Below are 144,179 nucleotides of genomic sequence, written 5' to 3' on the forward strand. Positions count from 1 at the left end.
AAGTTCTCCGCTCGGTTTTGCAGACTGGCGGCACCCAGCGTCAAAGCAATGGTACTGTTCCTGTGTGATTAGGCCTACTCATTATTTTCCTGACACGGCTTTATAAATACACCGAAACTAACCGCATATTGTTTATTAGTGTAATGCATCTGATTGTAATTAACTTGTAACAATATAATGGTCCAGGGAACAGCCATAGTATTACAAATACCGTAACTGCTTTAGCGTTGTTAATCTCACTGCACCTTCCTCTTCTTATTATTTTTCTTCTTCTTCTTTCAGCTCCTCCCGTTACGAGTTGCCACAGCGGATCATCTTTTTCCATATTACTCTCACTGCAACACGCGGAGTATTTATATCACTGTATCTGAGTGTGAATCACAGCAGCAGCTGATCGGAAAGAGAATTATCGGTATACAGCTTTAAGGACACGCTGTCTCAGCCACTGCAAAACGTTTTAAAGCCTTTCCTGTACGGACCTCGCAGTTCAGAAACAGTTTAATCACAAGAACTTTAAATGCAGTCAATCAAGTGCTTCTTGTAGAACTGTTTGTACTTATAAGTACAATCACCCCACTGTAAACTTGCACTACAGTTATAATATCGCACAACCTGAGCCACTTTATAAAGCGCGTATTTACATATGATGACGATATCATTTTTAAGGTGAAATGCAGCAAAATAAATTATACAGATAAGACTTTAACTTCATTTAAATAATCTATATTCTTCTCTGGGAATGTCGTTAAGGATAGAATAATTAAACATGTACTACGAAGATATTTCAGTCTTCTTTAAACGTTTTGAAGAATCGGCGCTAAGCTTACAGATGGCTTAACGTCTATTACAGAGCTGATTGTATGGCGATCTGTTACTTGGGGAAAGAAAAGCACTGACTGCAGTGACGGCTACGCCAATATATATTGAATATAAAACAGAAAGAGAAAATAACAACACAGCAAAAAATGCAGCGATAAATTTCGGCAAAAGTTAAATGCTTGTGTCATGAGCACGAGGTGGCTATGCAGTGTCTGCAATGGACGTGGCCATCCACCGTGCATGACATTGGCGGGCAAAGGAGCCACCGATTCTTCCTCTGCCCAGTGCCACCACAAGCTTAGAGCCGCCCCTGAGTACTGCTGCAATAAATTATTTCATCGAAGTGAAACTCATGTTCAATAACGTGCTTTAACTCCTATCATCATGAAAATGACATCACGTATACATCTCAGTATTTTAGTTATTCAGAGAGCTGTAATATCACGAATGTAATGGACTCTGTGTCCAGTTGGAGGAAGAGAGCCGGTTTAAAAAGCAAGTAGTGATTCACACACATAGGCACATAGAAAATCAAATACAAAACAAAGCATTTAACGTGCTACTTTAATTACGATGTGATTTGAGAAACTGGTTAATTAAGCGATTTTAAAATGGTTTATGATGTTCTACTTTAATGACAAAATAAACTACGTGATTAAAGTGGAAATGTCGAGATTGAAGTTGACATTTCGTGCTTTTTCCCCACTGTGTGCCTTTTTTCTCTGTACCCTAATAAGCTTTCATATGACACTCAGACAGTGGGCTACAACTCGGCTTTCCACGGCGACTTTGATATGTGACTTCTTTTTTATTTCCGGCACTGTGCGATTTTGTGGATGTGAGCTTTCAAGTTTCTCCAACACGCTATGTCACTCGATCAACTTCCTTTTGTTGATTATACCACGGTTTATTTGAACAAATTGTATGTTTTTCCTTTGCCTCCACTTGGTATTTGCTGAAATTCTTATATTTTCCCCCGTGCTTTTCCCATTGTCTTTTCACAGAAGGCTGAGCTTAAGGGCGATTTATATTATTTTGTATATTCAAAGAGGCGTAATTCTGGGAGGAGTTGGGGCGTTACATAAAGCGTGTGCACGAGCGTTAGTTTTCACGCTGATCGGGATTTATGTAGTGGAAGAACGTGGAAGTTGGAGTACGCACAGATTTCTGCATCTGGATTTTTCTGTGCGTAAGCACATTTCGGCTTTTGTGCTTATGCCATGTTATAGTGCGAGTTCTACGCACGGCGTTATACATGAGGCCCCTGGAGCCTACCCCAGGAGGTTTGGATGGAAGGCAGGGAAAATCCTCGTTATGCAATATGTATAATATGGCTGATGTTAAGAACAATGACATTAATGAGAATATGATATTTCAACTATCTATTTTGAGAGAGAGAGAATAATTGAAAAAAGTGGGACCAACGTTTTAAAACATAATTCTGCTACTGGATTATTTTCACATTGGGTACTTTGAGCTGTGAATGTAAACTAAGAAAAGATACACTAATAAATATAGAATAAATACAAAAACACATTAGTAAGCTTAGTTTTTTTTGATAGGGCTCCTTGCACCATAATCCTGTGCTTCCTGTGCCTGGGCCAATTTTGCACCCATCTAAAAGAACACCCTGAACTCCCACTTCTTTTAGTTTGATGCCCAGCCTCTCATGTGACACCTTATTAAATGCCTTCTGAAAGTCCAGAAAAATAAAATCGTCAGCTCCATCACATCCTTTTGTTGTTTCCTTGTAGAATTCCAGCATGTTGGTAAAACATGGCCTCTCTCTTCTGAACCCATGCTGACTATTCAGTAAAACACCTCTTCTTCCTATATGTTGCTCAGTCTTTTTCTTAATAATTCCTTCCATTAATTTATCTGTGATTCAGAGTACTTCCTGAGTAGTCCTTTCTACTCCTGAGATGTAATCTACTTCCTCACATGTGAAAACTTCAGAAAAATGTGAGTTCATTGCATCTGCTATGTCACTGTTTATTGCTTAATTCCCCTTTACAATTCCTGATGCACTTCATCATTTTCTTGATTGTTCTTTTACTACTAAAATACTGAAAGGTTCTCTTTGGGTCATATTTCACCTTATCTGCTATATTCTTCTTTAACTGCCTTTTAGCCTCCCTAATAACCTTCTTAACCCTACTATTATCCTAGCATTTCCACCCATCTGTTATCTTGGTGGCCGGTCGGGTCGGTGCCGACCCGTGTCCTAAATCAGCCTCCCTCAACCCTCAAACATTTTTTTATCATCCAGTTTGTTTCCTTACCTCTTGGTTACCTTGTTAGGCTTCCTTATCCATGAAAAGATTTTAAAATTTGGTTTTAAAATTTTTGGTGTGGCCCTCTGAAGATGAGACGTATGATGTCAATAAAACGGCCCAGTCCAAAAAAATTGGTAAAATAAACCTCAGGAGAATTATACAAATAAATCAAAGGTTTATATGTTACCTGACTATTACTGAGGGGTATTAGAACACAACTGTAAAAAAAAAAATACAATTTTTTATTTTAATAATATTACTATCAATATCAATATTATTAATATTAGTAACATCTGTGGTGTTAGGGTCGGTTTTGACCCATATATATTTACTTCAAGAAGAAGGCAAAAAAAGTATTTTTTTTCCAAAAGTTGAACTTTAATTCAATCACAAAGACAAAGCCAAACAAGTAAGACAAAATAAAATAGAAAATAAATTACAAAATGTAGATCAAACAAACAATCAAACCAATAGAATTAGTAGTACGGTGGTAGGGTGGTAGCTCTCCAGGAGCAGGATTGCTACTGTATGTTTACACTATGTGCAAGTAGGACAGTAAGTGACATTTTTAGTGTGCTCTTTGCAAATATATTTCTTGCATTTGGCACACATGGAATTGGTTTTTCTGTCCTTGCTGCTTGGGCAGACCTGACAGCGCTTTCTTTTGGAATCCGCAGCCTCTCTGGGTCTGGGTCTGTGGCTGTGGCAGGGCTGGCTGTGGCAGGGCTGGCTAAAGGGAAGGATGCTGGTGCTGAAGCTCTTCGTCTTCCTGCTGACGTGGACGGAGTGCTTGCCGTGGTCTGCAGCTCTCTGACCACAGCTGCAGCGGCTGGGTCTCGGGGGACCCGTTCCCTTTTTTCAATGTGTCCCTTTATAAGAGAATCCCTAGTTCTTGGAGAAACATTCTTTGCCTTTGATTCTTCCCTGCATTCCACCCTTGGTGGATTTGGGTCCACAACACAAATCCGTTGTAGGCTGACACATCCAGCATATTGTAGAACAATACCACTGGCCATCTCCTGGTCATGCGCTGGCATGTATAGGTGGCAGTCAGCTTGTCCAGGTTGTCCACCCCTCCTTTGTTTTTATTGTAATCCAAAATAATGATGGGCTTTTTCTCTTTTGCTGATGACACAGCAGTGTCCTTGTGGAGTGTGGACATGAGTATCACACTCCGGTTTTTTTTTGGACAATATGACACAATAGTGGTTGTGTCTGTAAAGGCAAATTTTGAAGACAGTGGTGCCCTGTTCTTCAAATTCACAATTTCAGCGGGCAGCTCAGGTTTATTTTTTTTGATAGTGCCCACCATGGTGAGCTTTCGCCTCAGAAGTTCCTGTCCAAGATCAAAACTTGTAAAAAAATTGTCACATGTAATATTGTGTCCACAAGAGTCCAGTTGTCAAGTCGAGGACTACACGCCTTCCCTGGTTCCTCTCAGGATGCCACTTTCAGGTTTTCCTGTGTAAATTTGCATGTTCCAAGCATAGCTTGTTCTTGCATCACAGGCTGCCCAGATTTTTATCCCGTATTTGGCTGGCTTATTGGGCATGTATTGCCGGAAAGGGCATCTTCCCCGGAAAGGCACAGGACGCTCGTCTACGGTAACCTCTGGCCCTGGATTGAACATCAAAGGCAGGCGCTGCACCCATCTCTCCCAGACATCCCTTATGGGAGCAAGCTTGTCATGTCTTGCTCTCATGTCTCGGTTGTCAAACCTGAGGACTCTCGAGATCATGTGGAAGCTCTTCAGTGACATCGTGGCCGAAAAATATTTCTGCCTGTTGCTGTGTCCCAGAGACTGGTTGTGGCCTCATTGCTGGATCGGTATACTCCAGCAAGAAGAAGAATTCCAATATAAGCATCCAGGAATTCTTCATCAAAGTCAATCCATGTGTCTCCGTAGACTTTTTGTCCTTTTAGGTTTGTCATGTCAAGTATTATTTTTTTCAGCGATGATGGCATGAACTGTTCAAAACTTGTTTTGATGTCACTTATTCTTGTTATGGCAAACCTTGTGACCCCAGGAGTCATTCTGATGATATTTTCAGCAGCTGCCCTGCCAGTTGTCCTGCGAGTCTTGTCAGGTGGTACTAATCTCCAGGAGATGCTGCCATTCTTGGACTGTAGTACTTCAGCTGGTGGGGAAACTGCTTCAGAGGTGATCTCCTCCTCAGACTCTGTGTCTGTGTCTTCTGACTGACACTCCACAATGTCTTCCTCCTCTGAGTCCACCTCATCAGTGTCGCTGTGCCACTCTGTAACTTGTCCTTCAGCTAGGATATGATCCAGAGCTTGGAGTGCTGTGAATCTGGCCATTTTTACCTCTGCAAATTAGATGCTTTCTCTCCAGTCACAATCACCAAACTGAACTGGTCTGGGTCTGTTTTGTCTGGGCTGTCTCTGTTTTTTTACTCGGGGGAGGTGTGAAGAGATAAGCCCCTGACTACAGCTCGGGGGATGGGAGAGGCCTGCTACCTGACAGAGTTGTGTGGGGGCAGAGTGAGCTGAGAGTGTGTTTATACTGTAACTTAAGTTTGGCCAGTATTTATTGTTTTATGATCTCATATTGTACCCTGGGTCGTGGCCGACCCGGTAAGACCACAGGCAGTGAATTTCTGATTAGAGAAATAATTTAGCTTTTTTTTTTTTTTGTTTTTTTGTTTAAATGGAAGTTTCAGAAAAATGGAAAAAGCCTTGATGCAGTAAACAAAATGTATGTGGTACTTTTATGCATTTAAAACTTGAAAACGGGTCGGTACCGACCCTAGGGTGATAGTAGGGATGGTTGCCCTCATGTTCTGATATGCCCTAAAATTCATATTGGAATTTGTAATCTTAAACACCTTATATAGCTGTTTTTTGTTTCTTACCTTTGCAGCTTCTTTTTCAACTCTTTCTTAACCCATATTGTGGTGTTTTTTAAAATGTCCTTCTAATTCCACATTTAGGTATGTACCTGTCCTGCATTATATATGTAAAACATCTTCTCAAAATTTGCCCTTCCAAAGTTAAACTTAACAGTTTTAGTCTTGGCATCTGCCATCTTTCAAAACACTGAGAATTGTATTATATTATGGTCACTTGACTTTAGTGGTTCAATCACCTCTACACTGTCAATTCTATCCTGATTAATGCCAAATACTAAATCTATAGAGGCCTACCCCTGCATTGGTGCTTTAACATACTGTATTAGGAACAGTCACTGATTACTTCCAAACAATCCTGCTCTTGTGTGCCATTATTTGAAAGTGTGAGACTTGCCCGGACACCACCAGTCGGAGACCACATCTTTATAAAGTTCACACGTTTATTAATCATAATAAACACTGTGGCATGGACGAGCCACCTGCGAGAGCGGTTCCACTAACACCAAGAGGACGGGCATGGAACCTGCGGCGGAGGAACCAAACAGGCAAGTCGTGGGCTGTCGGTGGGGGGGAAGAGAGCTGCCGGTACGGAAACCGGTGGGAAGCTCGGTGTGAGTGTCCCGGCAGTGCTTCTGGCCCTCCCTTTTCTCTTTCACAGGACCGAAGCCCCGACGAGCGCTGGGACCGACGCCGTGTGGAACCTGCCTTCCTGGAACTGGAAGCTTCGCGGGAGGGCTTCCCGCCGGGAGGCCGATGGTGCCCCGGCTGGCGGGGACGACAGGGGTGAGAGCGGCGCAGACCAGAGGGGCGCGTTGGAGGGGGTGCCGAAATGAGATGTCCCAGGGTGCCGGGTCGGGTGGAAGAGAGACGGAGCTGGAGAGAGGATTGGAGGCGGCCAGAGAGGCAATTTGACTGTGTGCCCTGGACATTGGGGGAACGGTGCTGGAGGCACTGGGAAGTGCACTAGTTGTAAATATATTGTTAATAAACGTGTTTTGGGTGAACTTACGATGTCCGCCTGTGTGTGTCCGGGCCAGCGTTCACAGTGGCGTAGTCGACAGGATGCTCCACCTGGGACAAGGTGGGGACCTGCGAGAAAAACAAATAATTCTGTGGACGGCCCGGTGCAGCAGCAGACCCCACACACTTGCCGCGGGAGTGGTGCATGCACAACCCCGCGGGAGCGGTTCACCCCACGGACCGCCGCTGGTCCGCATTATGGCCAAGCTTCCCAGGTGCGGGGGAAGGATAACGGCCGTTGTTGGAGTGCAGCGGGCTCCCGCAAGCACGTCACGGCAGAAGGCGCCCGGGACGGCAGGCCGCCTAGCGAGGCCATGCCGGGACGTTTCCCCGGACAGACAGGACCCGGGAGGTAAGTTCCCTGCTTGCTGGCAAAGGGCCCTGTGGGCCCGCGTGTGTTTTTTCTTCGACAGGCAGGGGCTGCCCGGATCCTTGTCAGTGGCAGGCGCCTGTCGAGCCGCGGCGCCTCGTTAATGCAGCAGCTGCTGAGAGGGAGACGCTGCAACCCGAAGAGCCAGCATGCTGCCGCACTGGGAAGGAAAGAGCCAAAATGGCCGCGGACCAGATGTTCCGCCCGCTGACAGGCACGGAATTGGCCGGTATGTCTTGTGTGCCCGCCAATGACGGTACAGAGGCGGGACCAAGGAACGCCAGTCTAGTGCCGAGGAGAGACCCGATTGGGCCAGAGGGAGTGGTCCACAGGAGGCAGACGACGCGTGCGGCTGATGGACAGGTAAGCCCACCGACATCTGTCTTCCTGGTTTCGCCGGTGGCTCAGCGCGAGCCGGAGGAGTCCCTTCGACCCGCCGAGTCACCTTTCATGCAAATGCCGAGTGCTCTCGCCATCCAGCTCAAGAAGCTGAAGGGGAAGACGGTCGCGTCGGGAGAGACGCCGTGTGACACGGAGGATCGGTGCGACGCTGGAGCCTTTGCCCGGCAGAGTACCGCGGGGAAGGTAGGTGACGCCGTCCCCGTAAAGCATAAGGGGGGATTCACCGAAAACGGCCGTGACTTTAATAAGGATCTTGTGTGCCATTATTTGAAAGTGTGAGACTTGCCCGGACACCACCAGTCGGAGACCACATCTTTATAAAGTTCACACGTTTATTAATCATAATAAACACTGTGGCATGGACGAGCCGCCTGCGAGAGCGGTTCCACTAACACCAAGAGGACGGGCATGGAACCTGCGGCGGAGGAACCAAACAGGCAAGTCGTGGGCTGTCGGTGGGGGGGAAGAGCGCTGCCGGTATGAAAACCAGTGAGACGCTCAGTGCGAGTGTCCCGGCAGTGATTCTGGCCCTCCCTTTTCTCTTTTCACAGGACCGAAGCCCCGACGAGCGCTGGAACCTGCCTTCCTGGAACGGGCCGCTCCGCGGGAGGGCTCCCCGCCAGCAGGCCAATGGTGCTCCGGCTGGTGGGGACGACGGGGGCGAGAGCGGCGCAGACCAGAGGGGCGCGTCGGCATTGGAGGGGGTGCCGAAATGAGATGTCCCAGGGTGCCGTGTTGGACCCTGGGAACATAGTAGGACCCTCTCTGGGGACGTGCTGCCCTTTCGGGGAGTGCCGCTCGGACCCACGTGTCTTCGCTAGTGGGGGCCTCGGGTAAAGGGCTTGTTAGCCCAGCCCTGTAGGGACCCATGGCCACCGCCAGGTGGCGCCCCAGTGCCTGGATATCCCTGGAGTCCAGCACTTCCGCCACACCAGGAAGTGCTGGGGGGAAGACGACAGGGGACACCCGGACGGCTTCCGGGTGCGCAGCCGGCACTTCCGCCACACTGGTTCCTATTTAAGGGGCCGCCTCCCTCCAGTCATTGGCGGAAGTCGGGTGAAAGAGAGACGGAGAGCTGGAGAGAGGATTGGAGGCGGCCAGAGAGGCAATTTGACTGTGTGCCCTGGACATTGGGGGAACGGTGCTGGAGGCACTGGGAAGTGCACTAGTTGTAAATATATTGTTAATAAACATGTGTTGGGTGAACTTACAACATCCGCCTGTGTGTGTCCGGGCCAGCGTTCACAACACAGTCCCAGAACACCACACAATGCACACAGCAATAATCACCCCAATTCAGTCCTTACTTTCTCAATCCTTGGCCGCCAATCTCCTCCTGGGAGCTTCGTCCTGCTCCCTCTCCCGACTCTAGCTCCTTGAGTGTAAGAGGGCTGCCCCTTTTATTCCCGCCCGGATGTGCTCCAGGTGGCTGATGACATCCTTCCGGTAGCACTTCCTGGTGTGACGGAAGTGCTGCCCTTTGCCCTGGAAGCACTCTGGGTGTCCCTGGTAGGTTCATCCGCCATCTTGCCTGGTGTGGCGGAAGTGACAATTCTCCTGGTCTGTTGAGGCTTAAGTCGCCCCCTGGCGGTGGCCATGGGCTCCAACGGGTTAAAATCTTTTTGTCCCTTTCCCGTGGTCCTCTTTTTATCTAAGGCAGTTGTCCCCTTGTGACCCGGAAGATTTTTATGCCACCTTCCGGTCCTTTTAGGCGTCCCAGCCAGTAAGAACCCCAGCAATAGGTTATCCCAATTAGTATTTGGGAGGTTAAAGACCCCCATGACCCTAATAGCCACATATAAACTTACCTTTTCAATACTGCTAAAATGATGTGCTCTGAACTGTTTACATTGTGCGGTCTGTAACACAGTCCCAAAATGAGGCCTCTTTTCCTAATGTTTCCCAGACAAAGACAGATGTCCTTACTAAGATGGGGCTCATTGTCCAACTGAACAGGACTTGCATATACATTCTGTTTGACATAAACAGCAACCCCACCTACTTTTCTTTTCTGTCTGTCCTTCCTAAAAAATGTACATCCCTCTTTTATCCTCCTCCCTTTTTTATTTAGCCAGGTTTCTCTTTTTATTTAGCCTGGCCTGTCCAAACCTCCCTGCCCCCCACACCCTAATTTAAACAATCCTTGACTAACCTACTCATATGCCTCCCCAACACATTAGTTTCCCTATGGTTCAGAATGTAACCTGTTGTGGCAGAACAGGTCCCAGGTATGAAGGAATTTAATGTGGCCCGGGATTACGATTTTTTCGTAGGCTTCAGGGATTCTAGTGTTAAATTAAGGTTGAACATTCTCCTGATAGGATTCAAGTCACTCCAGTTGCAAAATCAGTGTCTTTTAATAGGCAAATTTTGTCCATCTTAGTTGTCATTCCTTGAATTACAGAGCTTTGTTCTTGCTTAAGTCCACTTCGTGCCTTCTGGCTCAAGAGGTCTACAGAAGGGCCTCTGGAGAGATGTAAGTGTAAATTTGATTTACCACTTTTTTTATTAGAAAAAGCCCAGGTGGATCCTGCTACAAGCCGAAGTTGACTCACTTAATTTGGAATGCAAGTGTGGATTTGTGCACATGGATGCCTGCATTCCTTTTAAATCTGCTTTCTTAACAGGTTTAGTGCACCACAAAAGGCTAGCAGAATGGCGAATGTCCTCTTTAGGACATTGTGTGTTGTGATCATTCTGTGCCACCTTAGGGGTGCACACAATCCATTCTAAAAGACACTAGGCCCATTCCACCAATTCTCTACTACAACACAGGCTAGAAAAGTCCTCATAGAAGAGCCCTCATAGAAGACTGGCTCCTCCAAGCCATCCTCGAAAAAGTCTAACATCCAAATCCAACAGGATTTGCATTGCACTGGCCTCATTATTAAAATTTGACTTTGGATTACTAAAATTGCTCAACTTGGTTTTTTTTGTATTAGAATTAAATTATTTAACTTGAATGATAAAACTAAAACATTTAAGCCAAAATTTTGATTAAAGAACTGCTACAGTTATTTTACCCTTTCTGACCTCTCAAGCACCTATAATATTCACTCCCTTGACTGTCTGCAGTTTGTCCTTCTATATGGTTAACTTTACTTTTCTCTGTCTATTCTCTTAACTTTTTGCCCCTCTTATTCCATACTCAAAAGCTGTCCACTCATACCATTTGCATTCCTTCGTGTTAATGAACAATTAATGCTGTGGCTCTCTTAACTGCTCTACTTTCCTGACTGCTAAGAATTGTTTAGTCTACTAATATTTTTTATACAATTTTTCCTTCTTACAAAGAAAAGCTCAACTTACTGTATATCTACTGCTAGTTAATTTCTTACTGTCTTATCTGCTCCTAGAGCCACCTGTGTCGAATCGGCAAGTACCCAAGTACCACTGAGCCCTTCTATTTACCTCTTTGAAGTCAGCCTCTGCCTTTTTTCCCGCAAAGAAATTTTTTTTTTTGTTTCTTTTAACTAATCACTACTGCAATGCCATTTTTTACTTAAAGAGATGCTGGTGTCAGCTACTGCTGCTTACTCTCCTGCCTCCCTGATGCTAGTTTAAATACAAATAAGAAAAACAAGTATAACTACATGTACAAATACAAGTAATTTTTCCAAATGCAAAACTCTCAGCTGCTTTTACTCTTGTGAGGGCAAAAAAAATGCAAAAAACCCTTATAAAGGGAAAAAAACTTAAAAAATTCCTGTACAGTTCCTTAGCAGCAACATAAACACAATGTTTTTTAGGAGTAAAATGCATGCTTTAGTTATCTTTCACACTTTAGAACACAAAACTCTCAACCACTTCTCTTCCATTCACAAGAGTGATGTTAGTACTGTCAGGGATGCCAGGGGCAACGACCCGGCCGGGACGCCGTGAGGGACCGGAAGAGGGTCAAGGCCCACCCTGGATCACGTGGGGGCCGCCTTCCTGGTTGCTCTGGGGGCCATGGGTTGAGAGCATGGAAGCCCCACCCTGTAGGGGCCCGTGGTCACTGCCAGGAGGCGCCCCAATGCCTTCGGGAGATGTTACCTCAGCACTTCCGCCACACCAGGAAGTGCTGGGGGGAAGAATAAGGACGATACCCGGAGAGCTGCCGGGAGAACAGCCGGCACTTCCGCCACACTGGGGCATGGCCAACGGGGGAGTGTCGGAAGCATCTGGAGCTCATCCGGGTCATATATAAAAGGGGCCAGGACTGTGTTTGGGGTGTTTTGTGCACTAGTGGACTGGGTCTGAGTGACCATATTTGTAAATAGTTGAAAATAAAACATGTGGTGGTTTGATGAACAACATGTCCGCCTGTCTGTGTCTGGGTCGGCTCCATAGTACGTTTTAGTCTCCAATCCTCAGTTTTTATCGATTTTTTATCAATTTATTTTAGTGCTGTGGTACTGTTTTAGGGTTGAAATGGGGTTGAGGACCATATAGACTGGGGTGGTTATTGGGTTTTTATATTCCTGTGATCCTTTATATGTTGTTTTAAATATACACTGTTGGCAGTTGTGAGATAATGCAAGCAATTGGTAGCTCAATTAAGGCGCTGGACATCAAGGTAAAAGGATTATTATACACTGTCTATTTTAATGTCTTAGAGTTTTACAGTGGAAAGAAGGAAGATGGGATAGAGCTATTTAAGCAGGGGACTGAGGTTAATAATTGGAATGATGACCAAAAGCATAAAATAATGGTATTGTTGTTAGTAGGTAAAGCATGTAAGTGCTATTGGAATTTATCACTCAGGGTTCAAAACAATTATTCCAGCTTAATGGAAGCAATTGATAAGTTCGGCCTTCAAATCAAGTGGACTCTATTCCCATGGAACTCCCACAATACAGGTGGAACTTGAGTTATATCATGGCAGCACAGAAGAGTTGTGAGCAGATGCCAAAATGTAGGGTTTACTCATGTGCTCAGAAGCCATAAGTCAACATTGATAAACCTCAGAAAAAGGGCTTCTTGAAAGTGTTGATAATAGATAAGTATTCTAATCAATACTGTTTCACTGTAAATGCACATTAAGTTGTAAAACAGAAAAATTATAGCTTGTGCGTGTCTGTGAAACAGTGACATCTTATTTTTTAAATGTATTATTACAGATCTTCCAGTTCATCTGCATAGAAGGATGTAGCATGTTATGTACGATAGTGATTACTAGTAGAAATATTGTCTTCTTTTTTCCCAACTTCAACTTAGATCCTGAAAACAAAGTTCTAGCTCTTTCTTTGATGCCTTAGGACAATGTGTGGATTGTCCTTTAATGCCTTGATATACCTTCCTTCCCTTATTTCAATCTGTTTCCCTATGAAACTTTCTCCTTGCTGCTTCTATTCCTTCTAACCCAATGCAACTATCCATATAACTGGACATATGCCTTCCTCATTAAATGTGCATGTCATCCTTGCCTTCCTGCAAGTATCAATGCTTTTCACCTTGTGTGCAATGTAATGTACCTATATTCCTTACTTGCTTATGTACTGGAAAACAAACTCACTTATTTACTAGTAAAAGAAATGAAGCCAGTTATTTATTTACTTACTGTTCTACTTCAGAGCTGTGCTATGCCTGCCACTGCTGAACTACTGCTGTGCTATATTTAAAAGTGAAAAAGTTAATATTTAATTGTTTTAATGGTCCAGAAGGTCAACTGATGACTTGATTTGTCACCCTTCACGTACAGTACTCTGTATAGGGCAGAGAAATGCCATAATACACTGTACAGTTGTCCCACTGTGTTGCTGGAAGAGTAATGGTGAAATATGAAGGAGAGAAAGCAATTTGATATAGATCTGCAACAGAAAAATTGGTAGGAAAGAACAAAAGTAGTGATATATTTCAGCAGCTGTGAATTCCCAGTCTGGATGAAGAAAGTCTTGTAGTGTTTTGGACCAACTGATAGTGAGAGAGGTTTTTGTACTTTAGAAAGTAGCAAGAAAGGAAGATGTGAGAAAACTCATGTACTTAGGGCATTGATCCCAGTATTATTAGACAATTTACATAATGTAAAGACTGCTGGGCACTCTTGAATGGAACATTTTTAAAAAAGACAGGGACTTAGTTCTGTTGGCCAGACTGTGAGGAGTGTGCAGTGTGGGGAACATTCTGGACACAGACAGGTAGACATGATCTTATAGCACCACACACGTTTATTTACACTAATATTCACAACAGTGACACACACAACCCAGTGCCGCAGCACCAATCACCCCAAAGTCCTGGCCATTACACAATGCCTCTTCCTTCTTCTGGTCTGCCTCCACTCCTCTCTTCTGAGCTCTGTCCTCTTCCACCCAACTCCAGCCATCGAATGGTGGGAGGCGGCCCCTTTTATGACCACCTGGATGTGCTCCAGGTGCCTCCCGGCAATCTTCCACCAACACTCCCCAGTGTTGCAGAAGTACCAGCTGTGCATCCAGAAGCACTCCGGGTGTCCCTGTTTATCTTTCCCTCAGCACTTCTGTAGGCATTGGGGCACCCCCTGGCAGTGACCATGGGCCCCTACAGGGGTGAGCTTCAAAGCTCTGCACCCGTGGTCCCCTAAGCCACCAGGGCGGTAGCCCCCTCGTAGTCTGGAGAAGGCGCAAGAATTCCTCCGGTCCTCCTGGGCGTCCTGGATGGCTACCACCCCCAGCCGCATGCCACAGCAGGTACAAACAATTAAAACAATGGGTTGTCAGGGTCCTCTTACAGACTTCCACAGTTACTTGGAGAGATTGGCTATAGATTTGGTTGGCTCATTACCCTTCTCAGGTTTGTATAATCTGTACTTGTAATTGAGGATTGCTTTACAAAATTGGCAGAAGCAGTTAATCTTCTTAATCAAAAAACAGGCAGTATGGCCAATGTTTTTGGTCAGAAATTTGAGTGCAAGGTTGGAATTTCTACTTATAATTCACACTGACTAAGGAAGACATTTTGAATGTGTACTTTTTCAGATGGTCTGTAGTATTTTTGATATTTATACAGCCCAGAAAACTCTGAGGGTCTTTGCTTTGAAAAAATGTGTACAGTATGCTTAAGTCACCCTTACATGCTTGGTGGACTATACTGGGTGCTGTGTTTATGTGTCAAACATACAGCATTTGCACTTAAAACGTCATGGGGTTGAGCAGCAGCTTTACAGCTTTTATTTATTTTACAAGAGTTTTTTCAGCTGAACAGGTGCAACACAGGCTCAGACTGGCCATTAGGAAGGGGGAATTTTTAGCAATGCCTCACCAGCTGCCCTAGACCACTGCATGATATAAAAATGTAATTCAAAAATTAAATAAAATGTGTGGCGGACGGCCGGGACCCATGCCCGGCCAGGACGCCCATTTGTCACTAGATCTGGGGGAGCAGCCATGGGAGCCACGCTATGTCTCTTGGAACCTTTGTTGGCAGCCCCTCTGGGTTGTGTCGGGGCCATTTTCCGAGTGGGCTATAAGAGGAGCCTGCATCCACCAGTCAGGGTGCCAGAGTTGGGAGGTGGTGGATGAAGCTGCCCTGGGAGGAGTGGAAAAAAGAGTGTGATTTGGGGTGATTTTTCTTTGTATTTTGGGCCTGTGTTATGCCTGTGGGGTTCATGGGGAAGACGTGCCCCTCTGGTGTCAGTCTGTGTCGGGCTGGCGCCAACCAAGCGGTAATCTCACAAATAGTATATCTTTATTTATTAATAATATAAATTTATTTATTAACATCTCTATATATTTACTTTTAAATGTAAAAAGCATGCAGCTTTGTAGTACTATGTCATCACATTCCTAATAACTTAAAGCTTCTGATGACTTACAAAGAAGCACAAATCATAAAATGAAAGTGTGGTGTAAAAAAACCATTGCAGAAGATACTCAATAAATAATGAAGAATCTCACCATTGTTATATATGAACTCCAATCATGGATGTCCCACATGCTCTTGTTAATGAAGAACAACAGACTTAAGAAATCGATCAGAGCACTTCCATTAATCAGTTAGGTTTATTTACATTGTGGCCAGGCACAGGAATGACAAATTGCCAGAATAAAATTTGGTGCACCAATCATGTTGTCCTATTTAATGTGCAAACAAAAATAAACAAAAAGAATGCTTTTTAGGCATCTTTGCCCTTGTATCTGAGCTACAAAAATACACAATAAGGTTTGGCTTCTTAGCTGTAGTTCAGGGGATAATCTGCTTGGGAGCGCCATCCGGCAAGTTACTCATGCTAAAATGACAGCTCCTTCCAGGAAGCCAGGGCTTTTATGGACGAGGAACTTAAAAGGGCAGAGCCAGTTGCCCTCATTGGGCAGTTTCTCTGTGCTTCTGGGATAGAAGGAGACGACAATGTTAGTAATGGGTTATGTCACACATGTGCACTTAGGAGGCAGTCAACAAACCCTGAAGTGAGTGATAACACAAGATAAGGGGTTGATTTGGGGTACTGATGCCTCTTTCTCTGTCCCTACAGAACAAAAGAAGACAAACCATAAATACACACACTCACTGACAACACTTCCGGTCTCTGAAAATGACTTTCTCCAGACAACTCCACAGGATGACATCAGTTCCAGCCCATTTGTGATGACATCACTTCAGGCTCCTCAGGACGACATCACTTCTGGTCCATCTATGATGATGTCACTTCCGGTACATCAGTGATGACACAACTCATTTCCTGCATCCATTTTGTATATAAACTATTGTAACAACTGGTAGTTGAGTATTGAAGTTCTCGGAGCTGAACTTTGCTGCGCACTTCACCCAAGCTATCGGCTAGCGGAATGCCAGCGCCATACACGCAGGTGTACCTAGCTCATTAAGCAGGCGAACACTCGTGTCCCATACACCGCACGACCCCGAGTGTCTCTGTAAATAATGCATAGATGGAATATCTAGCAAGACACAGCTCTGTCCTTTATAACCTCTTTAATAGAGCAGAGAGTCAAAAACAAAGCTTAACACATTGCAAGGCCATTGCCAAGGTCATTCATAAAGACATCTTTCTCCATGATGGTAACTGTTACACTTTTATATAACTGGGCTGCAAATGAACCAAACCCACCCAAACTAACTTGACATAGACACATAACATCTCTAATACTAAAGAAATCGACTGCCTTGCTTAATTAACATAAAAAGTAAACTTTAAAGAAATACCCATAATGCACCAGGCTGTTAGCGCTGACTGCCGGGTCATTACACTATCATTCCACCTCTGTATTCTGTCAAACGTTTTGGTTTTTTCATCAAATGTTAACCAATATTTTTATTTCTTTTTTCCAACGGATATTATATGGGGCAATTCGGCAACTCTTTTTGCAGTTTCTGCATGATTTAATTCTATTACAGATATTACATACCTTGACAGAGCCTGTATAGAAATCCACTGACACACATGGCAACATATCTTCTTCTTTTTCTTTCGGCTGCTTCCGTTAGGGGTTGCCACAGCGGATCATCTTCTTCCATACCTTTTTGTCCTCTGCATCTTGTTCTGTTACACCCATCACCTGCATGTCCTCTCTCACCACATCCATAAACCTCCTCTTAGGCCTTCCTCTTTTCCTCTTGTCTGACAGCTCTATCCTTAGCATCCTTCTCCCAATATACTCAGCGTCTCTCCTCTGCATAATGTCCAAACCAACGCAATCTCGCCTCACTGACTTTGTCTCCCAACTGTCCAACTTGAGCTGACCCTCTAATGTATTCATTTCTAATCCTATCCATCCTTGTCACACCCAGTGCAAATTTTAACATCTTTAACTCTGCTACCTCCAGCTCCGTCTCCTGCTTTCTGGTCAGTGACCACCGTCTCCAACCCATATAACATAACTGGTCTCACTACTGTCTTGTAGACCTGCATGCATGACAACATATAATAAGTACAAAACATTTCAAACACACCAGTCAGTATGCTGGTAAATAGTATGATCAAGAAACACACTTCTGAATGAAGTATTATATAAGGTCCAAAAATAGTGAATCATTAAGAGTCATGGTCAAGAGAAATAAGGCTTCTTATATGTTAGGGGTTAGATATGTAAGGGTTATACCCAAGATTCTTACCATTCTTATTTTGTTAAAAATCTTGTTTGTTCCTATTCCCAAAACATTATTATTTACTATCCCATATGTTTACTGTTATTCCTCTTAGTTAACAAATTCCTGTTAATGTTAAACTGTAATATTAAAAATCAAAAACCAATAATGCATACATTGGACTGACCTTAACTGGTAATGGTGTAAGTGCTAATGTGCTAATAGTAACTAATGTAATTAGAGTAGTTGTAAAGTATTAAGCTCTGATTAACTACAGGAGGTTGGGTAGTGGGCACAGTGCAGATTACATAAAACTATTAATCCTTAAAGGTAACATCCTCTCAAACTAAGGGTCAGTGGATTCACCTGAAAAGCATTAATGAAAGAGGCCTTATTTTAGTAGTGGACTATAGATCCCCCAATGAAGACAGTAATTTCAATGCATATCTTTTTAGTAATATTAAAAAGGTAAGTTTCAAAACATTATTTTAAGACATGAACATGTGTCAAGACTGATTTAGTATTATGTAATGACCAGGATAGAACTGAGAGTGCAGAAGTGATTGAACAATTAGGGCCAATTCTCAGTGTTTTGGGACAGCATGAAAGCAAAGACTAAAATTGTTAAGTTTAACGTTAGTAGGGCAAATTTTGAACAGATGCTGCAAAGTTGAAAAGGGATAAACTGGGATAAGCTTTTAAGTGCAGAAACAGTCGAGGAGTAGTGTAACAGGTTAAAAAAATTTTAACATATAGTCCTTTACAGGTACATCTCACAATTTGGAATCAGTAGGAAATAAAAAAGAAGAGAAGTGGGTTAATAAGGAGTAAAAAAAAAATAGCAGCAAAGTTAAAAACAGCTGAATGAGCCGAAAAAGACTAATAACTCTAATGGAACTCGTGCGGCATATGAGAACATAAGGGTGATAATTAAGAAAGATATTTGAGTAGCTAAAAGGTAATTAGAGAGGAATATAGCAGATAGGGCAAAAGATGTTCCAAAGAGACTCTTTCAGTATTTTCGTCATAAAAGAATAGTCAAGGTGGAGGTGAACTGTAAATAGGCTAAAATCAAACAAATCACCTGGACCAGATTTATAAGGATTATTTAATTTAGTTATAAACAAAATGATTGGTTGCATTTTGCTTTGAAATTAACAATAGTTTGATACCGCTTTAAGAATTAGAATGCAAGACAAACCTATACACTTAATAACAAATATTGCGGATGCAATAGGAGTATCTCGGATCTGTTTTATTTTAACCTTTTGACAGGGAAGTATACCACCTATATTGAAAATGAACAGCGCCGACATGCTAACTAAATAGATATAATCGAAGATGTTTTAGAATATGGACCTGGGCACTAACCCATGATTCTGACCAACTAAAGGGTCTTTACTTAATTGTCGAACTTCCTGTGGGTGCTATGGATCTCGTAATGGAGAGTGCAAAAGATTCTAGAATCTTTACTCTGTAATGGTCCATATGACGGAGATCTAGCGCCTGTGTCCACAGTGTTAACCAGTCATAGGACATGATGTTCAAAATTCACCTAGGGTTTTTCAGAAGAGATAGGACAAGTGCGGTGTGTGTTCTGTATTCTCTTTTCTGTATTAACTATTCACAATGACCATACTCCCGAGACCTTAGGTTTTTATGCAGAAGTACATTTCACAGACCCGAATAAGAGACATCCATCAAAATGTTCTTGACACAAAGGAGGCCCAATCAGGCCGGTGGGGTGGGAGTCTCTTTTCAAAGAGTCTTTGCCCCCAAGCGGCCTGGATTTGTTGGGCTATAAAAAAATTTTTCAACGACCCTCCATCCTTGACGGCGAAAGAAATTAGGGTTAGAATTTAAAAATCAAATGGTACTTTATTGGTCATTTTCAAAAACAATATTAAAATTGAAAGAGGTTTTACCAACCACTTCAAAACATATTACAACTTAACAGCGTGATTAAAAGCAGACAAAAACTGGTGATCTCACCGGTACATTCAGTTCAGACACTTCATCTGATTTTCCAGGACGTATACCCATAAAACCTTAAAGGTCCATCAGACCTATTAGGTCCATAAAATGGCGTTTAGAGAAAGTCTCAGCTATTTCAGGTATTTTTGAGTAAGAGTCAGCATCCATGTTATGAAAGGCTTGTACAATCAACTCATGAATAGACTGTTCATTTTTCCAATCATCGACAGCACTTTGTACAAAGGCGTGAATCTGGTGAAAAAGTAGAAAGATGTTGAAGCAGCACAGAGTCTTTATGACTAGACTCCTGAGCCACGGTTTGTGGAAAACAGACAGCCGCTGTTGCTGAGCCGGTCAGTGTCAAACAGACACGTAGGCGGTCTGGCTGGGTTGGTCTATTAAACATCCCTGCCCGGTACTTTTTAGGTGCCTATGCGTTATTATATCCGGCAGAACTGTAATCAAACTCTTGAACAGCTATTGAGCCTTCAAATGTCTCAATCAGGGTCCGTCAGTTTGTTCAGGGGCCAGGTCTGCATAATCCCATCCTTGGGTGATATGTTCCAAACGGCTGGTGCCTGTACCAGGTCATCCACGGCCTGAATGGCTATCTCCTCACTCCTGCTAGGAGCCCTGGAACATCATTAGCAGATACAAAAATGTCAGGTACTGCGCGGTTCTCCAGGAAACGATCCGACCAATACATATCACCATGGGTAGGTACCTGAGGCTCAGGATCCTAGATCTGGTCAGTTCAAGGCATAAGAAGGTCTGGCCAAGAAGATTGGTCTGGAGGTTAGCTGTTAGTCGTAGAGTACTCGGAGTCGGGCACGATAGCCTCAGGTCAAAACAGGCCATCGAGGTGGCCGCCTGGTCCTTAGACCATCATGCCTGATCAGGAGCATAGCCGAGAGATGTTGATTGTTAACCGCTCAAAACACGTTGTTGAAAAATTTTTTATAGCCCAACAAATCCAGGCCGCTTGGGGCAAAGACTCTTTGAAAAGAGACTCCCACCCCACCGCCTGATTGGGCCTCCTTTGTGTCAAGAACATTTTGATGGATGTCTCTTATTCGGTCTGTGAAATGTACTTCTGCATAAAAACCTAAGGTCTCGGGAGTATGGTCATTGTGAATAGTTAATACAGAAAAGAGAATACAGAACACACACCGCACTTGTCCTATCTCTTCTGAAAACCCTAGGTGAATTTTGAACATCATGTCCTATGACTGGTTAACACTGTGGACACAGGCGCTAGATCTCCGTCATATGGACCATTACAGAGTAAAGATTCTAGAATCTTTGCACTCTCCATTACGAGATCCATAGCACCCACAGGAAGTTCGACAATTAAGTAAAGACCCTTTAGTTGGTCAGAATCATGGGTTAGTGCCCAGGTCCATATTCTAAAACATCTTCGATTATATCTATTTAGTTAGCATGTCGGCGCTGTTCATTTTCAATATAGGTGGTATACTTCCCTGTCAAAAGGTTAAAATAAAACAGAGATCCGAGATACTCCTATTGCATCCGCAATATTTGTTATTAAGTGTATAGGTTTGTCTTGCATTCTAATTCTTAAAGCGGTATCAAACTATTGTTAATTTCAAAGCAAAATGCAACCAATCATTTTGTTTATAACTAAATTAAATAATCCTTATAAATAGATCCCGGTGCTTGATAATACTTAACACTAATTGATATCATTAAATGATACTTCTGTGTTTTATTCGGGTTTACTATTTATTATTTTTAATTTGCCTTTTTGTTTTATTAAAAAATGAACTCTTTAAGACATATTCAGACTATTCCAGACTACGCATGTCAAAAAAGCTTATTTATTTCAAAAGGTTTCTTTTCGTGCTGGTTTTGTCACCTATCAATGTTTTTTATACATCACAGCAGTTTTTCAAATTGTAATAACTCCTTTATAAATCCACTTTTTCATGTAATTATTTATTTCATAATTAACTTTATTTATTTATTTAGGCATAAATGTCCTTACCAGTCTAGTTCATATTCTAAACTCCAATATTTAATATTCTTCCTGAATCAGGAGGAACACAAACCTGACTTTTAGTTCCAGATAAGATTCTAACAATAACCGGCTCATGTTAATCAGCCTCATACTAGCAGATGTTAAATAACGTTTTTCCCTAACTCTTTGCAACCCCGTGGAACTGGTAAACAGATGACAGTTTAGCTGATAATATACCTCAGAAAACGTAGGTTCTGTTGTAGTGTGCTGTGATTTTGGGGTGATCCCTTGTTGATCCGGTCTTAATTATGTTTTTAATCTCCTCTGTGACTTAGTATTTGTAAATTTTAGTTTTTACTATCTTATATTTGTGATATGGGCGAGTCAATGTTACATTTTGGAATAATAATGTCTAGCGTAACTCTGCCCCTGACTATGATCCCTGCACAAACCCTGGTCCTTTGACTCGTATTCAAGACGTTTGCAGACACTTGTTGACTCTTGGAATCACAGTTTAAACTTACATTCCCTTCACCCTGAATGCTACCAAAACCAAGGGTGCTTTTTCACAAACAGAGGGAAAAGCAGTTTTCAATGATAGCTGTCCTATGTAACCTGGACTAACTAAAAGAAAGAATAAACCACAAAGTTTTAGTAAAATTTTAATCCTTGTAAAAACACATATAATATTATGTAACTATTTACTAAAAAAATGTCCATCCTGATTTGCCTAACGTGTCCAGTATAAGCCTAATCATCGGCCCTGTAGTGTACAGGCTCCTATAACCTACTATAACCATTCTTATTTTCAGGGGTTCATAACTGATGTAAAATGGAAGGCTATTACCAAGCATTAACAGAATTTCTAAAACTTTGTATTATACAAAGCATCCTAAGTACCAAAGTGATTATAGCCTGTTGATGAAAATGCGGTTTTAAATTAAAGCCTGAACAAAATAACTGTTTTCTATTCAAAATATAAAATGTTTAGTAAATAAAGAGAGACTAAATACAATTTATAACAAAAATGGAACACCGATGAACGGCTGAATAACCAAGGAAATCTAATTTAGCTTGAAGTGCCACAGAGCGTTTTACAAATAATCCCCTACAACCGTAGTTCTCAAACTGTGGGATGGCCCCTAGGGGCAAGTAACAAAAAGGGGCAAAGATGTGAAAAAACAAAGAATCAAATATGAAAAATACATCTATTGAACCGAAAACAAAATAACTTGAACTACATTCTGATACTAGAAAAATAAATATTGAGTTAGATAAAAGTTGATAAAAGTTAAGTAATTATAATAAAATATGCATCTATGGTATATCATTAATTTTAAAAAAGGACATATTGGTAATAGTGGTCTACTTTCAAAAAAAAACGTTAAGGGGCTCGATTAAAACTGTTATGAAAACTCTGTTCGCAAAAAAAGATATGCTAGAAGATATCAGATGTCTCCAGTTCCTACCCAGTTCCTTTACGGACTTTATACTGGCTATTATCATTTAAAATGAGATCAGTCAAGAAAACTGCTGGAAAAAATGGGCAGAACTCTTTTGGAAACAAGGATTTTTCTTATGTTTTAAAATCGGTCCTTTACAAAGATGCTTTTAGATGCTTTATTTTCTAAAGATGTTTTATTTTCATGTTAAAGCAACTGGTCATTTTACGTGACTACTAAAAATGTTTTTTTTTTTTTTTTTTCTTCTTTCTCCAGGTAACAAAATACATCTAGCAATACCAGGTTGTGTGGCGTTCAGTGCTTTTGTTTTATGGCTCTGTGTATCTGACCTATAATACTTTTCTCTTGCCTGTTATGGAGCTCACTCTGTCTAATTACCTGAAGTTACAGGAATTGGGAAGTGATGAACTATTTTGGTAAGAATATGTGTTAAGGTCTACATAAGAGAGTATAAAGGGCACAAGTGTCACCCTAGGACCCTAGCATGACAAAACAAAAATCATAATTGAGCTTTTCTGTTTAACTTTTAATTAAAAATAGTGAAAATGCTTTCCAGTTATCACCTGTGTTAATAGAAATAATTTTAGTTTTTTTGAGTAGACAGAAAATATCAATTTTGTGCTAGTGTAACAACAGTGAGTGCTTTTACATGCACGTACAAAACTGGGTTAAGGTGAGTAATCTGTCTTAAGGTAGAAACCTGCTTTCTTAAATCTCCGTTTTAATGCACAAGTGTATTTACAGAGTTTTCCTTTGTCAAAAGGCTCCTATGTTATAGAAATGAGCTAAGGAAAAATTAAAATCATCACTGACCGCAGCAAATCCTAAAACACACGTGGAATCTGTCTCTTGTGCAGTGTGGGATTACTTTTAAAAATAACTTAATTATATTACTCGCACGTCTAAAATCACCCGGCCTTTGTGGGGCTACTATTCCGTATTAAAATAATTACTTTTCATTTAGCGAAATGAATGAAAACACAGTTGCCTTATGTCTATTAAGCATTCGCTTCGATATATGCTCCTGGATCCCGTTCATCATTGGAGGCTGTCTCCAACCGGTTGTAACAAATGAGAGTTTATAAAGTTAAAATGTTTCGATATCCCAGACTTTTAAAACATGCGGACCCTGGTGCAGACATTCCCCTGCTACAGTAAGCCCGATTCGAAAGAGTACGCATTTCACAAACGGGACCCTTCTGTACGTAGTTCAGAATACTGACCTCTTACTACGCCAGCGCTGATACACAACCGGCCTGCGCTTTTAAACCATGCCTGAGTATTCTCAGAGAAGAGGCTCTGTTTGAATTTTCAGACGCCGAGACAAAACTACTTGATTGTAAAGCCCTTTTCGGTATGAAAAAGCTAATATTGTTTGCTTCAGTCCTATGAATTTGTACATTAATCGTCGTACACGCAGATAGATGGATATAAATGCTACATCTTATATTATACGCGCTCATGCGTCTACACACGAGTGCGCGCACGCACGCACGCACTTGAGAATAAACTTGGAAATTATTCATAGTAAGAATAAAATATAAGGGTTCATCCATCCGTTTTCTAAAAACATACTTGTTTGGCGCATATAATAATCAAAAATATGCCATACCGTGATCCTTGATGTTTCCGACGAGATTCGGTGTCCTCTTTCAGTATTAACGGCCTGCTGAGTAATGGACCAGTCTGAACACTTTTATAGACCCAAAAAGCTGGGTGTTTTGGAATGTGCCCCAATCATTTTAATCGGACATCCGTATAATGGCCTTTGTCCGGTGTCTAGGCACCACTTTCGGCGGACGCTAAAAAAGTCAGGAATTTGGTTAATAGATTTGTTTAAACATCTGTACGTATCTCCGCAAGACCTTTTCACCTTTGCAAAAATTTTGTTCCGGTCACAAAGTTAAGGGTTATCCGGAATTTGATTAATAGATTCCGTTGTAACTGGTAGATTTGATTAAACAGACGCATTCTGTTTTGCTCCGAGGTTAAAGGTCATCAGCGGCTCAGGCCGTTTATGATGCGGAAGTGCCACCGATTCCCCAAAGACCACAGCCCGAGATATCCGCTCTGATTAAGGCATTCAAACTTTTAGAAAAAACTAAACGCCTTTCTTCATGAGGGAGGATTAACAGGGGTAGAAAAAGGGTTGGTTTTAGATCGATTTTAATACAAATTATAAATATATTAATTCATTTAGCATTTAGACGTCTCCAATGTGCTTTAAAAGGGAACTGCTGCATCTTATTTAACTGTGTGATGTTTAAAGGACTTATAGCGAACTAGTTATCACGTTTTTTACACGTTATCATGAAAGCCTTTAACTTTTTAAGAAACATGCGTCGGGGGATTGAATTGTGTATCTGAGTGCTAAGCGCATGGGGATGGGGGCTTACGTTCAGCTGATGAAAAGCATGTACGCTCCTGGACTGAATCAGCGCTGAGCGGGCGTGGGAGGTGGGGTTTTGGCATCTGTGTTAAGACAATCGCGCACGCTTCAGTAGGGTCTGAATCAATCCTCGTCAGCGCTGCAGGGACATACAGGCTGCAGTTTACAGCTACGTATCTTTTCGGAGGCTGCGTAGAGCTTCGGCCCTGACCATTTCGCGAGCGCGCGGGGCTGTCTGATCTGAGAGCCGGACAGCTTGTATTTCAGTGTGCCTGCGGGGCTGCGCAGAGACTGCTTGTCTTTCTGTGTGCGATGTTGAAAGGCTTTTTAAACTCAGAGCCTGTCTGTGAGATGGCTGTTGTTCTGTGAAAAGGCTTGATCTGTAAGTGGGCTTAGGTAAAAAATAAAAAGTGGCATACAAATGATATAGCATCGATTAGATAGATAGATATTTTAAAAATAATTGTTACATAGATATAAGGATTCTTACCCAAAGCAATATTGGCAGGAACGGAGCATGTGTGTGTGTGTGTGTGTGTGTGTGTGTGTGTGTTATGTCCTCGAAAAATGGCCCAGGAAGTGGAGGGGCCAGACATCATGTGCTGCGGTGAGGCTTAGGCAGGCCATTCAGTCTGGGTATGGATAGGAACATGCCTGAACTTGTCCAGGGACCGGCTGCAGCATGCCTGAACCTGTCTTTGGAAGAGGGGTGGGGGCTGGGAAGTGGTGGGGGTGGTGATGGGTTCAAGGGGGGCCTAGGCAGCCCTTGGGCATGTCTGAACTTGCCTTAGTGAGATGGGGCAATGCAGGTGGCCAAGCAGGGGCGGGGTGGTGGGGGTTCAAGGAGGGTGGGGGCATCCATCAAATTGCCCTTGACAGTTTCCTGGGGAAAACAGATGGCTGGGCTAAAGGTCAACAAACAACCGGTGGTTGGGGTGGGACTTCCTGTCATTAATCAACAGGGGCCCGGATCAAGGTCATCCAAGGTCAACAAAACAACCGGTGGTGGGGAGGGACTTCCTGAAAGGTCAACAAAGGTCAACTAACAACAGATGGTGGGTGGGGCGGGACTTCCGGTCTTCGATTAAAAGGGGCGTGGTTTAATCTCATCAATCAAACTCGGATTAAATTTTGACAGAAGCCGCCTGACATTATACTACTGAACCTCTTTGGAAGAGGGGTGGGGGCTGGGAAGTCGTGGGGGTGGTGATGGGTTCAAGGGGGCCTAGGCAGCCCTTGGCATGTCTGAACTTGCCCTAGTGAGATGGGGCAATGCAGGTGGCCAAGCAGGGGGCGGGGTGGTGGGGGTTCAAGGAGGGTGGGGGGCATCCATCAAATTGCCCTTGACAGTTTCCTGGGGAAAACAGATGGCTGGGCTAAAGGTCAACAAACAACCGGTGGTTGGGGGTGGGGACTTCCTGTCATTAATCAACAGGGGCCCGGATCAATGTCATCCAAGGTCAACAAAACAACCGGTGGTGGGGGAGGGTACTTCCTGAAAGGTCAACAAAGGTCAACTAACAACAGATGGTGGGTGGGGGCGGGACTTCCGGTCTTCGATTAAAAGGGGGCGTGGTTTAATCTCATCAATCAAACTCGGATTAAATTTTGACAGAAGCCGCCTGACATTATACTACTCGGCTGTTTTAATTGAATCTGCACCTCCGATTTACAGCTTTACTCATGTGGATCGCCAAAGTAAGAAAAGCAACAGTTTAGCAAATATCTACTTGAGCCGGTTAAAGTGTAAAGATGTCGGCTTTGGTACATTCAAGTCCTTTGAGTAGATACTGTTGTTATTCAAGGAGTTTCTCAGTCTCTAGTATTGTCCGTGTATAGACCTCCTAAATACAATGTGTCTTTCTTTAACGAATTCTCAGATTTGCTGTCAATTATAATTAAGAACTATGACACATTCCTAATAGTTGGTAATTTTAATTTTCATATCGATAATCAGTGCGACCCGAAAGCAAAAGAATTCTTGAACCTCCTGGACTCTTTTGATTTGAGTCAGCATATTAGTCAACCAACACACAAAGCAGAATACATGTTGGATTTAGTAATTACCATAGTAAAGGACTAAAAGTTGATGTGAGGCAGATTGTTGATATTGGTTTATCAGACCATTTTCTTTTACTATTTAATATAGAAATAATGATACAAAAAAATTTACGAGAAGCATATTTTTAAAAAAACAATCCTTTGATTCATCTTCAGCTTCAAAGTTTACAAACATTTTAAGTAACCAGACTCTTTGCAGTGCTTACTACAAAAGAAAGGATAACGTAAATAGTAAGGTGGAAAATTTTAATACAAAAGTAAGAGTTGCCGCTGACATAGTTGCTCCTGAAAAGACAGTTATAAAATCCTCCAGCACTGTTACACTATGGAAGACCCAAAGAGTGTCTAATCTAAAGAGAACATGCTGGAGAACTGAGCATAAATGGAGAAAAACTAAATTGATTATCTACTATGAGATATTAAAGGCTAAAATAACAGAATACAACAACATAGTCCGTCTTGAGAGGCGGTGCTATTTCTCTAAAATTAGAAATAACAATGCTAGTAGTCCCAGAGTTTTATTCAAAATAATTGATCATCTGCTAAACCCAGGTCTTTCATTGGAATTCCTCCAAAAAGCTTCCAGTGAAACTTATGAGGCTTTTGCTATATTTTTAATCACAAAATTAATGATATTAGAAATAATATAGCACATCTCCCCAATACTGATCCTCTTAAACCCTGGTACTCCATTTTAAACAAATTAAATTCTTTCACCAGGATAGATTTACCTGATTTATATAAAATAATTTCTCAACTGAGACCTTCCACCTGCCTCATTGACCCAATACAAGCAAGTTTTTTTAAAGAAGTGCTAATTGATAGTATTCTTGACATTAATCATTATAATTCATCATTAGATATTGAAATCTTCCCATACTGTCTTAAGACTGCAGTAGTTAAACCCCTTCAAGGAAAATAATCTTGATCCTCTGCTTTTGAAAATTTTAGACCAATTTCTAACCTGCCTTTCTTAAGTAAAATCCTAGAAAAGGCAGTAGTGTCATATTTGATACCATTGATCACAATATTCTTAGAAATCACCTTAGTCAATGGGTGGGCCTATCTGGCAGTGTATTCAATTGGTATGAGTCTTACCTGGCAGGTAGAAAATTCTTTGTTAGTTGTGGTAATTATACTTCAAAGACACATGAAATTCAATATGGTGTGTCTGCTGCTCTTTTCGATCTGCACGCTTCCATTAGGTCAGATTATCTCAAGGCATAATGTGAGCTACCACAGCTATGCTGATGACACACAACTGTATTTATCAATAGCGCCTGATGACCCTGACTCTCTTGGTTCACTGACACAATGTCTTACTTGTGTTTCTGAGTGGATGACTAGTAATTTTTTCAAACTAAATAAGGAGAAAACAGAAATTTTAGTGATTGGGTATTAGAAATAAACTTGTTTGCTGGGAAACCTAGATGATGTCCCGATTGAAACACCATTTGTTCACGTGGTTATGACTGCCATATGCATCGCTAAGAAAACTATCCTCATAAATTGGAAAAATAGAGATAGTCTTTGCATTAACCAATATAGAAATCTTTTGTTGGATCATATTACACTTGAGACAGCCTCTGCTTTCACTTCAAATCAATCTCTCTGGGCTCCTTTGACCGGTTCCATCATGTAGCGATGGTAGGGAGTCGTTGATATTGTCCTGCGGGATGCTGTGGTTGATGGGGAAGAGGGTCTGAGTTTGGAGTATCCGGACGTTCACTGCGGGTGGGTTCACTGGGAGGGTCTGGGGATGGGGGGCTGCTGCCCCGCTCTGGGGGTGCTTGGGTTGCCTCGGTGGGTGGACTGCTGGTGGTTGTGAGTGGAGCCTTGGGGGGTCGGGGCGGGGCCACGGGTTGCTGCCTGGAGGCTGCATCGCCCCTGGATGGGTCTGGGTGGGGGCGTGAGGGATCGGGATGTGGGGGCGGCCGGCCCCGTGCGGGATCTGGGCGGGGTCCTGGGGATTGGGTCCTAACTTGAAGGCTGCCGGGAAGAAGGCGGGAACACGTGGCAGGGCCGGGCCCAGGCTAATGGGGCTTCAGGTGGACCTTGGCTCCTCTGAAATAATGGTAACAATTCTGTTCAATCACGGGGAAGGGGGATGTCCAGAAGGGGGAGGACCCAGCCTTACCTGGATGTCTTATGTCTTAAATATTCTGGAAGTTGGGCAAATGCAGGGATGGGAGTAGATGTTCTGCTGGGGTGGGGCTGGGTTGGTGACCTTGGACTTCGTGGGGCTCTGTAGTGCTGCTGTTTTGGGCCCTGGTGAGATGGGCTGGGGTCTCCATGCCCCGGGTGGTATTTTGGGAGCAGAGGTGCCTATTGGGGCCAGTGGAGGGGCTGGCTCCATGGAGGGCTTAGGCCCCCCCAGCCATTTCTCCCCATCCCCAGACATTCTCCTCCTCCTGCTCCCTCACATCATCACACAACCATGCACATAGGGCCTTGAGGGGTGGGGAAGTCAGGGGGTGCGGGTATGGATCCCATTTCCGCAGTCCTGTGGCAGCCTGCCCCCAATTTTATTTGCACATTAAACACTTCCACCAACATTCCACGCAAAGACACACTTAGGGCCTTGGGAGTGGGCACACTCAAAGGCATTCGGTAGGGGGATCATTTAGCCTCACCCTGAGTGCCGGTGCCCACTTCCAATTTTAAACTGCACTTAGACACAGAGGGTTGTGTGGGGGAGTGGGGCTGTGTGTGGCATCAGCTGGTGTAGGCCAGACGACGTCTGCACTGCCCGTCCCAAACCCAAGGGCCACGGAATACACCTCATCAACATGCATCAACACTGTATTTGAGCGGGCGGAGGGAGACTAGGGTTTTTAACACATCTCTGCTCTCGCTTGGCTTCCCGGGGCTGGAGGCTAGGAGTGGGAGCTGGCCATCTGGTTGGGGTCTGGGGCAGTGGGTTGCTTTGCTCGGTGTTGGGTGGGGGTGCCTGCTCATCATCACCCCAGCGGAACGGGCCTAAATATAGGGTGTGTATGGGGAGCGTGAGTGGGTGTCTAGTGTTCATTTTTGTAAGTCTCCGGTTGTATGTGTATGTGTGAGCATGAGGGAGGGAGTGTGTGACTGTGTTTGTGTATGACTGTGTATGTCAGGTGGGGTTTTGGACCCCTCCCCTCTCTTGGGTCTTCTTGTGCTGATACACATCTTCGCCTCCCCTCCCCTGCCACATTTGCTGGTAAGTGTGGAGCCTTGGTCTGCCTGCGTGTTAGCGGCTCCCCATGTCGGGGGGCTTATGATTTTTGGCATCTGTCTGGTTGCTCCCGGTGGCTGCCTGGTGGGATCTGCGTCTCTGGGCTCTGTTGGGTCCCCAGCAGGGTTGGTCGCCCCTGGGTCCCGGGGCGCTGGGTCCTGGGCTCAGCCGGCTTAGGGGTGGGGGGCTGCGGGCGGGCCCCCCGGGGCGATCCTCTGTGCCTCTCGGGCGGGGTTGGGGCTTCTTCGGTGACAGTCTCCCAGGGGTCCCTGCACTCTGGGGCAGCTCCTGGATCTCTGGGGCTTGGAGCTCCCTCCATCTACGGCGCGTCTTTGGGGGCAGATCTGCGGCCCCTCAAAGTCACTATTGGACGGTCCTTATAGAGGAACCTTATTTATACAAGCGCGTGTACGCACACAGGTGCTCACATGGTGCTCTCATAAGTATGGACTTGGGCATTCTCAACACGTGTCTTAAGGCTGTGGTTGGTACTAAATTCACTGAGATTGCTTAGCAAAACAATATTGATTTTATTTTTTTGACACATTGATATGTTGCTCTAGTTGTATTGTTGTGTGTCCCTTTTTTCTTTGTTTTGTTTTTCTCTTTTTACAGGTCTAGAAGCAGATTCTTGTCCATCATTAACAGTTTTTGTAAACCTAAAACCCCTTTCCTTTTCTCTCTTTCTTTCTTTTTCACCTCTGTCTCCGTGTCCGGTCGGAATTAAAAAAGCATACAAAAAACATTCACAATAAAGTTTTAATATCAGGTGTGACATTATGTTCCACCTGAGAGTAAATTTGTAAGGCTTGTCTACAGTATTCAGACATCAATTCTGTTTGCTTCACAGCTGGACAGGACAAAAAAAAAAAAAGAAATAAACTTGATCCATTAGAATTAAAAGTCAAGACAGAGGTAAAGAATTTAGGGTAATTATTAACTGACCTAAATTTTAAATCACATATTAATCAGATTACTAAGACAGCATTTATTCACTAGCTAGATCACTTATAACTTTGCAAGATGCTGAGAAATTAGTTCACACTTTTGTTTTCAGTCAGCTAGATTACTGTAATGCACTCCTCTCGGGACTAGCCAAAAAGACATCAGTTGATTGCAGCTAGTGAAGAATGCAGCTGCTAGAATCTTAACTAGGAAAAGAAAATCCAAGCACATCTCTGCAGTTCTGATGTCACTACATTGGTTACCTGTGCCATTTAGAATTTACTTTAAAATAAAGATTATGGTTTAAAAAGCCTTAAATAATCTTGCTCCATTCTATATTTCAGAACACCTTTCACCTTACACTCTAAATTGTAACCTTAGATCTTCAAATGAGTGTCTGCTTATAATTCCAAGAGCTAAAATTAAAAGAAGTGGTGAGACAGCCTTCTGTTGTTATGCAGCTAAAATCTGGAATAGCTTACTGATATAAATTTGTCAGACTAATACAGTGGAGCACTTTAAAAATCTGCTAAAAATTCATTATTCTAACATGGCTTTTTCATAGCTTCATTTTAGTTTAACTCTGATTTTCTTTATATGTATTTAATTATCATTATCATTCATGGTGGCTCCAAAATCTGTACTAACCGCTACTAATTGCTGTTCCTTTTCCAGTTTTCTGTGGTGGCAATCAAAGTGCTGTCCCTACATTGTTGGATTGAAGGCCAGAGGTCCACATGACCACCATTATCAAAGTCTTTTATGTGAAGCCTGAAAACCATGAGGACTGATTGAGATCATTTATGTTAGGTAGAATGCCTAGAGGGGGCTGGGCCTGGGACACCTGCAGATTTTGTTTTTAATCTTCAGATATCTGGAGTTTTTTTGTTTTTTTTTCTATCCTCCATGGCCATTGGACCTTACTGTTATTCTATGTTAATTGGTATTGCCTAATTTTATTTTTTTATTTTGTCGTTTTTCTCTTTCTTCATCCTGTAAAGCACCCTGAGTTACATTATTTATATGAAAATGTGCTATATAAATAAATACTGTTGTTGTTGATTGTTGTGTCTGTGGTTTGGGGCTCAGTGGCACCCCCTAGTAGTTACAGTCTGGCTTGTCTTCTTGGGAGGGACCTGCAAAACTTTTTTATTGTTACCAAATCCCAGACTGTAATCCCACATATTCTACGTCGACATCAGGGCCCATAAATTGGAACAATAAACAGCCAGAAAAGCCAGCAGATGGGGAAGCAACTGGTTACTGTCAGGAAGCAATGAAATATCAGAAGACATATGGCCAACATACTGGGTCCAAGACTAGGAATTACATGTGCAGAAGGCATACCTGGCTGGAGGGCCACTGAATGGCCTCTTCAATGCAGTGCTGCTTGCCACAAACAATGTACAGTATGTGCCGTCAAAATGTCAAAACCAAAGAAGTGTTGCATAAATCTTCATAGCCTTTAACCGTGAAAACAGTGAGCCTGTGGCAGGCCATCTATTCTATAATTCTGCATCCCAACTGGAAGGCCACAAGGAGCAAGAAGACTGAAACAACAATAACGTCACAATTCCCAGGCTGATAGAGCCATCACCAATGCATCCCTAATGACCAGACTGAGGGTAAGTGACTCTCCTTTTTTACCAAAAGTTGATTAGAGGTCTCGAAATTCATGTTTGATTTCCATCGCAAAATTTTTTAAGATAGAACAGACCATATCTGAAAGGGGGCTTCCAGGCTAATTCTCCCATAGTGCCAAAGAAAACCTGGCCTTGCATATGCTAGATCAGTGCTCCTACGTCTGGCAAAGATGGGATGAAGATTCCTGAAGATCCACCTGAAGTCAGACTTGCCAAGCTGATAGCCAAATTGACCTCCAGGAACTGTGAAAGCTTTTAAAACCAGTGTCAGTGCTTCAGTCCATTTTGAAGACTTTAAAGGCTACTGTAAACAAAATTGAAGATGTTTTAAAAGCACTGCAGGAGGCACTCTACAAATATTTAAGGTTTTCAGACACTGGTTTTCATCTGGAGTCAGCTTTTCCAATATGGTAAAGTACACTGTGAAGTGATCCCTGAACACATTGAGGGGAATCAAGTAGCACTCAGTCCAACAAATGTGGAGAAAATGCACCCCATAGCTGGACCTCAGATTATGAAGGCTGCTACAAGGACCAACAAAGTCCACATGGGAAAATAAATAGGGGAACAGTAAGAAAGGACTCCAGACCATCTTGATGGGAACAAGTGGCAAATGGATTTCAGAAATAAACATCTCCCTGTTGTAATTAAGGCTACACAGTAGATGGTCCCAAACCTTCCAAAGGCCACACACTAAAATGAGGAGTCTGTCCAAATTTAAAGACTCACCCAACAAATTGGGAATGACCAGTCAGGTATGCCTGCTAAGGTTGTATGACTTCTTAGCCCTGCCTATATTGGTTGATCAATCAATCAATCAATCAACATTTATTTATATAGCACATATTCATTCATTGATGACATGCCAAAGCAGCGTGCGGCACAAAGAGAAAAAGTATCAGAGGGTGCGGGCTCTATCTATTCCTCCCTCTGCTTCAAAAATTGACAGAACAATGTTTTATATCCCATGGGGACACCATCGTAGACAATTTTTAGGACGACAATCCATTGAGCCGGAGCCATCCCTGAAGCAGCAGTAACCACAGAGGGCATAAAATGACTGTGTATTTTGATTTTCCTGAGGCATTGGAGCAGGACAGTGCACAACACACCTCTGCAGTATTTTTACCCCCTTGTGGGACTGGACGCTGACCTCTACAAGGCTCAGAAGAGGGGTGATTGTATGAAGAAGGCATTTTGTCAAATAAAAATTATTATCGGGAATTGTGGCTACTATATATATATATAGAGAGAGAGAGAGAGAGAGAGAGAGAGAGAGTGGAACTCAGCCCTGGCAGTGGGGCACTGTAACACAAGTCTTAGCACACATGGTTTTATTTTCAAAGTGCACAAATCATCCACAAATGCTCTATTTCTTGTTTCTCATTCTTTCTTTTCTTCTCTTTGTCTATTCTTCTGCCACCTCCACTCCTCTTCTCGCAAGATCTGTCTGGCTTCATGAATGGAGTGAAGGTGGCCTCCTTTATACCGCACCTGGAAGTGCTCCAGGTGCTCTCGAATTGGGTTCCAGTAGCACTTCCGGTTGTGGTGGAAGTGCTGCATGGGCATCCGGAAGTACTCCAGGTACATCCGGACCTTCTTCTGGCAGCACTTCCAAGTGTGACACATGTGTTGCCTTCCAGGGCTCCACAAGTGTCCAGGCACAACCTGGAGATGACCACAGGCCCCAGCAGGTATACAGTATATATATATATATATATATATATATATTACCGACTAATAATGTGAGCATACACCTCTGTCCTAAGGGACTGCATACTCAGAAAGATTTCATCATGTATTAAACAGTAAAATTTGTGTAATTCAGAAGCAGAACATTGGTAAATCTAAAACAGATCATAACCAAGGTATATTTCTAACCTAAATCTGTACAAATAAAATAAAAAAACATAGTCTACTGAAATGTACACAAAGGACTTTGATTTTAATAAGATGCTGTATTTTTGACTACACCAGCAGCATTTGGTACAAAGTTAGAAACATCTCTGGATGGGTCACCAGCTTATCTCAAATAAAACCAATGTACACATCCACACTAACTAGTAGATGCCACATAAAAAATGATAGTGATTTGTATTGTTATGTTTACCAATGGTTGTGAAAGAGACAATTCAGCAAGAGTTGCAACTCTTCTTATTCTTCAAAAAAGTCCTTCCTAGAAATCTTTTGTTTTATCTCGATTTGCTAGAGGACTTTTGGGCTCCTCTTGCCCTCTGCCTTATAAAGTATATATACAATGTTCGGTGCAGATTTTAGCAGGCATCAAAAATCATTACCTTTTTGAATGTATGTACTGTAAATGCAAAACAAGATGATTTTCAATCAACTTTCTACTACGGTATTACTAATTACAAACTCCTCTGGCTGGTGTTTCATTGCTTTTTCTAAGCATGTCCAAGTTTGACTATACTTATTGCAGTTTCAGGTTTTTTGTAACAAACTAATGACGTGTTCAGACTTTGATTTTGACAACATTTTACGTTTAGACTTCTGTTTAGCTTGATTGTTTTGATTTTGATGAGGCATGTTTCATGACCTTTGATTCATCTTCTAACCTGCTATTATTCTGCCATTGTGGCCTGCCATTTTCTAACACATTACACTGGGCAGTGGTTTTTGTTTGCGCAGTCTTTTCAATCTCAGTCATTTTAGCTTTTAACTCCTCCAGAGTTATCAGAGTTCACTTGGTGGCCTCCCTAACTAGTCGTCTTCGTGTTCAATCACTGAGTTGTGTTTCTCAATCACCTTTTCACAGATCTGCTTGGAGTCTTCCTTTGTCTTAATTGTGTAGATTAGACCATGATAGTTGTTCACCACAAGATAGACCTTCCAGATACAGTGTGCTTTATACCACAATCAAGTTAAATCCCTTGACTACAGAAACTTAACGAATTATGTGATTTTTAAAGCCAACTGGCTGCACCGGTGATTATTTAGGTATTAATGGTATTAAAGGAGAAGAATGTTTGTGTCGTTAATTATTTAGTTTTTTTTATATATGTAATTAATTTAGACCACTTTGCAGACATCTGTTACTTTAAAATTAAAGAGTCTTTTATCTGCTAATCATCGTCAGGAAAGCCCAATTAAATCAATTGTGATTCAATGTTTTATATGAAAACGTCCAAGGGGTGAATACTTTCTATAGGCTAAACAGTCCCCCTATCCTCAGAAACTTCTACAAAAACTCCTGGGGAATTCCTTAACACCCTCAGGCCATCTGTGAAGCATGGTCCCACCCATGTGTCCTGGGTCTGCCCTGGGTGAACCATGCCTTGTATACCTCTCATGAAAGTAGCAATGGAAGCATTCTAACCACATACCCAAATCACCTCAATAATCTCTTCTGTAGAAGCAAAGGTTTTATCATAATCCCAGCAACTGTGCAAGGGAACCTTGATTTGACTGTTTGCTCTTGAGGACAGTTCCCTGAGGTGGTGATTATAGGTGTGCGGAAAGATGTAGATTGCATGGTTAATTGAAGTCTGTGGTAGTTACTGCTATCCCTCCATCCATTTTCCAACCCGCTGAATCCAAAGACAGGGTCACAGGGGTCTGCTGGAGCCAATCCCAACCAACACAGGGCGCAAGGCAGGAACCTATCCCAGGCAGGGTGCCAACTGACCACAGAACTACTGTTATGATATTTTTAATAGTTGCAAAGTTCAAATTTTATATCTTAAAGTAATAAAGCACCTTTAGCAAAGTTTATTATGTAATGTAATGCTTTCAATTAACCTAGGGCAGCTGATACAGGATGCAAGAAGACTACATTAGGCTGTCAGCAGGAAACTATGTTTTATTAACTGAATGAGAAAGGATTCTCATTCTTCAGGTTCTGTGCTGATAAAGAAGGAAGCTGAAAATGGCAAAGCTCACACGTGATCCTGGAAATTAATGATCTGTCTATAGGAAAATTGTATGTGTTTTTGCTGACCATGCTTACTTATAATTTAGCATGGTTCATTTTAGCCTGTGTCTGGCTAGCAACTGGAAGCGACCAATAATGATAAGAAACTTTGTATGATGTATGTAACCTAATTTTGTAACTTTTACTTGTGTATAAAAAGACCTCAGCAAACAGAAAAGCAGTGTGCATCTTGTTACAGAATGTTGTGTGCGTCTAGTTACAGCGTCCTGTCATAGAAGTGCTCCCTCTTTGAAGAAAATAAATGGTTATGATTTAAACTTTCTCCTGCCTGTTTTCCCATAGAGCTTTTGGGTCACCCAGGGGGTGATGGTCATTACTACGACAAGTTTCACTTCACCACCATCTCTCAGTACAATGTCGGCAAAAGTGCTGATGTTGCACCAATTTATTGATCAATTTTATAATGGTTTTTTCCCCCGCACTCATGAAAAAGACCCAAAGATACAGCTTCTCTCCTTTAATCTGAAGAGAACAAATCATTATTTTCTGAGAGGTAACTATAACCTCAGATTTGGAGACATTAATTCATGTCCCAGCCATATCACACTGAGTGCCAAACTGTTTCAATGCATGCCAAAAATCACAGTTTAAAGAAACCAAGAGGAAAACATATTTTGCATCTCAGAGTGGAAACTCCCAGTCATCAGCTGTGTCATGATATCATGTCCAATGTTTATCCTACATTTGAAATTAGTGAGAAGAATGCCATGTAATCTCGATTAACCACTCAGTAATGCAAAGACTTAGCCCCATCCCCAACTCTGAGCAGGGGAAATAGTATTGTGGCATCCAATCTTGACACAAACTGAATAAGTTTATTAAATCATGGAAAATTTTCAGAATGGGCATACTGCCACTGAGTTGTTCATGGTGTTTGTTTTTTATTCTCCTGTGAAGCTCCCATTTTTGATTCACCATTTTTTATTCCAATAGACTGACAAAATCACCCTTACCTTGTGCTATAAACATAAAGCAATGTGCATTTTGGAATCAGTGTAAAAACTCAGAAACAATCTGAGAAAAAATTTAAAAATATGATTTACTTAAAATTTTGCTAGCCTTTATTGTGGCCATGGATTTCATAAATGTGATTTAATTTCATTTAAAATTTGTATACATCTCTTCTTTTTGCAAACGGATATTTGGTGCATTATTTAATTATTTATCTCCACAACTATTTATTGGTGTCACAGGTAAGCAACCAAAGTCACCCACTAATAAAAATTTTCTAAGGGAAACACTTCCATCCACTCAGCCACATACTCTTGAAGCACCTCCCATGGGATACTCCCCTTAATATCTTTTGATTTCTCCTTGGCAACAATTAGATCAGAAAGAAATAAGATGGAGACATATCCTGCTTCTCAGATTTTTTTCCTGAGGCAAAATCTTACATGTGTCTCCTCTTGAGAGATCTCAGCCGAGTCACACAATGGGCTCAAATCTTCCAAGTAGTGTCTTGATTTTTTTTCAAGTTGAAAGTATTTGCATTGTGTGCTCAGTAATACTATATATGGTGAAATATATGGACAGTTGTTTGTGGTAATAAAGCGCTTTATTATGTATGACAGCCTATTTAGTGAGAAAGATGGTACCAGACTACACACTTGGTGTTTTGTTTCTTGAGACTGACAGGGATCAAAATAGGGATGTATTAGACAGGCAGACACAGACGAGTCGAGTCAGGGAGCATGCACTGGTACAATGTGTTGCCACACCTACCACATGACAAAACAACTTGGGATCCTGGTTTTCAATCCCCGAGGCAGACACGCAGTCCAGTCTCACCCTCCGGAAATGACGCTCTATCTGCCGCAGCCAGGTGTTACGTGGGCAACCCCTTGGCCTGGTCCAGCTACTCAGGTCACCAGCAATGAAGATCTTACAAGTCGGATCACCCTCAAGGAAACGCGCCACATGGCCGTAGTGCCTTAACTGACGCGCCCTCACAATGCAGGTAATGTGCCTCATTCGGGACTCCATGAGCAACCGCTCATTTCACACAAAGTCAAGCCAACGGTACCCAAGGATTTTCAGGAGAGACACAGTACCAAAAGAGTTCAGTCTTCGTCTCAGGTCACTGGATAGTGTCCATGTCTCGCAACCATATAGCAAGACAGGAAGCACCAGGACTCTAAAGACTTGGACCTTCGTCCTTTTGCATAGATATCAGGAGCACCACACATCCCTTTCTAGAGACCTTGTGACCCCCATGCTCTCCCAATCCATCTACTGACTTTATAGGAACAGTCACCAGAGACATGAATGTCACTGCCAAGGTAAGTAAACCTCTCGACAAGGTCAACACTGTCTCCGCAAACAGACACACTACTAATGGCTGTGCCCAAGAGGTCATTAAAGGCCTGGATCTTAGTTTTTATCCAGTACACTCACAAGCCCTGACACTCAGACTCCTCGCTTAGTCTCTCGAGCGCCCCGATGAGAGCCTCCATTGACTCCGTGAAGATCACAGCATCGTCAGTAAAGTCAAGATCCATGAATCTTTCTTCACCAACATATGCCCCACAGCTGCTGGACCTCACAGCCTTGCCTAACACCCAGTCCATACAAGCACTGAACAGAGTAGAAGCAAGAAGACACCCCTGACGAACAGAGGTTCTGCCTCCACTCTGCACAGCACTCACAGTACCAGTGTACAGGCCGGCCATGATATCCAGAAACCTCGAGGGAATCCCGCGAACCCTCAGGATGTCCCACAGGGCACCTTGATCAACTGAGTCGAATGCTTTGGGAAAATCGACAAGGGCTGCAAAGAAACTCTGCCGAGTCTGCGCTCCATGAGAACCCTCAGTGCCAGGATGCGGCTGATGGTAGACTTCTTAGGTGTAAAACCAGACTGTTCCGGTCACTGGTAGATGAGCAAGTGATCACAGATCCTATCGAGGACGACCAAAGCAAGGACGTTATCTGGCACAGACAGCAGTGTTATCCCACTGTAGTTGCTGCAGTCCAGGCGATCACCCTTCCCTTTCCAGATAGGGATGACAAGTCCCGTTTTCCAGTCAGTTGGGCTGATGCCAGTCTTCCAAATGGAAGCAAAGATTGCTTGCAATGCCAGGAGGACAGCCTTAACCTCAGCCTGGAGAAGTTCACCCCAGATACCACAGATCCCTGCAGCCTTCGCCAACCTCCCCCCACCCTTCAGCTGGTTCACCACCTGTGCAATCTCAGTGAGATTGGGTGGTTCACAGCTATTTGGAGGATCAGCCTCAAGAACCGTGGACCCAGAGATATCCAGCATTCTAGCCAGAAGTATCAGCTTTGAACAACTGCTCAAAGTATCCAGCCCAGTGGGTCACAACTGCAGTATCATCCGTAAGGACCGTTCCATCAGCTGCACTGACTGCGACTCTCCAAGGATCAGGACACAGACACAAAAAGATAGTATTGCAAAACAAAAGTGGGTTTTATTTATAGGTGCATGGAAAACAGTAATAGGCAGGCTTTTTTACATAGTCCTCACTGCAACTGACAAATAAAACAGAGAAGAAATGTCCTAAAAAAATACTGAAACTGTAAAATATTTACAGAGAGTATTGCAAATCTCCAAAAGGAAAAAGAAGAGATAAAATAAATGTATATACAGAAAAAAATTGTTAGTCTTCCTAAATAAAAATGCAGACAGGGACATACTACACAAAAGCCAAGTTCTTCACTGATCCACATAAAACATTTATTTAGAGAAAAATCAGTGTATATACTGTGGCACCCAGGATGCCCAGGAGGACCAGAGGGGGGCATGTACCTCCTCCAGACCACGAGGGGGCGCCCGCCCTGGTTATGTTGGGGGCCTCGGGTAAAGGGCTTGGAAGCCCAGCCCTGTAGGGTCCCGTGGCCACCGCCAGGCGGCACCCCGGTGCCTGAATATCCCTGGAGCCTAGCACTTCTGCCACATCAGGAAGTGCTGGGGGGAAGACGACAGGGGACACCCGGACAGCTTCCGGGTGCGCAGCCACACTTCCGCCACACTGGGGCGTGTCTACGGAGGAGTGCCGGGAAGCAGCTGGAACCCATCCGGGTTCCTATTTAAGAGGCCACATCCCTTCGGTCGATAGCGGAATTTGGGTGGAAGAGAGACGGAGCTGGCGAAAGGATTGGAGGCAGCCAGGAGAAAGGCACAAGGACTGTGGGGCCTGGACGTTTGGTGGAATGGTGCAAGAGGCACTGGGAAGTGCACGGATTTTGTAGATATTGTCAATAAAGGGTGTTTGTGGGTGACATGAACGTGTCTGCCTGTCTGTGTCCGCGTCAACTTCCACAATACAAAAAGTGCACCACAAACCCAATTTATAAAAATACCTCCAGCAAAACTATACTATAAATAAAAGATATTTATATCTATATATATACAAAAATATTTTTTTACAAGATAAGGTACCATCTGCTATGCTTGATGTACTATTAAGATTATCTACAATAAACTCTCACTCACCACCATGATTGAGTCAAAAGATGACCCCTTCAGGCAGAAAATGCCTTTTATACTAAGGAGTGTAGCTTCAACCAATCCTGCAACACACTGCTCCCTTCCTCCAGTTGCAGCTGACGCAGGCACGTTCAGCTTACGTGCTATACTCTACTCCTGCAAGGCCTGCATGAAATTGCCTGGAGCGCGTGCATTTCAGCTGGACAAGCCGATCCATTCTCTGTACTTACTATAGTAAGTTGCTTTTTGTAACTTTATCTCAAGATCTCCTTCTCTGAAATAATGAATGCATTTTCCTGACTCTCCAAGCTTCTTAATTTGCAACAGCAGGTGGCTATGAAGACGCTTGTGTTTCGACCAGGCACATGTGAAGTCCAGTAGGCCTTTGCTGAACCTGCGTATGTCTAGCCATCAGCATCACATAGTGCGGTCCTGCAAATGCAAAATTAAAATATTCGTGGCAGCGCACACTCACACTTTGACTGTTTAAAAAGGTATATAAGTTCCTTTATTGTTCTGAACTGTTTTTAACTAGTCTTAGAACTATTTCCTTTAATTTGGCAATTCATTGCCAGTGTATAACCACACACCCTCTGATTACAAAACTGTATTCCTTGCTTCTGTAATAATACTATTAGTTGCTCTAATTTATATTGCTTTTCTTCAGTTACTCAGTTGAGATGAAAAGGTAGGCAGTGTGGCATAGTGGTAAGCTGTTGGACTTTAAACCCAGAAGCTGTGAGCTCAAATCTGTGACCTTGATCAATAAAGTTTACCTGTCTCTTCTCTAATTAAAAAAAACAAAAGAAATATATCCAATCATATCTTACTAAATGTTGTAAGTCACCATGGATATAGTAAAATAAACAATATGAAGTCCTGAAAGAGATTTAAGCATGACTAAGAAGAGATCTCACAAAATATAATAAAGTTTTCAAACCAAATTCTTAAGAATGACTCATTTTACCACAGTTGTATCTCACGTCTCCTTTCTGTCTAAAGTTATTTCTCCTAAGGAATTTTAGGCCAGACATCTGTGACAAAGTTAATTCTTAAATTAAATGAGAATCTCTTTTAAGTCTCATGAGCCATCAAAGATAAACCTTTGAGCATTATAAATTTCCATTGGGAAGGGATACTGTAAAAAAATGTACTTGAAACTTGCTGCTTGTTTAACTAGAATATCCATTTGTACCAGCACATTTTAGATTAGAAAATGGGGTCATATATAACATTTAATTGTGTCTTGTTCTGTGATAACAGTTTACATATAAAAAGTCTTTTTTTTTTTTTTTTGAAGAAAATAACATTGCATGCAATCATATTTATGCAACAAATGACTTTATAGTGAAACTAGAAGAAAACAGTGTTAAAAAGAAAGCAGGAACAAAAGACAAACCCGAACAATAAGGCAAAACCTAACAAAATAGAATTCAACCCCTACCTGCAAGAAAGAGAGGAAAGCCAATAGCATGGGCAAAAATAGAAAAAAGAAAAACAAGGGAAAAAATGTTCTTTTCCCCTAATATAAATGCTCATTCTAAAATTTTATTAATTAAATCTTGCCATCATTTAAAAAAAAGTTTTGAACAGATTCTCTCAGTGAGGATTTGATTTTTTCAGATTTCAAACAGTACAAAACATCCGACACCCACAAACCTATAAAGGGTGGTTTGGGATTCTTCCTGTTGAGTGATATAAGTCAACATACCAGTAGTGTGGTACAGGCAATTACAATCAATTTTTCCTTCTTCACTTTAAGCCCATCTGAGAACACACCACACACAGATGTTAATGGGTTAGGAGACATTGTGACACCAAGATTTGTGTCCAAAATTATGTTGATTTGGTGCACTTACGAAATATGTGGCCCAGTGAGTCTGGAGCTAGATTGCAATGCTTGTAGGTTGGATCTTGTCCTGGGTACATTTAAGACAAAGTTAAACATGATAAATGAAACTGATGAATGATTTTAAATGCTTTGCACATATTGAGTTAGAGTGTGTTCTATGCATGGCTGCTTTCCACTCCACTTCTGAGATATTAATTGAAAGATAATTAATCCACCATACCTTAGGATCTTTGAAATGTTCTCATATATTGTTATAATACTGACTGAGTCTTTAACACTCACTATTTCTTCTGGAATAGAGATGGGTGAGAGGTGCAGAAAATTGGGCAGGTTTGTTTAAGCAAAATAGGAAAATTGTGTTGGTAGGAAGTTTAATTTGAAGCATTATTGTTCATAAGATGCAAAAAATATCTTTATACGGTTATCTAAGTGTTTTAATCGCCAGTGTTTTCAAGAGATTACATACTGTGTAGATTGAGAGGGTTGTAAAGAGTGATTATTGTGTAGAGGAGCAATAAATAAAAGCTTCTTTGCCTTGAAGCATATTCTGCATTGGTGTAATAGTGATTGATGGACAATTGGATTATTGGTATATTGATGATAATTAGTATTTACTGAGGCAAAATGCAGGACATGTAAAGAAAAATAGAAAGTTTATTTCTATTTCAGACAATGTTTGTGTAAATTCACAAATTTGTGTCAATTTCCAGGTATTTATAGCTTGTATATTTGCCACCCAGTAATAAAATTGAAAGTTAGGTAGTGCCGTGCCACCTTCTGCTTTAGGTAATTATAGAGTCGCCTTTTGAATGTGAAGAAGTATTGAAATACAGAAAAAGTATTTTATAATTAAGTCTAGCTTCTTAAACATTTATTAATGTATATAGAAGTGCTTTGAAATATAAAAAAAAATTAGGTAGGATGTTCATCTTGACAGTATTGATTCTCCCTACTAATTTGAGATTGAGAGTATACCATCTGCTCACATCCTGTTTGATTTGTTTTTTTCATGCTGATAGCTAAATTTTGTTGAAAAAGATCTTTATATTCACTTGTAATGTTTACCCCTATATATTCAACCTGTTTTAATAAAATTAACAGATAGATGCCCAATCTAGTATGGTTTGTAGAGAGTTCACTGAAAAATGCACACCACTTTTATTCAAATCGATTTTGAGTGCAGAAAACTTTTGAAATTCTGCTAGTGCATTAAGGGATAATGGTAAAATTGTTTGTGGGTCTGATATATAGTATACAGTACCATATCATCTATGGATAATGATATTTTCTGTTCAAGTCCTCCTCTGATAACCCCAACAGAAGTAGTACTTTTCAAAAATAACTAGTAGAACTATGCATTCATTAAAGTTTAGCTAAAAATGCCAAAAATTGGTTAAACGGCTTTAAAATGTCTCCTTTGAAGACAACACAAATCATTGAAATATCCAACATTTTGGGAAAATAAATTTGCAAAGACATACCTTCACTATTACTACTACTACTACTACTACTACTACTAATAATAATAATAATACATTTTACATGCCTTTCTTATATCAAAAATTGGAAAATTATTTACATTCCTTGGATTCCCAAGCAGCCTTTCTGCCAGCAGTTCACACATTTCCTTCTCCCATATGTGGTCTTTGTTCTGGGAACAGTGATGGTTAAAACAACAAACACGAATGGAGTGTTCATGAGTGCAAGGAATCTGTAGCTACTCATCACATTATTGATCTGCTGAGTCCTTCACTCAGCTTTTGTGATTCATTCATTCTGTGTCCATTGCTTTGCAGATTTCATTATAAATTTTACAACCATTTACGTCAGCAATGTCAGTATAATGTAGAAATAATGTGCACTACTATATTAGAATTATGTTATGACTGGTATAACATTAAATAAGTGTATCAGAAAGATATCAGGTATATTGTACTGAATTACTGTTTGCTGGCATGGATTTTTTTTACAACTCATCCATCATCACCTTTCATTTTCTTTTGCACAGTGTCCCCTGGAAGGCAATTATGTATATTATTTATAAAAATGCAGACTATGCATGAGTAAATACAAACAAAATATTTTAGGTGTTTATCTTAAGCACAGATCCAAACCCTCCAGAAAATTCAATTATTCATTGAATACCAGACACTCTAGCTGGGACAAATTGTCAGCATCATCATCACTATCAAATAACACTTGTTTGGTGATAAATGGTTTTGGCCTAGGTATTTCAATAACGCCAGGCACCTTATCAGTCTCCCTGTGTAAATGAATGATGATCTGTTTACTCTGTAGGAATTTGTGTCATTTTCCTGATGGTTCATTTACTCTGTTGTAATCTAAGCCCTTTTCCTGATTTCTAAAACATGCAGATGAAACAGAGGATGATGCAGAGTTATACAGCACCACTATTTTACACTGGTATCTTATCTCTGATTGGTCTAAGAAGTTGATTGGTTCTCTAAATTGTTATTCTTACAGTGTGTTTAGCAGGAAGTTCATATATAAAAATACTGTGTAACAAGAGACCAAAATATCCAACTTAATCTGACATGAATATGCTTGTGATAGTGTGCACAGATGCATGTCTCAAGAGTTTATTTTTTTTCTAACTTTGAAGTGACTTCAGGGATGCACCAATTGCTCTATGTGAAGCTGCTGGGTCATTTTCAAATTTTTTTTCTAAGTGAAGCAGATTGTTTAAAATAAGGTCTTAAATGTAGGGTGTGACCCAGTTCTTTTGTCTAGCCCTTACCAATTTCTATGGATTAATGCATGGCGAAAAAATTGAGGTAGAATTTTGTTGTCTCTAGCTTCTATAAATTTTGCTAATAATAGTGGAGATAACTTAGTTGATTTCTTTTTAAAATTCCACTGGATAGTCATCAGGGCCTGCTGCTTTCCCATTTTGGAGTGAGTTTATAGCACCCAGTAGTTCTGAGAGTGCCAGCGTATTGTCCAGTTCCTCTACACCAAGAGTATTTAGAATTGGTATTGCATCAAAAAATTGTGTGTTTAAACTGAATAGAATATAAAGATTTATAGAACTCCCTAAATGTGTTAGTTATATATTTATGGTCAGTATTTTTTTCTTCATGTTGGTAATTTCTGTTAATACATTGAAAATTTCCTGTTAGTGGATTTGTTGAGCTAAGATCTTATTATCCTTCTTTCCATTGTCATAATAATGATGTGATTTAAATATAAGTTGTTCTATTTCTATTGTTCTCAAGAGGTTAAATTCTGATTGTACAGCCTGTTTTTCTCCATAAAGTGCCTCATTTGGAGACCTTGGGCTTCATATATAATGGCGTGCATAGAACTCACACTAAAACATAGCATATGGACAAAAGTGGAAATGTGCGTACGCACAAAAAAATCCAAATGCATAAATCTGTGCATGTGCTAAGTTCCATACACTACCCATTTACAAATCCCAATGAACGTGAAATTTAACTCACAGAGAATTTTGCATATTTTAATATGCAAATCAATATAAATATCAAGTTCCGTTAAAAAAAAGAATTTCAATGAATGTGAAGTGGAAGCAAGGAAAAACGCACTATTTGTTGGCTGATGAACAAGCATATAAAGTGTGGCGGAGACACTTGAAAATTTAAGTTCAGAAAGTTGCATAGTGCCTGAAAGAAAAAAGAAGTGGTCAGATATCACAGTGGATGTGAAAACCTGAGTTGCATCCCAACTTCTGTTTAAGACAATGTTATAAAAACAGTCCCCCATGCGATGGTCAGATGGTGATGATGCTGCTGTGCTAAGTATGTGAGATGTGGCCAATGAGCATAAGGAATATAAAGGCCGTACTATGTGACATTGACCACAAATTAAATTAATTGGTTAAAAAAAATGCTGCATCTGATTACCTGTTTTTACATTCAACTAATTACATTCAAACAAAGTTGTAACACTGTCCGATATGGCTGATCATTTGGTTGGTCAGGTTCATCATAGTGCATCTCTTCAGCTACATGTTTGCACACTACGACACACTTTCTGTGGACTATAGAGCAGTACATTAATAGAGTAATGCTTTCTATTTACATATACAAATGAATTCTCAGAAGGTGCCTTTATAGCTTAGCAACGGCATCATGTGCCAAAACGGACTGATTCTTTGCTCTTTACTTCGAGATGACTCACTATTCTTAAAAGGACTGCTTGCCTTTTGTCGTATTAGTTGGAAAAAGCACCTGCGACTGTGCAGAGTTGCTGTTTTTTTAGGTTTGACAGCTATATATGATGTAATGCCAGATCATTCTTTTGGTGATTCATCCCTGGCTGATATAATTTGTTTGGAGCCTTTGCAATAGTAATGTGCGTGCAGTTGACCACTCCGATTACATTTGGAAAACTGGATGTTGCTGCAAATTGCACTTTTATGTTCGCCAGTTCAACCACAGTGTAAGGAAATCTTATTTATCTGAATGACAAGTGGATAAAACCATCCTATACAGCTGGCATGGCGTAACTCAGTGATGACTGTGAAATACCTGATTGATCAGCAAGTTCACATTGAAAAGCTCCTGCGGCTAAAAACCCCAGAGTGGATAGAACCTACAAAGGAGCAGGTAGAGCACAATCTCTCAAAGTCTACTTTTGTAAAGCCAGTGCCATTTCAGCACACAGCTCCAAAAGGGTAGCTTTTGGAAATCGAAACTGACTTAGAATCCTGTCCTCATCATCTGTAATTACGTGCTCTCTTCTAATTCTCTCATGTGCGATATCTTCTAACAATGCTAATGCAGCCATGGTAATTGCAATAGTTTCAACATTCCATGCACCATTATATTGTTACAGAATCATTACAATCAACTATTTGTAAACAATATGCAATTAACTCTGATCTGCTTGATAAAACCTTCATCACAGATGAAAAAATCGAAAAAAGAAAAGTAGACTACAGAAACAGTAGCTGGGTACCACCAGTTTGCAAAATGAGCAGAAATGTGTGTACGCAAGAGGGGACACTGCCGTGAAAATATGCGTGGCTTTACACCAAGTTTAGTTTTTGTGCATCTCGAAGTGAGCGTGTTAAAGGCCATACGCAACATTCTGATTGATCATTGGAAGAAGATGGCAGTGAGAAGGAAAACCTGTTGAAAAAACTGGTTCAGGGCATTAGCTTTGTCAATATCTCCTTCTAGCATCTGTGGCCTCGATTGCTTGAGTCCTGTAATTATACCCAGTTCATTCCAGACATCCGTCATATTATCAGTGAGTTTGTTTTCTATTTTAGCTTTGTAAGCTTCCTTTCCTTCACTCAGCTTCTTGTTTAGCACATGCTATATGTCCTCAGAGCCTCTTTGTCACCAGATTTAAATGCTGTCTTTTCTCATTCAGGAGGCCTTTTATCTCCTTAGTAATCTAGAGCTTGCTGTTTAAAAAGCAACACACTGTCTTCGAAAGTACCACTGTGTCGACACAGAAGTTAATATAGTCTGTGATGCAGTTACAGAGTCCCTCAATGTTGTTCCCATGTGACTCGCACCTCACTTCCCATTCTGGTGTTTGGAAGCAGTCATTCAGAGCCATTTCATCCTCCAGATTCATTATTCTTGTAGTAACAGGATGTTGTCTATAAACAGACTTCTAACTGGGAATAATATGAATCAGGTTGCGGTCAGATTTACTTAAAGGAGCAAGTAAATTACACTTTAAGGTGAATACAGCAGATTCAGCTTGTTATTTCCTTGCATGGAACTGGTAACAAACTTTTAGAAATCTAACATTGATTCATCCAAAAGAAGAAAAGAGAGCGTTTGTTACAGAGTTCACCAAGAGCTGGGCAAAGTAAACAGGAGAAGGAACAGCCTACATGATAGATATAAAACAGGTGGTAGGACATACAGAAGAAAGATTCTGTTGCATTGCGATAGCAGTGATAGACTATATTCCTTCACTTCAGATCCACATATGTATTTTCTGGACAACCGTGATTTCTTTCTCTTATCTACTTCCCTATTCCCAGATCCTGTTATCCTTCTTGTAGATTTAAACATAAACTTTGACTCTCCTAGCCCAAATGGATTCCTTACCCTTCTGTCTTCCTTCTCCTTCTCTGTAAAAAAAATCCTTCTAAAAAAGTTTATTTTTTAACTTTTACATTAGAACAAACCTAGGCTGTACAAAACAATGAAATAAAATAAAAGACAATATTAACCTTTACTTTTAGTACACCTCTTAAAGAATAACAAATCCTGGCTTGAATTTGACAAGAAATAAAAAGACACTGACATTTCCCTAAGCTCATTTCACATTCATTTGATGAAATGAAAAAAAAAATCTGGGAAAGGTACATGACAAATCATTTTCTGTTCAGAACATTTTCATGTTCTGTTCTAATTGTCTTTGATGCAGTCCACCAGTGAAGGGGCTACTGAGCTCCTTTTATTCAGAGTAAAGGATTAGAAATGAAAGAAAATACATTGGAATGAAAAATGTAAGTGACAAGATGAAAAAAATGTGTTTATTTTGCTTTAAGCTGAAGGCTGTATGTATGGTTATTTTTGGGCGAAACATTACAGCATTATACTGGTCTTTGCTGGGTGAAGAGTCAATTTTATAAAAAGGTTATGTAAAAATTATACAGTACTCATAAAAAATTAAAAAATAATCTATTAAAGACTTTTTTTCTTTGAAACATAATTGGTAACTGGAAGCACAAAATTGTCAAATAAATGACACCAAGCAGAAAAAACAGCATTTGATCAATATCATTTAGGAAAGAGCTATGAAAGCAATCATTCTGTGTGTACAAGTTGACAAGAACATCGTATAAAATGAACTGAAGGCAAAATAACTACAGGAAATTATACTGAGAAGTTTTTTACCTTGAAGATTTCATATGTGGCATTCACTAATGAAATATTAATGAAAGAGACAAAGCTGGCTGTGTTTAAAGTTACTTAAATGTAAAATATTATGCTGAAGTCATTTTGGAGGGCTCTGTTTGCTTCACTTCAAAACCTCAATGTCATCAACAGAAAGTGTCACTAAAATTAAGTATGCATAAATCAGGAGAGTTTGGTAGGGATATTTTGGGACACAATGAATATTCCAGGATCATTCATTCCCAAAAACAGTTTATTGCAGGCAAAACCCTGACTTTGTCCTTTTTTGTACTGGTAATGTTACTCAGCTTTGCAGTCTTATACTGCCACCTATGGGCTTCATACATGATACTGAGCAAAAGTTCACAGAAGAAATAGATAAAATACTTTTCATTAACAAAAGTGTAATAGGGATAAAGGATAACTATACAATAAAATAACAAACGCCTGTTAATTTTAAATGAATCATACTAAAAAGAGCTTTTTACTTCCTTCCTTCCATTTGTGAAGCATATAATCTCTCACCCTCATTCTGTCTGCTACTCTTATCTAGTGCTTCTCTTTCCACCTAGAGCATACTTTACCTCTGCCCCCTGCTCTATCTGTTTATTAGTTACTACCAATTCAAACCTGCAAAGAAAACCATGATTATTATACGACTTTGGACTCCTGTGAGTTTCAGGTAGCAGCCTTCTATGGATCTTTGATGTAATTGTTCACGTAGTTCTCAAAATGCTCTAAAAGAGTGTACTGTGCAAGCACTAATCACTAATAGCCCATCATACATAACCTATATCTGAAAAAGCAGTAAATTAGTTATTGTACATTTAAAAGCATGATACTTAATCAGTCCTGAATAATTTTTGCCACTTAAATTCTAAGCGGAATATTATATTAAAAAGACCAATGCTATCTGTCATCCAGACCACAGTCTGTGAAGCTCAATTACTGTGGCTCTGATATAGATGTAACCAACACTACTGCACCAAAAGGAACAGTCCTGTATCATTTCACAATGTACATCCCAAAATATACTGTAAATATAACATAAGGTCATGTCACTTGCAGAAATCCTCAGATTATTCTGCACTAATTGGAATACTGATAAAGGGGGTGAGAAAGAGTATAGGAGTCAGGTGCAAAGAAAATTGTCTGCAACTCAGCATAAGGAAAACTAAGGAACTTGTTAATTAGAACTTTTAGAAAATTATTTGTCCCCAGAGGGGAAATTTGTCTTTTTAGAGAAGCTCTTTAGATACCGTAAATAATACTGTAAATGCCTACATGATAGATAATTATATAAATAAATATATACAGACTCTATGGTCTGAAAACACACCAGAATGAATAAAATGGAAGAAAATTTCAAAGGAAAGAAAACTTCTGGGTTGGCAGTCACAGTCATGGTGAGGCATTAGGCAGACATATTTTTGTTGGTATAAAGGAGCATTTCTTAGCACACTCCTGTTGAATAATTCTTTGGCATTGTTCATAATGGGTTTTGTTATAATTCTCTCATTTGTTAATACCTCCAGGGGGTCCAGTGTGCATCCGATAAATGAGCCCGCCATTTTAATTAGCTTTATGATTCCGTGGGCCTCTCTTGAAGTGAAGTTACCAGCTTCACAGAGTTGTTGAATATATGAAGAATGTCACTTCCCACATTAAAGGAATGCAGTCTCTGAATGAAAAAAGCCTACATTGCCCTTTCTTATATAGTTCCTTTGTATTCTGAGACCAGTCCAACCTGTCATTGATGTAAATCCCCAAGTATGTGTAGGGGCGCACCACCTCTACATCCACTACCTGAATAGTGACCAGATATAGCGGCTGCTTGGTGTGAAAGTCAATGAACATTCCCTTGATTTTGCTGATGTTAACATACAGACAATTCTCTTTTCATCAAGAAACAAAGTTCTCCACATGATATCTATACTCTGTCTAATCCCCCTTTTCAATAAAATTCTTAAATGCAGAATCATTTGAGAATTTCTGAAAGTGACATGACCTGGTGTTATACTTATAGTTTTAGGCATATGGCGTAAAGAGAAAAGGAGACAAAAATGTTCCTTGTGGTTCCCCAGTGTTGATGAAATCTGTATCAGAAATACAGTCTATGAGTCTCACAAACTGCAGTCTGCCCAACAGAGAGTCCATTATCCAGGACACCACAGGCTCATCCACTTGCATATCTCCGAGTTTATCCATTAACACAGATAGCTGGATAGTACTGTAGGAAATGCAGACATCAAAAAGCATAATCCACACAGTGTTGCCGGCTTTGTCCATGTGTGAATAAGCCTTGTGAAGCAGATAAACAGTTGCATCATCCACTTGAATATTTGTCCAGTTGATAAATTACTGTGGGTCCAAGTGATCTACCACGAGAGGACTCATATAATCTAGGGCTTGTCTCTCAAAGGTCTTCATGATTAATCAATGTAATTGATTAATTATTTAATTGAAGGACTTTCTCCACACCAAATAGCCTCTATACAGTATCTGGTTCAGGGAGTGGAAATAGGGGTGGTGCACTGCTACAAGTACTTGACAGTCTACATCAGTGACTGGCTGAACTGGTCCACATATAAGAGGCAGAATAGACTTTTTCCTTAGGAGATTGTGTTCCTTTAATGTGTGTAGTGCCAGTTTTTACATGTTCTAGAGCGCTAAGATGGCAGATGCTATTTTTTATGCTCTAGTGTTCTGGGCTTGTAACATCACTTCACAAGAAGTCCACTGAATCACCACCTATTTACAAAACAGACTCATATTGTGAACTCTCAATCGGCTGGAGGTAAAATTGAAAGAGAGAACAGTAAACTGAAGGCCTATTATCTATACTGTTAATAAATAGACATGTGAGAACATGGTGTCGCAGCACTAGCAAGGAGCTGGCGCTCCATTCACAAATTGTTCCTGCCTCGCGCTGTATTCTTGCTGGGACTGACACGACACTGGATGGATAGAATAAGTTAACATGTACAATGAAGATATTTCAATGTTCCTTAAAAGTTTTGAAGAAGCCGCGTTCTAAGCTTACAGATGGCGTAACGTCTATTACAGAGCTGATTGTGTGGCGATTGGGTATTTGGAGAAAGAAAAGTAAGGACAGGAATTGGGGGTTAGTACGTTTGAAAGAGACAGTACTGATGCAATAAATTATTTCATCGAAGGCTGCGCACAGCACAGCAAGCAGGCATGAACAATCACTGCACCACCGTGTTCCCATATTTAATCACATGCTTTAACTCATATTATCATGAAAATGATATCAAGTATACATCTCAGTATTTTAATACTGTAATATCACGAATGTAATGAATTCTTTGTCCTGTCGGAGAAAAAGCCCGGAAGCACATAATGATTCACACACATAGAGCACATAGAAGATCAAATGCAAAACAAAGCATTTAACATATTACTTTAGTTACGATGGGGATTTGAGAAACTAGTAAATTAAACAATTGTAAGATGAAGTTTATGATGTTCTACTTTAATGTCAAAATAAACTACGTGATTAAAGTGGAAATTCCGAGATTAAAGTTGACATTTCGTGCTTTTTTCTCACTGTGTGCCTATTTTTTTCTCTGTACCCTAATAAGCTTTTATATGACACTCAGACGGTGGACTACAACTCGCCTTTTCACTGCGACTTTGATATCTGAGAACTTCTTTTTTATTTTGGGCACTGTGCGACTTTGTGAAGTTTCTCTGACACTCTATGTCACTCGATCAGATTACTTTTGTTGTTTATACCACTGTTTAATCCAACAAATAGTATGTTTTTCCTTGCCTCCACTTGGTATTCGCTGAAATTCATCTATTTTCCCCTGAGCTTTTGCCATTACCTTTTCACAGAATGCTGAGCTTAAGGGTTATTTATATTGATTTGCATATTCAAAGAGGCGAAATTCTGGGAGGAGTTTGGGAGTGGCAGCAGGCGCGTGCACATGTGTTTCTTTATAAGCTGACTAGGATTTATGTAGCGGAAGAACGTGGAAGTTGATGAATGCACAAATTTATGCATCTGGATTTTTTTGTGCATACAAACATTTCTGCTTTTGTCCATACGCCATGTTATAGTGTGAATTCTTCGCATGGCGTTATGCATGAGGTCCCTGCAGAGGTCTTCAGCTGCAGGGGTATTAATATCTAACACTGTAAAAATAATTACACAGTTTGCAATTGATCATATCTTATCAGACCCTTGGAGACTTTTAAATCCATACCTAAGAGCATATTCCTTCTTCTCACAAGTACATCATTGTGCCTCAAGAAATGATTATTTCTTTATAGATAACAATTTTTTGCCCATGATCAAATGTTGCAAGTATGACACTATTGTATTATCCGACCATGCCCCTGTGGTCATGGAGCTGAAATCACTATGCCCCACATACTCATCGTGCAGCTGGCTTCTTAATCCCTTGTTATTAGCTGACAACAACTGTGCAGAATTTACATCCAAGCAAATGTGTTATTTTTAGAGACAAATGCATTCTTGAAGGTCTCTGCAGGAATACTTTGGGAAACTCTGAAAGCATTTGTAAGAGGACAGGTTATTTCATATCTCTCTCACAAAAACCAAGAAGGCATCAGAGTTAATCAGTGAAATTACCAGAATAGATCAAGAACACCAGGGCATTCATGTTTAAATGGTGTGTATGCACAAAAATGTTACGTACACCCATTTCCATGCTCACATCGCAATGTATAAAAACTAAACTTAGCACATTCTCACACCAGCTCAATCAATGGAGTACGCAAGTTTTCTGCTCGGTTTTACAAACTGGCAACACCCAGCGTCAAAGCAATGCTGCTGTTCTTGTGTGGTTTCCCTTTCTTTTTTAGATTTACATCCCTGGCGCAGCATAGATTAAAATTAACCGCATATCCTTTATAAATTTAAGACATCTGATTGTAATCAACCTGTAACAATATAATGGTCAATGGAATGGTCAAGCTATTCCAAATACCATAGTTGCTTTAGCTTTGTTATTCTCAGTGCACCACTCAGAGTATGTTAACCCACTGTATCTGAGTGTGGAATCAAGGCTGTACAGCAGCTGATTAAAAATGCTCTACAGCGAGTTGTGTTAAGAGCGCAGAGGATAATCAGGATACAGCTTCTACCACAAGCAGCCTCAGATATACACACAATCTATTTGAAGTTCTCCCATTCGGCAAATGTTTCAGAGCCTTTCCTATAGGGACCTCGCAGTTCAGAAACAGTTTCATCCTAAAAGCTATTGAATCTCATTGTACCATAAAATAACAATAAAGGAATTCAATTCAATTCAATAGAAGAGAGCAAATATTTACAGATAATGACAACTGGCTTCCAAGTTGATTTAGATTTTCAAGAGCTATCTTCTTGGAGCTCTTGATATCATTTTTAAGATGAAATGCATTAAAGTATGTGTATTAAATTATACAGATACATTTTTAACTTCATTTAAATAATGTATACTGTTAATAATTAAACATGTGGGGGCACTGTGGCACAGCATTAGCGATGAGCAGGCGCCCTGTCCTGGGATTGTTCCTGTCTTGCGCTGTATGCTTCCTGGGACTGGCGCATCTTGGATAGACAGATGGATGGAATTATTAAAAACTAGCAAAATACCCGCGCTTCGCAGCGGTGAAATACTGTCTGAATATTTTTATTAATAAAAAGTAAACATTTTTAGACTGAACGAAAATATGTAAAAAATTAATTGTTAAGGATCTCTCTGTATACCACGTTGTCAGTTTGGCCCTCTGGTTGTAATATGACTAAGCTGTGTGCTGAGCTCACTCTTGAGCATGCAACATACAGTTGGCCAAACGAAACGAAAGAAGACACCGCAGTGAACACAGAAGAGAACCCGTGGATTAAATAAAACCTACACAATAACTATAAAAATCGTAATAAATGAACAATGAAACAGCGGAGAACCCGTGGATTAAATAATAAGGCTGCTTCGTTGGCGAAGCAAGGAAAAAGGACTTTCTTATATATCGCTTCGTTTATAAAACAGTGCAGAAGCTCTGAGAAAGCTGCTTCCTTCGCAAAGTAAGGAAACGACTGAAGAGATGGCGGGGACGCGGTAAGTGTTCGGCAAGGCAGCTGAAGCACTGCATTATGGGATCTGTAGTTTATTGTGTTACCAGTGCTTCATATCCCTGGGCCATTAATAACAATAATACAGTATATAAAATGATCTCATGGGCGGATATAATTACACGCCGGGCGGATGTTGCCTCGGCCTTGAGTTTGACACATATGGAGTAAATAGAACTTGAAAAGATATATTTTTTCGTACATCGAGCCCGCGTGCTATTGTGGTTTTGCTTGCATGCCACAATAAGTCATCCTCCCCTCGCTCTTACTTTTTTACTGTTCATCTAATGAATACACTGAGTATGGCTTTACCAAAACAATCATTGATGGCGAATAAAGTATCCATTATTCGAGTATGTAGATCGGGGTATATATATACAGTCATGTGAAAACATTAGGACACCCTTTGAAAGCATGTGGTTTTTTGTAACATTTTTAATAAATGGTTATTTCATCTCCGTTTCAACAATACAGAGAGATTAAAGTAATCCAACTAAACAAAGAAAACTGAAGAAAAGTCTTTTCAAGATCTTCTGTAAATGTCATTCTACAAAAATGCCTATTCTAACTGAGGAAAAGATAGGACACCCTTGCCCCTAATAGCGAGTGTTACCTCCTTTGGCTGAAATAACTGCAGTGAGACGGTTCTTGTAGCCATCTACCAGTCTTCGACATCGGTCTGAGGAAATTTTACCCCACTCCTCAATGCAGAACTTTTTCAGCTGTGAGATGTTTGAGGGGTTTCTTGCACGTACAGCCCTTTTCAAGTCACCCCACAGCATCTCAATGGGATTCAAATCTGGACTTTGACTTGGCCATTCCAGGACTCTCCATTTCTTCTTTTCAGCCAATCTTTGGTTGATTTACTAGTATGTTTTGGGTCATTGTCATGTTGCATGGTCCAGTTCCGCTTCAGCTTTAATTTTCTAACTGATGGTCTCACATGTTCTTCAAGCACCTTCTGATACACAGTAGAATTCATCGTGGATTCTATGATGGTGAGCTGACCAGGTCCTGCTGCAGCAAAGCAGCCCCAAACCATGACACTTCCACCTCCATGCTTCACAGTTGGTATGAGGTTCTTTTCTTGGAATGCTGTGTTTGGTTTACGCCAAACATGTCCTCTGCTGTTGTGTCCAAATAATTCAATTTTGGACTCATCTGTCCAAAGAACATTATTCCAGAAGTCCTGGTCTTTGTCAACTTTATCTCTGGCAAATGTCAGTCTGGCCTCGATGTTTCTCTTGGAAAGCAAAGGTTTCCTCCTTGCACACCTCCCATGCAAGTTAAACTTGTACAGTCTCTTTCTGATTGTAGAGGCATGTACTTCTACATCAACAGTAGCCAGAGCCTGCTGTAGTTCTCAAGATGACACTTTAGGGTTTTTGGAGACCTCTTTTAGCATCTTGCGGTCTGCTCTTGGGGTGAACTTGCTGGGGCGACCAGTCCTGGGCATGTTGGCAGTTGTTTTGAAAGCCCTCCACTTGTAGACTATCTTCCGGACAGTGGAATGGCTGATTTCAAAATCTTTTGAGATCTTTTAAATCCCTTCCCAGACTCATAGGCTGCTACAATCTTTTTTCTGAAGTCCTCTGACAGCTCTTTTCTTCTCACCATGGTGCTCACTCTCACTTCAACAGTCAGGAGCACACCAAACTAAATGTCTGAGGTTTAAATAGGGCAAGCCTCATTCAACATGCAGAGTAACGATCTACTAATTATGTGCACCTGGTGTGATATACCTGTGTGAGATCTGAGCCAATTTAAGAGGGAATACATGTGAGGGTGTCCTATCTTTTCCTCAGTTAGAATAGGCATTTTGTAGAATGACATTTACAGAAGATCTTGAAAAGACTTTTCTTCAGTTTTCTTTGTTTAGTTGGATTACTTTAATCTCTCTGTATTGTTGAAACGGAGATGAAATAACCATTTATTAAAAATGTTACAAAAAACCACATGCTTTCAAAGGGTGTCCTAATGTTTTCACATGACTGTACATATATATATATACCCGCGTATTGCAGCGGAGACGTAGTGTGTTAAAGAAGCTATGAAAAAGAAAAGGGAACATTTTAAAAATAACGTAACATGACTGTCAATATACAGTAATTGTTTTGTGAGTTTTACTGAGTGTTGCTGTCATCAAGGATTTGATTATCATTATTTCTTTCAATCAGGTTCGTATTTGTAGGATGTGTTGTGTTCAAGTTACATTCCGTGTTTGTCAATCGTTGTAAAGATGACAGGTTTCATTCATCGATTCGTTTCTTACTGCATCAATAAACAGCTCGTCTTCTTCTTTATCTGAGACCCGACACACTGCATGCACGGGTTTTTTACACTGTCTTCCTTTAGCGGACATTGACTTTTCCACCGTGTGCTTTGTTTCCACAGTAGCTGCATTTATGAATATGCTTGTATGTATCAGACGCTTCATATTTTTTGCTGCCTTTTCAATTGTGTAATTCGGTTTTTGTTCAGCTTTTGGAACTGTTGCTTTTGTCTGTGCACTGCGTCAGTTCACGTGAGCCGCTCGGTGTACATGCATCGAAGTTTCCCAGCTGTGCTGGTGCCATGTCGTGCTATGTCCATGGCTGTATCTAATGTTACCGAAGTCCCGGCACTTAAAACTTTCTCTCGCAGTTTCGCTGAGTTTGTGTCAAACACCACCCTGACCATCTCATCTTCCTCTCCATAAGCACAGTCCTTCACCCGTGAATATTTACCCGTGGCAGTTTGCTGTTGGATTGCCGCTGACGGACGGCCTTATATGGGTAGGCACTAAATTACAAACGCCAGCGGCAGCCTGTCTATGAACTTAATTTAAAGTGTAGGTTTACATCGTGCTTTGTTTCTGAAGTAGCAGAACTCATGAATATGGTTGTATATGTCACTCGCTCGCTTCTTATTGTTTCGCTGCCTTCTCAATTATATAATGCATGTTTTCTTCAGCGCTTTTTGGGCCTCTTCCTGGTTTTCTACGTACTGCATGATTACGTGGAAGGCGTGATGATGTCACACGAAACTCCGCCCCCACGGGTTTCAAGCTCATCTCCATTACAGTAAATGGAGAAAAACAGCTTCCAGTTATGACCATTACGCGTAGAATTTCGAAATGAAACCTGCCCAACTTTTGTAAGGAAGCTGTAAGGAATAACCCTACCAAATTTCAGCCTTCTACCTACACGGGAAGTTGGAGAATTAGTGATGAGTCAGTCAGTCATTGAGTGAGTCAGTGAGGGCTTTGCCGTTTATTAGTATAGATGTACAATGAAGATATTTCAATGTTCCTTAAAAGTTTGGAAGAATCAGCAAGTTTACAGATAGTTTGACATTTTTTTATTGTGTAGCAATTGGTTATGTGGAGAAAAATAAAGAAGGACAAGAATTTGGGGTTGGTATGTTTGAAAGAGACAGTACTGATGTTATAAATCATTTCATAGATGGTCATGCACATCCCAGCAAGCATCTTGTGGGAGGCAGGAACAATCTGTGGAAAGGGTGCCAGCTCATTGCTACCACTGAGCCACTTTGACCCATGTTTAATACATGCTTTAATTCATTTCATCATGAAAATTATATCAAGTATACATCTTAGTATTCAAATTGAGAGCTGTAATATCATGAATGTAATGTACTCTGTGTTCTGTCAGCATAAGAGAAAGCCTGTTTAAGAAGTACTGTACTTAGTGATTCACACACATAGAGTACATAGAAGAACACATAGAATATGAAGCATTTAATGTGCCACTTTAGTCACGATGGGATCAGAGAAACTCTAGTAAATGAAACGTTGATTTTAAGATTAAGTTTATGATGTTCTACTTTAATGACAAAACAAACTACGATATTGACGTGGACAGTTTGCCTTTTTTTTTTTACTGGACCCTATTTTTTTCTTTTCTCTGTACCCTAATACACTTCTGTTTGACACTCAGATGGTGGCCTGTGACTCGCCTTTTTATGGTGACTTTGATATCTGACTACTTTTTTATTTCGGGCACTGTGCAACTTTGTGAACTTGAACTTTTGAGTTTCTCTGGCACTCTGTTTCACTCAATCAACTTCTTTTTATTGTTTATACCAGCGCTTAAGCCAACAAATAGTATGTTTTCCTTGCCTCCACTTCACATTCGCCAAAATTCTTTTTTTTTCAGGGGATTTTGCCATTGTCTTTAAACCAAACACTGAATGTAAAATATTTATATTTATTTTCATATTAAAATATACAAATTTATGGGAGGGGTCAGGTGGGACGGCAGGCACATGCATTACTTTTCACGTTGACTGGGATTTATGCAGTGCATGGAAGTTAGCTTACGCATGTTTTTTTTATATTTGAATTGTTTTGTGCGTACTCACATTTCCACTTTTTCCCCTACGCCATATTTTAATGTGAATTCTACGCACGGCGTTATGAATAAGGCCCCGGGTCTCAAAATGAAGCACTTTGTAGGAAAAGACAGGCTTTGCAATCTTGACAACAAAATAAATGGAACAACTCATTTATAAATCAGGACTTCATTACTATGATGGAGAGAAGGCTAATAAGACCTTAGCTCAACAAATGCACAAGCAGAAAGTCCACAGTGCAATATCAGTAATTACCAACCCAGACAGAGATAAAATTATTGACCATAAAAATATAATGCACACATTTAGATGCATTAAAATGCATCTAAGTTCTTATATTCTACTCTGTTTACACAAGATGACAAAATCTTGTGCATTACAGATACCACAGTTAGATACTCTCAGTGCAGAGGCTGTTGGCCTTCCTCTCTTTTTCTTGGTTAGGGGTTGAACTGAATTTATTGTTGCTAAGTTTGACTTTATTGCATGGAATGTTACTTGCTCTTTAATAAATTAAATAAAAAAAGATTATTTCCAATTCATATACTGTAGCATTTAAACAGATCATCTTAGATAGAATCCATTGCTTGCAAATACCAGGAGCCACTTTTTTCTATTAAGTGCTGTTTTTGTGCTCTCTGAAGGCCCTTTTGACTTGTATCAAATAACAAAGATATATAGCCTGAAATCAAGTAGTAGTCCTTCTCTGTATATGGCCGTATGATATATATGGTTTTCAGGAGGGTGTATTCACTCTACCTTTGGTTAACATAAAATGTATCCTCACCAGGGGCCTCATGTATAACACTTTGTGTCGAATTCACACTAAAACAGAAACTAAAACAGAAAAAAACAGGAAATGTGCTTACACACAAAAAAATCCAGATACATAAATCTGCACGTACACCAAGATCCACACACTTCTCCTATATAAAACCAGAAGAAAGTGAAATTTAATGCAAGCGAACGCGTGTACAGCCCCACCCCTACTCCTCTCAGAATTTTACATATTTGAATATGCAAATCAATATAAATAGCTCCTTCCATTCAGTGCTTGGTTAAAAGACAATGGCAAAAGCAAAATTTCAGTAAATGAGAATTAGAGGAAAAGAAAAAATACTCTTTGTTGGCTTAAGCAGTAATATAAGCAACAAAAGGAAGTTGATCGAGTGATAAAGAGTGGCGGAGACTTCAGAAAGTTGCACAGTCACCCAAAATAAAAAAGTGGACAGATATCAAAGTCGAAGTGAAAAGGCAAGTTGCAGCTCACCATCTGTTTATTCTGTTTCAGGTAATATAACAAATGCTGACCCATGTGCCAAGGACATGAATCCACATGGTGATGGTGCTACTGGCTGCGCACACCTCTGCCTCAGAAATTTGACTGGGTGCTGGAGTCACAAAATGCAATATCAGAGATACTGCTCTAAGACATGTGGCCAATTAACCAAGGAATATAAGGGCTTACTATGTGATATTGACCAAAAATCAAATGAATTGGTTAAAAAGTAAATGTTGCATCTGATTACCTGTTTTTACATTTTTCTAATTACATTCAAACAAAGCTGTAACACTGTCCAATTTGGATAATCATTTGATGGGTCAAGGTCAGGTTCACCATGCGGCATCTCTTCATGTACGGGCAAGCCTGAATTGTGTGCCACATTATGCAGTACGGTACATGCTTGCACAATGCAACACACTGTGGACTATACAGCAGCACATTAATAGAGTGGAAATGCTTTCTATTTACATAAGCGCATTGATTCTCTGAAGGCACCTTTACACAGGCACAGTTCAACCATAGTGTAAGGAAATCTTATATATCTGGATGACAAGTCGATAATACCGTCCTATACAGCTTGCATGGGGCGACTCAGTGATGACTGTGAAATACCCGATCGGTCAGCAGGTTCACGTTGAAAAGCTCCTGTGGCTAAAAACCCAAGAGTGGAGAGAATTTGCAAAGGAGCAGGTAGAGCACAATTCCTCAAAGTCTGCCTTTGTAAAGCTGGTACCAGTTCAACACAGCTCTAATAGGACAGCTCTTGGAAATCAAAATCGACTTGGAAGCCAGTCTTCATCATTTATAAATGAACAATCTTTTCTAACTCTTCCATTTCCTTTTTCCACTTCTAACAATTCTTAAGCAGCTATGGTATTTGGAATAGTTTGTCCATTCCATGCACTATTATATTGCTACAGAATGATTACAATCAAGTGAATTAAATTTGTAAACAATATGCAATTAATTAATCCTGAGTCATGGATGTAAATACGAAAAAGAAGGGAAACAACACAGAAACAGTGGCACTGCTCTGATGCTGGGTGCCACCAGTTTGCAAAACTGAGCAGAAACATGTGTACACATGGTCTGAGGCTGCTGTGAAAATGTGTGTGGTGTCACACACGTGCGCATGGGAGGCAGCTAAAGGGTTTGAGTAAGGACAGTTCCAAGACATACCGGGATGTGGCAGAGTGCACTTACTCTTTTTCTCCCTTGCCTGCAGGCCATTCACGGGAGATTCCACCTGGTCCTCTTGACGTCACTTCCGGGACCGAGCCAATGGAAGGAGTCCTTGCCGGCTCCAGCCCCTGTGATGTCATGTCCGGGTTCACACCAATGGCAGAAGACCTACAAGAGCCCGACCCCTTTGACTTTACTTCATGTCTTCCCCTTTAAAAACCTCCACCTTTTCACTAATCCCTCAGTTCTGTTTTGGACTCGGTTTTGTGCACATCAGTGCTGTATCTATCAAAAGCTACTTTGCAGCCAGGAAACCAGATTATACGGGTGGCTACCCCAAACCTTTATATGACTCTGGCTTGTGTTTGTGACAGTGTCTATATGCAAAGTTTAGTTTTTTACATCTCGAAGTGTGCATGGAAGCGGGCATAAGCAACGTTTCTGTGCGTACGCACCATTTATACATGAGCCCCCAGGAGACAAGCTCTTTGAGAGCAGGCATCATTCATGTCCTTATCTGAGCTCCTTTCAAATGGATTTCTAGACATAATTGCCTTTTTGTCTTGTGTGTGTATGTGTATTATATATATTTAAATAGACAGGGGTGGGCAAAAGTAGGTTTACATTTGTTCGTATTGAAAAAGACAAGCAGATTATGATTGCTACACTCAAGCACACTTTAATAACAATAATAAGAAAAAGACAAATCATGCAAATAAATAATACAAAAATTAAATAAATAATCCATCCATCCATTATCCATATCATAACTACAGGGTCACGGGGGTCTGCTGGAGCCAATCCCAGCCAACATAGGGCGCAAGGCAGGAAACAAACCCTGGGAAGGGCGTCAGCCCACTGCAGATAAATAAAAAATACAACAATAAACTGATTTTCACTCACAACTGTAAACCTACTTTTGCCCAGCCTTGTATATACTGTATACTTATTGTCACGCACGCGCGAGTAGGGGGCCGCGGACGGAGCCTAATACGATCGGGAAGACATATGCCAGGAGGGAGTGAAGGGGTACTAACCTTTCTCTCTTTGTATCCTACAGAAGAAAAGACGCACCGCCGCCATGACTCTGCCTCCTATAGTTTCCCTCACTATGTTATTTCCGCCCTTCCTCTGTCCTCCACCTATGATGTCATCGATCCCATCATCCACCACGGCTCCTTCCCAGCATTCCTCCACTTCCGGCCCCTCCTCCATAAATACTCCTCCGACGCCATCTTACTTTGTCAACTGTTTGAATGTGTTTCTCGACTTTGTCCTTGAATTTGTTGTTACTGAAATTGTGGATTATTTTTCAGTATACGGGGCCGGAAACCCCAAATCTTTATGTTTATTTGTCCTTTCTTTACATTATATAAAATATGATTTATTCTATTTGTTTTATTTAGTGTCATTTAATTTCCTTTTAACCTGGCTTATCTCTAAACTTCCTACGATTAAAGAATGGAACATGAATGCTAATGATTATTATCTACATTGCGACTTTTCATAATTATGAAACAGATAATTACAGTATGGGATTGGTGCTAAATGTCTCTTGCTACAAAATCATGTTTAATTGCAAAAGGGAGAAACAAAACAACAAAGTTAATTAGCCTTAGCTAATTAACTGATTGATATTGATAATGTTTATATAACTCTACTTAAAATTAACAGCCAAAGTGCCAGACATTGAATATTCATGGGTGTTCATTGACATTTTTATACTTCTTGAGGATTTCATGAGTGCTTATGCAGCTTGGTGCACACACTCTGAGAGTCTTCTTTCTGGGTCTATATGTAAGAGTTCGTATGTCTCAAAATTGAGAGATCAGAGAATAATATTTAAAGCGGGGCATTGTGTTCCTAAAATAAGAGTGAAATCTATTCTGAGAAGTTAAGGAGAATGAGTGATGGAAACTACTGGCATAGATCTAGGCCGGCAGTGTGGTTTATTGGTTAAGCCATTTGATGTCAAACCCTGAGGCTGTGGGTTCAGATCTCACTGTTGACACTGTGTGACATTTAGAAAGTCACTTCAACAGCCTGTACTCCAGATGAAAAAATAAAATGTAGCCAGTAGTACTTCAAATGTGTACGGTGCCCTGGATGAAGGCAATGGCCAAATAAATAAATGATAACAATAGATTTAGAAATACATTAAAGGCAAAACTTAATGTTAGTAATAGACTGGGTTGATTGTGGATTTGGAGCTGACTATTCTATTTCATATATTAAAGAGGTGAGAAAAATACATTAATATATATTTTAACTTTAAATTGGTAAGTGACAGCTCCAATGGAAGTAAACTTTGCTTACCTGGAATCATCCTGGAGGAACACAACATTCATAAAGAAAAAGAAATCTGAATGATATGCGGGTGGCATATGTTTAGTGGGAGTTGTTTTACACAGATGGCATCAATGAAAAAGCATTCTTCAAAAGTTTTTTAATACTACATACTCTTCTCATCTTTGGTGTGAAGAGAAGATTCTAGTTTGCTGCTGCTTTACTCACAGCCACCTTCCAGTTTTCAGCTTTATTTATTTTACACTCAGTCCATGTTTAAATTTTCTGATGCCTGGCCATCAAGTTGTGTATTGTTTTGTACTTGAAAAAAATGAGAAGACTGAGCCAATACATAGTAGGAGTACCTAGGAGACATTAGTTCAACCGATATGAGTCCCACCAATTAGCTTGGGTGCATTCCTAGTTTGGAGACATTTACATGCATATACAAAACCAGGATAAGGGGAGTAACCCGTTTAAAGCAGAAACCTGGTTTCTTAATAATTTCTTTCATTTACATGTACATGTATAATTTTGGAGTTCTCCTTTGGCAAAACGATCCAATGTCATTAAACTGCAAAAAAAGAATTGAACATCTTCATCAGTGAATCTAAAAACAAGCATGGAACCTGTGATAATTTTCTGTTTTTTTATTCATACTTTCAGCCCTTCATGTAATGGGAAGTAAATAACATCCATCTACTTTTTACATGCATAACCTGAGCCCCAAAAAATGTGATGTACAGATATTTGCTGCTGTAACACTTAATCACACTGTTTCAACATATCTATAGAAAATTGCTGGATTAAAACTAGACTGACATTTTTTTATAAATTTCTTTTAGTGTAATTCACACAGCACATTCTTTTTTGCTTTGCAGTGTGATTGAGCCCTGCTGAAACCAGCATATTTTACTACATATGCATCTTGCATTACACCCAGTGTTTCTAGGATAATAATAATGCAATAATTTTTACTTCAATAAAATATGTTTTGCCTTAACACTAGAATTACCAGAGCCTACGAAAAAACTCGTAATACCGTCCCACATTAAATCACTTCTTAATTCCCTTCACACCTCTCCGCCAGCGTCCTTTGTCCTCTAAATGTGCTGATAAAGAGAAGCTTGGAGCAGCCGGCTATTCCATCCCCCCACCAATTTAGAACGTGCATGAACTTCTCTCAGCTCATGCCTTGATTGAGTATCTGGGAGTGAAGTGGAGTTTTAGAGTGGAAATAATAGATCGTTGTTTGGAACACACGCATTTCATGTCTGTTCCGTTTCTACAATAATCTGTGTAAACACATTGTTAAAACAGAAACGTTTTTTATATTCTACTAGTAGATGACAAAATGTAGGCATAAACTATATAGTGTATGAAGCTTGAAGTCCAAATATCAAAGAAACATTTTCACAAAAGATACAAATATAACACAACAATTGCACTTTTATTCAAAAATAAAACTGCAGAAAAAAAAAGCCACCTTAACATGCGACATTGACACCCATTTATTATAACTGCCTCCGTGGTGCAACACCCCAGAGATCTTACTATCTTTGGATGCAGAAAAGGCATTTGATATTGTTGAATGGGACTGCCTATTTACCATGTTGCACAAATTTGGGTTTGGCCTAAACATATGTGAATGGATCAAACTACTGTATATCAGTCCAGAAGCTTCAGTTTGTATTAACCTCATACTAGAACATATTACTAGACAAAGATGCCCCCTGTTACCACTGCTCTTTGCAATCACCACTGAGCCATTTGCTGTTCACTTTCAAAATGTATCTGAGATAAAGGGGGTTATGAGAGAAGGACTTGAACAGAAAATATCATTATATGAAGATGATATAGTACTATATATTGTAAAAAGGAACAGACTCGACACATGTGAAAAGGTTTGGGGCAGCCACTTGTATAATATTTCTGGCTGCAAATGGTTTTTTAAATAGCACAGAGCTGTTGACAATACTGAGTCAAAAACATAACTGATTTTGAAAAGATGTCGGCTTTAATGGATCAGACCTGAAGTGATGTTCTTCTGACATCAGCCTGTGTGCCGAAAGTGACATTCTTGTGGGCGCCGGAACTGGAGGTGACATTCTTCTGGATGCCAGGACCGGCATTATCAGCACTGAATCAAATAGGTTTTCCTGCGGCTGGTCTGTAGAGATAACAGGAAAAGTTTTAGTGTACCCCACCACCCCCTGACCTGGCATGGGATTACCTTTGCTTGGTTCAAACTACTTGCACATGTTTGACAATATATATATATATATATATATATTGTGAACGGCACCCGGGCACAGACAGGCGTACATGTTGTTGTCAAACCACCACACGTTTATTTACAGAATATTTACAAATTATGGTCACAAAGACCCCAGTCTATTTGGTCACTCAGACCCAGTTTAGTGCACAATACCCCAATAAACACTCAGTCCTGGCCACAATGCCTTTCTTCGGGCCGCCTCCACTCTCCACTGCTTCGTCCTCCTTCCACCCGACTCTAGCCTCGAATGAATGGAGACGGCCCTTTTATAGAGGACCCGGATGAGCCCCAGGTGTTCCCGGCAATCCTCTTCTGGCCACGCCCCAGCGTGGCGGAAGTGCCGGTTGTCCTCCTGGCTGCTCCCTGGGCGCCGTCATAAATCTTCCCCCCAGCACTTCCTGGTGTGGCGGAAGTGCTGGGGTAACAGGTCCCCAAGGCACTGGGGTGCCTCCTGGCGGTGACCACGGGCCCCTGCAGGGAAAGGCTTCCATGCCCTTGACCCGTGGCCCCCAAAGCAACCCGGAAGGCAAACCCCACGTGATCCAGGCAGGGCTCTGACCCTCTTCCGGTCCCTCCTGGCGTCCCGGCCGGGTCATGGCCCCTGGCATCCCTGACAATATATATATATATATATCTATACTAATAAAAGGCAAAGCCCTCACTGACTGACTGACTCACTCACTCACTCACTCACTCATCACTAATTCTCCAGGTTCCCGTGTAGGTAGAAGGCTGAAATTTGGCAGGCTCTTTCCTTACAGCTTACTTACAAAAGTTGGGCAGGTTTTATTTCGAAATTCTACGCCTAATGGTCATAACTGGAAGGTATTTTTCTCCATTTACTGTAATGGAGTTGAGCTGGAATGACGTGGGGGGGCGGAGTTTCGTGTGACATCATCACGCCTCCCACGTAATCACGTGAACTGACTGTCAACGCAGTGTGTAGAAAACCAGGAAGGCAATCCAAAAAGTGCTGAAGAAAACATGCATTATATAATTGAGAAGGCAGCGAAACAATAAGAAGCGAGTGAGTGACATATACTACCATATTCATGAGTGCTGCTACCTCGGAAAGAAAGCACGGTGTAAACCTAAACTTTAAATTAAGTTCATAGACAGGCTGCCGCTAGCGTTTCTCATGCCCACGGGTAATGCGGGATACAAGTTTAATGAGAGGACGCAGGATATAAACGAGAGTTTTGATCACTTTGTAACTAAGTTAAAATTGCAGGTGAAGGGGTGTGCTTATGCAAATTCCGAGAGACTGTGTTTGTGGGGATTGACAGTTAAAGGCGGGTTGGGGAGTCACGTCATCATCTCCCCTCCCATTTACCTCATTTCGCTCTGAGCTGAGCTCCGCGGCTAACGCCGTCTTTCAAAGCAACTTCTTCACACTGCCACCAAATACTCACAGAAAAATCCACAAGTTAATACACACGCTGTCTCTCCACACTGAATCCTCCAGGCACTACTTACAAAAGGTTACATTGACAATCGTGTTACATTATTTTTAAATTCTTTCCGTTTCTTAGCACAAGCACAGCTGAGAAGCTTCGATGCATGTGCTCCATAACGCGTTAAAAAATAATGCATTTAATCACACTTTGCATTACAACCAAAGGGAAACTTTTGTCAATGCATGATTTCCTGGTACACCGATTACTTTGATCACCCTGATTCATTTTACCCTCGCACCACCTTAGTTTGAGAAGAAGTATGAAAAAATATGAGGTTAACACAGAAAAACAGATCACCAATTGAAGCTTTATGAATAATCGATTCGCCATCAATAATTGTTTTGGTAAAACCATACTCAGTGTAATCCTCCTTCTATTTTATAATTTTTCCGCCACTAGCCATGATTAAATGAACGGTAAAAAAGTAACAGTGAAGCGAGGGTGACTTATTTAGGCAGGCATATATATGACAGCAACACTCATGACAATGTCAATCATGTTACGTTATTATTAAAATGTTTCCTTTTCTTTTTCATTACTTCTTTAACACACTACTTCTGCGCTGCGAGGCGCAGGTATTTTGCTATATATATATATATATATATGAGCACTTTTAATTTTTTTCATCCTCCCCCTGCGCTATAGCCCAGACAAGAGCAAACACGGGCCCCCTTTTCTACACCGCTGCAAACTAATATTAAGGCGATTCGCACTTTCTTTTCAACGTATACGATTATGAGGTCGTCAGCTCGGATTATGAAGACACGCACACGAGTGGAGGACTGACAGTGCCATCACAGCCGATTAATGGCAGGGACGTCTCACCAGTCTACACAAGACCCACCGCGACTGTCCCCAAAAGGCGATCATAACGTCAGCGAACACATCTCTCTATACTATATAAAAGAAAAAGGCAACTTTCCTTTCTTTACACCTTTTATCCCAAACCAAAGCCTTTATCTCTTAACACTGCAGAGGACACAAAACTAATTTTCTTTAATTGCTGGTAATGCCGGTAAGGCACATTACCAGAGGCAGAAATTTGAACATTCACATAGAAAATGTAATTTCTATACCACAGCCGTCGTGTAGCGCCTTTCAAAAGGGATCTACTACCGAGAGATGATCCATATATATTTTAGCTGCTGTTAGTTACTTACCTGTTGTGTTACAGTCTTTAAAATGTAGTTTACCCGCAACCAGTCCAGTAGTGCTCAATATACCTGTACTTCTTAAAACATTAATGTTTTACTGTTTAATAACTTATAGACTATATTTTATTATTTTTCCCTTGCACTTAGTGACCAAAGCTATACACACACATATAGACACATACATATATATACCTGTGTGTATGTTTGTATGTATGTGTATATATATATACACACACACACACACCTATCTACATTATATATATATATACACACACACACATACATACATACACACACACACACATATATATAATTGGGTTATGTTATTGCCATAGAATCCTACAGGGCATTCTGGGAAATTGAGTTTGCTAACACAGATCTGGTGGTTGCCACTAGGGGGTGCTGTGGGGACTAGTGACCCCTACTTTGTTGGGCTCCCACCACACCTGGAAGTGCTTCTGAACCACAGCTTCAGGATACTGGAAATGTTTCCAGATATCACATAAAGGAGCTGCCTGACACAACTCCAGGAGCCAGAGTCAGGTGGAGGAAGACAAAGCTTGCTGGAGGAACAGGAGAGGATGAAAGAGAGAGAAGATGATATTATTACAGATTTTCTGTCTCACTCCGCGCTGTCTGTGCAACACAGCCGCAGAGAGCTTAAACAACTCAGCACATCCACATAAAAATGACAAGGGGTGAGCTTTCATAAAGGCTTTTACTGGACATACCTCGTTGTACACTGAAATATATACAAAAGAAACACAGAGGTATATGCAGGTGTACAACCAAAGACAATTACGAATAATTTACAAAGCAATACGTAGCAGGCAGTATACATTAAACAAATAAGATCAAGACAAAGAGAAGCGCATAGACAGAGGTTCAAATTGCTGCGTACCACAACTAACCAGACCCAAGGGTTTATATACCTTAAAGATACAATCTGGACATGACTAAAACAAGAGATAAAGGGGTGCCTACATAAGACACATGGGGTGTATTGTATTTAAATGTTTATTAGACGACTTACATGCTTTACGTGAGTTTCATAGACATTTATGACACCACTGTGAGTGTGGCACTTGACTGACAGGTGTGTTAATAAATGACAAGATGAAGGGGGAGCACAACTCAACAAATAACAGCTAACAACATGTGGGGCAGAACAATAAAGGTGCAGTGCTTATTACTCTGACTTGTGGTTGAAGTGTGAGAAATTCTTATTGTGAAGAGTTTCACACAAATAAAAAAATACTCTTGTTGAGTGCTGAACTTGTGTTCAAACCTTTGTGTTGGGTTTTTGGGGAGTGCCCCCTAGGGACTACAATGGTCATTTTGAAAACCTCTAAGAATTTGGTTTACATGAGTGCAAATTTCTCACCATGAGAAAAAAAAATTGAACAAAATTATGTAACATTATGAAAATAATTATTGATTCATATGTAATATTTTTTATGCTTTCCAAAATGCACTTGAAAATGTTTATTTAATTTATGTATATATATACACATTTACAATGTATTCATTAATTATTTCTTTCGTGAAGCTTAAGTGATATACTGTATGTTTTTCATGACTGGAGGTTTAAAACGTGCACAGGCAACTTAAATACATATGTTTTGTTAATAGCATATTACATAATACAATACACAATAATTCAAAGGTTATTTAAAAGTATATTAGATTACAAAACTATACAGTATTGGCATCTAAATGACTAAAGGAATAGTTACCTACCTCATCACATCCTGAACAAAGATGAAACAGGCATCATCCTCTGCAAAATATCAAGTCAGTCCTGCACACCCAATTTGTTTTTTGATAAGACTGCTAGGGAAACAAGAAATTCATTAATGATGAATTTTAGCATTTTTGAGTACTGCTGCTTCAGTATGCCCAGTTTGAAGGTAACAGAGTAAAACTGAATAAATGAGTTCTAGTGAATATGTAATACTTTATTAATGCAAAGTGATTACTTGGTGCTTCAAATAATAGATTTACTTATTAAAATGTAAAATTAGACCCTATTGTGTGCAGCCTGTTACTCTTTGAAGAGGGGAATATTAGATGTTAAAATACATTAAAATGTATTTCTGCTAAAAAAGTTTATTTTAAAACTTAATTCAGGTTAAAAACTATTATATTTTGGAAGAAAACATTGAACATGGTGTTTTAAGCATGCTGAAAGCTTACAAAATTGCTGATAAGATTTTCATAGGTTTTAAAAATGAAAGCTACAAACATGTGATAGGTATCAAAATCACACACCATTTTTTAACATCAAGTGAATTTCTGAAGACAGTATACAGTATATAGACTTTATTTCTCATGAATGTCACAGTACAAAAATATAATGGATAAAATTCAAAGATTTCTGTTTTTGCAGAGCCAGTTATTTCAAAGGAGTCCTATTTTCATGTGATTGTAAACAGCTGGTAAATAACTGACTTTTTATCCTAGACTTAAAATCCTTAGCTATGCCTCAACCCACCACACAGCCTAAATATTTGACTACTATCATTCGAAAGTAAAATTTTGCAGCATTGATCCATGGCCAAGACATGCTTTATATAACCCTTAGGCTGGATTTAGACTTCACGTGACGCGACGCATGCTGCAGCGGACGCTCCTGCTACGCAAGCGTTGTAGTGTTTATACTTGTGCGCGTACTTTACAGAAATCTGGAGGAATCCACCAGGTGGCAGTGCGAGATATTATCGCGGTGAGAACATGTTCGGTTTCTCTGTGTTGTGAATTGTCTAAAACACCTATTAAATTCCGATAACACCTTACCGCAATATCTCTGAAAAGGATGTTTATTGATTAAATCCATCAATCCAGGGATGTGTCCATTCCAGGAAGCATTGGGCACGAGTGAGAAACAGTCCCTTGACGAGGCCTCAGCTCATCGCAAGGTGAATACAAGCACACACATACACTAGCATCATTTTAGCGGCACCAAATCCCCAAATCTGCATATCTTTGGAAGGAAACCGGAGCACAGTGTGGAATACCAGCAGGATATACCAGAAACATAACTGCCTGCGAGACAGCAGTGCTATCGCTCCGCAACCGTGACACCCCGATGTGTGTATTTATTAACAGTATTCATTATTTAAACGAAATTATATGTAAAATGTAACATACACATTTTAATGCATTTCATCATGAAAGTGATATCAAGTATAAATCTAAAGATTCTAAATGTGCAGAGAGTTGGAATATCAGACAATCAATTTGTTCTGTTTGGCGATCTATTGTTGCTTTCCGCTGCTGAAGCAAAATGCCGACATACAGATGCATTCCTGGTACTTTTATATTCAAGCGTCGCATATTCCCGATCGTAATGACACGATACATTTTACACGATTTTAAAAGTCTCACATACCATCTTTTGTGCCATCTATTTTTTACTGTTTTACTTTACCTGCTGTCAGGTCCAAGAAGCTCGTAGCGATTAAAAACTGGGATGACGTTTACGACCGTCTGCTTTAATGATAAAGTAAACTACGAGGTTAAAGTGGACATTTCGAGATTAAAGCCGAAATTTCCACTTTAATCACAAAATACACGTTTTCACCGTGTCCTTTATTTTTTTCTCAGTGGCTCAAATATAACGCTATACATTATATTGCTGTTGTTAAGTTGCAAAAATTAAACAATAAAAAAGACATATATAAATGACACGATACATTTTAAAAGTCTCAATTACCATCTTTTGTGCCGTCTATTTTTTTTTTTTGCAACTTCACATCGGCTACATAATGTATAGCGCTGTACTTGAGCCATTCATCAAACAGCAAAGTGCGCACATCGATCCCCGAAGGATCTCCATAGAGGCTTGCTGTCACATGTAGATAGTAAACAGAGACTCTGACGTCATGTTCCGACTTTTAGCACACTGCGCCCCCCGACTTTTTGCTGGTACTGCAACTCGCGCACACGTAGCGTTAATTTCTGAGGACCTGCTCAGAGGACACGTGAAATGAACGCTGGGAACGCGTGGCAGCCATGATGCGGGCGCGTACGCGTTCTGAGCGTGAAGTATAAATGAGCCCTTACGGTTACTAGAATAGACCATCGTGAGAGCGCAGCAGTCTATCCACCAGACTTTGGAATGTTGCTGGTGCCTCATGCAAACCAAATGGTAGAAAGCTTTATTGCCAATGTTTACAGAGGGTGCATTTTTGCTTTGGCATAGTCCGTTATAGAAATTTACCAGTAACATTTATTATATTGGTTAAATATTGTTTTCCCTTCAGAGGTGCTCAAGGAGGTTGTCTTCTTACAGCATGGGGTAGGCATAAAGACAAAACACCTGGTTTAGGCACCAAAAATCATTACAAATGCTGCCACTGGGTTTTGGCACTAACTTAATAAGACTAGACTAGGGGCTAACACTTTCCTCTATGACACCCAGTTCTTACAGTCTTTAAATCTCCAGCTTGACTTCCGCTTTCTTAGACTCCGCAAGGTGGTACAAACATTTACAAACCACTATCCTCACCTCTATTACAATGTCATGCGCAATGTGCGAAGTCAATGTGGGTCTGGTATTGACAACATCTTTCACTGAAAGAATTGGCAACTCCATCTCATTCATTATAAGGATTTTGAATTTGGGGCCAAAATTCAACAGTTATTCTTGCAAAGAACAGGTTTCTGGCAATGGAGTTTCTTGGAGCTTTTTTGTGTTCCTTCCAAGGCTTCAACAAGTTCACAGTGTAAAGTGCTTATTTGGTACATTGTTTAGGCTGAGCCATAAGGTTGTCAACCAATCTTTTGCACTCTTTAACCTTATATTGTCCCTGCCAGTGAGCTAGTAATTTGGAATGGAAGGTTGGAATTAACACCATGACCCTTTCACCCGACTGAAAAACATGCAGGGTGAACCCTCAGTCATACAGATGTGACTGGGCTGGTTGTGCATGCTTGATAAGCTAAAACCAGGGTCCGTATCTATGAGAAGCGTACTTGCAATTGGTTGATGTATTCAACAATATTAACAGAATGGAGGATCACAGCTTTTCCGCCCTCTTTTACAACATCCAGGAGTCGTGTAAAGGCTGTCTCCCACAAAGTAATTTAAAAGGGGAAAACTCCATGGAGGCCTTAGGCACCTCCTACAAAGCTGGTCCCAGTCTCTCCCATCTTCTTGTACAACTTTTCTAAGCATCTGAGTGAGCATCCGATTAAAATTCTCCTCCCAAACACCAGTCTGGAAGGATAAGCAGGTGTCTTAAGGTGTTTTATTATCAGTAACTTAGTAACCTAGCTGAACACAACAGAAGTGAAGGGTGTTCCTTGGTCTGTTAGAAATTCTTTATGGAATTCCAACCTGTGAAAAGACTCCCTTTAGTTCTCATGCAATGTTTTTTCTATAAGACTCAAAGGGATGGATATTGGGTGGCACAATCCACGATCACCAGAATGTACTTGTACGCTGGAACAAATGGATTGAATGGATCTCAGTCTCAAACTCGTAATCCTGGGCCACCTTAAATTCCTTCATACTTCTCCATTAGAGTCTTTTGTTTTGCAAATGTGTCGATCGGCACGAGCAGCAAGCAGCCTGCTATCTCATTCCCCCAACGACATTGCTGAGTCCGTCGGAAAATTCTCAGAGCTCAGGTCTCTTTATATGGCAGTGAGGTGGCTGGAGTTTTATAGGGTAAATAATATATCATTATTTGGAATACATACATTTCTTGTGTTTTCCATGTCTACAATGATCTGTGTAAGTGTAGGATGACAGGAACTGCTGAACACATAGCTAAAACAGAAACGTTTTTTATGTTATACTAATAAAGATGCGAAGTGTATAATGTGTGAATACTTTAGTTCAAATATCAAATAAAAGTACATTTTTATTGAAGAATATAACCAAAGAAAAAAAATTCATTTGATTTTCATGTTGCTGGCAATGAGTTAAAAACCAAGCTCAAATTCAATTGACAGGAAGTTGATATGTATTTTTGAATGGTGTACAGGTAAGTTCTGCTGCCTTAGACCTGAAGGTTCTGGGTTCGAGACCAGGCGTCCTGTGTTTTGAGTAGTGAGCTGCTATTATTATTACTATAATATAATAAAAACATACATTTGATTTGAGTCTGCAACACTCGATGTAAATTTTGGCTCCTTGTAAAAGTTAGTGCTTGTTTTTTTATTGTAAAGTTTTACTCTGTCAGTGACATTCATGTGGTACATTAGAACATTAGAACAATCTAGACGAGAACAGGCCATTCAGCCCAACAAAGCTTGAAAGTCCTATCCACTTATTTCTTCCAAAAAAAATCAAATTTTGAAAGTCAAAGAACTTGCCTCTCCCTCTCTGAGTTGATGGCATTTATCTCCATTCTTTTCACAAGAGCAGCAATGACCACGGTTGCTGCAGTGGTTGATGCCTGCTCAGAACTATTTGTTGTACTGGCAATCAAAGATGCAATATCCCGTGACTGCTATCAGACTACCATGCGGCATTTGCGCTTTGACATCAAAGACATCCATGCAGAATGTGTGAAAAATGACAGATTTGCTGCAATCTCTGACATCTGGCACCGTTTTGTTGAAAACTGTGTTTTGAGTTACAACTCAGGGCAAAGACTTTCCGAGTCTGTGGTCATAAAGTGTATTTAGCGGTTTCTAGACAAAGGCAGAACCATAACAACAGACAGTTTCTTCACAGTGATTTTGCTGGCTAATAGACTGCTGCTCCACGACACAGCTTTGCTTGCACAACTCATCCACCATCGCCCACTCTATTCTCCTGCATTCTCACCATTCCACTGATTTCCCTGTCATTCACACACATGTATTCTGTCTTGTTCCTACTGACCTTCATTCTTCTGCTCTCTAGAACATATCTCCACCTCTCCAGCATCTCCTCAGCTTGCTCCCTAGTCTCGCTACAGATCACAATGTCATCAGCAAACATCATAGTCCAAGGGGACTCCTGTCTAATCTCATCTGTCAACCTGTCCATCACCATTGCAAATAAAAAAGGGCTCAGACCTGATCCCTGATATAATCCCATCTCAACATTGAATGCATTTGTTACTCCTACCGCAAACCTCATCATTGTCACACTTCCCTCATACATATCCTGTACAACTCTTACATACTTCTCTGTTACTCCCGACTTCCTCAAATAATACCACAACTCCTCTTTGTCATATGTTTTCTCCAGATCCACAAAGACGCAATGCAACTGCTTCTGGCCTTCTCTAAACTTCTCCATCAACACCCTCAGAGCAAACATTGCATCTGTGGTGCTCTTTCCTGGCATGAAACCATACTGCTGCTCACTAATCATCTCCTCTCTTCCTAGTCTAGTTTCCATTACTCTTTCCTAAAACTTCATACTGTGGCTGATCAGTTTTATCCCCCTGTAGGTACTACAGCTCTGCACATCCCCCTACTCTTAAATATTGGTATCAATACACTTCTACATTGCTCAGGCATCCTCTCACTTTCCAAGTTTCCATTAAACAATATGGATAAAAACTCCACTGCCATCTCTCCTAAATACTTCCATGCTTCCAGGCATGTTGTCTGGACCAATGGTCTTTCCATTTATCATCCTCTTTAAAGCTGTCCTTAGTTCCTCCTTGCTAATCCGTTGCACTTTCTGATTCACCATTGCCACATCATCCAACCTTCTCTTTCTCTCATTCTCTTCATTCATCCACCTCTCAAAGTACCCTTTCCATCTGCTCAACACACCCACCTCGGTTGTGAGTATGTTTCCATCTTTATCCTTTATCACTGTAACCTGCTGTGCATCATTCCAAGCTTGGTCCCTTTGTCTAGCCACAGGTCCTTTTCTCCCTCCTTTGTGTCCAACCTCTCATGCAACTCATTTAGCCTTTTCCACCTATCTCTTCACCTTACACCTTATATCCTTGTACTCTTGTCTACTTTCTGCATCTCTCTAACTATCCCACTTCTTCTTCGCCAACCTCTTCCTCTGTATATTCTCCTGTATTTCCCCATTCCACCACCAGGTTTCCTTTTCCTCCTTACTCTGTCCAGATGTCATGCCAAGCACCCATTTTGCTGTCACCCTTACCACTTCTACTGTATTTGCCCAGCTGTCTGGTAAATCTTCACTGCCACCCAGTGCTTGTATTACCTTCTCCCTTAACTCAACCTTGCAGTCTTCCTTTTTCAACTTCCACTATTTGATCCTTGACACTGCCCTCACTCTCCTCCTCTTCTTGGTCTCTAACGTCATCCTACACACCACCATCCTATGCTACCTAATAATAAAGCACACACTTTACAGTCTTCAGTCTCCTTCAGACTGACCCTCCTGCATAGGATATGATCTACCGGTGTGTATCTTCCTCCACTCTTGTACATCACTCTATGTTCCTCCCTCTTCTTAAAATACATATTCACCACAGCCATATCCATCCTTTTCACAAAATCCACTATCCTCTGATCTTCTTCGTTCCTCTCCTTGATACCATGCCTACCCATCAATTCCTCATCTCCTTTGTTCCCTTCACCAACATGTCAATTGGAATCTGGTCCAATTACCACTCTCTGTCCCTTGGGTATGCTGCCCATTACTTCATCCAACTCAGTCCAGAAATCTTTTATCATCCTTCACTCACCCATTCATTATCACACATTCAATTTCCAACTTCATAATCATTACTTGTTGTGGCGAAAAATTCCTCACCAGAAGGCTTTTTACCTAAAAATGAAGGCTATTAGGACACGGGATAGACAGACAGAGTTTTAAAGCTTTATTGCAATAAAACAACACAAAAAATAACAAGGACTAATTGAGCTAAGCCCTGAACGGTTCAGCAATCGAAGCTTATATAACAATTTCTTATCACTTTTGGCCTCATTCAATTAGCTCATTTGCTGTTCTCCTCTGACTCCCTTCTACTCCTGTCTGGCCAATTTTTCATCTCCCTGCAGCTGGGCCCCTGCTATTTCACTCTCTATTGTTTATTTCTAGTTTCTGTTTTGCTCATTTCTTTCACTAGCCAAGGCCGGTACAGATATTCATCTTCCTTATATGGGCTTTCCTCTCATCACTTACTCTTTCTCGGACTTGAGCCGGGTTGTCTGATGCCCAAAGCTAAGCTTTAATTAAAAAGAAATATAGTATATGCTTTCCTTTAATCATTGTTTGGCATGCTTGATTTGTCTTCATTTCTACAATAAAGTTAATTTCTAATATACTCTTCTAATATTTTTGCTAATGCCTGAATTTACTAAGGTTTCTCTTCATGCATTATGTCAGTGTGACCTTGCTTGCAGCAAAAGCCTTTTGTTTCCTTTCTGCTGATTCCCCAATCCAGCTGGTTTCGTTACGTGCCTTCCAGAGCCATCTTCTCTGTGGTATCGTTTCCTTAGCTTCCTAGCCTTGGACACAGGTGTTCTCAAACTCTTATCCTGTTCTAAGTTGGTTTCTGTACGTCAATCTCTGTTCTTTCTCACACTAGAAATTTTTTGCTGTATGCTTAAAAAATAATGCAATATGACTGATTTTTTAATTAACTATTTCCTTGACCTATCTGCTTTTCCTAACATTCTAATTTATGCTTAATCTAATATTTTAGAAGCTTTTAATTACTTTGTATGGCTCTTTATGTTAATTTGCTATTTTCATGCTAATATAAAAAAAATTCCTTCTACATACTCTGTCTGACACTCTTTTTATCTCCACAACACTCTTGACATACTGTTCCTTCAAAATAATCCCTACCCCATTTCTCCTCCTGTCCACATCATGTTAGAACAATTTGAATCCACCTCCAATCCATCTGGCCTTACTCCTCTTCCATTTAGTATATTGCATGCACAATATCAACCGGGGCAGCATGGTGGCGCAGTGGTAGCGCTGCTGCCTCGCAGTTAGGAGACCCGGGTTCGCTTCCCGGGTCCTCCCTGCGTGGAGTTTGCATGTTCTCCCTGTGTCTGCGTGGGTTTCCTCCGGTTTCCTCCCACAATCCAAAGACATGCAGGTTAGGTGGATTGGCAATTCTAAATTGGCCCTAGTGTGTGCTTGGTGTGTGGGTGTGTTTGTGTGTGTCCTGCGGTGGGTTGGCACCCTGCCCAGGATTGGTTCCTGCCTTGTGCCCTGTGTTGGCTGGAATTGGCTCCAGCAGACCCCCGTGACCCTGTATTTGGATTCAGTGGGTTAGAAAATGGATGGATGGATGGAATATATCAACCTTCCTTCTCTCCATCACATCAGCTAACACTCTCCCCTTACCAGTCATACTGCCAGTATTCAAAGTTCCTACCCTCAGTTCCACTTTCTTTACCTACTTCCTCTCCTCCTGCTGCTGGGCATGTCTCCCCATTCCTCTTATCCTTCTTTGGCCAACAATAGCCCAATTTCCACCAGCTATCTGTTGGCTAATAGTACTGGTGGCAGCCATTGTTAACCTAAGCCTCGAACAATCCAGCATGGAAATCATATTGATATAGAAAACATTTTACACAGGATGCCCTTCCTGACATAACCCTACTCATTTATCTGGGCATGAAAAAACACACTGGTTTGTGTATCCCCTGTTGCTGGGTTTACAACTGAGATAACTAATTTTGTTTACTTTTGCATTGCTTATGTAGCACCCCTTAGCTTTTACTCAGGGAACTGACCTGAGTTCATTTTTGTTTTTTTTTTTCCAAATAATAAATCTAAATATGACTTTCTTGTTATATTATTGTTCTCAGCAATATCTTTTATAAACAAACCTGTGTTAATAATCTAACACACTAAATGTAATAATCAATCCATACTTTATGCCATAAAAATAAACTAATATTTTAACCAGTTAATTCAATAGTTTACTTAACTTTAAAATGAATTACATCCCTCGTTACTAAACCACATTTAATAAAACTTTAGCTACATGCTAAATGACTGTCCTCTTTTTCCCTTTATGCATAAGCAACTTATTATCAAAAACACACAAGAACCCAACTGTTTAGTTTAACTGCATGAACTATTATTTACATACAGGTATTGTAAGAGAGGCTGATAGCTCAACCTGGCCGGGATGCCTTAGATATGTAAGGATGGGGAAGGCAGCTTTTTTAGGGCCCTGCCTCCCCGAGACACTATAGATCCCCAGGATCTCAGTGGTGCCCCAGATTCCCACAGGGCAATAAGGGACTTGGAGATCTTTATCTTAGCCTCCTGGGTGCTGTGAGTGCCGCCAGGGGGTGCTGTGGAGAACTTATATGGGACAAGGTTTTCGCCTAAAAAACAAACTCTTGGTGCTTTTAACTTGTGTCCTCAGTGTCTGTGTGTTCGGGTTGAGGAGCAACAGTGGCCTCTAGTGTCCACAGTATATATATCCCACAATCCATAAAAATCATAAATTAAGTTGATTTAAATCCAGGAAAACATTTTAGTTTTTACCCTGAGTTCTTTCTCTGAAAGCATAAAGAAAAAAATAAGTAAAATCGCCTTATAAAACCTAAACCAGTGTTCTATAGATTTGTGCTGCCTTGTCAAAATAAGTTAAACATGCAAATACACATTTAAAAGTGAAAACATCAAAATGAACATAAAATGTGTATGGTATTACTCACTATCAGCCAAAATTTCTTTTCTAAGATTGCACATACCAGTTATGTTCAACTTACAATCACAACAATGCTGGACAAAAAAAAAACAGAGAATAAAATGGGAAAGGCATTGGATTGAGGCATTGGATACGTTTTTTTCCTAATGGCTTAAATAATAAATAACAATTTTAGTTGGGTCTGTTTCAATTATTTTATTTATTTATTTAAGAAACGTATTTATTGAATGTTGTTTTAGAACGAATGTATACTATGCATGCTCAGAAGCACATTTCGATAGGTTGCATGGTTTGACAGAACGCCTGATAAACAAGTAATAAAAAGAAAAAAAATCATATAAATGGTAGCACACATAAACATTGGAAGCCTGGTACTTGTTTGCGATTGCAGTGTTACTCATCTCACTGGGTTGCGTTCTCACAGTCCATCCAACCATTAGCACGTCCATGTATTCTCTCCCAACAGTTAACTCTGTGTTAGAATTAGCTCTTTGTTAAATAAACTTGTACTTGAAGTTTAACATTGAAATAACCAAATTTCTCATAGTAGCAGCTCAAATATAGTTTTCTTTTTGACAACTTCATACCGCTACGTACACCATTGCTCCCTGCTTCTCTTTTTTGTCCTTTTTTTCTTTCTCCACCTCTGCCTTGTGCCCTCATTGGTTATCATCCAAACCAATAAAATAAATTAATATAAATACCGACATTTACTTTTAAGTTTAGAACATTTTAAATATAATTACATAACAATTTTACAACATACTGTACATAAAAATCCAATTTTAATTATATCATGAACATTGTTTTATTTCCTCATAACTCATAAGTTTTAAAGGGTTACACTTTTTATGGTTGTAATTAATTAATTAATCCCTGGTTGTCAGAATAGCTCAGTTCAAATTTAAGGTAACTACCTAAAGCAACTGAAATCCACTGCGGTGAAGGTTTGTAAATCTTTCACAATAAACTTAACAGCCCTGTGACATTCTGCTGTTTTTACCTTTTCCTCATTGAGCGATGGAGAATCGTGTGGACCTGAGTGTCAGAATGCTGGTATCCACTGACAGTGCAGTGGCTGCTGCTTGACCGACGCTATCTGAACACAAGTTAAAACCAATACTCACTTTGTATGTCCTGAGTGAATAGCTACAGACTTCCTTTTATAGCGATAAAAAGTGTTACCTTAACTTGACAATGACTAGACTGTCACATTTTTAGTTTACAAATTCCAGCAGCATTGGAGCTGGGAAGTTGCAAGAAAGTGGCTTCAGATTTCAGCAGCCACTTTCTTGAAGCGGCCAAATACATTGCTTTGCATTGATGTTTAAACTGACTGTTTTAAACTGACTGATAAATATTATCTGATCCTGGTGATTTATATTAAGTTGTACTTACGAGGTTCACGAGGTTGCTTGTGCTACCACCTTTACATGGAACTCCGTTTTCACATATATTACATTTAGCTGCATTTGCATTACATTTACTAAAGAGAGCCCACATTTTTTAATGCTTTTCCCTGTCTGTCGTGATGACTGCAGAGTACAGAACGTAAACACGCCGGTACACAACTAAAACACGACTGACTGATGCCTGCAGTGTCATCTACATCAGGGGATGGTTAAGAATTTAATAATGGCACTAATGTTAGGATGAATTAACGTTACATAAATATCAATAGCAGCACCATTTTTCCAGGAGCTAATTGATATTTTAGTACCAACCAGTCTGGAACCAGTACCAATTTAATACCAATTTTCAATTCCTACCCATGATGCATTTTAAGCTGCCTTATCACTCCTTTTTTTTTATAATGGATTCATATTTGCTATTTGACAGCCCTTTGGAATTTCCCCAGTTTGCAGCAACTTCCTAAAATATGTGTCAAAGGTTTATATAAAGTATCTACTCATTAACTTCCTTAAGCACTTAAAGATAAATATTATGTTGTCCTGGTGACTGGTTTGATTTCAGCCTATTTAATCTGTGCAGTACGTCTCCCTCTACAATTTCTAAATCCCTCAGTACCTACTTACCACTGAGAGGTTATCCACATTCTCACATTTGAAGACCTCGGAAAAATGAAACTTCAGAGCATCTGCTATTTCACTATCTGTGTATAGTTAGTTTAGTTTCCTGCTATTCCTGATACACTTCATCTCCTCCTTGACTGTTCTACTACTAAAATACTGAAAGAATCACTTTGGGTCATCTTTTGCCTTATCTGGAACACTCCTCTCTAACTGCCTTTTATCTTTGCTAATATCCTTCTTAATTGTTGTCCTCATGCTCTCATATACAATTTATTTTTGTATGTTTATGTTTATGTAAGACATTGGATATATTGAATATTCAGAACCTTTAAATTACAATAATTGTCATGATGCAATGAACATTTGAATACAGTATACTGTCAAATCAATGCATTTCATAAATATATATATACACATATACATAAAGCTATAGAGAAACAACTAGCATACTTTTACCAATGCACACTAACAAACTAAATCAAACTTAAACAAAGGCTTTTCATTTGTAAGTGTGCTTGACACAACCTTATTCAAAAACTGCATTTAGAGCTGTGTCCCTCTCATGCTCATCCCATATTCTCTTATTTTCTTAACAACAACAATAACAACAATAGTAGTAGTAGTAATAATTAAAGAATGTGTAATGTGGAAGTCAATAACCCTTTCATTTAATGTGCACTGTAGACGAGAACAGACACCCTGGCCAGGAAGGAGGATGGTTTACTACCTGTATGGAAAGCCAGTGCAGAACAATGGATGGATTGGCTAACTGGACTAAAAGATAACTTGGTGTCCGACTGGTATGAAATAATGGAAGAACCAGCAGAAGCCAAGAGTCGGGAGTTGTTCTGTCCACAATATGCCAGATGGATGTGGTCCTCATCTAGTAACCCATTCAGAACATAGCAGGGGTGCTTTGAAGTCTGGAAGCCTTCTGGGTTCCCTGGCTTAAAACTGGGCAACAGTCAATGGGAGGAGGAGAGGTTTATTTTGTGTATCTTGGCAACTGATCTTTGGAAGAATGCTTAGGATTTGTGCTGAGGTTTAATAACCACCTTTTATTTAAACCTGCAAGTGTGTCTTGGGTTTGGGGTTCGGTGGTACACCCTGGTGGTTACAACATTTACACACATTTTGTGGATGTTGAGAAAACTTACTTACACATGGGTAAGATATGCTAACTCTACACAGACACCATGAGCATTTGGATTTGAACTTGTAACTTTGGATCCACTAGGCAGCGGTGCTAAATGGTGTGTTTTTTACTTTTCATATTTTTCTAACTAATTTGCCTTACAATAAATCAGCAAGCATTTTGCCATGTTTTAATATATCACGTCTAGAGAAAAACTGGCAAAATACCACTCCAACCATAAAGCAGGGTGGTGGAGGCATCATTACTTGAGGATGTTTATAACTGGCAAAGATCGGAAGAATAAGACAGTTAACCATATCTAACATTAAAGTGGGGTGTTTACATACTTAGAAAGTAAACATTTTAGTAATCAAGTATTCTGTGCCAAAATTAGTTTTTTTAGATTTTTGTGGTTTGGAGCCAGTTCAGAAACTGAGGAATATCAAGGAAAAACAGACAGAATATGCAGACCCCAGAAAGACAGTGATCTGGGTGAGAGCTGAACTCATGTAATAATGTATAATATAGAATAATGCACTGTGAAAGCTGGCCCAGACACAGACAGGCGGACACGTTCATTTCACCCACAACCACATTTATTTACACTAATTACAGTTCAAAGTGCACCACAAACCCCCAACGTCCCCAAAGTCCTGGCCACACAATGCCTTCACTTTCCTCTTCAGGGCGCCTCCTTGCCTCCTTACATCCAGCTCAGTCCTCTCCACTCCCGACTCTCGACTCGAATGAAGGGAGGCGGCCCCTTTTATTATCACCCGGATGTGCTCCAGGTGGGTTCCGGCAATCACCTGCTGACACGCCCCTGTGTGCCGGAACTGCCAGCTGCATCCCCGGAAGCACTCCGGATGTCCCTGCTCTTCTTCCCCCCAGCACTTCCTGGTGTGGCGGAAGTGCTGAGGTCCAGGGCTCCAAAGGCATGGGGGCGCCCCCTGGCGGTGACCACGGGCCCCTACAGGTTGGAGCTTCAAAGTTCTGTACCCGTGGCCCCCAAAGGAACCAGGGTGGTCGCCCCCAGATGGTCTGAGGAAGGCGCAAGCCCTCCTCCGGTCCTCCTGGGCGTCCCGGCCGGGTCGCCACCCCAGCCACCTCTGACAGCACATATTCAGCAGGAGAGAAAAAATAAACATGCACATATTATGGCGCTTCACATTTGCTTGCTGAGATATGCCCTGAGTGGTCTAATCCCACAAGATGTAAGTGAATTAACAACATGGGCGAGACATTATTGTCTTTGTGATTGTTACTTTTCACTTGAACAGACTCTATAAAGTGCTGATCATGGCCAAAAGATAGTCACTGGCCAAGAAGAAAGAACATTTGAGAAACAGCAGAAAACTGCATGCATGAAAAATAACTGAAGACTGGATTGTCTTTTTCAAGACACAAAATACAAGAAGCAGGTGTTTCATCTGTCTGATGTCTTATGTTTTATGTACCACAACAGATAGGGAAAAAAGAAAAAAAGTGCACAAATTAAATCTGAACACAGTACCTGAAAGGCATTCATACAGTGCCCCGTCTGTAAGCTTGGTGTAGTTTGGAAATGTAAAACTGTACTGGAACTGTTTTCATGGAGTCACATAATTTGTTGTCCCCTGCGATTTGTAGTCATGTAATCTGACATCCTCAGGCAACAATATCAGTAACTGTGGTTGTCAGGTTTGAAATCCTCTGCAGTTTGACCAGTGAGGCTGGCATCACCCCATGCTGTTTGTGGTCATTATGACATCTGGGGCCTCATGTATAAACGGTGCGTACGCACAGAAATGTTGTGTAAGAACTTTTCCACGTTCAAATCGCGATGTATAAAATCTACACTTGGCGTAAAGCTACGCACTTTTCCACGGTACCTCATACCTCGTCGTACGCAAGTTCTCCGCTCGGTTTTGCAAACTGGCGGCACCCAGCGTCAAAGCAGTGCTACTGTTCCTGTGTGGTTACACTTTATTTTCCTGATTTATCCTTTATAAATACACTGAAACTAACCGCATATTGTTTATTAGTGTAACGCATCTGATTGTAATTAACTTGTAACAATATAATGGTAGAGGGAACAGCCATAGTATTACAAATACTATACCTGCTTTAGTGTTGTTACTCTCACTGCACCTTCTTCTTTCAGTTGCTCCCGTTAGGAGTTGCCACAGCGGATCATCTTTTTCCATATTACTCTCACTGCACCACTCGGAGTATTTATATCACTGTATCTGAGTGTGAATCACAGCAGCAGCTGATCGGAAAGAGAATTATCGGTATACAGCTTCAAGGACACGCTACCTCAGCCACGGCAAAACTTTTCAAAGCCTTTCTTGTATGGACCTCGCGGTTCAGAAACAGTTTCATCCCAAGAACTACAAACGCACTCAATCAATTGCTCCTTGTAGAACTGTTTGTACTTATAAGTACAATCACCCCACTGTAAACTTGCACTACAGTTATAATATCGCACAACCTGAGCCACTTTATAAAGCGCGTATTTACATATAATGACGATATCATTTTTAAGGTGAAATGCAGCAAAATATGTTTATTATATTATACAGATAAAACTTTTAACTTAATTTAAATAATCTATATTCTTCACTGGGACTGTCGTGAAGGACAGAATAATTAAACATGTACTACGAAGATGTTCCTTAAACGTTTTGAAGAATCAGTGCTAAGCTTACAGATGGCTTAACTTCTATTACAGAGTTGATTGTGTGGCGATCGGTTACTTGGGTAAACAAAAGCACTGACTGCAGTGGCAGCTACTCCAATATATATTGAATATAAAACAGAAAGAGAAAATAACAACACAGCTAAAAACGCAGCGACAAATTTCAGCAAAAGTTAAGTGCTTGTGTCATGAGCACGAGGCGGCTATGCAGTGTCCGCAACGGGCGTGGCCATCCACCGTGCATAAGCTACCTTACTGACATTGACCGACGAAGGAGCCACCGATTCTTCCTCTGCCCAGTGCCACCACAAGCCTAGAGCCGCCTCTGAGTACTGCTGCAATAAATTGTTTCATCAAAGGTCGCACACAATCACTGCGCCGTGAAACTCATGTTTAATAACGTGCTTTAACTCCTATCATCATGAAAATTATATCACGTATACATCTCAGTATTTTAGTTATTCAGAGAGCTGTAATATCACGAATGTAATGGATTCTGTGTCCAGTTGGAGGAAGAGAGCCGGTTTAAAAAGCAAGTAGTGATTCACACACATAGAGCACATAGAAGATCAAATACAAAACAAAGCATTTAACGTGCTACTTTAATTACGATGTGATTTGAGAAACTGGTTAATTAAGCGATTTTAAGATGAAGTTTACGATGTTCTACTTTAATGACAAAATAAACTACGTGATTAAAGTGGAAATGTCGAGATTGAAGTTGACATTTCGTGCTTTTTCCCCACCGTGTGCCTTTTTTCTCTGTACCCTAATAAGCTTTCATATGACACTCAGACAGTGTCACGGCGACTTTGATATGTGACTTCTTTTTTATTTCCGCACTGTGCGATTTTGTGAACGTGAGCTTTTAAGTTTCTCCAACACGCTATGTCACTTAATCAACTTCATTTTGTTGATTATACCACGGTTTATTTGAACAAATAGTATGTTTTTCCTTTGCCTCCACTTGGTATTCGCTGAAATTCTTATATTTTCCCCCGTGCTTTTCCCATTGTCTTTTCACAGAAGGCTGAGCTTAAGGGCGATTTATATTCATTTGCATATTCAAAGAGGCGTAATTCTGGGAGGAGTTGGGGCGTTACATAAAGCGTGTGCACGAGCGTTAGTTTTCACGCTGATCGGGATTTATGTAACGGAAGAACATGGAAGTTGGAGTACGCAAAGATTCCTGCATCTGGATTTTTCTGTGTATAAGCACATTTCAGCTTTTGTGCTTACGCCATGTTATAGTGCGAGTTCTACGCACGGTGTTATACATGAGGCCCCTGATCTTTACTACACCTCAGTTGTTTCAGCTGTTCAGTTGTTTTCTCCGCAAAACACTCAAAGCACTGACACATCCTAGTGATGGGGGAACAAAGCACTGTAAAGCATTTAAAGCTCCTTTTTGACTGTGCTGGAAAAATATCCAGTTTCAGAGCTTTGAAAATAATGACATTTGGTGGGTTACAGAATCATGGCAGACAAAGAGGAGGAAGCACACATACAAGCCCATGATAACTGCATAGTTTCAATCAGACAGGTGCACTAAAAGCTCATTCATTGTGTTTATTTTAATCCTTTGGTAACATTTTGTTTCATTTTCATGCTACAATAAATGTGCACATAAGTGTGTGCAAGAATGTTCTATAATAAAATCATGTTTTGTCGAAGAAGATGCAATTTGTTGCCATGGTATCATCCATTATCAATGCATAACATACATACAATACATAACATATAATAATGATTCATAATTATGTGACAACTTTTTATGTTACAGTATTTTTGCTGTGAAGCAATATGAAATATTAATATTTTCCCATCAGTGTTTGGGGACTAATTATAATAAAGGACAAGGTGAATCATAACAAGTTTTAGGAAATGTTCTTGTGGAACAGAGTACATATAGGATGGTTTACAGAATGTGAACAACAAAAAATCCCATGCAATCTAAGCTTTCCAGATCAGATATGGACCACTTTAGACCGTTTTACTTGACTGACTCTTTATGCAACCAATACCTTATCTCTGCATTAAATAATCATGATAAATGTTAGTGAGGGGGTCAGCATGCCAATAGAATGAAAGCTAGGCAGCAGACTTAATAAACATTTGCGATGACTGTCAATAGAAAATATATTTATAGTTACAATGTGTTTTCAAGCAGAAATTTTTCTGAAAGATTCTTGCTGATGGACATTGATAGGCATTACCATAAGTGATCAAACATCCTCCATAATCTTCTGAAATTGCCAAAGCTCTGCTTTCCATCTAACCCTTGTAAGAAAGACGCTATATAGCGCCCGACCCAACACAGATTAGACACAGGAGGCACGTGTAAAATTAAATACATTTTTATTTTTCTTCAGCTGTGAGACACGTCTTCCCCGTGTCTCACTAGCTCAACACAGTCCCAAGCACACAAGAAACACTTTTTTCTCCTCTTCTTCTCACTCCACCACTCCTCACCAAGCTTCGTCCTCCTTCCACCCGACTCTGACCCCTGAGTTGTGGTCGCTGGCTCCCTTTATAGTTCACCCAGAAGTGCTCCAGGTGCTTGACCCCTGATTTTCTGCTTCACTTCTGGGTGTGACGAATTGGCTGCCAACACGGGCTCAGGAGTCCCAAATACAGAGCCCCCTGGCGGTACCAGCGGGACCCAACAGGGCTGCACCCAACTCCAATTCCCAGGATGCCATGCGAGAACCTGAGACACTGTTCCACCCCAGGGAGATGGCCAACTAGTGTTCAGGGGGAGGTATTGCAACATCCACGGCTGTTCCCCCTGAATATAGTGTGCATGGGCGTCCCGGCTAGGTGAGGACGCCAAGCCCCTGGTCACACCCTCCATATCATGCTCTTACAAATTCTTGTCTCTCTCATTGTCTCCAAGTTTATACACTCAGATAAAGTAGTGCTAATTGGACTGAAAGCACCAGCATCGATCATTTGTTTTCTGTTTCTCTACACAAGCTGATGATTTTGCAGACATGCTGCACTCAAACAAATATAAAGTCGTGATGATTTTGGCAGTCTGATACTGTGGATCACACCTGCCTGTCTGATTTGTTCCTGTCTTGCGTCCTATGCTTGCTGGGATAAGCTAAAGCCCCCAGCAACCATGCCCGTGATTAAGCTGGCTTAGAAAAAGGTATAGTGTGGTATGGTAATTTTGCACATGAAGGAGTCACATTTAGAAAATATCTGAATCTGTACATTCTCATATTGGACTTAAATCACTTGAAAAATTAATTTGAACAAATTGAGTCACTTTTAACTGCTGTGTGAACATAGCTATAAAATATATTATAGAAGATGCAAAAGGTGTCTCTGGGATACTTACATCACTTCACACCATATGTTTTCATCTATGATTTATATCACCATCATAGTAATATAGTAATAAAGTTTAGTTGCTTTTTGTGTAGATATGCTGTAAATCAACTATGACCACATTTGTCTGCAGAATCAGAGGGCAGCAAATTCACATGTACAAAAAGTTGAAGCCTTCTTGAAGATATCTGAAGTCTGTTTCAGCTGTTGAATTGTCAGGCTTGCTGTACAATTTTCTTTATTAAAAACATGCACTTAACAGTGCCCGTCTCTGACCTGATAGATACATAACCTGCTGCTAGCAAAGGACACAATATGCTCCATTCAATGCTGGCTTTCTTCCACTATATACTGGCAGTAGAAAGTTTTGCAGTTAATAAGCCCATTTGGGCCATACCTGCATTATCACACAATTGTAATTCCACAGATGCCAGAGCCTTTTTAAAGTGAAGAACTATATATGAAGCAGCAGAATTTTTAAGCTACATTCAGCAGAGCATTCAGATCCTAATTTTTGGCAAATTTGACAGCCTTCTTGAAGCCTTCGTGAATAACTGCACAATTGTATAGGTATAGATTCAGAAGGACTGGCCCTAAGACAAGTTAACCTGATCAGTTTACAGTAATCCCTCGCTATATATATAAGACTTTTGCGGCTTCACTCCATCGCGGATTTTAAATGTAAGCATATCTAAATATATATCACGGATTTTTCGCTGGTTCGTGGATTTCTGCGGACAATGGGTCTTTTAATTTAAAGTACATGCTTCCTCAGTTTGTTTGCCCTGTTGATTTCATACAAGGGACGCTATTGGCAGATGGCTGAGAAGCTACCCAATCAGAGCACGTATTACGTATTAACTAAAACTCCTCAATGATATACGATGTGCTTCCCCGAGCGGATTGTTTGCTTTTCTCAGTCTTTCTCTGACATTCTCTGCGCCTGACGGAGGGGGTGTGAGCAGAGGGGCTGTTTGCCTAGAGGATATGGACGCTCCTCTAAGAAATGAAAGCACGTATTGATTTTTTAAATGTTTGCTTTAAACTCTCGCGCTCTCTCTCTCTGACGTTCTCTGCGCCTGACGGAGGGGCTGTTTGCACAGAGGCTGTTTGTTTAGAAGATACGGAGGCTACTCTAAAAAATGCTGAAAGACTTACCTTCACATTGCTTTCTTCTATGCGGCTGCTTTATCACGGTGCGCATACTTAAAAGCCTAAAAGCACGTATTGATTTTTTGATTGTTTGTTTTTCTGTCACGCTCTCTCTATCTCGCTGACATTCTCTGCTCCTGACAGCCCTCGTTTGAAGAGAAGATATGTTTGCTTTCTTTTAATTGTGAGAAAGAACTGTCATCTCTGTCTTGTCATGGAGCACAGTTTCAACTTTTGACTAAAGGGTGTTATTTCATGTCTAGAGGGCTCTAATAATGTTAACAGTGTGGGAGAGTTTATAAGGGCTTAAAATATATAAAAATAACCATACAAACATATGGGTTCTACTTCGCGGATTTTCATCTATCGCTGGGGTTTTCTGGAACGCAACCCCCGCGATCGTGGAGGGATTACTGTAATGTCAATTTTCAAAGTATTCAAAAAGTAGTACAAGATTTGTTCTGTCAAAAAGGTTGATAAGAATAATTGATGACACACCCCACCACCAAATTATGAATTATGAAACTTAGGCCTCCTGCCACAAAATTATGAAACATATACGCCCGGGGTGACACATGACTTCATTTTTAAAAACACTGGTTTCAAAACTAATGATATTAAGAAACTATAAAAATAATAGAAGACTCATTAAAATATACACTTATCTTTGCTTGTAATACATAGCCCAGCAAGTATCTATCTTTTTAAAATTCACAAGACAAGTTATTAAACTAAAATAATAATCTCCTACTTCTTCTCACCAGATTCAAATCTAATAATATGAAGAAAATGTAAAATATAAATTATGGGATTCTCTATAATATATGCATATCTCATTTTTTCTTCATAATGAGGTCAAGGAAAATTATTAAAACTCATAAGATTAAAATAATCATTTCCCACAAACAGAGATCCTTTACTGTTAAAATATGCACCTAACTCTTTGCGTGTACTAATTCTAGGAAACAACAACAACATTTATTTGTATAGCAAATTTTCATGCAAAAAATGTAGCTCAAAGTGCTTTACATAATGAAGAATAGAAAAATAAAAGACACAGTAAGAAAAATAAGTCAACATTAATTAACAGAATAAGAGTAAGGTCCGATGGCCAAGGATGACAGAAAAAAAAAAAAAACGGCTGGAGAAAAAAAAAAAAATCTGCAGGGATTCCAGACCACGAGCCCGCCCAGTCGCCTCTGGGCATTCTACCTAACATAAATGAAACAGTCCTCTTTGGATTTAGGGTTCTCACGGAAGGGCTTGATGAAGATGGTCATGTAGACTCCTGCCTTTTAATCTATCCATCATTGTTGGAGCATCATGAAGCTTTGAGTAGGTGGAGGTGGCGCAGGCCGCCACCACAAAGAAACTGGAAAAAGAAACAGAAGAGAGAGTAGGGGTCAGTACGGATTTTAGAGCCACCATGAATAGTTATTATGATGAATTGAACATACAGATTATCAGGATTAAATTAAAGTGAAGTTATAAAAAGGCCATGTTAAAGTAATGTGTTTTCAGCAGTGTTTTAAAGTGTTCCACTGTATTTGCCTGGCGAATTCCTATTGGCAGGCTATTCCAGATTTTAGGTGCATAACAGCAGAAGGCCGCCCGCCTCACCACTTCTTTTAAGTTTTGCTTTTGGAATTCTAAGGAGACACTCATTTGAAGATCTAAGGTTACGATTTGGAATATAACGTGTCAGACATTCCGATATATAAGATGGAGCGAGATTATTTAAGGCTTTATAAACCATAAGCAGAATTTTAAAGTCAATTCTGAAAGACACAGGTAATCAGTGTAGTGACATCAAAACTGGAGAAATGTGTTTGGATTTTCTAGTTGACTGAAAAAAAAGCGTGAATTAATTTCTCAGCATCTTTCAATGATATAAGAGGTTTAACTTTTGCTATGTTTCTTAAGTGAAAAAACGCTGTCCTGGTGGTCTGATGAATATGCGATTTAAAATTCAGGCTACAGTCAACAGTTACCCCCTAAGTTTTTTACTTACGTCTTGACTTTTAATCCTAATGCATCAAGTTTATTTCTGATAACCTCACTGAATCCATTATTGCCAATCACTAAAATTTCAGTTTTCTCCTTATTTAGCTTGAGAAAATTACTATTCATCCATTCAGAAATACCAGTAAGACATTGTGTTAGTGAATCGAGAGACTTGGTGTCATCAGGTGCTATTGATAAGTACAGCTGTGTGTCATCAGCATAGCTGTGGTAACTCACGTTGTAACCTGAGATAATCTGAACTAACAGAAGCATATAGATTGAGAATAACAGCGGACCCAGGATAGAGCCTTGTGGAACACCATATAGAATATCATGTGTCTTTGAGATTTGATTACCACAACTCACAAAGAATTTTCTACCTGCCAGGTAGGATTCAAACAAATTTAAGACACTGCCAGAGAGGCCCACCCATTGACTAATGCGATTTCTAAGAATATTGTGATCAATGGTGTCAAATGCGGCACTCAGGTCGAGAAGGATGAGAACAGATAAATGGCCTCTGTCTGCATTTACTCCTTTAACAAGTGCAGTTTCTGTGCTGTGATTTGTTCTAAAACCTGACTGAAATTTATCAAGAATAGCATGTTTATTGAGGTGGTTATTTAACTGCATAATGACTGCCTTCTCCAGAACTTTACTTAAGAAAGGCAGGTTAGAGATGGGTCTAAAATTTTCAAAAGCAGGATGGTCAAGATTATTTTTTTTGAGTATGGGTTTAAATACAGCAGTCTTAAGACAGTCTGGGAAGACCCCCGTATTTAATGATGAATTTACTATGTCAAGAATATTATCAATTAGCACGCCTGATACTGAAGGGTTTCAGTTGAGAGATTATTCTATGTAAATCAGGTAAATCTATCCTGGTGAAAGAATTTAATTTGTTTATAACGGAGTACTGGGGCTTAGGAGGATCCGCAGTGTTGGGGAGATGTACAATATTATTTCTAATATCATTAATTTTTTGATAGAAAAATACAGTAATAGCCTCACAGGTTTCACTGGACGTATTTTGGAGGCATTCCTTTGTGTTACCTGGGTTTAGCAGATGATCAATCGTAGAAAATAAAACTCTGGGATTACTAGCATTGTTATTTATAATCTTAGAGAAATAGCAGTGCCCCTCAAGACGGACTGTATTATTTTATTCTGTTATTTTAACCTTCAATATCTCATAGTGGATAGTTAGTTTAGTTTTCCTCCATTTACGCTCAGCTCTCCGGCATGTTCTTTTTAAATTAGACCCTCTTTGGGTTTTCCATGGAATAACAATGCTAGAAGATTTTTTCACTGTCTTTTCAGGTGCAACTACGTCAACAGCAGCTCTCACTTTAGTATTAAATTTTTTTTCCTTACTATTTACGTTATCCTCGCTATTATAGTTGGCACTATAAACAGACTGATTGCTTAGAATGTTTGTAAATTTTAAAGCTGCTGATGAGTCAAAGAAGTGTTTTTTAACAATATGCTTCTCATGAATGTTTTCTATCATTATTTCTATATTAAATAGTAGAAGGAAATGATTTGATAGACCAATATCAATGACCTGCTTTACATCAACTTTTAGTCCTTTGGTAATTACTAAATCTAATGTATGACCTGCTTTATGCGTAGGCTGACTGACGAGCTGTCTCAAATCAATAGAGTCCAGGAAGTTCATGAATTCCTTTACTTTTAGGTCACACTGATTATCGATATGAAAGTTAAAGTCGCTGTCTATTAGGAGTGTGTCATAGTTCGTAATTAAAATTGACATTAAGTCTGAGAATTCATCAAAGAAAGACGCGTTAAATTTAGGAGGTCTATACACGGATAAAACTAGAACGTGAGAATCTCCATGAATAACAATGGCGAGATACTCAAAGGACTTAAATTTACCAAAACAGGACACAATTAAAGATTTTAAACTAAAACACACATCTCCTACTAAGAATGCAATAATGTCTCAGTTAAAGTTAAAAACATACAGTCACGATTCATTATAGAAATTCAAGGCACAGGAAGCTGGTGTCTTTAGTGTTAACTCGGCTCTCTCTAGGGAGGTGTCCCGTGCCCTCACAAAGTGCTTTCCTCCCCAACCCTACTTCCACTCCCCACAGCCTATGTAGTAGCGAGACATGTCACATAACTTTACGGCACATAAGAACAGGTAAAACATTACACTCTGATTTCAGATTGGACCAGCTATTTACTCCTAAACGCAGTGCTCTTGGACACTGGCTTGTTTCTTAATGAATTTTTGCTTCCCTCTTCATTTTTACATATGTGTACAAAATATGCTGAATTTGCATTTAACGTTCTTAATTGACTAGAAATTTATTTTGGTGCCCCTGACTGTGTTTCAAGGATGTCTCTGTTAGACACACAAACAATAAATATCTATTTATAATAATTTTTTTCTTAATGTTTATTTATTAAGATCTTGCTTGTATTGCATGTCATAGCAAAAAATAGCAATGTGAACTTCAATGATTTACTATGGTGAGGAAAGAAGTGGCATATCTGAGGTTTTAAGTCTAGGATTAGCTGTTAACCCATACTACCAAATTTGTCACACCTAGAGATTAGTTTTTACTATATTATTGCTTTGTTTATTATAATAAATATATACATACCACATACTTGTCAATTATGAAAAAATTGAGATTTTATTTTTTTCTAGAAACTAATAACTAGAAAACAGTATGTGATACCATTTTCTACCACATAACGGCAGCATTTTACCTTATAACCTATTTACCTTACAATACTCTCGTCCACCTCCCAGCAAGCTCTGTCACATTCCCTCCCAGAAGTGCTTCCGTTCTTCTGTCCCTGTGACTTGCCAGCACTTCCGGGTCAAATGGAGAATCCCAACTCTTTAATCAGCCCAGAAGTACTGTGTGGCTTCCATCCTCATGACTTCCAAGCACTTCTGGGCTGCAAGGGAAGCATGACACTCATCAGTGTCATCTTGGTGTCACTGCTCACAGTAAACAAAAGCAATATGAATGAAGTAAATTGTTCTGATTATGTTGAAAGAAATGGACACTGCTGCAAATTGCCTTTTTATGTTGGCAAAACATTTCATGTTTTATGTATGTACAACCATACCATACCATACGAAATCTGGATGTAGTGTTTCACTGGTCAGTTAATGGCATCCAGCAGAGTGGGCATGCCAGTGTGAAGCTTGATTGAGATACTCCTGATTTGTTGGCCAGTTTCCTGAGAAGTGACAGCAGGTAGCTGATGTAATCTAACAAATAACCACAAAAGTACTTCAGTGCAAATATGCAGCATTGGCAGTCTTGAAAAAGAAATAAAATACAGTTTGTACATCATGTTCATCACTTTTGAGGTGTAACATGTTTGTCACATCCATGCCCATTATAATAATGACTTGGAATTATGTATTATTATGCAAACAAGTCATCATTTACCTGGTCTGGCTGCATTTACCTACTTGATCAAGGGTGTTGTCATTTCCCAGTACCTCTGAAATGTTGCACACGCATGGGCTAGATTTGCCTCTAAAATATACCTCTGTTCCAGTTTTCTTTTATAAATCCTGATGATTGTGTGAGAAGTTGCATATACACATTTCAAGCGTCTTTTTGTGAGTATGCAAGGTTTTTAAATGAAGCCCCTGCAGATTAGGTTAAGTGGTGTATATAAGGGTACCTGCGGTGGGTTGGCACCCTGCCCAGGATTGGTTCCTGCCTTGTGCCCTATGTTGGCTGGGATTGGCTCCAGTGGACCCCCGTGACCCTGTGCTTGGATTCAGCGGGTTGGAGAATGGATGGATGGATGGATATGAGGGTACTGTAAGTGTGTAAGTTGGCTATGAGATGGACTGGTATATTAGACGAGACTATTCCCTACTTTGCATGCAGTGCTACCAAGTGTGACATTGAGAAGAAATAAAATGTTAAAATCTGCAACAATATAAACATTATCAAGTGCTCCTACTGGGATGAACAAAACCTTTGACAGTGCAACTTTCAGGAAATTAAAATGTTGTGCAAGAGAAGCAAAATTATATATAGCCAGACATACATTCAAATTTGCCTGAGGAGTTTTCTAAGAAAATTAACTATTGATTTTTTTCTTTGACTTATGGAGGTGTAAACAGCTCAGAAAACTGGCAACATTAAAAGGTACTCTCATGAGAGTAAGTATGAAACATCATAAAAGTCTCCTTATTTTACTTAAAGAAATGCTTTTAAAGTTTCCTCGGCTTGTTTATAATCTCTTTCTTTTACTTCTGGGTACAAATGAAGGAAATCTTTAATTGATTTCCATTTCTGGAAAAAGATATTAATCAGGAAACTCAATGTTTTATCATTGACATACCAGTGGATTCTAAGCAAGTCACCCAACATGTTTTTTTGCACTTTTTATTTGGAGTTTTTTTTTTGTTTTGTTATAATTATGTGTTTCTGTAATTTGTCTTCATCTGCATTACATCTGTTACTGTATAATAGATGTACTAATAATTTAGGAGTTGGCCTAAGAAACCAACTGCAATTTGATAAGCAGGTTTCTTAATCTGCCTCTGTAGAGAATAAACCTCTGTTATGTTATTCATATAAATGTATTTCTGAAGATGAAAGGCAATATATAAGCAGTATGCAGTTTCTTTTTGTATAACATTGTTTAGGTTTACAGTCTCTGAGTGCTCTAACAAGTTTATAAGTATAATTCTATGACAGATTAAAAAAATGTTTAATTGCATAATGCACACACATAAAGATACTTTAAGCACGCACAAAGCAATTTCAAACTGAATGACATTATGCAATGTGACTTGGCAATCATGCAGTACCTCATGGCAATGAAAACCCAACACTGCAGTGCCATTACCAAAAACAAAACATTAAGGTGGCAGAACAAAAATATTAAGAAAATAATTATTTAACTACCTGAGCCATGGCATAGCCCCTCTCCCAATGTGTGGCTTATCTAGCTTTTATAGATATTGAGAATGGAGAGAACACAACAGTCTAGGAACATGAACATCTTAAAAAGAAACCCAAGATTGTTCCACAGGGCCATATTTCTGCAATTGAACCAGATATTTGACTATAGGACCACAATGACTCAAGTAAAAAAATCTTTGATATTCATATTAATTTTCACTTTCCACCTGTACCAGGGATGGAGGTGAAACAGGTTGAAAATAAGGACTGGAACTGACAGGTTTAATGCTAAAAACATGGAAAACAGGATGAATTTTAAAATGTCTTTCAACCTAGTAAAGTACTCAGCCACATTAATGACTAACAATGAGACTGCCTCTGATTATAACAAGGTAGGCTGAAATCCATAAAGATATTCAAATAGTGACATTCAATAGAAAAATGATAAGATACATTCTGAAAGAAATTGGCAAAACAGAACTTCACTTATACCGAAAAGCATCTGTAGTACATTGTAGCTATTTTTCTAAATTTTTATTTACTCTTTTAGATTTTCTATTTGCCTGTGAGTGATAGCCTGCGGTTAAATTTAAAGTACTTCCTACCTTTTACTGAAGAACTGCAAAAAATGAGAAAGGAATTGAGAACCCCTGAAGGAATTAATTGACAAGGAAGATTCCATAACATCTGAATTTATTAGCAATGATTATGACCACAAGTTCCTTTGCTATTGAGTGCTTTTTTAAAGGTAGGAAATGAGCAGTTTTTGAAAAACAGTCCACTATTACTAGTATAGCAATGTGATGTCCAGAGGGTGGTAGATCCATAATAAAATCCATATTTATAGATTTTCATGGTAATTTAGGAGCAGGAATTGCCCATAACAACCCAATACAGAGTCCAGGTGCATTTAAATTGCGCAATTATTGCATGCCATTATATATTCATGTACACTTTGTTGCATGTGCTTTCACCAAAAAGAGTTCTAATGTTTGGTTAATGCCAGCATGTTAAAAATGATTACCGTAATAGCTTCTTTTCAAAGTATGGGTGTACATAAATCCTTCTATCAGGTGCCTTGTCAAAAACATAATTGTAATTGTAACATAATTGTAATTAGCCTCACTAATTTTCGGTATTATCTCCAGTGGATTTAATGTTCAATCAGCAGCTAGAAATCATTCAGTGGTAAAATATGTCCAGGAATTTTGACTGCTAAATCTTGATTATATACAATACAATACAACTTATTTTTTTGTGTTGTGCTCTTCACTGAGTGCATGCTCAGACAGCTGTGAACAATTCTCAATTAAAATACAAGTATTATTTACTAATATAATATATACTAATTATTAAATATAGAACTGGTACACATATAAATGCAGATTTTCTAAAACATATTGAGAACAAGATAGAAACTGATTAAACATAAATGGGAACCAATAGTATCTGTTCATTAATTAATTTATGAATTATGGCCGGTTCACAACCATATAAATGGGATAAGGCATTTCTTTCTTTTTTTAACTTTATTTGAAGAAAATAACTTTCCATACAATCAAGTCTAACTCGTACAACAAAGAAGATAACATTACATACAATCAAGTCAAACTTAACAAAAAATAAATTAACCCCCACATAAGAAAAAGAGAGGAGAGACAATTGCCAGGGCAAAACTTTAAAGGCAACTGTGATTCCGAAGTTTAACCTGCCAGATTCCTTTTTCTGCTCAAAGGGGTCGAGTGTGGAATGAAAAAAAAATACAGCTTGTCCCTGTGACATGTAGCAGTTACAGCTTGTCCCTGTGACATGTAGCAGTTACAAAATGTGTATGTGACATTTCTATGTATACCCTTGTGTGAGGTACAGAGTGTACTGGGTGAGCAGGTCAAAGGAATCTGCCAGCAACAAGTCTGTTACTGTATTTCCTGTTTGTCTCAGAATCTGCTCTTTAACCAGTTTTTTATTATAGTTCCTGTTTTTAAAGCTCCAAATAAGGTTACTTCTTCTTTTTTATTTTGTCAGCAGTAAGAAATATGTACCGCCGCCTCTATTTTTGGAAATAATGATATCATTTTGCTCGACTCTGTAAGCTATAAAAAAGCAAAGAATTTCCTATACGAGGGCTTCTCTAGTCTAGGTGCAATAAAGTGTGTTTTACTGATTAATTTTATCTGGTGTGAGACTCCTACTCTGTTCGGCAATAACTCAAGAGAGAAAAATCGTCCACAGTTTTTGGCTAACGGGGCAGGAGATCGGCTTACTCCTTGATCGGTACCCGCCTTACGGATCTGTCTTCTTTGAAGCAGACTGCCTGTGAGCTCCGGCAGCAGTGAAAAGCAGTTCCGGCAAAAGTTAGGACTGCCCTGTCCTAGGACGGCTTCTGAGTGAGAAGTCCCCGGTCTCCTCCTGATTCCGAGTGGAGTACTCTGCATTGCGCACCAGATTAAATACCTAGACTAGGTAAGTACCGTCGGGGGTTTCCTTGGTGGTGGGTATGATAAGAGTGATAAGTAACTGACAGTTTTTAAACTGACACTAGCGCCCAGGATATTAATTATCTACTCGAGGTTTTTAATTAACTGTTGGGAAAGGATGTAGGAGTCCGAACTGGGATATTAGTGGGATAGGCATTGGGACGGTTACAAGGTGCGTGGCACACCTAAGGAAAAGAGCCCATTGCCCGTCAAAGGTCAGTCACGGACAAAGACGGTTAACAGTTAGGTAATTTAAGAGAAAAGGAAATCGAGTAGGAAAAGAACAGTGTACACTGAATATAGTTTCAGGTAAAGAAACTAGGAAATAAAAGATATAGTTTCAGGGGAAGAAACTAGGACAATAAAAGAAAATGGGTTCCGCTAGTAGTAAAAAAGTTAAGCAGGGGTCTGATGGGTCTAACTTTATACTGGAAGGACTGTTTTCGGAGGATCAACAGACGTCGCGGAAAAATGGGTCACCTAGGAAACTAATTGAGAAAAAGACAGGCTTAGATTTTAAAAAGGCATGTAAGAAGTGGAATAAACAGAGCGGTGGGCGTTGGCCAGTAAACGGCACCGGTGATACGAGTGAGATTCAGGAAATAAGGAAAATATTGTGTAGAAATACCCAAGGTTGTTGCAAGGGAGGTCCGTATCGCATGGATATGTTTGATAGATGGGAATTGGTTATAAAAGATCGAAATTTAGAGGCGATCACTAGACAGAATGAGGTTCTGAGAGCCAATGAAAGTAAGGTCAAAAAAGAGAAGGATGACTTGCTTTTAGCTTTACAAACAGCCCAACCACCTGACAACCATTCTAAAAAGAAAAGAAACAGAAACGTCTATACCCTATATTATATGGTTCTGGGACTCATGTTCCCGAACCCCACCCTATGATTTTCGGGAGGGTCCGAAGAGGAGGAGGAGGTAGAGGAGGACCCACCAGAACAAAAACCTGAGCTCCCTATCGTACACCGAGGAGGAGTTACAACACGAAGAAGGGCCCAAATAGAAGCACCTTTCAATCCCCTACACGTTAAATCCTCTGTTTCAGTTTCCCCCACTGCCCCTGACCCCGATTTCCTTCCCTCTACTGCTTTCCCATTAATACAGATTCCTAATCCCCGGCATAATCCCAATCAACCAACTGGTGACCAGAATCCCTTGACAATTTCCATTTCCCATATTTGGGACTTAAGTGAGCTAAAAGAGGTGGTCAGCTCCTTAGTTGACCCTAAAAGGAAGGGGACTGAAATTTATTGAACAATTAGAACAGTTGGACAGCATGTATAAACCAAACGCTGCCGAATGGACACAAGTCCTTCGTCGTAAATTGGGTCCAACTTGGGCTTCTGTTAATCATGGCACTGATAGTAATGGACAGCCGTGGACTTGGCGTGAGATTTTACATCGAGGAGATGGTCAGTACGGAGAGGCAGATTTTCAAACTCAGTGGAGTCTATTGAAAGCGAACTTAGAGGAAAAGTATAAAAAGGGCACTGACTGGGCTTTGATTTCTGCTGCAAAACAGAAAAAAGATGAGACTGTGGAGGAATGGGGACTTAGGATTCGAGATTTGATGGCTACCCATTCGGGCATAGAGCGGGCTGAGGACCAACGTCGTGCAGCCGTGCCTCCTTTTGTCTCCGGTCTCCGTTCAGACATCCAATCTAAAGTCCGTATCTCATGCATTGGCTGGGAATCGGCTGCCTTTGAAGAGGTTAAGCGACATGCTGAACATGCTGAAAGGCAGACATTGCACAAGCAAGAACAGACCCAAGCTAAGTTGGTGGCTGCGCAACTCAATTACTACACTGATGGACGGGGAGGCGTCACCGGTCCACGCGTGCCCGGGAGGCTTCCAAGGGAGAGGGCGCGGCGGGTCGAGGTGGTTTTACCTCTTTCCAAGATCCTTCTCAACAACAACAACAGCTCCCTACTCCTTACTATTGCTATAATTGTGGTCAGCCTGGCCATTATAAAAGAGACTGTCCAAATCGTCAGAATAAGCCTCTTTTGACTACCCCCGGAGATGAATTTACACCCGGTTTCCCCGGAAACCAAGGCTGGCCCTAGGAATTTTTAGGGACCTCTAGCCACTCCATGTTTCCTCTCTTGACTGCGGATCCTGAGGATGATCCTCTTTTATCTCTGCATGTTAATGGACAAGAGACTATTTTTCTAGTTGACACTGGCGCTACGCGCTCTACTCTTTCTCTGGCTAAGGTCCCTGCCTCGAACGACACAATTACTGTTTTGACAGCCTCTGGACAACCCCATTGCCTTAAAGTCTCACTCCCACTTCCTGTCCAAAGTTCCCTTCTGGTCCATCCATATTACACCGTTTCCTCCTTAATTCCCTTTGCCCAGTTAACCTCTTGGGCGTGACCTCATGACTAAACTTTCCCTATCGATTACTATGACCCCAAAGGCTTTAACTGCTCCACCCTATGATTCTTTTCAATCATCTCACCCAACACCTTCCTTTGCAGCTTGGACTCTTTCCATTTCCCCACACACCATTTTATTAAAGGCCCTTAGTACATTCCCTTCCTGTTTGTTCCCCCATCTTCAAGTCCCTGACACCCTTCACTGTACCGCTCAATACTTCCCCGCTGACGTTGATGCCCCTTGGTTGGAATCTTTTCTTTCTTCGGCTCCCACACCAGAAAATGTACTTGTTCCTTGTCTATTCCTGTCCTCCACCAAAGCTGCTGCATCTGTTCATCTCACCCTTTCTCAGCAGATTTACTATTTGGGTGGCTCCGTCCCTCATATTTCTCTTGCCAAATCGCATGACACGCAGTGGGTGCAAATTGGACCTTGGGTTCAACACTGTCTTGACCGGACAGATTGGCAATATGTTGCCCCTGGTGTCTTCGACACCTCTGACCATTTAGTTACAAAGGTTGTTCTCCAAACTAATTTTTTAGTCAATCGTAGTCTTTGCACACCTTCCCCTTCATGTTCTGTATTTCCCTTACAGGTTTCTCTCCCTTCATTTCCTTGGCTCGCAGATATCCCTTCCTGCCTATGGTCTCAGGATAAAAACGATTTTGGCAAAATAGCCCATTGTGAACCTCTGGTGATCTACCCAAAATCCTCCTTCCGTCCACATCGAGCTCAATATCCTCTGTCTCCTGAGGCAGAGGCCGGCATTCTGCCGTTCATTCTGATTTAGTGAAACGAGGAGCTATAATTCCAATTACATACTCTCCGGTAAATTCTCCTATTTTGCCGGTAAGAAAAGCTGATGGTTCCTGGCGGTTTGTTCAGGACCTTCGCCAAGTCAATGCTGCTATTTTCCCAAGGGCCCCTATTGTTCCTAACCCTTCCACTATTCTCTCCGATTCCACCTTCCGCCCGATATTTTTCTGTAATTGACTTGGCGAACGCTTTCTTCTCTGTCCCTGTTCACCCAGACTCTCAGTTCTGGTTTGCTTTTACGTTTCAAAACCGCCGTTGGACTTGGACTGTTATGCCTCAGGGCTACACTGAGTCTCCTTGTGTGTATGGACAAGCGCTTGCTCAAAATCTTGAGGGTTTCTGGCCAGACCGTGGTTCCACATTAATTCAATATGTTGATGATATCATGCTTTGCAGTGATTCACAGGAATCATGCGAAAAGGACACAAAGAAATTACTTATTTTCTTGGCTGAAAATGGCCATAAAGTGTCCAAAGCTAAATTACAATTGGTGCAAACAACTGTTAAATATTTAGGTCATGACATTGCCAATGGCACAAGAGCTCTCTCCACCAGTCGCATTACAACCATTCAGAATCTTCCTAGACCGGTCACTAAACAACAGGTTATGTCTGTCCTAGGCATTCTTGGATATTGTCGACAATGGATCCTTAATTTTTCAGCACGTGCTCAGCCTCTGCAGGATCTGGCCAACACTCCCGGCCTTCCCTTATCTGGCCACGTTCCCTGGACTCCTGAAGCTGAGACTGCATTTTCTGACCTAAAAATTGCCCTCCTTTCTGCCCCCGCTCTCGGTTTACCTGATTATTCTCGTCCATTCACTTTGTTTGTGGACGAAAAGGGGGGATATATGAATGCCGTGTTGACTCAAAAACATGGAGACAAACAAAGGCCAGTTGCATATTTTTCGAAAAAATTAGACCCCGTTGCAGCTGCTCTTTCTCCTTGTCTAAGAGCAGTTGCTGCTGCCACAGAAGCAGTCTTAGCTAGCACCGATATAGTACTCATGAGTCCACTGACAGTTAAAGTCCCACATGCAGTTCATTCCATTTTAGTACAAGCAAAAACTTCTCATCTAACTACAGCAAGAGCCATCCATTATCAGAACGTTCTTTGCACTCTCTCAAATGTCACAATTGAAAGGTGTTCTACCCTCAATCCGCTACTCTACTCCCGACAAATGAGGAGGGAGAACCGCATGATTGTCAGGAAGTGATTGCTCGAGAAGTTAAGCCGAGAATTGATTTGCAGGAAACTCCATTAGAAACAGGTGAAAGCGTATTTGTAGATGGCTGTTCGTTAAGATTAGAAAATGGAGCTCCGTCGACCAGTTATGCTGTGGTCCAAGGGGACCACCTACTGGAAGCTAACCGAATTACCTCTAGCCTCAGTGCACAAGCAGCTGAACTAATAGCGCTAACTCGAGCATGTCAGCTGTCAGAAGGAAAAGAAATTACTATATATACAGATTCTCGCTATGCTTTTGGAGTCTGTCATGATCACGGGGCATTATGGAAATTAAGGGGTTTTAAGACCAGTACTGGCAAGCCCATTCAACATCAGAAGTTAATTGAATCTTTGTTGGATGCCATAACTAAACCATCTAAATTGGCTATTGTGAAGTGCCAGGCACACACTGGCAAACAGGATCCTATTAGTAAAGGAAATGAATTGGCTGATTACTTTGCTAAACGAGCTGCTCGTAATAATGTTCCAGTTTCTCTTTTCCAACAGAGTTCGGAGTCGGTTCAAGATAACCAGATGATTTCTTTACAGAGCTCGGCAACGGATCTTGAGAAGAAGAAATGGTCCAAGGAAGGCTCCTTGATTGAAGGTGTTTGGACCCACCGTCAGACTAATAAGCCTTTTCTTCCGAAAGCTTCCTTTCCAGGAATGGCGAAAATAGCTCATGGACTGGACCATGCTGGAAGAGATGCTATGATTCAGGATGTTGAGAAGCATTGGGAAGCAGTAGGGTTTTCTAGTTATGCAGATCAATTTTGTAAGAGATGTGCGCTGTGCCAAAGGTTTAATGTGGGAAAAGGGAAGCAGGTAAGTCCGCCGTTACCCGATCCGATGGGACCATTTGAGCATCTCCAAATGGATTTCATCAATTAACGCCGTCAAGGGATATCGGTACTGTTTAGTAATTGTCGATGTGTTCTCCCGATGGGTAGAAGCATTCCCTTCTAAGCATAATGATGCCAAAACTGTGGCTAAAGCGTTAATAAAAGAAATTATCCCACGATGGGGAATACCCCAGAAACTGCAGACTGATAATGGGACTCATTTTGTGAATTCAGTTATAAATGAACTAACCACATGGCTCCAAATTAATGTACACCACTACTGTAAGTATCACCCACAGAGTGGAGGTATAGTTGAAAGATGCAATGGCACTTTGAAGTCAAAATTAGCAAAAATTTGTGAGCAGACAAATCTTTCCTGGCCTGATGCCCTTCCACTGGCCCTGATGGGGCTACGAGGGCGACACACCGACAATTGGGGCTATCGCCGTTTGAGATTCTTACCGGTAGACCCATGCCAGTTGGCATGGTCATAGGGAATGTGAACCTACATACTGTGGACAATGACCTTCTCTCTAGTCTTTCAGGTCTCCGAGCCTCTCTGAAGGAGATCCATGAACAAGTGAAACAAGCCTGGAGATCCACCCCTCCCTCTGAGGATTCGCCTATCCCATTAGGAACCTGGATCTTGGTTCGTGATACCCGCAGGAAACACTGGCACCAACCCAGGTGGCGAGGACCGTTTCAAGTTCTTCTGTCAACCCCTCACGCTGTGAAAGTTGAAGGATTACCTGCCTGGATCCACGCATCTCATTGTAAAAGATGGCACCATTCCTCTGTCTTTTGATCCGTTTCCTTTTCGTTCTATCTATCCCTGTTCCCCCCAGAGAACCACAAGGATTCCGAGTTCCTCAGGGTACCACTCATTCTTTTACCCTGGACTTTTGTTCTGTTGCGTCCTGTACTGGTTCTCCACATGATTGGACTTCCTCACAAAAATACGTTTGTGTCCCAGAATGTAGCTCATGGAGCGATGTGTTCGCTAACACCGGAAACCAGGACTGGGGGTATAACCCTACACAAGCTACGCAACATGGGTTAAAGACTCGTTTTTCAATTATAAAAGGACACCCGCATGCTGAAGCCTGTACAGGCAATCATCCTATTTTTTGTAATCTTTTAGTGGTTACTATTAAGAATGCTTCTTTACATGATTCCGGCATCTACATTCTTGGTGCCTATGTCTCTGGTATAGATTTGTTGGGAAAGTTCAGGATTGAGGTGTATTCCACTTCCCCTACCTCTTCATCTTCATCTTCCTCTTCATCTTCCTCTTCATCTTCCTCTTCATCTTCCTCTTCTTCTTTTAATGCTTCTTCTTCTTCCAATACTACTTCTCCATTCTCCTCTCTGTCCGTTCTTTCCATAGAATCCACCTTCGAGGTTGAAACTGGGTACGGTGATCGGAACCGTTGGCTGCAATGGATCCTGTATTCAGCTCGTCAGCTCAATCAATCCGATTGCTATGTATGTGCCACTGCTCGTCCCCATCTCGCAACCACCCCCTTCCCTTTGTCCCATAACTCCTCCAACTCTCTTCCTTGTTTACTTTCCCTTTTTAATACTCCTTCCATTTCCCCGAATTCTTCCTGCTCCCCTCTTTTCTCTCTTTTCCCCCCTTCTCCAAGAATGACTCCTCCTGCTTTTGAATACATTCCTGGAAATTACACTTGCTTCTCCCAAACAAGTTCCCGTCACGTTGGTCATCTCCTTTCCTCCTCTTGCTCTAAAATCTACAATTCCACTTCCTTCCTTAATTTCTCTGTGTTCCTTAACAATCACACCACTCCTCGTTCTGATATTTGGTGGATGTGTAAGCCCACCCAACTCCGCGATACCCTTCCTGTTAATTGGTCAGGTACTTGTGCCCCGGTCCAACTTATTATGCCATTCCGTATTCTTCCTTCTCCCACTCCCTTCTCTTCCCCCTCTTTAACTTCTTCTATCTTTCTTCGTCGCCGTCCCCGCTCCAGCCCTCAATCTAAGGACTCCTACACTGGCCCTCACTCTGAGGACTCTTACACTCTTCATGGCCCTGGTGTTTACATAGATTCCATAGGAGTCCCCAGAGGGGTTCCAAATCAATACAAAGCTCGTGATCAGGTTGCCGCTGGTTTTGAATCCATTATTTTCTGGTGGTCAACAGTTAATAAAAATGTTGACTGGATTAATTATTTATACTATAACCAGCAGCGATTCTTAAATTTTACTAAAGATGCCATTAGAGGTATCCACGAACAATTGGATAAAACTTCTTTGATAACATGGCAAAATAGATTAGCTCTTGATATGCTCCTAGCTGAGAAAGGGGGTGTCTGTGCAATGTTTGGTGACACTTGCTGCACTTACATTCCTAACAATACTGCCCCTGATGGTTCAATTACTCGTGCTTTAGCTGGCCTCACCTCTCTCTCTAATGAGTTAACCACAAACTCTGGCCTAGACTCTCCTTGGGATTCTTGGTTCACCTCTATGTTCGGCTCCTGGGGGCAATGGTTCAAATCTATTTTTGTCTCCCTTGCTGTTGGAGTTCTTCTGCTCCTTCTTGCCTCTTGCTGCTTACTTCCTCTTGTCCGCTGTCTCATTGCTCGTGTGTTCCGTTCTACTTTATCTAAAGCTTACCTCCTACGTCAAGAACAAGTTTTTCTTTTGGCCCCTGAAAGTGATTCCGAAGTTTAACCTGCCAGATTCCTTTTTCTGCTCAAAGGGGTCGAGTGTGGAATGAAAAAAAAATACAGCTTGTCCCTGTGACATGTAGCAGTTACAGCTTGTCCCTGTGACATGTAGCAGTTACAAAATGTGTATGTGACATTTCTATGTATACCCTTGTGTGAGGTACAGAGTGTACTGGGTGAGCAGGTCAAAGGAATCTGCCAGCAACAAGTCTGTTACTGTATTTCCTGTTTGTCTCAGAATCTGCTCTTTAACCAGTTTTTTATTATAGTTCCTGTTTTTAAAGCTCCAAATAAGGTTACTTCTTCTTTTTTATTTTGTCAGCAGTAAGAAATATGTACCGCCTCTATTTTTGGAAATAATGATATCATTTTGCTCGACTCTGTAAGCTATAAAAAAGCAAAGAATTTCCTATACGAGGGCTTCTCTAGTCTAGGTGCAATAAAGTGTGTTTTACTGATTAATTTTATCTGGTGTGAGACTCCTACTCTGTTCGGCAATAACTCAAGAGAGAAAAATCGTCCACACAACACAGAAGGGAGATTGTCCTTTTCCCCATTATAAATGTTTATTCTAAAATTTTATTATCTAGATCTAGCCCTATTTTAGAACAGTTTTGAACAAATACTCTAAGCAAGAATTTGATTTTTTCCAACTTCAAATAATATACAACATCAATTACCCACTGACTTACAAAAGGTGAGTCAGGGGTCTTCCAGTTGAGCAAGATAAGTCAATTTGGCAGTAGTGTGGTATGGGAATTGCAATCAATTTGTCCTTTTACACTTTACTCCATCTGGAAGCACACCAAACACTGCTGTTAATGGATTAGGAGAGATTTTGACAACAAGGCTGTCTGATAGGCATTCAAAGATTGTTGTCCAAAATTATATTAATTTGGTGCACTTCCAAAACATGTGAGGTTGGAACTAGAGTGCAACGTTCACAGGCTAAATCTTGCCCTGGAAACATTTTGGACAATTTTAAACGAGACAGATGTGCTCGAAATATAATTTTGAGTTGAATAATTGTATGCTTTGCACATATGGACCTCGAGTGTATTCTCTGCATTGCCACCTTCCACTACTTTTCTGATATGTTGAGTGAGAGATACTTTTCCCACTGTCCTCTTGGATCTTTGAAAGGGAGGGACTGTAAAATAGTTTTATATATTACAGAAATTCTGTCCCCAAGACTGATCAATATTTTTTCTATAGGGAGGTGGGAGGTGAAGAAAATTGGACAGGTTCTGTTTAACAAAGTTTCTAATTTGAAGGTAGTGAAAGAAATATGACAATTTTAAATGAGATAAATCTGATCGATAAATGATTTTAAGTTGAATGATTGAATGGTTTGAGCATATGGAGCAAGAGTCCATGTTAAATGAAAGATACCTTCCATACTGTACCCTAGGATCTTTGAAGGGAAGAGACCTTAATATGTTTTTATATATTATTGAGATATTGTCTGAGTGTTCAGCATTGATCAGGATTTCTTCTGGAATACAAATCGGTGGAAGGTGTGGAAAATTGGGCAGGATCATTTTAGCAAAGTTTCTAATTTGAAAGTAGTGAAAAAAATGTGTTTCAGGGAAGTTAAATTTGAGGCGTAATTGTTCATAAGATGCAAAGTCATCTTTCATCTTTTTCTATGTGTTTTAATCCTGAACATTTTTCAAAGATGACTATAAATACTATCTAGGTTTAAGAGGGTAGGAAAAGGTGATTATCATCTAAAGGTGCAACAGATAAAAGCTTCTCAGCCTTGAAGTGTTTCCTGAATTGGTTCCATATTCTGAGTGATTGATGGAAAATTGGATTATTGGTATACTGATGATAATTTGTATTTACTGGGGCACAAAGCAGGACATATAAAGAAGTACAGCAAGATTTTATTTCTATTGCAGACCAGGCTTGTGTATATTTATCAATTTGTATCACTGTCCAGGTATTTATAGCTTGTATATTTGCTGCTCAGTATTAAAACTGAATGTTAGGTAGTGCCATGCCACCTGCTTTAGGTCTTTGTAGAGTCACTTTTTGAATGCGTTGATGTCTCAAATCCAAATAAATGAGTTTATAATTGAGTCTAATTTCTTAATGAATGATTTGCTAATTTATATAGAAATGCTCTGAAATAGAAAAAGAAACTTGGGAAGGATGTTAATCTTGATGGCATTTATTCTCCATGCTAATGTAAGATAGAAAGTAGACCATCTGTTCACTTCTTGTTTGATTTTTTTTCCATGCTGATAGCAAAACTCTGTTGAAAAGATCTTTATATTTACTTGTGACATTTAGCCATAGATATTTAAACTGTTCTGATAAAATAAATGGATAGCTATCCAGTCTAGTATTTTGTGCCAGACAATTCATTGGAAAAAACACACTTTTATTCAACTGACTTTGAGTCGAAATATCTCTTGAAATTCTGCTAGTGCATTACGGACTACTGGTAAGGATGTTTGTGGGTTTAATATACACAGTACCACATCAACTGTATATATGTAGTGATATTTTCTGTTCAAGTCCTTCTCTGATCACCCCCTTTCTCTTTAATGCATTTTGAAAGTGAATGACCAATGGCTCAAAAAGCAATGGTGATAGAGGGCATTTTTGTCAAGTAACAGGTTCTAGTTTGAAGTAGTTAGAGATAATGTTGTTAATATAGATTGAGGCTTCTGGACTGGTATAAAATAGTTTTATCCATGCACATATATTTGGGCTAAACACAAATTTGTTCAATGTGATGAATAGGTAGTCCCATTCCAACATGTCAAATGCGTTTACTGTGTCCAAAGATAATAAGACCTCTGGTGTGTTAGATTTTATAGTTGAGTATACTAGTGTACATTAAACCAACCTTTAAATCCAGTTTGGTCTTGGGAAATTACAGAGGAAGCACTTTTTCAATCCTTCTATCTAGAAGTTTGTAGAGCATCTTATCATTATTATTCAGAAGTAAAATTGGTCTGTATAGTGCATATATTTTTCTTTGGAGGATTATAATTAATATTTGGTGAAAAGTTTGAGGTAGAATTTTGTTGTCTGCAGCTTCTATTAATGTTGGTGGAGCTAACTTATTTGTAGCCATCAGGGCCTGCTGCTTTCTCACTTTGGAGTTAGCTTGTAGCCTTCAGTAATTCCAAGATTGTCAGAGATTTGTCCAGCTCCACTGCACTAAGAGTATCTAGCTGTGGTATTTGTAATGCATTAAAACTCCTTCGATTGTGTTTTGTCTTCTTTAAACTGAGTAGAACATAAGGACTTATAGGACTCGCTAAATGTGTGGGTTATATTTTTATGGTAAATGATTTTATTTACATCTTTGTTGGTAATTTCTGTTATTGCTTTGCGAACTTCCTGCTTGTGGATTTGTCAAGCTCAGATCTTATTACCCTTATCTCCTTGTTCATAGTATTGATGTCACAATTTAAAGACAAGCTGTTCCATTTTTTTTTTGTTATCAACTGGTTACATTTTAATTGCAGAACCTGTCCTTTATTTATTTATTTATTTTTATTTACCTTTATTTAACCAGGCAAAACAGATTAAGAACATGTTTCTTATTTACAACTGTGGCCTGGAAAGGGCAAAGCCTTAAGAGGGAAATGGGGGTTAAGAAAAAAAATAAAAAATAAAACATATTAAGAAAGATACACATATACAATATAAACGAAATTACGAAAAAAAAAAAAAAGTAATGATAAATAAAAAAAAGAAATGAAGCAAGAAACAGTAAATAGATTACATGTTTACAAAAAAAATGTCATAAAAATATTATATAAACAATATGAACATTGGAGCAACAATGAGTAGAGCAGCAGTGAATTGGAGCAGCTAGCCTAAGTAACAGCGACACACATCTTTATAATAAGCTGAAATCCGTGATTGGAAAGCTGATTTAGGAATGAAATTATTCAGTTTTAACATTTTCTGCAGGTCATTCCAGTCTCTAGTAGCAGCGTTCTGAAAAGACGACAGGCCAAGTACAGAAGTAGCCTTAGGAACTGTCAGCAGAATCAGATTAGCAGAACGAGTATTATACCTAGAAGAAGAAAAGTGTAACAATTCCTGTAAGTAAGGAGGGGAAAAACCAAGGAGAGTTTTGTAAATAATCATAAGCCAATGGACTTTACGGCGGGTGTACAATGAAGACCAGTTGAGAGAAGAATACAGGGTACAATGATGGGTTTTGAAAGGAGCATTTGTTATAAACCGGATGGCAGAGTGATAAAGAACGTCGAGCTTCTGAAGCAGGCCTTTGGATGCTGATCTGTAAATAACATCACCATAGTCAAACATGGGAAGGATTGTCATTTGAACCAAAGTTTTCCTAGCAGATGATGTAAATGCAGAGCGCATTCTATAAAGGAACCCAAGTTTTAATTTGATCCTAGACTTCAGATTGTCAATGTGTTTTGAGAAAGATAGAGTATTATCCAGCCAAATTCCCAAATATTTATATTCAGTAATCTGGTCTAGTGGTGTTCCGTCAAGGGAACAAATACCTGGAGAGCTTGATGGAATATGACCTTTTTTACCGAACCACATAACTTTAGTTTTGGAAATATTTAACTGGAGGTGCAAATTAGAAAGAGTCAGTTGCAATCTATTAAAACTAAGTTGAAGCTGCTGCAAGACTGTAGCAGGGGAAGAACCTGTAGAGTAAAGAATTGTGTCATCAGCGTAAAGATGGATAGATGAATCTGTAACCGAATTAGCGACAGTATTAATATAAATAGAAAAAAGTGTAGGTCAAAGTATTGATCCCTGTGGGACACCATTGGTGACTGGGAGAGGCTGGGAAAGGAGTAGTTCAGATTTCACGGACTGCACTCTATCAGTAAGATAATTGGAAAACCAAGGCAAGGATTTGTCAGAGATACCTGTGTCATGAAGCCTATCAATAAGACGCTTATGATTGACAGAGTCAAAGGCCTTGGCCTATTGTCCTTTCCAATAAAGTGCCTCATTTGGAGACCTGGGGCCTCATGCACAATGCCGTGAGTAGAATTCACACTAAAACATGGCATACGGACAAAAGCGGAAATGTCTGTATGCACAAAATAATCCAGATGCATAAATCTGTGTGTACGCCAACTTCCACATTCTTCCACTCCATAAATCCTGGTCAGCGTGAAAAGTAACACTCGTGCTCACGGCTGTCACCCCAACCTGACTCATCCCAGAATTATGCCTCTTTGAATATGCAAATCAATATAAATAGCCCCTTATGTTTTGCATTCTGTGAAAAGACAATGGCAAAAGCATGGGGGAAAAGAAGAATTTCAGCGAATACCAAGTAGAGGCAAGAAAAAATGTACTATTTGTTCATTTAAGCAGTGATATAAACAACAAAAGGAAGTTGATCGAGTGACAGAAAGGCACAGAAACTGAAAGTTCAGAAAGTCGTAGTCAGATATCAAAGTCACGTGAAAAGGTGAGTTGTAGCACACCGTCTGATTGTCATATGGAAGCGTATTAGGGTACAAAGAAAAGAAAAACAAAATAGGGACACAGTGGAAACAAATGTCCAAATGTCAATTTTGATCTCAAAATTTCCACTTTAATCATGTAGTTTATTTTGTCATTAAAGTAGGACATCATAAACGTCATCTGAAAATCGTTTAATTAATCAGCTTCTCAAATCACATTGTAATTAAAGTAGCACGTTAAATGCTTTGTTTTGTATGTGATCTTCTATGTGCTCTATGTGTGTGAATCACTACTTGCTTCTTAAACCGGCTCTCTTCCTCCAACTGGACACAGAATCCATTACATTCGTGATATTACAGGTCTCTGAATAACTAAAATACTGAGATGTATACGTGATATCATTTTCGTGATGATAGGTGTTAAAGCACGTTATTAAACATGGGTTTCACGGCGCAGTGATTGTGTGCGACCTTCGATGAAATTATTTATTGCAGCAGTACTCATGGGCGGCTCTAGGCAGAGAAAGAATCGGTGGCCCCTTCGTTCGCCAATGTCAATATGGTATCTTATGCACGGTGGATGGCCACGTCTGTTGCGGACACTGCATAGCCGCCTTGTGCTCATGAGACAAGTGTTTAACTTTTGTCCAAATTTGCCGCTGCATTTTTAGCTGTGTCGTTATTTTCTCTTTCTGTTTTATATTCAATATATATTGGTGTGGCCACCCCTGCAGACCTTGCTTTTCTTTCTCCAAGTAACCGATCGCCACACAATCAGCTCTGTAACAGATGTTAAGCCATCTGTAAGCTTAGAGTGCCGATTCTTCAAAACATTTAAGGAACATAGAATAATTAAACATGTACTAGATAGTTCAATCCTTCACGCCAGAAGAAGAAGAATATGGATTATTTAAATGAAGTTAAACTTTTACCCATATAATATAATAAACATATTTTGCTGCATTTCATCTTAAAAATGATGTCGTCATCATATATAAATATGCGCTTTATAAAGTGGCTCAGGTTGTGCAATATTATAACTGTAGTGCAAGTTTACGGTGAGGTAATTGTACTTATAAGTACAAACAGTTCTACAAGGAGCAATTGATTGAGTGCGTTTATAGTTCTTGGGATGAAACTGTTTCTGAACTGCGAGGTCCATGCAGGAAAGGCTTTGAAACGTTTTGCCATGGCTAAGGTAGCGTGTGCTTGAGTCTGTATCCCGATAATTCTCTTTCTGATCAGCTGCTGCTGTGATTCCCCACTCAGATATAGTTATATAAATACTCCGAGTGGTGCAGTGAGAGTAATATGGAAAAAGATGATCCGCTGTGGCAACCCTTAATAGGAGCAACTGAAAGAAGAAAAAAAAGGTGTAGTGATAGTAACAACGCTAAAGCAGTTATGGTATTTGGCATACTATGGCTATTCCCTGGACCATTATATTGTTACAAGTTAATTCCAATCAGATGCATTACACTAATAAACAATATGCGGTTAGTTTTAGTGTATTTATAAAGCCACGTCAGGAAAATAAGGAGTAACCACACAGGAACAGCATTGCTTTGACGCTGAGTGCCACCAGACTGCAAAACCGAGCGGATAACTTGCGTCCGACAAGGTATGAGGTACCATGGAGAAGTGCATGGCTTTACGGCAAGTGTAGGTTTTATACATCACGATTTGAACGTGGAAAAGTTCTTACGCAACATTTCTGTGCGTACACACTGGTTATACATGAGGCCCCAGATTGTTGTTCCCAAGCCTGCCTTTCATGTCTTTTAACCTCATGTCTTTTCTAGTTTCCCCCTTCTTTTTTGTGCTGACCCATATATATACACTCCCATCTTCGTGGGCCTTAATCACATGCCACAGGAAGCCAATAAATCAATTAAGAATGATTGGACCCACACGTGCAGGTGCAACTCGCTCTAACTACCTCATTAACTCCCCGCGGTCATGCAATTACGCCCATGGAGAGTGACACGGATTTATGGATTTGAAACTGGCCTTTTTTTTTTTTTTTGAAGTCGTGGACCCGCTACACCACAAAGTGCATATGCAGTACTATACTGTCAGTGTACAGGATATCTCGTCACTGTAAGTAGTTTTCACTGCTCATGTTATCTACTGTAGGTAAAGGCTTCAAAAGCTTTGTTGTGAAAAATTGAGATTTGGAAGTTTGTGTTATTTGTGCATCTTTATTTTGTAAAAATGTGATTTATTTTTACTCATTTTTTTATTTTATTTGGAAAGAGCAGAATTTGCACTGTAACAATAACAACCAAAAGACATTGCGAAGGTTTGTGGCAGCCACCAGTATAATTGCTCCTGGCTGAAAAACTTATTAATAATCAAGTCCACGTTCACACGACTCAGTCCAAAACAGAACTACCTCAGTATTAACAAGATGGCGGCTTCAAAGGCCATTAAAGGAAGTGATGTCATCAGGACCGGAACCAGAAGTGACGTCGTTGGCTGGCCCAGAGCCGGGCGTGATTTCCCTAGAATGGTCTGTAAGAGATCGAGAGAGAGAATTAGTGCACTTCGCCACCCCCTTGTCCGGCGTGGAATTACATGTATTCGAGCCCTTTAGTTGCCTCCTAAACACGCATGTGTGACAGCACATTATTTTATATTTTTGTCAGTCTTATTACAACATAGCTAAAAAATAAATCATTTACTATGTTCAAACAGTTACTCTGTACTTGAGTAGTCTTTTCACCAAGTACTTTTTTACTCTTACTTACTTCTTAGTAAGTTTTTGGTGAACTACTTTTTACTTCTACTTGAGTAATATTATTTTGAAGTAACGCTACTCTTACTTGAGTACAATTTTTGACTACTCTACCCATCTCTGATGGTGGCGCAGTGGTAGCGAGGAGCTGGAGCCCCGTCCAGAGAGTGACCTTGCCTCCTGCAAGATGCTTACTGCACCATGCGTGACCTTCAATGAAATAATTTATTGCAGCAGTACTCCCCAATTCCTGTCTTTCCTTTTCTTTCTCCAAGTAACTAATCTTCACACAATCAGCTCTGTAATAGATGTATAAACATCTGTAAGCTTACAATGCAGAATCTTCAAAACTTTTATGGAACATTGAAATATCTTTGTAGTGCATGTCTAATTATTTATCTATCCATCCATCCATCCATCCATCCAGTGTCGCGCCAATCCCAGCAAGCATATAGCACAAGGCAGGAACAATCCCTGAATGGGGCGCCAGCTCGTTGCTACTGCTGAGCCACCGCGTCCTCACATGTTTAATTATTAACAATATACATTATTTAAAAGAAGTTAATTTGTCTGTGTAATGTAATAAATCTACTTTACTGCATTTCATCTTAAAAATAATATCAAGAGCTGCAAGAAGATAGCGCTTGGAAATCTAAATCGATTTAGAAGCCAGTTGTCATCATATGTAAATACATTCTTTATAAAGTGGCTCAGGTTGTGCAATATTATAACTGTAGTGCAAGTTTACAGTAAGGTGATTGTACTTATAAGTACAAATAGTTCTACTAGGAGCACTTGATGGACTGATTGAGTATGTTTATAGGTCTTGGGACGCAACTGCTTCTGAACCTCGAAGTTCATGGAGGAAAGGCTCTAAAGCATTTGCCAAATAGGAGAAGACTATGCACATGGCTGAGGCAGCACGTGTTATATATGTTCTCCAGGGTAGATGCTGTATCCTGGCAATCCTCTACACTGTCAACACAGCCCACTGTAGAGCTTTCTGATTAGCTGCTGTACAGCTGTGATTCCACACTCAGATACAGTGGGTGAAAATACTCTGAATCGTGCATTGAGAATAATCACATGAAAGCAACTATGGTACTTGGAATAGTTTGGCCATTCCATGGACCTTTATATTGTTACAGGTAGATTACAACCAGATGCCTTAAATTTATAAATGATATGCGGTATGAAAATAATAGCGTCAACACAAAGAAAAAGGTTTGGGGCACCCACCCATATACTTGAGCCCTGGCTGCAAAAGGCAAATTAAGTTACAAAGATTTGATACAGCTTTGACTGCAACACTTGACCGACTGGAAACAGGAAGTGGTGTGGGTTTTAAGGTGTTTGCCAGGAAGTGATGTCTTCAGGGCCGGAGCCAGAAGTGATGTTGTCAGGGCCGGAGCCAGAAGAGACGTCTTTAGGGCTGGAACCAGAAGTGACATAGCCAAAAGTGGAAAGTGATGTCTTCAGGGCTAGAAACGAAAGTGACGTAGCCAGAGCCAGAAGTGACGTCTTCAGGGCCGGAAGCAGAATCAGGCAGAATTTCTTGTTTTTGATTTGCACAGATAGTGCACTCTTGGTAGGGTCCAGAAGGGTGCATGAGAGTTTGCCCAACCAGTCCACATGTGTTTTGTGTACTTGGAAAAGGCATTCAAACCGTGTCCCTCGGGGAATTCTATGGGGGGGTGCTCTGGGAGTATGGGGTACCGGACCCCCTAATAAGGGCTGTTTGGTCCCTGTACAACCGGGGTTAGAGCTTGGTCAGCATTGCCTGTAGTAAGTCGAACCCGTTTCCGGTGATTGTTGGACTCTACCAGCTGCCCTTTGTCACCGATTCTGTTTATAACTTTTATGGACAGAATTTCTAGGCGCAGCCAGGACGTTGAGGGGGTCCAGTTTGGTGGGCTCAGGATTGGGTTACTGATTTTTGCAGATGATGTTGTCCTGTTTGCTTCATCAGGCTGTGATGAGATTGCGAATACAAGTGGCTAAAATGAGTTTTTCCTCCGCAGGGTGTCTGGGCTTTCCCTTAAAGATAGGGTGAGAAGCTCGGTCATCTGGGAGGAGCTCAGAGTAGAGCCACTGCTCCTCCACATCGAGAGTAGTCAAATGAGGTGGCTCAGGCATCTGATCAGGATGCCTCCTGGACAACCTCCCTGGTGAGGTGTTCCACGCACGTCTAACCGGGAGGTGGCCCTGGGGAAGACCCAGGACACGGTGGAGGGAATATGTCTCTCGGCTGGCCTGGGTATGCCTCGGGATTCCCTGGAAAAGCTAGTAGAAGTGGCCAGGGAGAGGGGAGTCTGGGCATCTCGGCTCAAGCTGCTGCCCTTGTGACCCGATCTCGGATAAGTGGAAGAGGATGGAGGGATGGATGGGTCATTATTTTTAAATAATGTATATATTGGGACTCCTATTTTAACCTTTGCATTTTATCCCACCAAACATCCGTCTACATACTAAACATAATTGGCAAATGATTATTCATATGAAAATGTCTATAAAAAATGTATTAATGTCATTATTCTATATGGTGGAAATGTTGTACAAATCGACTTCTCCATGAATTCTATGTCTCCCAAATATAAAAAAGACCACATTCTCCACACTGTATCCCACTGATACAATTAGAACAATTTAATGTAAAATCTGGAAAAACTGGCAGTTCACCCTGAGAAAATGTATTAACAATCATCTTTTTCTTAACAAAATGAATCTGCCACATTCCTTGATTTTCCCTAAAAGTACATTTGGCATGACCAAAGTATCTTTTAAATTTTTATTCCTGTGGTATGCAGCTACTGGAATAGATTACTATAATGGGCGTAGTTTAGATTGAAAAATTAAAAAATGACTATACATAATTTTAAAAAATATTCCTGCAGAACCTGAAAAAGCCATAACCACAAGAATCTTTTTTAAAATCATTTTTTTAATGAGAATTATAATCCTCCAGGCTATGGGTAACTTCTTTTATACAGGTCACATCATGGGTCATTTGCCACTGACAGACAAAATAATTCTGCAATATCTGTTTTGTCTTCAAAGATTAAGCCCAACCCTAATGTCCCCTTAAGATTAGGCACCCTCCATTGCAAATGGCTAAGATAAGAATTTAATTTGTTATGTCTATATGATAAAAAATCATTAGATATTGAAAACTGATAAATACTAAATGGTAGTCAAAAATCATCAAGATTCCACAGAGTTCTCACAGCAGATACATGATAATAATATCCATAAATGAATAAACATGTCAATTTTCAAATTTAAGTTCAATTGGATTCATTATTGTCCTAAACAGATTTTTCCAATTGATCAAATTAATCAAGTACTGGCAATCCAAATCAAAGGAATAATTATTATTAAATTCTTAAATATCATGTCCAGTCCTAGAGGAAAGTGTATCTTCTATACTAATAAAAGGCAAAGCCCTCACTGACTCACTCACTCACTCACTCATCACTAATTCTCCAACTTCCCGTGTAGGTAGAAGGCTGAAATTTGGCAGGCTCATTCCTTACAGCTTACTTACAAAAGTTGGGCAGGTTTCATTTCGAAATTCTACGCGTAATGGTCATAACTGGAACCTATTTTTTCGTCCATATACTATAATAGACTCCTGTCCATATAAAGCCGTCCGTCAGCGGCAATTAAATAGAAACACTGCCGCTAAATATTCACGGATGAAGGACTGTGCTTATGCAGAGGAAGATGAGATGGTCAGGGTGGTGTTTGGCACAAACTCAGCGAAACTGCGAGAGAAACTTTTAAGTGCCGGGTCTTAGCTAACATTACATACAGCCGTGGACATCACACAAAATGGCACCAGCACAGCTGGGAACCTTCGATGCAAGAACACCAAGCGGCTCACGTGAACTGACGCAGTGCACAGACAAAAAGCAACAGTTCCAAAGAGTGCTGAACAAAAACCGAATTACATAATTGAGAAGGCAGCAAAAAAATATGAAGCGTGTGATACATACAAGCATATTCAAAATTGCAGCTACTGCGGAAACAAAGCACACGGTGGAAAAAATCAATGTCCCGCTAAGGGAAGACAGTGTAAAAAAAAACCCGTGCATGCAGTTTGTCACGTCTCAGATAAAGAGGAAGACAAGCTGTTTATTGATATCGATGAATGAAACCTGTCATCTTTACAACGATTGACAAACACGGAATGTAACTTGAACACAACACATCCTACAAATACGAACCTGATTGAAAGAAATAATGATAATCAAATCCTTGATGACAGCAACACTCATAACACTCACAAAACAATTACTGTATATTGACAATCATGTTACGTTATTTTTAAAATGTTCCCTTTTCTTTTTCATAACTTCTTTAACACACTACTTCTCCGCTGCGAAGCCGGGTATTTTGCTAGTTCAATAATAAAGCTATCACATTTCTGAAACCATACAAGAGACTCTTTAACACATTTTTCAGTAGAAAGTCTTGAGCTGATGAATGTGGGAATCTACAATAATGAAGTTATTACCTCTGTAATGATTCAAAAGAGATTTTACTTGGCTTTATCATTGTCAAATGCAGAAGCATGGTAAGTCTCTTAACTTTAAAGATCTAAGGGTCTCTAAGGGTCTAACTCTAAGGTTCTAACTCAAGAGTACACAGGGGAGGAGATTGTGGAGTGGAACAGTTATGCACAGAGCTTCCATTTCCCTCAGTAGAATGGCGGAACACCATCAGGGAGAGGTCTGGTATCACTTCAGTCCTATGTCTGGCTCTTCTCAAAAATAATAAACATCCCCTGTCATAGGAGATGGTTATGATTAAAGCAACAAGGATTAAATGACCCTCCTATGTGTGTGGTTTTTTTTTTCCTCTGTCTACAGGTTTAGGACATTGCTGCATCTATTCATCACTGCTTATCCAAATATTTATTTTTCAACTTTTTAATTAGTTAGTTCAATGGACTTTTCCCAATTTTTCAACCTATACCTGTCCTTCTTCCACAGTGACCTACTAAGCTATACAGTATTCTTCCACAGATTACTTCTGTTTATTTTTTAACTTGTTTTAACAATGGCAAAGACCAGTGCACCTCTGGCTGTTTAAGTGTATGGACCATTGAAATGTTTACACAGTGAATTTCCATTGCCAAAGTAAATTTCGGTTTGAGTTTAAGCACTTGTTTAAAGGATGCAAAATAATTAAGACAACTGTGCTGCCCTCCCTTTTTTCTTTTAATCTGTAGAAACTTCAAATAGCAGTTTAATTTCATTACCCCATCTTTTATGTTTAATTTGATAGTGTTGGAAATCATTTAATTTGATTCTCAAGCCTTCAGGCTACAGGGAATGTGATACAGTGATTCATTGCAGCTCTCCAAATGTTGACTCTGACTACACAGTTCGGCTCATTAATCAGTCAGAGCCAACTTACTGAGGAGAGAAACAGGTAGATAAGCAGTGAAGTGAGACGGGTGGCTGCAGTGCTGAGAAAGAAGAATCACAGTGGTGGCAAGGAAAATAATTTTCATTTGTATACAAATTCTTAAGAAAAGCAAACACTGAAAGTGGGTAACTTTGAGAATTTCCCCAGTTCTTACTCATTTTCTTTTGGCATACATAACATTTGGCAATTATACATAGAAAATAAGGTTTAATGACATAAAAAAGCACAATTAGATGTACTACAGTTCAACCGGGGCACGGTCCCTGGTCTCTGTGTTCTGTTTCCTGGTGTGGTTGTCTGAGTAACTGAAAGTGTCAAAAGCAATAGAATTTTGGGGTGTCAATATGGCACGATGACGTAAAGAATCACACAAAAACTTGTCACCACATAAAGAGAGCGGCTGCGTATTAATCCTGGTCTGCTTTGGGGTCGACTGATATTGAGCTTCTTCATTTAGTTTGTCTCCCTATTCAGTGACGCCTCCTCCTAGGCTGCTGTCCTTTTGTAAGCCAAGGGACTCGAAGGGTAGGAGTGTCACTTGCCCCCACTTTGCAGTTTCTCGGAACTGTGGAGGAAGAAAATGACCAGACAGTTAGCGACAGCACCCCCTCTCGGCCCAGGATGGTATCACATACCTGGAACGAGCTTGGATGGTGATCTTCGGGCACACATACATGACCCTCTGGCTTGTTTATTTTGTTATTGTTTGTTGATTATCTTGTTAAATTTTTCCATTAAATTTTTTTTTAAGTTCTTTGTTAAATATTTTGTTTTTCAATAAATGATTGCTAGTTTCATTTTTTTGTAGCTGTAAAGAATGTTGATAACATTTGCTATTTGTCTTGAAATTATCCTTGTTTTTTTTTTACATTTAGCTAAACAATGAAGTGTATGTTGCCTGGCACTGCAGCTGTGACTTCCAATGCCCGAAATAAGACTGCTTATTAGGTTCAATTCATGTTTTTCCCCTTATTTTGTATTCCCATTGTGAAGGCTGTTCTATGTTTGATGTATTTTCATTCTCTGGTTTTTGAATTTCTGCTATAGTTTAAGGTTTTTGTCCTTTGGTTTTCAGAGTTTGATATGGTTATTTTTAGTTTCCACTTTCTGATACTACTTTCTCTATTTTGTCTTTTTATTTTGGATTAATAAACTTAATAACTGTATTTATTTTTCAAGCCAGAAGTGTTTCTTTTTCCCTTTCCCTGAGATTTGGCCTTGCCCTTTTTGTGACCGCATATCAAACATTTTTCAAGTTTCTGGGTTAGGCTGACTTTGCATTTTTGAGGCATAATTTGTGTTTTGAGGCCTTGCTAAAGTTTTCTGGCCATTCTTGGGGTTCAGGCATGCTTTTAAGTTTTGAGGGTTCAGATACTACAAGATGATTATTATTGAAGCATTCCTTTATCACTTTTTCTCGCTTAAATTCTAGTCTAGTTTTTATTTGCAGAACTTGAAAATTCAGAACCTATTGTACAAAAAAGAAGATAATTACCAGTGATAAAAAAAACACAGAGCTTTGATGGTTTTTCTTTGGATCGTCCTGGCATGCTGTGTCCCAAACTTGTGAAACAGGAAGTTTCTTCTGTTTTGAGACAGTTGGAAGCTGCACACTTTACCTGAATAAATAACTGTTTGTATTTGTGTTTTCAGAAAGTAAGATTTTGCTATAAAACTGAAAACTTGACAACACCTAGAAAGGAAAGTGGTGTTATTATTGGTGTTTTGTTTTTGTTACTAAGAGATTTTAATACATAACATATATACTAAATCATTTTACCTTGTACTTCAGTGTTCTGTATCATAATAATTTACTTTTACTTCTTGAATGTCTATTGCACAAAAGGGAAAACCAGATGATGAGTTTTAGTAGCTTTCTAAAAATTTGAAATACAATTGACACTTTATGGAGTGTGGCGGATGGCCCTGACCTTGCAAAGTGCAGAAATACGGGGGAAAAGAGAATTCTCGGGACAGTTTCTTGCCTGGGCCGATAGCGGGCAGTCCCCTTGGTCTTCAGTGGGGCCAGGGGTTATGAGCATGGAGGCTCAACCCTGTTGGAATCCGTTGCCACCGCCAGGGGACGCATTGACATTTCCAAGGATCTTACTTGGTCACGCTTCCGCCACACCCAGAAGTGTGGCCGGAAGAAGCTCATTAGGCACCTGATGTCCATTTAGGTGTCTTATAAAAAGGAGCCGCCTCACTCCATAAGAGGCCAGAGTCGGGAGGAGAGGATAAAGCCTGCAGAGGAGTGGAGTGAGAAGGACTGGCGGTAGAAGGGACTGAAAGTTGTTAGTGGTGCTGTGTTGTCCTTATGGGTATTGTCAACTGGTAAGAACCTGTAAATAAACATGTTGTGTGTGGCAAACTTGTCTCCTGTCTGTCTGTGTCTGGGTTAGGGTGGCGGTACGCTCCCTAGTGGCTCAGGAGGAATATATATACTGTATATGATTTAATGTGCTATGATGTGAACACTTGCTGTAAAGGTCAATTTTGTATTTCATGTAACTATACAGGAATTCTTTTATTTGCTCTTTTTTTCTTGCTAATACGTGTTATATTAGGAAAATAAAGCATGTATGCAGTAGAAGAGCTGTAGTGTCCGTTCTGATAACCTAATATAATCAGCAGTCCTTCACAAATATGTTTTGCTAAAATGCAATATCCTTGTACTTGCATCCTAATATCCTGTGAAATTAAAAACACAAAAATACAAATGATTACTAAATTTTGTCCAGATTATAATGTAAAAAATCTTGTCCTATACAGTGCCACATCTCCTCTTTTCAGTCACTGCCTAAAAGAAAGTCTGTGCACATTGCTAACTTTGGGAGTATTGTGAATGTGTTTGTAATAAACAAATAAAATAATAGATGCTTTGGAAAAACTGCATATATGGGGACTATAATTAAATTGGACAACTGGTGGGTTGGATAAAAAAAAAGTTAATTCCTTATGTCTATTACAGAGGGTTGGAGACTGTATATAATGGAGTATCAATCCCTCAGTGTCTGTACAATTCAAGAACAGGAGGTAGACACTGTAGAAACATTTTCTGCCCATTAAAAGCATACACAGACACAAAAAAGAATGTAAAGTGTGCTCCACAAATTGTTATTATGCTAGCAAACTGATTTTGAGAGAACCGCTTGTTAGTGTCATTAAACAAAAAAAGTAAAAAGTGTGAAATCCGAGAGATCTAACCACACAAGCATCAAATCCAAGCATTAAGACAAAAGTCAAGGTCAAAACACAAGAGCAGAATTAAAAAAAGAAGAATATTAAAGACAGAAAAAATAGCACAAAGTATTCATCCATCCATCCATTACCAAACCCACTATATGATAACTACAGAGTCGCGGGGATCTGCTGAAGCCAATCCCAGCCAACACAGGGTGGAAGGCAGGAAACAAAGCCCGGGCAGGGTGCCAGCCCACCACAGGGCACACACATCAGGGACAATTTAGAATTGCCAATGCACCTAACCTGCATGTCTTTGGACTCTGGGAGGAAACTGGAGTACCTGGAGGAAACCCACGCAGACACAGGGAGAATATGCAAACTCCACACAGGGAGGACTGGGGAAGTGAACCCGGGACTCCTAACTGCAAGGCAGCAGCGCTACCCACTGCGCCACCGTGCCGCCCACAGCACAAAGTATTTTATAGCAAAATAGATTTTGATATCTACAAGCTCAAATGAGGAAGTAGATATTTAGATGACCTTTTAACGCATTGTGTCAAATTCTGAGGACATGCCCCTGACAACGCAGTGCCAGATCTCAGAAAAAGGATAGAGAAATGCACACAAAATACAAATATAGTCAAAAACATAACCTAAATAGTTCAAACAGCCAGTAGTCTATCTGAGAGATCTGATGGCTGAACACCGACTTCCCTGAAAGCCTATGAAAAATGTCATTCCCCCTGAACACTCTACTGTTCATTGTTAATTTTGACAATGCATTTTGATTTAGTTTTAGTCTTAGTCTTCTGACTAAATTGCATTTTAGTTTTAGTCACATACATACTGTTAGTTTTGGTCTTGTTTTAGTTGAGAAAGAGCAAATTAATTTTAGTCAGGAAAAGTAAATCTGTTTTAATCGGCTAAAAGTAAAAGTAAATTAGTGAAACAGTCAAAATCAGATGAATATCGTATTTCACATGTGAATATGCACAGAATATACTGTACCTGTAAACTATTATACTAACATGCACACTAATGAGCCAAACCACATGTAGTGATTATTGGACATGAAATGAAGAGTAGGTGTAGAAAATATTTACTCTACAAGATCTTGGTCAGATAATGGCAGCTCTGGTCTGTCGTCATATTTTCTGGCTCTCAACATTCCTTAGTTATGCTGTTATAAGATTTTACCAAAAAATGTATATGACATAAGTGCTTTTACTACATTCTTCACATTTTAGGGGTTATGCAGATAAACATTAGTTTGCCACCAAAAACCAAACAAATAATAAAAACTGAGTGTTTGCATATTCATATTCAGCAGTGAAGCAATGCTGTTTTGCCACATACTATACATGTACATATCATATTAATTGGGAGATGCCCTTCAATCATTGAAATCCTAAATACATTTTATGTTAGTATTAACAAAAGGAGCAATTAATTTCATCAATGATGGAGACAAGACACTTCATTTGAAACTTAGATTTTTAAGTGCTACAATTGTTGTCGCCACTGCCACTGTGCCCGTATGTGTAAGTGCATGTGTGCAAGGTGGTTTAACCTGCAACCTTGAACTATATCCACCAGTTAAAAAATGGATGGATGCTCAGACAAATGAGTAGATGTGGTCATTACAAACAAGGAACAAATGTGAAGGACACTGTATTAAAAGCAATTAATCTCTCCATCATTTAATTTGCTGTAACAAATGCGTGACACTACATGCTGAACAGTTACAACTTACACTTGAGGGTGAGCACACCTGATTGCGCTCTCAAAGCTACACAAATCTATTTCTTAAGTAATTTGTAAAGGGATAAAACTGGCAATTACAAAAGCCTGTGTGTGATTGTGTATTGCCCTTTTTTCCACTAATAAGCACATTTTCCCCATTGACTGCAGAAATTCTTAAACAAACAGCATTGCAAGACATGACTTCTGTTATTTTTCTTTTCGACATGTTGATGCCATGCAGTATCATCATCACTGTTCAGCCTTTATTATATTTAGCTTTTACTCACATTTTTCTCACATATTATTGTGCCATCCGAAGTTATTTCTATATTTGTGGTCATGCAAGAGTGCAGTACCGACCTTACAAATGATGTGACATTGCTAGCGACAGCACACCTAAAATAAACCGACACACTTGACACATTAGTATTAGGAGTGTGAACAAGTGTCAGAGGTAACATTATTAGCATCGGGCAAGTTGCTGCCTAGAAATTGTTATCTACCTTGGCATGAATCTGAGGATAGTGAGCCTTTAGACCCCACAACAGGTTTGTGGTGTTTATTCCTATGGGCTTCATTCTGTGAGGCTTTCACTGGTCTTTATTTTCATCAGCATTGTAATTAAAGTTGGTCCAGATGTCTGACCACTTTTTACATCCAAAAATCACATTGGCCGACATAGCAGAGTGTAGTAGAGCAGGACTCTGGCTGATGTTATGATTTGCTGATCACACCCAAACTAGAGTTAGCCAACTACAAGCGTGCATACAAGTTTTAAAAATTGAATCTCTGCATTCAAGCTTGTTATTTGTTGGTGGACCATGTCATGTGTAACAGAGATATGCAAAGAGCTTCATATAGCTCATTATCCAGTTGTCTGTTTCTAACATTTTCTTTTTGTTTATTTTTCATTAACAATGATTTTAAAAACATTTATCATCATTCATGGCGCATCTTATTTAATTTTTGTTTGTTTCTATCACAGAAACAAATGTTGTTGACAAGTGTTTTTCTTCTTAGTTTTCATCAACAAAATTAACACTGCTACTGTTCCTAAACACACGAGGAATCTCGTACTTCCTTATCACCATGGCAACTGCCTTTGTTTTGCAAATGTGTCAATTAGCAGCACTCAACCTGCACTTCCCTCATTCAGCCAGCAAAATGCCCTTCCTGACAATAATCCTCTCTGTTTATCACCCCTGGCCCCCCTCCACCTGCACCAGAATGTTCACTTTTGGTGAAAAATGGGCATTTGTGTTTATTGTGTACAAATATCTTTCTAATCCATATTAGTCACATATCAAATTAGAATATAACCACTTTACTAAAAGTATAAAAACTCCAAGGCATCAAATATACAGCCTTTAAAATACAAAAAAACAACATTATTTAACTATAATACATCAAAGAAACAGTACAGCTCCAAGGAAATAAAAACACAGCCTTAAAACAAACACTAATAAGGTTGACTTATTTTTGACATTACTTGAAACATTCTCAGCTTTCCAAACTCTTAACCCACGATTGCCTCAACAGTATTGGGCACCACTGAACCATTTAGAAACAGCCTTTTCTGCATTGTTTCTGTTTACATTCATTGTTAATACATTACTCTTTAGGACACCTTGTCAGTGAGAGAGAAAAACAACTTTTACTACTATTAATAAAACAGTGACAATTAACAATATACAGTACTTCCTTTTATTGATTATAGGCATTGCATGGCTGAATACAGTTAGCCAGAGCTTTTAATCTACTTATTTCCAGGCCCAGCCACTGCCTTTAAAATATAGTCAAATAAATTCTTTAAGACACGCTTATTAAAATGAGTTTTTGTTGAAATTATGTTGGCTTGAATTTGAAATTCACATTGGTTTAAATTGAATTTAGAAGCAAACTGGTAAGTTGGGAGCCCTGGACAATATATACTGGGCTAATGAAGCAAACGAAAGTGGCATGAAATATTTCGGCACAATCAAAGGTGCACAAAACCTCCCTAAAACAGGGGCTTGTAGATAAAAGTTGACAGGGGATCCATAAACACAAGAAGATGTAATGTCTTCACAGTGGTCCAACATCCCAAAAAGCTAAAATACTGGAACATTTTGCTTTCCCAATCCACTGCAGACTGGACTGCTTTAAACTAATAAAGAAACCTACTTATGCCCTTAAAAAATTAGGAAGCTTACCATAAAAGACTATGAAGGCCTTGAAACTGCATTTTACCATATCTTCCGACAAAGTTGAACTGATGAGCCAGATCATTAGTCATAAGAAAGGCCATCATTTTCTTGGTTGCTAAATCAAGAGTCCATCTCACATTCACCTACATTAAAACAAAAGAATATATAGTGTGGACTATGGCTGGCCAGTCATCCCGGCCAATATCCCCAAGCCAGATGGAGCCCTCCCTGCAGCATGGAGGTGCCCCGAATGCCAGCAGGGAATTCTGGACATTGGAGTTTTCATCCACAGACCTGCTGGATACCACAGGGGCCCATAGAGGATGCTGCAGGGAGGCTCACGGATTATTACGTGCCCTATAACCCGGAAGTACATCTTAGTCACAGCGACAATGGAAATGACGTACTTTCAGGATGAAGAAGAGGACTTTTGATCTGACCTGGAAGTGATAGGAAGTCATGTGGACTGAAGGATCGGAAACACTTCTGGGTCAGGGAATATAAAAGGACTGCGGGAGATCCCAGTCGTGGAGCTGAGCTGGGTGGCAGGGTGGCAACGCGTCTGGGAGTGGAGGATTATTGTTATTGTGATTATTGATTGTATTGAATGAGTATTGTGGAGAGAAGGGTGCTTTGTGCACTTTATTGTCCTAATAAATTAATAACTTGGACTTTTATCTAGTGTCTAGGGCAGGGCTATTCAATTGGCGGCCCGCGGGCCACATGCGGCCCAGAATCAACCTCCGAGTGGCCCAGCCCGTGGTTCCACCCATAGATAATAAATTAATATATATTATTCATAAATTGTTATTTTATATAATTTAATATAAATATATATATATTATATTAATATAAATATATAGTATATTAATATAAATATAAAGTATTTATTACGTCTATGGTCCCGCCAAAAACGCGCATTCCTACGTAAGTTACGTAGCCTGCAACATGCAAACAATGCAGAGCGTGCCGGTAGTAGCTTAGATTACTATCAATACGTCTTTCGCAACACTGAAAGGTAAAATTGCCAATGAAAACCATAAGTTTAACCCTGCCTGGACTGACAAATACTTGTTTATTTTACCGCCACATCCAAACGCCAAACCGATGTGTTTAATTTGTAATGAGTGTGTTGGAGTATTTAAAGATTACAATGTGCGGAGGCATTATGTTAAGAAACACCACACTTTTCGCACCAATTTTCCAGAGAGATCTCAAGAGAGGGCTGCAAAAGTGCAGAGTTTGATTGCATCTTACAACCGGAGCAGTACTACCATGGTGCGGTCATTCACAGCCCAAGAGAGAGCTACTGCAGCATCCCTTCGTGTTTCCTGGATGCTGGCAAAAAAGAAAAGGCCATTCACAGACTTGAAACTGTGAAGGACTGTATGCTGGCTGTCGTGGATGAGGTGATAAATGACGATAAAATTAAAATGAGCGTGGTATCTGCTATAAAAAACGTACCCCTGTCAGATACTTCAAACATTCGTAGGGTTGAAATTCTTGCTGCAGATGTGTATGAAACGCTGTTAGGAGACTTGATGAAAGCTGATACCATGTCTATAGCAGTAGATGAGTCCACAGACAAAACTGATACTGCTCAGTTGAGCATATATGTCAGTTTTTTTGATGGCAAAGGCTTCCGAGAGGAGCTGCTCGGCCTACTGCCGTTAGAAGGACACACAACTGGCGATATAGTCTTTGGGAAAATTTCCGCCTTTTTTAAAGACAGTGGTCTGGATATGAAGCGTGTGTGCATGCTTGTGACAGATGGGGCTCCGTCCATGACAGGGAAAGTGAATGGTTTGGCAGCACGTTGGTCCGCTGTTGCACCTCAGTTAATCTCCTTACACTCCATTGTGCATCAGGCGGTGTTGTGCGCTAAACTAAGCGGGGCGCTCAAAACGACAATGGACAGCGTTATGGCTATTATTAATTTTATTTGCTCCACATCAAGCCTCCAACACCGATTATTCCGCATGCTGCTGTCAGAAATGTCTGCTGAGCACCACGACCTTCTTTTGCATAATGACGTGAGGTGGCTGTCCAAAGGCAAAGCACTGGAGCGTTTCTGCAGTCTCAGAGAAGAGATCATAACTTTCCTCCGCGGCAGCAAGCAAAAAAAGGCAGAAACGCACTTGAGTCGCATACTGGACGCAACTTCATGGCCGATGCCTGCTTTCTGAGCGACATATTCAAACACCTGAACGTTCTCAATTCGGGACTACAAGGCAGAGACAAAACTGTCATCGACCTTGTGGAACAGATGCGCGCATTCCAAGTTAAACTGGACCTTTTCGCAAATGATCTGAGCACAGGCCGAATGCTGCATTTTCCGACACTCCACAAACGCATCTCATCCCCCACACAAATCACGGATGTGATGACAGATTTCATTGCGATGTTGAAAAATAACTTTGCTGGTCGATTGGATGGACTTGATCTGCCCACAGAGTTGGCCGTTTTTGTCAGAGACCCGTTAACTGTTGCAATAGAAGGGGACTTATCCGCCAGAGCTAAGAAACTGGTCCCTTCCATTGACAAGGGGAAATTCACACTCGAACTTGTTGACATGCAGTCATCTGTAACCATGGCACAGGAGCTTTCCACTAACGGACCTGCAATGTTTTGGACTGATGTCAACGCACATCAGTTCCCTAACATTAAGAAAGTAGCGATCGTCATGCTCAGTATGTTTGGTTCAACATATACATGTGAGTCAAGTTTTTCACACATGAACTCCATAAAAAGCAACTCTCGTTGCTCCCTGACTGACCATACTCTCCACCAATGCCTTCGAATTGCATTGACAACTTACAAGCCTAAAGTCACTGCTCTCGTTCAAAACAAAAAATGTCACTTCTCCCACTAAGTCAGCAGGGTAAGTGTACCCTACAATACATCAATATAATGTGGGATGCGTAACAGAGGCATGCCTAATCACACATGGTGATTTAAAATATGTTCCCTCAGTGTTGTTATAGTTGTGAATACTGTGCACTTTTTATTTTATGCACTTTGAGATGTTCCTGGGTCAAATGTGTGCAAGTTGTTTATTTTGTTTCAAAAGGAAACAATAGCCTACTACAGTGCACTATTTTGTTTTATGCACTTTGTGATCAGATAGGTCACATATGTAGCCTAGGTCAATTGTTTTTCTTTTGTAAGTGGAAAAAATAGGGGCTACCTCAGATTCTGTCAATTCAGCTCTTTTTGTATGCACCTTTTGCTCTGCAAACTGACCAAAGTTAAAAGAGAAACAATGAATAAACCTTATGTTTTTCAATAAATTTGTTTGTGTTGGTTTAAAAATTTGTCATTACGAGCTGCTTTGCCGCTAAAATGACTGGCTCAGCTAACCTTCTTGGTTTGACAATCTGGCCCAACTGAATTTGTAATTGAATAGCCCTGGTCTAGGGTCTAGTCTGAGGGTTCAAGGGGATGACAACGCCCCCTATCTGTCACAATAGAAAGCAGTTGGTGTCGTCCATTGTTGGAGATGGACGTGTAAGGGGAAGCTCCGTTAGCAGCGGTGTTATTTCAACCTTTTCTTATATATCATTTTGAGATATCCTGTATTTATTCTTCATGAGGGGGGTTGATAATATTACATCCCAGTACAAATAAGCATGAGTAGCAAACAAAAGGGCTCAGAAGGAAAAGGGAAAGAATAAGACAGCAAAAGCACCATCAAAGTCTTAATTGGCCTCAAGTTCACGTTACAGCCTCCCAGAGACTGACCTCGAACAGACCCGTGAAGGTACAGACCTGCCAGGACCTGACACAGCAGCATCAGCTTTAGCCGAGAGCATTAGTGGGAGCGAAAATGCAAGTGATGCTGGCAAGGAGCATTCATGTACTCCAGGAGGCTCATTGGAGCCAAGCAAGGCTTTTTCATCCCCATTGTCAACTTCAGCAAATTCCCTCCACGAGTCTGCAACGTCATCTTCTACTGAACTCACAACTCTGCCTATGGAGATCAGGGAAGATTAAAATGCACTGTCTCAGCTGAAGGTAATGATCGCTGCGCCCGGGGGGAACATAAATGATATAAGGCGAGACACAAAGAAGAACAATAGAGAAATAAAGATAGATAATTAATCCCAAGGGGAAATTCACATACTCCAGTAGCAGCATACATAAAGAACAATTTTAAATTAAAGAGTGATAAAAATGCAGGTATAACAGACAATAACTTTGTATAATGTTAACGTTTACCCTCCCCCGGTGGAATTGAAGAGTCGCATAGTGTAGGGGAGGAACGATCTCCTCAGTCTGTCAGTGGAGCAGGAAAGTGACAGAAGTCTGTTGCTGAAGCTGCTCCTCTGTCTGGAGATGATACTGTTCAGTGGATGCTGTGGATTATACACGATTGACAGGAGCCTGCTCAGTGCCCGTCGCTTTGCCACAGATGTTAAACTGTCGAGCTCTGTATCTACGATAGAGCCTGCCTTCATCACCAGTTTGTCCAGGCATGAGGTGTCCCTCTTCTTTATGCTGCCCTCCCCAGCACACCACCACGTAGAAGAGTGCGCTGACCACAACCATCTGATAGAACACGGCAACATCTTATTGCAGATGTTGCAGGACGCCAGCCTTCTAAGACAGTATAGTCGGCTCTGCCCTCTCTTGCACAGAGCATCAGTATTGACAGTCCAGTCCAATTTATCATCCAGCTGCACTCCCAGGTATTTATAGGTCTGCACCCTCTGCACACAGTCACCTCTGATGATCACGGGGTCCATGAGGGGCCTGGGCTTCCTAAAATCCATCACCAGCTCCTTTGTTTTGCTGGTGTTCAGTTGTAGGTGGTTTGAGTCGCACCCTTTAACAAAGTCCTTGATTAAGTTCCTATACTCCTCCTCCTGCCCACTCCTGATGCAGTCTATGATAACAATGTCGTCAGCGAACTTTTGCACGTGGCAGGACTCCGAGTTGTATTGGAAGTCCGATGTATATAGGCTGAACAGGACCGAAGAAAGCACAGTCATCTGCGGCGCTCCTGTGCTGCTGACCACAATGTCAGACCTGCTGTTCCCGAGGCGCACATACTGAGGTCTGTCTGTAAGATAGTCCACGATCCATGCCACCAGGTATAAATCTATTCCCATCACTGCTAGCTTGTCCCTAAGGAGCAGAGGTTAGATGGTGTTGAAGGTGCTAGAGAAGTTGGTTAAAGTTTTTAAAATTGTGAAAGACATTAGTGCAGTGCATCCAGGATGTTAATTTGAAATGAGTTCAACAAGAGCACAGGGACACAATTTGGCAACTTTTTAAGGGTAAATTGTACAAAAACATTAAAAGTTTTCCTTCACACAGATAGAAGAAGTGTGAAGAAATAGTGTGGTAGAGAGTTGGATTTTGGGCACATTCAAAACTTGACTTAATGTTATTTTGGAGAAATTAGGGGAAGAGGATTATTAATAAAATTGCACAAAATATCCTGTAATTCAGCTAAAAATAATATACTGGACACAACTAACCAATCTACCCAACATCTAAAATATATTACAGACTAGTTGTCAACAATACAAGGAGCTCAGGTACTGCCCGGGCATATGTTTTGGGACTGTCTAAAATTAAAACTCCAATGGGAAAAGATTTATTCTTATCTATCAGATATAATGGGACTTTAAGATCATTATGAATACTGTTACAGCAGTACTGAGATGAGTTTAAATTAACTAGTGATAAAGTGATTGTGCTTTCCTATACTTCATTGTATTGACTAATCTTGCTGAATAAGGAGAATCCTAATAAACCCTCCTTAACTCAATGGAAAAATTGTATATTATCTAAAACTGTGTGTGTGTAACTCTGCAAAGTTTCTTTAGAAATTGGAAATAATTTGTTAATGTTGTTCTAAAATAAATCTTCTTGGCTCCAGTCAGTGTCCTTACCTAACTTGTATTGTTTTAATTAATATAAGGTCGTAGAACACTGGCCTTTTGCATTACTAATTAACCAACTGTTTAAGTAAGACTATGGTTTTAACTGTGGTTTAAGAATAGATATCTTAGTAGTTTCTGTGAAACTTAGGATTGATTATATTTCAAATTGAACAGGCATTAAAAATAATTTTTCTTTCAATAAAACTATTTGATAGTCATATTGTAACATTTCTTTTATAATGCATACTTGCATTTTAGGAACAAATAAAACATTATTTAAAAATGATATGATATTAGGAGTGATACAAATACTTTTCAGGGAGCGATATCTGTACTGTAATATTAAAAAATGTCAATAATAAACCTAGTCTGTGGTGGCTCTGAGGCTAGGGATCTGCACCGGCAATCGGAAGGTTGCCAGTTCGAACCCTGTAAATGCCAAAAGGGACTCTGCTCTGTTGGGCCCTTGAGCAAGTCCCTTAACCTGCAATTGCTAAGCGCTCTGAGTAGTGAGAAAAGACTCAGAAAAGCACTATATAAATGCAAAGAATTATTATTATTATTAGTCATAAAGGCAATACAAAGAGACAAACCTCTAAAAACTCAGCATTTACGTTTGCTGCAATTTAAAACTAAACTATTATTTTTGAACACGAATATCATTACATTCTTAACAATGTTTATCTACAGTAAATAATAATATTATGGTTATTACTTTATGTCTCATACTTTTCTTGCTTTCTGATGATATAGTGTATGCTTGCTAAGCAGCACATGTGGTAAGTTACAAAAATGGTTTACAAAGCCTTAAATAATCTCACTCCATCTTATATTTCGGAATGTCTGACACATTACATTCCAAATCATAACCTTAGATCTTCAAATGAGTGTCTGCTTAGAATTCCAAGAGCTAAACTTAAAAGAAATGGTGAGGCAGCCTTCTGCTGTTATGCACCTAAAATCTGGAATAGCCTACCAATAGGAATTCGCCAGGCTAATACAGTGGAGCACTTTAAAAAACTGCTAAAAACATATTACTTTAATATGGCTTTCTCATAACTTCATTTTAATTTAATCCTGATGCTCTGTATATTCAATTAATTATCATTACTATTCATGGTGGCTCCAAAATCCGTACTAACCCCTACTCTTTCTTCTGTTCTTTTTCCGGTTTTCTGTGGTGGTGATCTGCACCACCACCACCTCCTAATCAAAGCACCGTGATGTCCCCACAATGATGGATTAAAGGCCAGAATTTAACGTGACCGTCATCATCAAGTCCTTCCATGAGAATCCTGAATACAATGAGGACTGATCATTTATGTTAGGTAGAATGCCTAAAGGGGGCTGGGCGGTCTCATGGCCTGGAACCCCTGCAGATTTTATCTTTTCTCCAACCGGCTGGAGTTTTTTTTTGTTTATTCTGTCCTCCCTGGCCATCGGACCTTACTTTTATTCTATGTTAATTAGTGTTCCTCTTATTTTAATTCTTACTTTGCCTTTTTTTTCTCTTTCTTTATAATGTAAAGCACTTTGAGCTACATTATTTGTATAAAAATGTGCTATATAAATAAATGTTTTTGTTGTTGTTGTAAGTTGCATTCTGTTTACAGTCTTCATATACTGAGCATTAGTAATAGACAGAAAAATGTTTTTTAGGTGATTTAACTTCAGTAGACATTTTAAGTTTTCTTTTTTTTTTGTTGAATCAAAGCACTTCACGAATTTGAAATCAATACAAGATGAAAAAATAGTTTGGATTTTTTTTTTTTTTGTTACTTAAACCTTTTTTATTGAGGGACTCTTAAATTTAGTTAATTAAAGAAAAAATGTGTTTTTTTCATTGTTAAACGTTGTTTAACACGGGAATTCCTGAAGTCTATGAAAAAACATGTAATCCCAGCCCATCTTAAATCCCTTTGCTCTTCTCCATCACCGTCTTTTGTTTTGTAAATGTGTCAATTAGCACAAGCAGCCTGCTATCCTTTCCCCCCACCACCGGAGCTCAACTCGGGCAAAAAGCTCTCCCACCTGAAGAATTCTTTATCTGTGTGTGAGGTCCTTGAGTTGCATAGGGTAAATAACATATCGTTATTTGGAACACATTCATTTCATATGTATTTTGTGTTTACAACGATCTGGGTATGTGTAGGATTACAGGAAATGCGAGAAACACAAGAAACGTTGAACAAATACCTAAAATAGAAACTTTTTTCATCTAAAATAGTACTAACAACAAAATTTTGACATTGAGTGTATAATGTGTGAAGATTGAGATCCAAATATCAAATAAACACTTTCACAAAAGGTACACGTATAACAAAACAAATAAGCTTTTACTTAAGAATATAACCAAAGAAAAAGTAATTTGGTTAGTGTACGTCATTGTTACGAATGCTTTGGTAATACAGCGGTAAGAACTTCTGACTCTTAATCAACAAGACAGAAGGAATTTTTCGGTGGACCGGGATTATGAGTTTTTACATAGGATGCAGGGATTCTAGTGTTAAATAGCTTAGGTCTATCAAGTCAAATGCTCTTTCTATGAAGTTCACTTAAAATGCCCCATCTTTACGTATTATAATCTTTGGGAAATCTCATGTATAAAATGTTTGTGTGGTATGGATCATGTTTGGTTAGCTAACCCATTGTTCTAATTAAATCATGCAATTAATTTGATTTTAATAGAGCAAAAATGTGATAGTGACATTTAGCAAGGTTTGACTGAAGGAAATTAATCTGTTATGTTAACACTGAGATGTCCTGCTCAGGTAAATTATATTGTGGTATGTTATCAAAATCAATATTGTTTAGCAACAAACCTGTTAATATAATTATGATTTAAAATAGTCAATTTAATACATTTACCTAATTAGAGGATGTTTAGTCTTTAAGGTTTACAGATTGTGTCTTGAAAACATAGAGCATGTATAAACATAGAGATAAACTAAAAAAAGTTTATTAAAAAGAAACAAAATCAGTGTTTGGAAAATCTTTTTTCCAAGCTAAAATTTTATGAAAATGAATGAGACGGCAGCTAAAGTTGCATTAAACTGAGTTGCATATCAATTCTTTTAAGCATTGCTTATGTATTGTTTCATTCAAAAGATCTAAGAAAATTAAAGGAAGGCATTCAATTATTTTCACACATTTAAGAAATGAATCAGTAATCTAGCCACCCAGGCATATTACCTGCCCAACTAGTTGTTGGTCCCAAGCCCGGATAAATAGGGATGCTTACAGTAGCATCAGGAAGGTCATCCGTCTGTAAAACAAGGAGATACTTGATAAAAGGAATTGGACTCTAATGCTACAATATATAACATATTTTGTGACTCTTTGAGCTCACACTTAGGTTGTTATTACTGGTGAATACCACTTCAGGTCCAAGTCATCTTTTAATCTGAAGGATCTGTTTTCATTAGCTCAATAGCCTCTCACTATTTATTTCTGAAACCTCTATATTTTTGGAGTCCTGACTTATTTAATAAGGATTTAATTACATTTGTTTTTTTCATAGAACAAATGTGCTGAAATCAGCAAAGCCAGACATTCAGGAAATGCTCTGTTAACCCTGCAAAGCTAGTAACATATGTCACCTTCAAAGCTGTAAACTTAACAAATGATAATAATAAACCTAGCTATCTAATTTCCCTTTGCATTTGCAAAAATTGATGTCCTTAAAACCAATAATTGTGTTTTGAAGTGCCTTAATTGTTTCCCAGGAGATACACTACTTAATTTACTTCTCAATAATTTTCTTCCTCATCTTCTATGCTGACTCACTCTGTCTGCAAAATTACATTGGCTTTCATTTAGTCACTTACTCCGGAACTTGGACTGTACCCAGACATTGTACTTTTCATTTGATATACCTAAGTATTATTAAAATACTACTTACTAAAATTATTATTTCCAGCCTTACATCTCCAAATAAATGATATCTAGACGAAATTAAACCTTTTACTTTTTTCTATAAAGTTTAGCAAAAATTCAGGTGTCTTTCTCAGAATCTTATTTTATAATCTCCATCAACCTATTTGTCAGATTTTTTTACTGTGAATAAAAAATATTAACTCCTGGTTAAAAAATTAGAAGAAGAAGAAGAAGATATATATAGAAGAGTACTCAGTTATATAATACAGTATTTCTGATACAACAGTTTAACAGCAATATAACCTGAGGCCTATTGTCTTAGGATGTTTCCCGAGTGAAGCCAACTACAGTATAAATCTAAGAATTCTAAATGTGTAGAGAGCTGGAATATTATAAATGTAATGTGTTCTCTGTGGCGATGCTGCTTGCCACTGCTGTCAGGTCAGGAGGACGCCACAGAAGTGCATAGCAATTTCCACTTTAATCACAAAATAAACATTTTCATTAGGTCCTTTGTGGAAAATTTGGACCCGGACACAAAGAGGCAGACACAGAATGTCCCAAAACACACGTTTATTTACAACCCCCACCACAGTGCACATAAATACCACAATAATAAAGGTCTTTCTTGCGCTCTCTTCTGCTGCCTACAACTCCTCCCTCACAAGCTCCATCCTCTTCCACCCGACTCCAGCTCCTGAGTGGAGTGAAGTGGCCTCGTTTATACAGCACTCGGAACTGCTTCCTAATTAACATCTAATGGGAGTGGCGGAAGTACTGCAAGCGAGTTCAGCTCCTCTTCTGGCAGCACTTCTGGGTGTGGCAGAGGTGCTGTGGACCACAGTTCTGGAGCTGTCCAGGCACCCCCTGGTGGTGGCCACGTCCCTCCATAGGATTGAGCTCCCAAGCTCTGTGGCCCCCATGTAATCCAGGGAGGATGCCCCCTTGTGGTCCAGGGAACATACTGCCCTTTTCCTGGTCCTCCTTCTTTCTTCCCGGTGAGGCAAGGTCCATGGACATCTGTCACACCTTATTTTCTTTTTCTCTGTGGCTCATATACACCACCGTACATTTTGATGGTATTGTAAAGGTGCAAAAAAAAAAAAGATGGCACAGAAGATGGTATGTGAGACTTTTAAAATGTATCGAGTCATTACTTTGGGGAATATGCAATGCTTGAATATCAAATCACCACAAATGCATTTGTATGTCAGGGTTTTGCTTCACCACATCCAACCATTCATCAAACATCGAAGCATGCACATCAATCCCGGAGGATCCTAAAAGTGTAGCAAGAAATTCAGGGTTTGAATGTGGAGAGTTATGACGATATTCCAGAAGAAGGTGACATGACTGTATTTGGATAAATGTATATTGTTGTACATGAATAAATATAAGATATCCCCTGAAAATAAGCTCTAGTGCAACTTTTGGAGCAAAAATTAATATAAGACCCTGTCTTATTTTCGGGGAAACACGGTACACTGTACTTGATATCACTTTCATGATGAAATGCATTAAAATATGAATGTTACTTTTTACATATAAATCGTTAACTTTGTTTAAATAATGAATACTGTTAATGGTTACACATATGGGGGTGGCACTGTGGTGGAGCAGTAGCGCTGCTATCTCACAGGGAGTCACGCCCCTTGTGATCCCTGCCTGGAGTTTGCATGTTTTCCTGGTGGGTTTCCACAGTGTGCTCAGTTTTCCATCCAAAGACATGAAGGTCTGGGGATTTGGTAAAGCTGCAGTAACGCCAGTGTATGTGTGTGCTTGTGTTCACCTTGCGATGAGCTGATGCCCCATCTAGAGATCTTGTTTCTGTCTTGCGCCGATGCTGCAGGAATGGGCGCATCCCCAAATTGATGGATGTAATCTTTAAACATCCTTTTCAAAGACATTGTGGCAAGGTGTCCTCAGATATTTCGGGCACACGCGTCACATCGCGTGAAGTATAAACCTGGCCTTAGGTGCCTTACGTTTCAGCTGACAATCTTGACTAGGGCTGTTTTTTGGGGTAGGGTTTATATTACAGAGCAGCCTGAAAATCATGCTAGGGCTTATTTTCAGAGTAGGTCTTATTTTCGGGGAAACACAGTAGCACAGTTAGTATATACAGTAATCCCTCGCTATATCGCGCTTCGACTTTCGCGGCTTCACTCTATCGCGGATTTTAAATGTAAGCACATCTAAATATATATCACAGATTTTTCGTTGGTTCGCGGCTTTCTGTGGACAATGGGTCTTTTAATTTATGGTACATGCTTCCTCAGTTTGTTTGCCCAGTTGATTTCAGGGATTCAAGGGATTCAAGGGACACTATTGGCGGATGGCTTAGAAGCTACCCAATCAGAGCATGTATTAACTAAAACTCCTCAATGATATACGATGTGCTTCCCGCGCAGTGCTTGATTGTTTGCTTCTCTCTATCTCTCTCACTCTCTCTGCCTGATGGAGGGGTGTGAGCAGAGGGGCTGTTTGCACAGACAGGCTGTTTGCCTAGAAGATACGACGCTCCTCTACAAAATGCTGCTTTATCACGGTGCTTCTGCATACTTAAAAGCACGTATTGATTTTTTGATTGTTTGATCTGACATTCTCTGCTCCTGACGGCGCTCCTTTGAAGAGAAGATATGTTTGCATTCTTTTAATTGTGAGAAAGAACTGCCATCTCAGTCTTGTCATGGAGCACAGTTTAAACTTTTGACTAAAGGGTGTTATTTCATGTCTAGAGGGCTCTAATAATGTTAACAGTGTGGGAGAGTTTCTAAGAGCTTAAAATATATCAAAATAACCATACAAACATATGGTTTCTACTTCGTGGATTTTCACCTATCGCGGGGGGATCTGGAACGCAACCCCCGCGATCGAGGAGGGATTACTGTATACTGAACATAAAATGCAAAGTTGACTGACTATCTTATTCACTCACTCAACAAAAAATATACATATATATATCCTTATACTGTATATAATTTGATAGTATCCATATGTATGGTGTTCGCGTCAATGCCCCGGATGTATGACGATGTATGGCGTTCGTGTCAATACCCCGTATGTATAGTGTTCGCGTCAATACCACGATTCAATACTGGAGAGCTTGAAATGTTAAGAGCGGTATTTTGTATTGTATTCTATAGTTAACAGGGAGCCACGGAAGCTGAGAGAGAATTTGTGTAATATGTTCAGTGGGTTTAGAACATTTAGAATTTTGAAGAAGTTGTAAGCGATGGATAAGTTTTTGTGGGATGCCAGATAGAATAGCATTACAGTGATCTATACATGAGGTGACTCAGGAATTAATCAATACTTCAGTACTGTGTTGCGTAAGAACAGGACGAAGTCTAGAAATGTTTCGGAGATGGAAGAATGGCAATCCACGAAGAGTTACTTATATGGGAGGAATCTTTAATAATAATAATAATTATTATTATTAGTATTATTTAATAATTGCCTTTATTAGTGTATGAATGGATATAAATAATTACATTTTAACAATTTGCCAAAATCTGTTGTATGTAAATGATACTGTTTTAAACGTTATTGTTTTTTCATCAGAAAACCCAGTTTCCACGTCTATGTGTATTAGTTTAAATGGCACTTTTACCACTTGCAATAGGGCAGACGTGCTGACGTATCGTGTCGACTGGGCAACACAGTGAATGTGGCGTCTATCTATATATGTCTATGATTTGTTCGCTTTCTGACATAGTGTAAATAAAGTTTAATCATCTCACTGTGGTGCGTATTCCGTACATAATACCATGTAACACATTATAATTCTCCTGC

General features: G+C 40.0%; 1 protein-coding gene across 2 annotated transcripts; it reads left to right on the top strand.

Moving 5' to 3' along the window:
- Positions 1–42,041: 42,041 nt before the first annotated feature.
- On the top strand, positions 42,042–110,010 carry LOC120541600 (endogenous retrovirus group FC1 Env polyprotein-like). Of its 2 annotated transcripts, none has more exons than XM_039773387.1 (2): positions 42,042–42,056; positions 107,742–110,010. In XM_039773387.1, exon 2 carries the CDS (start codon positions 107,985–107,987, stop codon positions 109,899–109,901), a length of 1,917 nt encoding a protein of 638 aa, XP_039629321.1. In that variant the 5' UTR covers positions 42,042–42,056; positions 107,742–107,984; the 3' UTR covers positions 109,902–110,010. The 2 variants fall into 2 exon arrangements, with proteins under 2 accessions (XP_039629321.1, XP_039629320.1); XM_039773386.1 differs by lacking the exon at positions 42,042–42,056 and adding an exon at positions 101,721–101,912.
- Positions 110,011–144,179: the final 34,169 nt, after the last annotated feature.

The sequence above is a fragment of the Polypterus senegalus genome, chromosome 12 (genome assembly GCF_016835505.1).
Source record: "Polypterus senegalus isolate Bchr_013 chromosome 12, ASM1683550v1, whole genome shotgun sequence".
Classification (NCBI taxonomy): Eukaryota; Metazoa; Chordata; class Cladistia; order Polypteriformes; family Polypteridae; genus Polypterus; species Polypterus senegalus.

What these genes read in the sequence shown, in the direction of transcription:
- LOC120541600 (XM_039773387.1), top strand. Translation starts at nt 107,985, where the DNA reads ATGGCACCATTCCTCTGTCTTTTGATCCGTTTCCTTTTCGTTCTATCT.